The sequence below is a fragment of the Brachycentrus maculatus genome, unplaced genomic scaffold, assembly GCF_059751285.1.
Source record: "Brachycentrus maculatus isolate JH-2025_06_01 unplaced genomic scaffold, ASM5975128v1 h1tg000082l, whole genome shotgun sequence".
NCBI classification, from domain to species: Eukaryota; Metazoa; Arthropoda; class Insecta; order Trichoptera; family Brachycentridae; genus Brachycentrus; species Brachycentrus maculatus.
Genome location: NW_028280836.1, coordinates 118,040 through 244,082, shown reverse-complemented (window position 1 = coordinate 244,082; position 126,043 = coordinate 118,040). Strand labels below are relative to the sequence as shown.

At 31.5% G+C, this 126,043-nt stretch overlaps 2 protein-coding genes across 2 annotated transcripts; both read right to left on the bottom strand.

Moving 5' to 3' along the window:
• Positions 1 to 17,638: 17,638 nt before the first annotated feature.
• On the bottom strand, positions 17,639 to 116,448 carry LOC148310939 (uncharacterized). Its single transcript, XM_088257549.1, has 4 exons — positions 115,992 to 116,448; positions 67,555 to 67,593; positions 39,093 to 40,403; positions 17,639 to 19,506 (listed from the first exon to the last, which is right to left on the bottom strand). The coding sequence occupies exons 3-4, from the start codon at positions 39,742 to 39,744 to the stop codon at positions 18,704 to 18,706; spliced, it is 1,455 nt and encodes a 484-aa protein (XP_088113675.1). The 5' UTR covers positions 39,745 to 40,403; positions 67,555 to 67,593; positions 115,992 to 116,448; the 3' UTR covers positions 17,639 to 18,703.
• Positions 116,449 to 117,218: 770 nt separating this feature from the next.
• Positions 117,219 to 124,934, bottom strand: LOC148310938 (uncharacterized). Its single transcript, XM_088257559.1, has 3 exons — positions 124,785 to 124,934; positions 122,280 to 122,448; positions 117,219 to 117,381 (listed from the first exon to the last, which is right to left on the bottom strand). Exons 1-3 carry the CDS (start codon positions 124,855 to 124,857, stop codon positions 117,318 to 117,320), a joined length of 306 nt encoding a protein of 101 aa, XP_088113685.1. The 5' UTR covers positions 124,858 to 124,934; the 3' UTR covers positions 117,219 to 117,317.
• Positions 124,935 to 126,043: the final 1,109 nt, after the last annotated feature.

Sequence of the window (126,043 nt, the reverse complement as noted above, 5' to 3'; positions counted from 1 at the left end):
CACAAATCAATAAACGGTTTAATCAGTAAAAGTATGTATGGGTATGTACATATGAAAACATGCGTTAATAATTTTTGTCTATCTCGGATCAAGACTTACACCTTATATTATAAAAATACCTTAAGCGTTCACTTTTTACCTCATCGCCTCATTTAATAGCTTTGATTTAAATACGTACCATTCAAAGTTATTTACAATATGATCATAATATCATTAAACAAGTGTCGTTAATAAAGAGCAAACGATTAATTCAAAATATAAATATATAGTTTTTCTTTTTTCTTCATTGTTCTCGACTTGATGTTGAATCCTGTAATGGATTTCTGTTGGTAAAGCTGTGTTTTGTTCATTTTCCTAGCAACCTCAGCAAAATATAATTATATTATAAAGATGAATATTGTATAAACAAAACAATATGCATTCTTGAAAACTTGGCTCCATTTCAAAGGAATTATGAAATATGGTACGAAACAGGGTCAAGAAAAGTCCAGTGGGATATTTGTAACCAAAAGGCATCCGTAAGCGTGGTTATAAAAAAATGTTCCTTTGAATTTAATCGGCTTGTAATTTCGTTGTTAGTGTCATGAACAGAATAGTCAGAGTTTTCTCTTTTAACCCCTAATTTCTCATAACTTAATTCCTATTTTTAAACCCAAGTCTCTTAGGCTAAAAATATATTTTTAATCACTCAATTACAGCGTCACTTATCAGGTCCAAAATCTGCAATAACGTGTATTAATGCAGGACTTACATATTACCAAAGTATTATTTAGTCCATTGGTTTCATCTACCCATCTGGTCCGAAATTTACAGAAAACCGCATGCAGCTAGGATAAACATTTAAATGGCATTTTCAAATGAACATTCTTTCGTAAATGCCATAACCAGGCAAAACAATTTGAATGTTTTTGAAATGTCGCTCACTCCTTTCAAAAACGTCATAAATCAAAAATGGTCAATTTTCATTTGTGCGTGTTTTCGAGATGCCCAAAAAATGTACTATATCCCAGCAAAAGCGGCATATTTTTAACTTAATATTTACCCGCTTTAGGGCTGAAAGTGTTGTTCGTGAATTTTAAAGAAAAGGTATTGTTTTTATTTTTTTTTAAATACACTTATTATTATTTAAATGGAGTAAAAACATTCAGGTTTTACCTAAAAAGGTCTGTTGCACAGTAAAAAGTTCAATAAGTGGCTTGATATTTTTTTTTAAAACATTTTATTATATTTTAAAACTTTAAAACCGATCTCCTGGAAAAAAATGTATGACGTTGTTTAAGAGAGTGAGCGATGTATCTTCCCCACTATTTTTCCTTATCTTTCTGATATTTGTGGATACTTTAGTTCGTTTCTTGTTCTCTTTCAAATTTTCATTTTCTTTTGCGCCATGTCTTGGGTTTTTGGGGTTTCAAGTTTCAACATAACTACTTAGCTCTTATTCTTGGTGAAATTCATCTGAAGATGATGATTATCTAATTCGTTTCCATTTTTTTTTATATATTATTCAGATATCTTGGTCGTATATTTACAAACCACACAAAAATTAAGTCATATAAAAATATAATGATCATTTTATTATTATTATTTCAAATAAACAAAATTTGTATAATAGTTACCGGAACCACTGTCTGAAGACATAATGGTAATAAAATCAAATTCAATATTAAAATAACACACAGTAATAAATAATAATGTAACAAGACGCGCGGCCCAAATACAACTGACTTAGTGTGTTGTCAAAATGAATAAAAATGGCGTACCGCTAAAAGTGACAGCAGAACTTTATTTTTTCAACAGTTTTATAATATTTGTTTTTGTTTTTACTTCTTCTTTTTCTTCTTCTTTTTCTAGATCCTAAGGATCTGTTTGTGCCTCCACTTGTAGCTCTTGGGATGTTGACTACCAACTGTCTTTCCACCTTTTTGGAGGTCTGCATCCTTCAGGGATTCTATCTTCCGTCTTACACATGCTCCGGATGTCGGTATTTCTTACGCGGTCTCGCAATGTGTTTCCGGTTATGGATCGGAGAGACTTCACCTCGGAGGTTTGAAGCCGAGATTTTGTTCTAAAAGTATCTGCTCTTGCCTCAATCCCATGAGTGGCTATTGGTCGAACACGTGTTTTTACATAGATTATTATATTTTAATAATAATAAAAATAAAACCCTTATCCGCACCCCAATGGTGCATAGGGCACTGCTTCATATAAACGCAGTGTTATCTTGATCGTTTACACATGAAGGAAAGGTGATGAGCCCTCCGCTTCAGGTACCAGTCCAGGGTAATATTAAATAAATATTACAGTGTAAAAATCGCTTATATTTATTTGACCCCCCCTGGGAATCGAACCCGAGACCTCCAGAACGGTAGCCGAGCGTGCTGACCATTACACTACGGAGGCGGACGTATTTTACAACAATGTAAACCAAAATAAATTATTTATTTTATTTTATTTTTTTACTTACTATGTGTATAATTATGGGCACATTTAATACATAAAATAATCCAGATTCGTGAACAAGAATTAGGACATACTCAAAATGTTGTAAATATTAAGACTGTTAAATTGTCAAATTCCTTTTCCCATCCCTGATTCTTAGGAACGGGTGCTTCCTTCGCCGAAGTCCTTTATACAGAGTTGTTCGTTTATTTAGAGTCGGGTCAAATACCATCTTTAATTAAAGACTGCTCTAGCAGAAATACCGCCCGGACGAGAAACTTCGAGCTTATTATGGGAATTATGAAATAAAAAACTGTAAAAAATGTATAAAAAAGGATACGTAGAGCGCCTTCGCTCTTATAATGAAGTGACTTTAGAAGAAAGAATAAGTTTTTTTATAATTTTAATTTGTTTAACGTTTAGAAAATTCTTTTTGAAAGTTTTGCGACATTTTTAATCGGTATACGTGAGCTTAGTGTAAACTTGGCGACCCAGATAAATGACAATTAAAATAATATTTTTTCGTGCAACAAAGGTAAAAATGTAAGATTTTAAAAATTAATTGATTTTGGTAGTCACTTTGTGCCATTTTCATTTAAATTTAATTTCTTATTTTTAAAACCCTTATCCGCACTCCAATGGTGCATAAGGCACTGCATTATGTCTTAAAATCTGATATGACACTTGTTTCGCATTATCAAACACTGGTTATAACCGTATACGGTGTTATATCATTACTAACTAATTACCAATAAACTAATCATCACGCCACTTCACCGCAGGATCAGGCAGAGAGAATACATCTCCTCATACATACCTGCTGATTCCTGCCACACAGCACTGCTGACCTAACTTTGTTGAAGTATTTTAATTCATATCATTCTTCTATTTTGAACTATATTACATTCTTCTCATTTTTTTTTCTTTTTCTTTCTTCACTCATACGATTCGCTTGCTCAAACCATCTCGACACACCTTTCTTAATTTTATCGAAAATACTTATCTAAACCTGTATTATTTCACCATTCAAACGTTTATTATACATAGATGAAAAAGGCCGATTAAAATAACGAGTCATTAATTAATTCGGCAGTCACTTTGTAGTAAAACCTATCCATTTTTATTTAAAGTTTTACTTAGTAAATACCACTATTTCTTAATATACAGTATTTAAAAATGATGTGGAATGCATGGAAACACGTGTCACAGTAGATTTAAAGAAAAAGTGGTATTTACTAAGTAAAACATTAATTAAAAATGAATATAATAAGCCCTATAAATACCCAGACTATTCATATTCTTCTTCTAGTCATATTCTTCTTCATTTACGTCGAAATGTCAAAAATGTAAAAATAACACCTAAGCGGAGAAATCCAGATCTATGAACTAGTATTCAGACACACTTAAAACATTGTAAATATAATAAAATTTTATACAAATTTTTTAATAGATTTATATTATCCACTGACACTTCGTGATGGAATTGCATTTTTAATATATTATTAGATTAAAACCAATACTTTTAGCTTTTCCACTTTATTTTTATTTGACCAGTGACCGGGTTTCGTCGCTACCGACATCATCAGACTGGTGGGAGGCTATACAAATTGTTATGTTAAATATAAAACAAGGCAGTAGTTGATAATCATGATTTGATATAATTTTATTGAGAATTTAATTTGATTTGAGTGAATTAAAGTATTGTTTGATATTAAGAATATTTTTTTTAAAAGGTTTTTTTTTTGTATTGAGAGCACGATTTTATATAAAGTTTATTATTTATATTATAACTTTAAAGTTATATTTAATTTATTATAACTATAAAGTTTATTATTTATATTATAACGTTTATATTATAATTTTATTAAAAATCGTGCTCTCAATACATAAAAACCTTTTTAATTTTTTTTTAATATTATACAATACTTAAATTCACTCAAATTAAATTAATTTCTCGATAAAATTATATCAAATCATGGTTATCCACTCCTGCCTTGTTTTTTATATAACATAACAATTTGTATAGCCTCCCACCAGTCTGATGATGTCGGTAACGACGAAATCCGGTCGCTGGTCAAATAAAAATAAAGTGGAAAAGCTAAAAATATTGGTTTTAATCTAATAATATATTTAATACAAATTAAATAAGGTATGCAGTTGTGAGAAAATACAAGGCATAGAAGCAAAGCTGATGTGGCAAGGGATGCGGAGAGCAGAAAAGCGAGGAGGTAACGAGAACAATAGATCCTTCCCTCCACAAATATTAATTGTGTTGTAAAATGGTCTGCGCAGGTTGGCTGTAATTAAAATGGAACTTAGCGCTATAGAGATATTAGAATTACCTAACCCTTTAATACACGGTGTATCAAATCTGTGCATACCATCTAAACGCCATGAAAATCCATTTCTGAACATTTACTATATTACTAATGTTATTCCTCCCTGTAGAGTAGAGATAAGCGCCTTGAATTGACTACCATGCTGGAGTTTCTGGGTTCAATTTCAAGGGGGATAAATGAAAAATTAGTGATTTTCAATTTCTTCGAGGCAATCTCATACAGTAAACTCATACAATTCCACCAACAGGATACAAAAAGTGGCTTGGTGAGATTCTACAAAAAAAATGATAGTTGAGTTTATCTTTATTATTTATATATATACATATATATATATATATATATATATATATATATATATATATATATATATATATATATATATATATATATATATATATATATATATATATATATATATATATATATATATATATATATATATATATATTTACATATTATTATCATATTTTGAGAAAGAGAAAGAATGTGGATAAAAGATTTACAATGAGAATATTTTTTTAAGTGAACTTGATGCTAAATTTAATTTTTAATATAAATTTGAACTTTTTAACGATTTTTCTTATCGGAATCATAATATTTTTTAGTAACGTTATTTTCAGCAACACGATAAATAATATTACAAAGTAAGATCAGATTATTGTTTTTTTTTGTTAAAATGTTGAAATTTCTCAATATTAATATTTTTAGAACAACGTGCAAAAACTATCCCAGATTTCTTTGCAAGCCCGCGTTAAGGGTTTTACGAGCATTCTAAGGCCGAATTGCTGAAAAAACTTGTACAGGAGGCAATACATTCCGCCCACCCCCAAGTATATTTCAAATCATCATCCCTCGCAATAAAACTTAACGTAGATATACAACTTTTGTTTTATTATACCACAAAACCTTCCAGAGGCTGTACAGATCCGTGTGGGGGTGCCTAGCACTCAATTTATACCTCCCTCGTATGAAAAACAGCCTCTACGGATATATTTTATGTGTTAAATTTTTATTTACGATTCTTGTTTTGAAGGCGATAACGACCCCACCTTAATCGCAAGAAACAACAATAATAATATTTATTCCCACGATATTGTGATATACCAATTTTAAGACAATAGAACTGTGTAGTTTTATTACGAACTGAAAGTGAAAAAATATTTTTATAGGCTTATCTCTATTGAATGACAAAGAAAATCGATTTAAAATATTAATTAAACGTAAAATAAATATATCAGTAATGCAATAATAGCAGTTATGACAAGTGTGTGGCGCATCTTACATCAATGAGAAAAGTATTGAACTTTAAAAAAAATCTGATTGTTATTAATGTGCCTTATTTTTCTTCAATTCAAAACATTTTTATTAAATAAGTAATATTAGTAATATTCTCAATATTGTTAATGTTTAAAGCATTTACTTTGTGGTCAGCCATTTTTACGTTTGTATTTTTTATAAACATGTTAGTAATATTAGTATCTATATAATCACTCATATACTAATATTACTAACATTTTCGTAAAAAAATATAAAAGTAATATTTGTAATTTAACTCAAGTCTTTAATTGCCTTCTTTAAGTGACATAAATTTTAAGATAATTTTTACAGGGTATAAATTTTTAATAATAATTTTAAAAATCGTATGATTTTGACGTATCTTATATACGTATTTATTCATATTTTTTATTGATTTGGCATTTGCTTTGAGGAATAAGTTATGAATAATATTTGAGGAATAATAAAAAAAACACACGACTAGTTTCGAGAAATACGGATGTTTTTATAACAGGGGAAAAAGGAAACTGACAGTATAGTGTTTAAAGACGCAGCATTTTTATATGAGAATGAAGATTTAAATATGAATATTCCAGGGCTTATGACCTGGCATTTGGCTGGATTAAGTAAAATCACTTTATGCACTTATTTTGCCCATTATAAATACATATCTTTTTTGCACTACTGTTGGATTGTTTTGGAAAGTTAGCGCAATTCTTATGTACATACAGGTAAACATATATATGTATAAAGTATAATAACAATGTTCGTATGTGATTTTTCTGGATAAAATATCTCTACTTGAAAAAATTTAAACAGCTTTTTAGAGGTCGAAGAATTTTGTCAAGTCATTAGCAAATTCTCTCTGTAAAAGCTTCGTCCTTCCCTTTTGAAAGCAAAAGCATTCTTTTGACGCAGACACAAGCTTAAAGCATTCTCCACACCTTCCAAAGGAAGTACGGTGACCGCTAATGAATTATTTTTTCTCTGAAAAATTCCACCCTCTCGTTTACTTTCGAGGAGAAATATTAAGACCGATTTTCTAATTTTTAAAATGAAATAAAAAAGGGTAGACATAACTATATTTGAAAATACTATCATTAATATTTTCCAAATAATTGTATCGATAACACATAATTCTTAACTACTTGTTTTGTGAATTGGTGATTTGATATTTAAAACACAATGTTACTTTATTGAGCGGAAAAATCATTTGGACAGTTGAAATTTTAATATTATTTATTGATTTGACATTAACTTTGTGGAATGATGTGTTGATTTTTTTTTAATTAATCACATGTACGTACTTAACTACTTTATGGGTTTTATTTTTATTATACAAGACTAGTTTTGAAAACTTACAGATGTTTTCACCTACAGGTAAAAATAATAAAAAATATTTAGGGGTATATATAGAGGTTGATAGGGTAATAAATAAAGGGGAGGGGGGGAGGTTAAGGAACGGGATTTTTTGTAAAAGGAAACATAGATATTAATGGTGACGTATTTTAAAACAGTTTATTATTAATTAACGTTTCATCTGAATTTAAATTTTATAAAAATAAAGCTTATTAAATGGTTTATTACAAATGTTTAATTTTTTTTAAATAATGAAATTTTAATCGCCATAAGTGAGTGGTTCGACTGTATCATATATTCAACACCGCTAACGTCTAAATTTATAAACATCATAATTAATTTTCTGCTGAACTTTTTTACTACTACCATCACGCCGTTTCACTGCAGGGGTTGGCAGAGAGGATACTCTACTTTTCATACCCTATTAATCAATTCAACTTCTCTGGGCATCGAGCCTTCAGTACGGTAATCAAACGCTCTAACTATTCACAACGGAGACAGACAAGATTAACACTTTGTAATATCAAAATGTATGTAAAAAGTCCAATATCTTTACGGACATGTAGTTTCAACAGCATTCAAAATAAAACATGTTTATTTTTTATATCTACTACAGAAGAAGGTAGACAGAAAGGATGGAACGCCACACTCGTATATCCTAATATACTCTCCTAGCTAAGATGTTAGCACAGGAAGGTGTAGGAATACATTCATACATCTAGTCAAACATACCCTCGGATTACGTAGACTTTTGACATGACCAGATTTTAGGTTCACTTAACGAACGACATTTCGCATAGCGAGTTACAGAGAAAGGACAAGTCCACTTATCACAACATTAACTTGTGAGCCGGACTTCCGCTCCAGTTAAAACCAAAAAAAAATCGCATAACGAGTGTTTCGCTTAAAAAGTAAGATTCCGGAACGAATTATGCTCGTTACGAGAGGTTTCACCATATTAGATTTAGAAAATATTAAGTCTCTTTCAGTTTTTTTTTTACAAAAAACATATTTAAATAATACAAAATAGTTGTTAAATAAAAAAAACATTTGAAATATAACGTTTCTACCTCTATAATAAAGTAGATACTTGTGTTTAGAGAGGGAGTTCGTTTTAGATTTTTTTATAAACAAAATAAATTAAAATTAAAAATTAACAACGTAAATTAAAAATAAAATAAAATATTCCTTGGTATGGAGTCTAGGTAGGGGTGAGTCTTATATGTTTTTTTTTATTTGATCAGTTAATAGATCAAACGTCGTCTTGGAAGGCTTTAGTATACAAAATTCTGTTGAAATAACTAAGGGTTGGAGTCCTCGCTCCAATGCGAGATTCCACCACCACACCCCCTGCAGCCTTCAGCCTACAGGATGTAGGCGTAGTCTAGCGCCGATACAGCCTGACTCCAGACGTCGACTTTGGTGTCCTTAAATCCTACCATAATATTTGCCCTGAGAGCCTTGTTCGCTAGCTAATCCTCTGTCACAGATTATTCTCCGTAGAGTACGCTTGCAGAATGATAAGTCAGAAATATTGAAACATCAATGGTGTAAATTGGTATCGTGAGTATACTGGCAAAAAACGTTAACACAAAAATTTACAATTTTGACCTAATAATGCATATTATAAGTTTTCAACGTTCTATAAACTTACAAAAGCTCTAATTAGTTTGAAATATCATATATGTATATGTGATTTTAAAAGTAAATTTAACTTTTAGTTTTCAATAGCGGGTATTTTATTCAGGCTAAAAGCTTTAAATGACAGGGATAATTCAAATAGGGATTTAAGAGTAACGGTTTTTGCCAGTATACCCACGAAATATTAGAAAAGGGGAAATTATAGATCAAGTAGATAATTTGATGGAAAGTATTTTAAAAAGTACGTTTAAAACACAAACAATCATTTTAATGGATTAAAATAATAATAATAATAATAAGACACCTGATAATGACGTATCTACATAAAAGAGATTTTTCTGGGAAGTTTTCCCTTGCAAGGCAAAGGCGTTACCATATTGAATAAATACATTGTTTATTTTTGTATAAAATGAAATAACTTAAAATAAACGCCATTTTAATACTACTCGACTTTATGGTTCATCTGTTTTTTTTATCTGAATGCAAAGGTGCATTAGGTACTGCATCATCTCGACGTAGAGTGATCTTGATCGTTTATTGCATTAAAGCAAGAAAATCAGTATCCTGCTATGAAAATATATAAAATTTATATGCAACAGCGCACCCTACACAAAATTTTTGAATTTATTAACATCAAATTGAGATTACTTCTCGTTTACGATGTACCAATGTCCCTTTTGTTTAATTGTTGTGATATTATTAATAACATTTACGTAGAAATAAAAACATACATTTTTCAACATTTATAAAAATGGATATCTTAACAAATATGAAGAATTCTATTTAATTTGGGAATATAAAGTATTGACATTCACAAGGTTTTCTACCTGTCATTTGCTAGTATAAGTAATAACTTTATACACTGTGTAACATTCACCATTCTACTCATGATTGAAAAATACTCAAATTTTGGAAAGTACAAATTAAATTAAATGAAACATAATTATTTTGTGTAAGGTGCTATACATAAACGAAAAAAACTACTTAACTGATTGACCTTTAAATCGTCCAAAAAGCGAACTATAATATTGTATGCAAATAGTATAGAGCTTTTACCGAGATACTTTCCTGAATAACTTCCCCATTTCGCCTTTGTTTTCGTTCTTAAAACCTCATTTGTTTGAATTTCAGCGACTTAATCCTGCGTAGTAATGTCTTGGCTTGGTCGGTGGTATGCTCGCTGCAGGGTAGAGGGAGGTATACTGTATATTAAGGGTAGCTTCTCCTCCATACTTAATGGACTAGAAACTATTTCGGGTTGATTTTATGGGTGTCCCTTAATGCTGCGGTCAATTTAGATACTGTAGGTGCTATTGTTGTGGTCAAATGTAAATTAACTTAAGGGAGTACTAATCCTAAATGTTTATTAAGCATTTATTTTATGGTCTTATCTAGCCAGTTCTAATCCGATTCGGACCTATTATATCTACATTAAAAGCGACGGATTAAGACTTCACCGTCTCGAAAATGGATACCACATCTTCAGAAATAATTTGTTTTGTTTACAACTACAAGGTTACACTCTCCTTATCATTCATCGTTCACTTTGTGTAATATCACTTTAAAAAACAATACTTCGTAACTACCGGTCTCGGAATAATCATTTCATTATCAGGTCAAATATAAATTATTGCAAAAGTAAAATTGTTACGGTCTTACATTTAACAAAAATAAAAAAAATTAAAGCTTACATTAAAATTTTATTTTTGTATAAATTTCAAACCGTAACCATTTTATTATAATCTACGTTTGATCTGATGATGGAATGATTATTCCGAAATCGGTAGTCACGAAGTAGTGTTTTTTTAAAGTGGTATTACATAAAGTGAACGATGAATGATAAGAAGAGTGTTTTATTACCATACCACAAAGTAAACAATGCTTTTAATATATAAAATAAACTACGAAGTATATTATTTATTCATTTGGTATTGACTTTGTGGAATGACATGTTGGTTACAAATTAAAAATTAAACACTTGTATTAGACCACTCATTGAGCATTATTTCAGTTCACACGACTAGTGAAAACTACAAATATTTTCATCAACAGATGATCAGAAAAAAATTAATAAGCCAAAAATTATTCAAGAAGTCGTGTTATTTTTTATAAAAAACTATAAAAAAATAGTAGATGTGAATATTTTTAAAAACCAGTCTTATTCTACAGAGATGACGTGAGAAAATCACCTCATATAAACCTGTTTATTAATTCCATATAGCGAAAAAACCACTAACTTCCTCGAAATCAATAATCCCGAATTAAAAAAATATATATCTAGCCACCTCCTACAGCTTAAGCGACAATCTGTCAGAAATAAAAACCCTGGAAGCCTTTTAAATCCGTTAAATGCTGTCCGGAAGTATCAGATTTCTTGGCAGATGTGAGATTAATGCACTTCTTATGGAGGATCTATCCTCCGACGCCTCCCAAAGGAGCAATGTATCATTCCTTCATCGAATTCGATTTACTCGACCCGAGTTCATCATAACCTCAACTTACGCAGAACATCTGGGACCTCAACACAAAAATTGGCTTTTTGTGAGAAATGATACAACAATATTTTATTATGGATAAACTCAATATTTTTGCAAAAAACGGGTACAAATATTGTTATACACGTATTTCCCTTAGTGCCAATATATGTTTATTATGTAATTATTTCTTTTTTACCAACATTTAAGTATATACCAAATTTTCTTAGTGGAACTGCATTCCTTCTTGCAGGATTTTCACTTTAAATTAGACGTATTACAAATCAAAATGGACGATAAAGAAATCTAATTGGACGTTTCACATAATAAATTCGACAATATGTACTCAAATTTTTGGACAAGATTTTCAATATTACTTTGAATCATATTTTGAATATATTTTTTTAATCAGTTTTTATAAAATGCAATATAACGTTCAGTTTGTTAAGTGAAACATCCAATTTGTTTTATAAGGCGTCCATTTGTTTTGTAAAACGCCTAATTTGTTTTGTGAAACCTCCAATTTCATTTAAAAGGCGTCCAATTTTTTTTGTAAAACATCAAATTTATTTTTATACTCTAATACTCTAACTCTAACGTCCAATTTTATTTGTTAAACTTCTATTAAATTTTGATTTATAAGGCGTCCAATTTGTTTTGTAAAACACAACTTTTTTTAAATGTCCTGTTTGATTTGTAACGCGTCTTATTCGTTTTTCATTTAGAAGGCTTTTATTTGTTTTGTAAAGCGTACAAAAAATTTCGTTCATTTAAAAGACGCCCAATTTGTTTTTTAAAACAACTAATTTGATTTATAAACCCCCATTTTGATTTAAAAGCGTCCAATTCGCTAGGCAAATCGTCAAAATTTATTTATTAAACATCTAATTTGATTTAAAGGGCGTCCAATTTGATTTGTAAAATGACCAATTTGAAGTGAGAAATCTCTATAATAAAACAACAATTCTGTAGTTTTTTCCACTAATATTTTATTCGACCAATGACCAAGCTTTGTCGTTTCAGTAAATTTTCAATACTAATTCGCCGTAATTTTTTCACCTCTTTTCAAAACACATTTTGCTAATTTTTGTGAGATACTTACAACTGTGAATCCAAAATAAATTTTGAAAACTGGGTCGTCTTCTTCTTCTTAGTGTAGGTCTTGTGGTCTGTTTTTAAGAGGGATTAGCCTCCTGCGAGGTCGATTCCCAGCTGTCGATCCATAATTTTTGGTGGTCTGCCTGGGAGTCGTCTACCTTGGGTTGGCCGTACAGTGCAATTTGGGAAAGTCTGGATGGTTCCATTTTCCTGTTATGCACATACCATTGTCTCCTTTGTTGCCTTCCCCACCTAATAATAAACCAAGTATTCCGAGATTTCTTCTAATTCCACTCATCTTAATCAAATTAATTTCGCAATACAAAGTAATTAGTAAAACGAGCAAAGGTACCGAGGGATTCGCGTTGATTAATTACAACATTTTATTTTTATAATGTTTAATTCAACATTTTATAATGTTTAATTCACTTTTTTCCATTACACCAAATGATCTTAGAAGAGTATAATTAATTTTAAATCCATCTTAAAATACATTTAAGGATTACATACAAAAATGAATAATATAACCTACGTCTGTACTAATAATAATTTAATTACATCCAAATATGTTGAAGCCTTATAACAAAAAAGGATCTTGTTACATAAAGAGATGAAAACAAGTATGAGGGGTAAAAATAAAAAGATATTTTTTTATATATTTAGTAGTTTTCACACTATATTAAAAGTCGTTTTTATCAAACAACTCGTCAACTCGCATAACTTTTTTTTAAACTGGGCATTTCAAGATTCCACTGTGTAAAAAGTACATATGATTCATTTTTTAAACATACATATTGTATACATACGTACATTTGTTTTAAATGTGTTAAAATACGAAGATTTTAATACTCAAAATGTGGTTTCATATAAAAAATTCTCCCGATATTATTTTTTTCCCGCAATCATCGGCACGTTATGGTTCATAGGGCACTGCATCAAACTTATCGTTGATTATATGAAAACAAGTAGGTATTGCCCTTCCGTTTTCAGCCCAGAGTAATTTTAAAAAAATATTAGAGACAACATTTTGAGTGTGTCCAAATACTTGTTCACAAAATCTGGATTATCTCCAATTACAGGAGTTATTTTCATATTATTTTCTAATATAAGAGTTTCTGCTTAAAAAAAACCTTCTCTACATCTCAGCAATAGATGTCGCTAGTGAAGTTCTAGTGATTTAAGAACAAGGTTTCTAAATTGATTCATATATATAGAACTTCCAAGAATTTGAGTAGTGTGGTTGTCATTAATGGGTAGAATTGGTGAATGTAAGCCCCGTAAATGCCCAGACATCCATATTCTTCTTCATCTTTGATGAGATGTTAAAAAATAATATGATATATTAGAGTATAACGCACTTGTCTTTATTTTAATTGCCCCGGGAATCGAACTCGGGATATACAGTAGGGTGGCTAAACGCAGTAACCACTTTACAGATTTAAAAAATTATCAATAAAAAGATCTTTTTGTTATGAAATAAATAATTAAGTTTTAAACTTTTTTCAGTAAATCTGCTTCTTAGATCCTACATTGTATTTTCTATGAATTTAAACAATATAAAAATTAATTTAAAAAATAACAAACCTAATGCTTTGATCCTTTTTTGACGTACAGCTTCAATTTTGTTAAATCACACTACATAATCGTATATATAATTACAGCTTATAAAACTACTTTTTTTACTCAAAAATTAATAGTCGATATTTACACAATAAGATTCATTAGAAATAGAAATGAAAAACAATATTTATGTATTATTTCGTGCGTTGTTGGCACCAAAACAATGGTTCAATGACTGACGATGAATCAAAAAGTACCCATCAACTATTAAAATGAGACTTTGTAAAGTTAACATACTCACCTTCAAAAACAAAGAAAACCCAATAGATATGGAACATAATTAGGTAAATAATATTTCGGGTTTCCGTTTAATCCTCTTTCTTACTTTAGCGAAAAAATCAGTCGATAATTAATTATTTCAAGTTGAGAACTTGATGATACGCCTTTTCCAAAATAGGCATGCAAATACATAGCATGATGTAAATATTTTGCCTACAACTAGGCGCCAATGCATTATCTTCATGGTACGCCTTTTTCAAAATAGGCATGCAAATGCATAGCATGATGTAAATATTTTGCCTACAACTAGGCGCCAATGCATTATCTTCATGGTACGCCTTTTTCAAAATAGGCATGCAAATGCATAGCATGATGTAAATATTTTGCCTACAACTAGGCGCCAATGCATTATCTTCATGGTACGCCTTTTTCAAAATAGGCATGCAAATGCATAGCATGATGTAAATATTTTGCCTACAACTAGGCGCCAATGCATTATCTTCATGGTACGCCTTTTTCAAAATAGGCATGCAAATGCATAGCATGATGTAAATATTTTGCCTACAACTAGGCGCCAATGCATTATCTTCATGGTACGCCTTTTTCAAAATAGGCATGCAAATGCATAGCATGATGTAAATATTTTGCCTACAACTAGGCGCCAATGCATTATCTTCATGGTACGCCTTTTTCAAAATAGGCATGCAAATGCATAGCATGATGTAAATATTTTGCCTACAACTAGGCGCCAATGCATTATCTTCATGGTACGCCTTTTTCAAAAAAGGCATGCAAATGCATAGCATGATGTAAATATTTTGCCTACAACTAGGCGCCAATGCATTATCTTCATGGTACGCCTTTTTCAAAATAGGCATGCAAATGCATAGCATGATGTAAATATTTTGCCTACAACTAGGCGCCAATGCATTATCTTCATGGTACGCCTTTTTCAAAATAGGCATGCAAATGCATAGCATGATGTAAATATTTTGCCTACAACTAGGCGCCAATGCATTATCTTCATGGTACGCCTTTTTCAAAATAGGCATGCAAATGCATAGCATGATGTAAATATTTTGCCTACAACTAGGCGCCAATGCATTATCTTCATGGTACGCCTTTTTCAAAATAGGCATGCAAATGCATAGCATGATGTAAATATTTTGCCTACAACTAGGCACCAATACATTATTTTCCAATAATACATTTCTTATAACTTTATTTATACATTTTGCATCGGCGAGGCTCCAGTTTACAAACAAAAATATACACATGTCAATTTTACAAACTCCAGTTTACAAACAAAAAAATACACATGTCGATTAAAATCGGTTATCTGTAACCATTTGGCAGAAGATAATCGCATTTAATGTTTAATATCAATAACATACGTAAAAAATACTTTGAAATGTAATTTTCACAAGTTTGTTAACCTTTCCAGGAGTAAAATAATTGATTTTCTCTGGGGAGTGGGTGTTTTTTACATTACATATGATTTTTTTTAAATAAAATCATTGTATTATGAATATGGAAATAATGTTAAATTTAAAAATAAACCTTATCATCTCTACGTTTTATTTTATGACAAAGTTAAATATAAATATCCACAGATGTCATTACTATACAAATTACATCATACCAAGTGACAGATAGACTTCGAAGTTCTTTAACGTCGATACTCCTTTGAGGAAAATTCGCACCAATGTTCATTTACTTCCATACTCCCCGAAAAGGTTAAGTAATGAATTTAATTATTATTCTTTTTCTCCGATTCATTATACCATTGTACGCCGAAACTAGTAATTGCAAACGTTTAAGTGCCATTTAAGGGGCTATGATCACTATGATGAACTGAGAAATTATAAGTTCTACTAAAAAAATACGGAAAAAGGAGTTTTGAAAAACAACATAACGCAGAAAACCAGAAAGTCTTTATCTACATTTTTACATGAATTTAATAAAGAAAATAAGTATTATTTTTATACTTAAAATAGTAAATAAACTTTTTTTTATCTCACTTTTTTTTTCAATGTTTGATTTTGGAATCAACCCAAACAATCCTAGCTACATCCTAAAAATATAATACATGTGTTCGATTAAAATTTATATAATTACAAAATAAATAAGTTTTCTTCAAGAAATTTTAAATTTACATCAGTATACCATCCATCAGTCGTCTTTTTTTAAATAAATAAATATTGGCCATCACAAAAAAGTAAATATTTAATTTCACACGAAGACACTGAAATGTAATATTGAATGACCCAACTTCTCATTGAATTTTTCAACGTCATCAAAATATTTTTTTAGTTATCATCTCCACAACATAACGTTATAAAAAGATATCGAATTTCATAAAATAACTGAAATGGAAATAAAACATGAATAATATTTATTAATTACCATTAGCTTCAGTCATATTTTATTACTTTTGCTAGACAGTATAAAGAACTCTTATCTAAATTCATTTTCAAAACTTTCTTCCAGGGATAAAATAATAATTTCCGAATTCTGTAATTATTCAATTACTTTTACTTCGCCGAACGATTCGGCGATAATTTGGAATTTCATTTCTTGTTTATATTTTCATAATATTCATTGATTTAATAAAATATCGACCAAATTATTGGAAATACCTGCTAAGTAATTAAATTACATATTTATTACAAATCGTCCTATTTACATACTTAAATGTAAAATGAATCAATTGTTAGTATCCATTATATTTATATTTGTTTTAGAATCGATCTTAAAGTTAGGTTATATCTACGTTTTTTGTAACAGTATTATGTACGTAAGACAGAAGACTCAATTTATCGCGATGGTAGGAAAAATATCACGGTTTAACGGATCTTTAAATTCGTTCATTCAAACCCTTTTCCGCGCCCCAATGGTGCATAGGGCACTGCATTATAAACACAGTGTTATCTTGATCGTTTTCACACGAAGGAAAGGTGATCAGCCCTCCGCTTCAGGTACCAGTCCAGGGTAATATTGAATAAATATTAGAGTGAAAAAATCACTTATATTTATTTGACCCCCCCTGGGAATCGAACCCGGGACCTCCAGAACGGTAGCCGAGCGTGCTGACCATTACACTACGGAGGCAGACAAATTAAATTAGTCTTTAAATAAGTTGTTCTTATTAAATAAACAAATATTTCAATTTCATTTTTTTAGTAGTAGATTGGGCTCGAACCCAGAAACTATATATGACTCCAAAGACGAAATCTTTACTAACCCAATCGCATTTTTTATACTCATTTTTTCAATTTAAAGAAAGAATTACTGAATCATTCAAAAGGAATAATTCCTTTTTTTGGTTTTTAAAAAGTAGTCGAATCAAAGCCCGACGAAAACAAAAAATATCATTAAATCAATTTAATCATTGGCAATTTTAAAGTAAAAACTGACACTTTACTTGAAGAAGTCACAATTGAGAAAGATCTCAGATAGACAGGTAAATCCCAAGTTCTCATAATCAAATCTAAAATTTTCGATATGCACTGTTAAGTGAAACATATAAAATATTCCCTCCAACAAGTTATACGATGGGTAAAGTTGGAAGATGAAAAAGCACATAAGAAAAAAGAAAGTTTAAAACTCAGAATCATTGTGAACGATGAATCATTACATACCACAAAAATCCATTCTTTTCAAAGGTATTTTGATCAAATTTGTAGTCTTTGAGGAACAATTTCCAGAAATAATACCTGAAAAAGACAATCGTTTTCACCGGATATTCTGTCCATGATAACCTTAATCCATTTGTTGATAACATTTCAGTAGAGCCATACTGATAAATTATTAGACTGCTCTTGTACCAACAAGTAGTCACTATTTTCCCATCAAAACAAATTTTCAAGCAGTGATAATTCCACAAATCGTTAAATTCTATGTATCATTATTATAAAAGTCTTTGTTTTGGCAGAACCTCATTATTATTTTAAAATTGCTTTACATTTCTGTAACGTCTTCAACTTCCGGTTCCTCTTTGACAGTGTACACTCCTGATCGCGACATAGTTCCAGTCACGTGGTTCAGCATCTCAGGAAGCGGGGTCGCCTTTGGTTCCCTCGTTATGACTTCTTTCCCCATCATCATCGAGTCCAAGTCAGTTTCCGGGGTGTTGAAAAGAACAGAGTTAGAATTAGCCGAGCTGAGAAGGGTTTCCTCGGTCAGGTTGCGCTGGTAGAGCCTGTCGACTTTGTTCATGGAACCTTCTTCGTTGAACTGTCAGGACATGTGTCTAGCCGAATCTTGCTTCAGGGCTCGCTGGACACTAGCTCTTAATTGCCTCTCTTGGTGCTTCAAGCGGTGGACAATTTCATCGTGGAGGACGTTGAAGCACATGGCTGTCAGAGCTAACCCTGATATGATGTAAATAGAACAAAACCAGACGGTGCCATTTGATTCGCGTTTCCTGTAGTGAGGGCTCGATCCAGGTACGAGGTCGCCGAATCCGATAGTGCTAAGACTCATGAAGCAAAAGTAAATTCCATCCAAGAGCTTCCAGTTTTCTAGTTTATAAAGGACGAACCCTCCCATGACTATGTATGCTGCTATCATTATAAAACACAAAAGGACTGGCGCCAGGATAGATAAACCCCTGAAGGACGTTCTCGAGTCCGTATCGGCGCAGCTGAGAGAATCGCAGTCTTTTAAGAATCCTGAGTGCTTTTCTTTGATCGGAGAGGACATGGTGTTCCTATTTGCTTGCGAAGCTGATATAATAGTCCCAGAAGGTGATCTGACGTAGTAAGGTTCTTGCATCAGTTGGTGAGTCACGTGTTCGGCGTGCTGTCGGTGAAGTTTCTTCTTCCTTTCCTTGTCGGCCATCCTTCGCTCGTCGTAGCAGCAGTAGCCGCACTTGGTGCAGAGGCAGCAGCACAAGGCCCTGGAGAACACGCTCCTTGCGAGTCTGGAGAGCAAGGTCCCCACGACACTCAAGTAGAGCAGAGTAAGTGGGATGCCCAGAACCGCGTAACCCATGGTGACGGCTTTACCCAAAGCTGTGCGAGGAGCGATACTTCCATATCCTGTAACAATAAGAAAAGAGCTTTTGAAATAAATGAAATTTTAGGCGATTCTTAGTGATTTTGTTTCGAGTTGTGATCTATCTTTTTTTGGTACGTTTTATAATTTTTAATTTTTATCTGTATTTTAAATTTATTTTTTTATATGTGAATTTAAAAAATATATAAACAAACATTAATGTTTTTACACTTATGAATGTAATTGGCTTTGCTTTTATGTACATTTCAATTTAAATAAATAATAATAAATAAATGATAACAAATATTTTTTTAGGAAAGTGGGACAATAATAAAATAAACTCTGAATTTACATATAATATTATCAAGTATTTGAATTACATGGGCGTGGTCAGGTCAGGAGTAGGAATAATCGGCGAGTATGTATGTGGAGAAACATGAATGTGAAAGAGACGAAGAACGTTTGAACACACAGATTGGCGTGATATTCTATTATCTCTGCCTACTCCTACAGTACGCCGTGTGATGGTTAGTTAGTTAGTATGTACGTCTGAGTTAAAAATGCCCATATGTAAGAAACGCCCTTAGTATTTTTTAATTGAATCATTTGAATAATGAAATACATTTTTTTTATCTAAATATTAAATAAAATCGTTGTATTTTGTATGTTTTAGTATGTCAATTTTTGAAACACTCACTTTACGATTTTCCATTTTATAACTTTCATATTAAGTTTGAAAGTAATAAAACCACTTTATATCTTAGTTATAATAAAGCCGACAGGTTTACGAACTTCAAGAACTATTTTAACTTCAAGAACAATTAATACGGGTTTAGTCTTAACCGATATCATCATACTATCAAACCCAGTCACTGATCAAGTGAAGTCAAGTTTGTATATGCTGCCATTACTTAAGAATTCATGAAGTTTAATATTGCTTTATATTTAACGTCTGTTATAATAAATAATAATTACAGTATTATTGATTATTTTATTTTTGTTTTCTGATGGTCAAGTATTTTGTATTTTTTGTATTTTATATTAACACTTTCATTCTGGTTCTACTTCTTTCCATTGTGTTCTTGCCAGTGTCCTTTACTATGACCTAAATTATATTGTTTACCCACACACAAGCCATGCCTTTGTGGGATCATTTTTGTATATATATTTTATTCATATTTTTTTGTATTTGAATTTATGTCATGTTTGTATAATGCAAAAGAATTTAAAATAAAGAAAAGTAGTAATAATAATAATAAAATTAATAATAATTCATCGATATTCATTTGACAAATATTGAAATAAATGAGATAAAATTTTAATGTGTCATTTGTATTACCGAAACCTTTTACAATCACGAAAAACTTTTATAAACTATTAACGAAGTTGGCTTTAGTTTGATGTTTTGGTTTGATTTTCCATGTCATCCATTAGTGAATAGATACTAACGTTTTGTCAGATGGTATCTCGACAAAATATAACGCGCCTGAAAACCACTTTCATCTGTAATAACGATAAACGTCTCACTAATTAGTTTCGGTGACTCTTGTGCCTAGAGGTTGCATGCTTTACAAGCAGATTCAATCCCTACGTTTAAATTCAAGTAATTTTAACGACGTTTTTTTGTAAAAATAATTAAGTATTGAGAGTATTATGGTGCAAGTATTATTTACCGTCAATAGATGTCATAGTTGCAGCGCAATAAATAAAGGTATAATGAAGGCTAGCGAGGTCAAAATGCACCAGATAGTAGTCTCGTAGAGTTAGAAAACAATTTGGATGATTGAAAATGAGCTGTAAAAATCTTATAGACCAGTAGTAATGTTATTTAAATCAACTGTTTTTATCATTAGTTTGAAGGTCCCGGATTCGATTCCCAGGGAGGGGTCAAAGAAATACAAGTAATTTTTTCACTTTTATATTCATTCAATATTGAATATAAAAGTGAATTATTACAATATTAAAATTAATTACATCAAAATTATAAGATAAATGTAGAAAAAACTATAAAATTGTTGTTTTACAATAAAAAATGCAGTTTAATCAAAAAATCTCAGTTCAAAACTTACAAGTCTTGTTTAAAATTAATCGCTTAACTGAATACTAGAATTGGATCATAATTCAGCCAAATTCTATTTCGGTTCGGTCATTCCAGAGCGATTTTAAGTATTGTTTATGAAAAGTTTCGATTTATTTTTCAATTAGCACCGCAATTAAACGGCGGCAGCCCTTCACCTGTACTCGGCGTGTAATCAAGCATTGTCTCAGGCGAAGCGTTGTCACATTACTCGCAATTGTTGTTTTAATACATCCGCCAGACAGCTTGATTCGATCGCGAGAGGGGTGTGCGGGGTCGAGGGTTGTTCCACTTACTTTTGTTTAAATACAAAGCCTTAATTAAGTTGAATACGGGGCAACGATTATTTATGTGGCTCGGGTCTGTAGGAAATGTACCCTGCCTCGCTTGGAATGGATATCCAGGGGTGGTAAATAGCAGCCAGATGCCAGGGGTGGGAAAACTTTTTGTCCTAAGTGCTAGTTGGATCGGTTACAGTAAACGGTTTTGTTGAACTGTGTTCTGAAATGTAATCCAAAGTTGTCATTTGTTTTTTAAAAAAGATTCAAAATATATTATTTCTTATCGTTCTTTTGAATGAAGGATGTTGGATATCTCAATTAGTGCTGCAAAGGAACCATTCTGTTTAATTTTCAAGCCAACAGATGCGTCTGTTTTTTGTGTACATCGTTTTCCTTCTACTTTTCCTTGCAACATGTAATGTATTATTCCATAATTCTTCGAGAACAAAATGTATAAGAGCTCAAGTTTTCTACTTCCATAGAGTAGTAGTAATCTTGTTTAACCACCAAGCTGGAGGTCTCGGGTTTGATTCCTAAAGGAACCAAAATAAATATTAGTGTTTTTTCACTCCAATATTTATTTATATTATCCTAAACTAGTACCTGAAGGATAAGACTGATCACCTTGCCTTCATATAATTAATGATCGACTTAAAATTTCATCAATTTGAATCAGTATCTTACGCAGCAATCGGTATAGATGAGGGTAAGAAGTAGATGAAACTGGAATTTTTTTTTTTTTTTCTTTTTTCTCCCATACGTCTTAAAATATTTTCGTTCCCAATCCATGATTTTTTAAACTATTGTTTCAATCTCATTTACGGTAGCTTAGGTATTGTCGAACTTATCGTCCATGATTTATTTTATTTTTATTTTCATATATATATTTTTTTTTAACATAAAAAGTATACATTTATTTGGAGAACAATTATAAACAAATTAAATATTTTTTTGCAGAGCCCCACCTACCACGCCACCTTGTGTGTCTTGTCGGTGGAGTTCTTTTTATATACATTTTTTTACTGTTTTTATCCATTTAAACCATATACACACAAAAAAAGAGAGATTTTTTTTTAATAAAAACTATTTTACAATTTTCATAGAATCAACTCTTGATCATTTACCCATTCCCTTATTTTGCCTTTGTTTCATATTTTATTACGACCTCTTACCTCCGTCGGCAACAAATTAAAAGTGTTCGCAACGATATGTTGCAGTGTTCTACTCCCATATTTATTTTTAATTCTTGTGGCTATCAAACCTTCCTTGTGTGTAAATCGTGTATCATGGTTGTACACCGATGTATAAGTCAAAGTAAGATTGAGTCTGAAAATGGCATCACAAATCTACAACCGGAGACTTTTATTTAAATAATCTATTTATAAAATTTTAAAATTGTGTCCAAAATGGTCGGTGATATTATTTAAGAATATATGTAAATTGACAAAACTTATTTCCCAAAGTAGGTACATCATTCGTCGCGTCCATATCTCCACTGTTTCACTCAGAAACTGTTGAAGTGCTATTGACTTTGTTAAGTTCTACGTTAAGTTCTAGTAAAGCCAGCTACATCTTCCAAGTTATTCAATATCTCAGACAGACTTCATTATGCAGTCCACCAGTGGTTTTCATAGGGTTTTTAATTAGAGTAGGTAGAAAAAAAGGAACAAAAAAAAATAAAAAATTAATGTCTCCAATTTCTAATTGTGCATATTTTGTTACTGTCTTTTTTAAGTCAAGTGGGCATTTCCGTCAATTTAACTTTATTTTATTTATCCACAAAAACAGTGTAGCCACTGCTTATATATCTTTATGGAATACACGCCACTGCATACATACAATTAAACCCAAAATAAACTTTCATTCTTAAACCATCACCCATTCTCATAATCTAGCGCTTACGAGACAGTGGCGAATTTCGAATATAAGATAATTATTGAAGAACAACAATTGTAGTTACAATGCTGTAACCTAAGCACATATATATGTGTATATATATATATATATATATATATATATATATATATATATATATATATATATATATATATATATATATATGATATATATATATATATATATATATATATATATATATATATATATATATATATATATATGTATATATATATATATATATATATATATATTTATATATTTATATATTTATATATATATATATATATATATATATATATATATATATATATATATATATATATATATATATATATATATATATATATATATATATATATATATATATATATATATATATATATATATATATATATATATATATATATATATACATATATATATATATATATATATGTATATATACTTATATTTATTCACATATTCTTATAGTACTTCTGCAAAACATTAACTTTTAAATGCTCTCAGACCCTTTTTACATTCAGGCTTCTCATCATAATATGACAAATGTCTCTTTCAGATATTTTTTTTACTCTTTTACTTGAACTATTGAGATGCATAGGGTACTGCGTTAGGAGTTAAAGCAATTTAGGGTAATCGTTATCATTTGCGTATAAAAAAATAAGTTTTGTCCATTATATAGCAATAAAAATAATTATCTTTCCACATGTTGTCGACCCCACAAGTAAGACCGCTTCACACGAGACGACCCCTATTCGTCGCACCCATTACTAGCGTATAAATCTTTTAATTCCACATACTTCTCACGCGGCTCTCATATCGGCCCCTGCCTCCCGCGAAGCCTGATTCTGATTAAAACCTTTTAAGACCTGCTTACACGCTACGACGCCGACGCCGACGCTGACGCTACTGCCTCTGAAATTCAGCAACACACTCGCGCGAGAAACATTTCAGGAATTACATTCTATTCTGTAAAATGTACAAGTACATTACCTATTTTTAATAACAAATAGGTATTTAAAGTAATAATTTTATTACACGACTGGAACATTGCGAGATAAATTTAAATCAACATTTTGAGTGTGTCCAAAAACTGGATTATTTCCAATAAAAGGAGTTATTTATCATATTAATTTTTGACGTCTCAACATAGATAAAGAAAAATATGGAAGTCTGGGCATTTACGGGGCTTACGACCGTTATAAGCTGGTTTAAGTGATCACTTTACACACGTGTAATATTCGCCAATTCTACCCGTGATTGACAACCACACTATTCAAATTCTTGGAAGTTCTACATATATACATATATGCTCCAATTTTAAAACATTGTACAAGAATCACAAGATTCACTTTAACCAGCCTGTGACAGTCGTAAGCCCTGTAAATGCCTAGACTTTTTCAATATTCTTCTTCATCTTTATTGAGATGTCAAAAAATAATATGAGGAACCAAAATATCAGATAGTTTATTATATTCTTATTATTTTTAATATTTAAAGCGTTTACTTTGTGGTTAATAATTTTCCTTTCATTTATTTCTTACAAAAATTAGCTTGTAAATAACCACTCATAGAATTTTTCCATCTACCGGTTTCGAAACGTACCCGTCTCTTCGTCAGGACAATCACTTCAACCTATATAAATCCAACTTACTTTTATGTACATCCCTTGTGTCATCTACGATTGCTTGACATAATAGAAATGTAACATTTACTAAACAATATAAGTAAAATGTTCCCTCGGTAAAAAAATCACTGTGAGAACAAAATTGCAAATTTTAGTTGCTAATTAATGTAGGTAAGAAAAGACTAATTTCAATGATTTTAATAAAATCAAATAATGCGTTCATTTGTACAATTTTTTTTATACTTTATATCTGTAAAATGTATAACTTCAATATTTTCATTCAGTTAATTTACCCAATATTCGATTTGTTCCACTCTTAAAATAAAACTATAATTTATGCTTTCTATGGCAAAAACTTAGAAAAGCAAAATAAAAATCTATGAACAAAATCCAGAAAGTAAGGTGATAATGTTCAGAAAATAATAATAATAAAGCTGTTTCTGCAAGGCATTGCGAAAACAGGGTGGTGTTGAAATTTTATATACGTAGCAAATAGAATAGCTATAAATTATCGCAAACCGAACGCTGTTTTACGACTCTCTAACAATGTATTATACGGGGTAGGTGTTGAATTTACCGGAACAGCGATTCGAAAAATGTTAAAATTCTAACTTACGTTCTAACGAGAATAGTATTTTTATCTCGTAAAAATAATTTTTAATAACATTATAAATACCGCCAAAAGTAAGCACCTTTTTAGTATCATCAAACATGTATTTACTTGTTTAATATAAATGAAACTTAATACTTATGTACTAATATTTCTTAAAATCTATTGTGACACGTGTTCAGATGCATTCCGCGTCATTTTCAAACACCGGTTATTGAAAATAGTATAACAATATATTTAAAGAAACAATTATATTAACTAAGTCAAATCAAAACTATAAAAAAAATGGATGACGATAAAGTGACTGCCGAAATAATTAATGAAAAAACTTTTCATTAGTTAATCAATTTAAATTTTACAATAAAGAGTCTTCTCGTGCTGAGGGCACATGTAAAATTACTTGTCTATTAAATTATTTATTAGAAGGCAAAATGCTTCCCGTCTTGATTGTGTAGTATCCTACCGGGTTTAGCTACCATGCTGGAGGTCTTGGGTTTAATTCCTAAGGCGGTTGAAATAAATGAAAACTTGTGTTTTTTATAATAGTTTTCAATTAATACAACCCCGAACTAGTACCGGAAGCGTGCGATTGATCACCTTGCCTTCAAATTACTAACGATTAACTTAACAATGCATCGATTTGTTGCAGTGCCCTAGGCATCATTAGATGCGAAATAGGGTAAGAAGAGAAATATTGTAGAGAGTAAAGTTTTTTAATTACCTTTTCTATTTCATTTTAACCAAAAGACGATATATTTTCTTCATTCCTTGAAAAATATATAGGTTTATAATGTTTCTTCAAACCCTTATCCGCACCCCAGTGGTGCATAGGGCACTGCATATCAACGCAGTGTTATCTTGATTGTTAACACATGAAAGAAAGGTGATCAGCCCTCCGCTTCAGGTACCAGTCCAGGGTGATATTGAATAAATATAAGAGTGAAAAAAATCACTTATACTTATTTGAACCCGCCTGGGAATCGAACCCGGGACCTCCAGGATGGTAGTCTGACCATTACGCTATGGAGGCGAACAAAAGTAGTATAATGTTTACAAGAAGCAATATATCTTTTTTTATAATATCTCATCACGTAATGAAAAAAACAGACCAGTGAAGAGATCAAGTTCTGTACCTTACATATACAGCTGTTTAAAATCAGCGGACAGATAGTGCTAGCACATAAGTCAAAACGTAAAACATAAATTGTGGGCACACAGTTTGAAAACACAATCATTGCTTAAGTACGGTTAGTTGTCATTATCTAGGAATTCAACGCGAGTGTGGTAATTAAAATCCATCATAATAATAGTTTTCCCACAGTTTGAGAAGCCATTGTCCGGTTCTTACCGGGCAGTCCAATTAGGAGGTAATTTATCGGACTCGCCGCTCCAGAATTTGATTTAATGCGACCTGCACCCAGAACACCCTCCGGGAAGGGTTGGAATGCAAGGGATGGACTACCGTGATCTATCCTACTAAAATATTTGGACAATGTCCAAATTTTTGAGAAAAAAAAGAAAGAGTTATTTATATTAACATATTTTTTAATACGATAATAACTCAAGCATGGAAAGAGAAAATTATTCAGAAAAATAGTTTTATTTGGTAAATGCCACTTTTTCTTAAAACCTATTGTGTTCTCATTATTGTCTTTGTTCCCACTAATAAATAACAATAAAATAAAATAAATTACATCTCAGTAAAGATGAAGAAGAATAAAGATGTCTCGACATTTAAAGGGCTTACGATCTGTCATTAGCTGGCCTTAGTGATCACTTACATTTTGTAACATTTAACATTCCACCCATGATTGACAACAACAATACTTAAATTTCTTTAAAGTTATATTTTGCTTCAATTCCAATTATTTTTTAATGCTACTTTTGATTTTTTTCATTATTTTTAGTTTAATGAACTCAACAATGTTCGTTTATTCAGTACAAGAAGTTTTAAATATTAAAAAAATTAAATTAAAACGCCTTCAGTAAGTCTCTAATTTTTTTAAATTTTAAAATACACTACTACTCGTTTGCAGAGGCGTGCGTTCAACAACAAAAAAAGTACATTTTTCCTCCCTTACTTTAACGAAAAAAATAATAAAAGTAAAGAGCATACCATATGTGTTCGATAGCAAATTTCTTGAATGTTTTTTGCAGATACTTTGTGGCACATTTTATTTAGATCCTTAAATGATCAATAAAAGCAACATTATATGGTATACGGAGTGCGTGGAAGTTTTTGCTATCGTAAGGGAAGGGTAATTAACTATAACCTAACTATGAGTATTTCAATATCTTAGAATTAGTACATAAACCATGAGGATGCCAAGGTTCTTGTCGAAACCGGTTGGAAAAGTGTACAAAAAAAGAGGTTAAAACAAAGTTGTTATATTTTATTAAGTCGATAACAATTTTTTATTTAAATTAACTTACGTTTTTTAGTTGTCTTCCAGCGGCAGAACAAGCATTATTAGAGTTTTGATACATGTTTGATTACAGTCGTCAGTGGATATTTTTTTCAAAAATATTTCAATCAACACGCTGTTTTCCCTACTGCCCACCCTGGCGTAAAGTTCCATGCACACCCCTGCTCGTATGCATGTTGGGGTATGTACGTCATTGCATCCTCTTAACTTTGTATCCAAGTTCACGTGCAGCGCTATTAAATGTTACATCCCCTTGTATAAGCAATACCACGGCAAATATATACAGCCCTGCGATAAGAGTGCAATCTAACAGCAATATTGTAGATCAAATATTAAATTGACGTAGAAGCGTATAATATTTTCTGATATTCGGAATAACTTGTGAATGTAGACGTATTTTTCTTATCTGCTACACCTTAAAGTTTTTTTATTTTATTTCATATTAGACTCACGTAGTACAATCATTATTGATAATTTTATAAAAGGGAAGTTATTATTCTTTAGACTATTATTTTTTATTAGAAGCATAGTTTTTAAAGATCCTGAGAGGACAATATGCTCACCATTCGACTTTTCAACACAGATTTTCCGCAATTGAAAATGTCAACTTGGCTAAAACATGAGTTGTAATCACTAGCCATTCTAAACATAGGTGAACTCCGCCCATAATTAGTTCGAAGGACAGGTACTCTGAATCTGAGTTAGATTTAAAATATATCATTTATTTATTTAATTCATTAAACGACTTTCAACGATTTGAAAGATAGGATAACTTACCTTTTGTTTAAATAGTTACAAACATCTCGTATTACTGAAAAACAAAATTAATTATTGGAAAAAATATATTTTGTCAGCAAGTACGGGTACTAAATCATTATTTCTGTCTACAGCTGTTACGAAAAAAAAAATATTTGTATTTATCTAAACACGTTAATTTACGATAGTTATTTATTAATTAATTACCTCTTTTGGTAAATCTCTGAATGTTTTTTAATAGTTTTATTAAAGAAATGTGGAATGGTTTTTAATGTAATGTAATGTTTATTATTGTTAATATAACTATTGTTTATTATATCATTTTTTATATGTAAGCTGTACAATTCCCGAATAAAAAATAAAAAAATAAATAAAAATTAATGTTAACAAATTTTATGTATTTCTTGTCAAACAATGATAAACCTGACAAATTGGTAATATTTCTCAATAATTTGTGATCATATCAGCTTTCAAATAAATATCGGAAAAATGTAATTTATAACTTTTGATCGGTTTTTATACGTTAGGGGATTATCCGTATTAGGACATAAATATTTAATCAACGCGTCATACTACCTTATATGTATATCTATAGAGATGATAATAACATGTGGCTAATTTATTAGAGCCATTTTCACAAAATATTGTCTCAAAGACAATGAAATTATTTCTTACGAACACTCTCCTTACTTTTTTTCTTGATTGTTTTTCGCAGATACTTTTTTTAAGCTTAATCACATTTTATAAGCTTAATAAAGTTATTCAACTTTGTTTTAACCACTTATTTATTATTAGTACACGTTAACCAACCGGTTTTGACAAGAACCTTGTCATCATCAGGGTTTATTAAATTCTAAAACATTAAAATACTCATAGTTAATTACATTCCCTTACCAAAAACTTCCACACACTCCATACGCCATATGAAAATATGATTTTAAAAATATGAACTCCTTATATGAATTCCTTACTCTTTACCGTGGAATTGAAAACATAATGGTAAAGTGACAATGGGTGGTTGGAAGAATTGTGGATGACAGTGTCTGTTTGTGTCGGTTTTCTATAGTTTTTTTAAATGAATTTTATTATTTATACTACAAAGGATCAAATCTTAAAAAAAAATGAGGACTGAATTTATTTCTATTTCTAATGTATTTTATTAAGTTTAATAAATAACCATTAAAAATAACCAATTAAATTTAACTTTTTTTAATATACCCCATTTTGATTCATTTGTCTTCTTTCTTTCATTCAAAATTTTATTTTTGTGCAAATATCGAATCGTTTTAATTTTCATTTAATGCCCTGATAATGGAATGATTATTCCAAAACCGGCAGTCACGAATAGGTGTATATAAAAGTGGTATTACACAAGTGAACGATGAATGATAAGGAGAGTGTTATATTACCATACCAAAAAGTTAACAATGCTTTTAACATACAAAATATTATTTCTTTCGCTTTGTACTGTAAACGAATATACGCTGTACTAAAAACAAATAAATAAAAAAAATTAAATTGCTTTTTTTCATTTAAGATTTTAATATGTAATAGCCTCTAGAGTAAACATGCTTATATTTTTTTTAAACAACTTAATTCTGTTTTTCCCGGAAAAGATAATATCCTAGGGAGGATGATATGTTCGCTTATAATTTTAATTAAATTTTACTTAATTTTATTACATTCCCTTTTCACCGTTGCCAAAAGAACATGAATAGTATTATTTAATATAATAAATTCCGATTTAAAGTACTGAACTGAATAGAAAATGTATGAAAATATAGGTTTAAACGTATATATGGATGATTTTAAAAGTTAAATAGCATTTATAAGAAAATCTATATATATATATATATATATATATATATATATATATATATATATATATATATATATATATATATATATATATATATATATATATATATATATATATATATATATATATATACATATATATATATATATATACATATATATATATATATATATATATATATATATATATATATATATATATATATATATATATATATATATATATATATATATATATATAAATACATATATACACATTATTTTATTATTATTATATATATATATATATATATATATATATATATATATATATATATATATATATATATATATATATATATATATATATATATATATATATATATATATATATATATATATATTATATATTTTATATTATTAAGTTATTTAAAAAAAATATTTTTTGTAACTTAATTATTTGTGTTCCAGTCTTGTTGACCTTAATCCCATGTCCCAAAATGAGAAATAGAAATTGCTTATCGGGAATATAATATTTATGACTTATGTATGTAATATATTTTGAAAAATTAAATAAAAAAATATCCGTTACCTGCTTTCTATGTACCTTTATTAAAGAAATCATTTTTGCGACCAAAATTTAAAAATAAAATTATGAATAAAATAATTCTTATACTAACCTAACCAATAGAACAAAACATCTAAATGGGTGAATAAAAAATCCCTTTTTAAAGAACGAATTTACATTTAACAAATGTGTTATAAATTATCTTATCAAAATCATCCCCTCATTTGTAAATTCCATCTTCGGACCGGAAATACGTATTTCCAAAACGCCCCAAAAATTAACGGAATTAAATGGAAATACGGGAACGTTTTTCGTGTATTTTCAGAACCACCCATTGAGGATGTTCAGTTAGATAAAGTATAAATAGAAAAGTATACTCGTACATTGAAATTCATAATAATAGAGTATGAAGACATTTTTGTTCACAAATCTCAATCTATAATTTAATATAATATAATATATTTGCGCATGATAGAAAAATATTTAATATTTTTATAATATTTCCTACATATTTTTTGAAAAGAAATGAATCATTAAATTAGTTTCACAAGTTTCAGAAGTTTTTTGGCTTTTACGTAAATTTGATGAGAAAGAGACAATGTGGATGAAGGAGCTCATATTGAAGGGCATTACTGACACATAGAAAAGGAAAGAGACGAGGAACAGAGAGTAAAAAGGATAATAGCTGCGCTTTTTGGAGTAGCATACACGTACTCATTCTAACCTATGTTGATGACACTTTTAATGCGTCCCTTTGAGTAATATTTTTACAAAAAATAATATTTTAGGATGAAATTTCTGAAAAATACTGAACTTCCCTATTAAAAAGAGGCTTTGCACCATTTAGGGGCTGGTTTCAGGCCTCCTGATGGGGTTGGCTGAAAGGTTATGATTAATACAACAACGCCCCCAGGAAAACGCGTATGTTTTTATACGACAGTGCATTATAATAATGCATTAAAATTTAGCATTAAAATGATATGTAGGCTTTTTTATGAGGGAGCGCTTTCTTACTTTTATTTCTTTTTATTTAAACTCCTCTTCAAAGCTTTTGCACAATGGAAAGCAAAAAGAAATAAGAAGTTTTTGTAATAAGGGTCTATGCTAAAACAGCTCATTCAAATCAACCATAACTGCTGCCGATAACTCACACATGAAATGTCGCGTTAATTATGTAATGTAAAGGCTTTATATATGATAAAATACTCTAATTTATGAAGCCCTCATATCATATAATTATAATTGACACATCAATTCACATATATACAGACACAAAGTACATGAATGTAGAATTCCAAAATTTTATTATGTAGCGTGGTTATCATCATAAGTAAAGTGAAAAATGTTACAAGCGTGTAAAGCAATCACTTAAACCAGCCTATGACGGATCTTTAGCCCCGTAAAAACTTATTAAAAATATAACAAAATGTAATGTTATAAAAATTGTAAAAAAAAAACATTTTAAAACATTTTAGAAATAATATATATTTAATGTATTCATTGCTTCACAAGCATTGTGAAATTACGCTTTTTGGAAATGTGTGCTTTCTATTTGATTAATTTTTCATTTAACCAGACTGAGATACAGCAACGCTTGACCAGATTCAGCTGGTATTGTATAAATTTTCGAAATTGACTCCTACATCTATCCATCACTCAGAAAACAACTTTAAACTCAGCTTCGCTTAGAATGAGTTCAAAATCCACTTTAAAAATTCATATTTTTAAATGTATATACATGTTTTTGTTCACGTCATTTCCACACAAGAAAATACTTAAAACTCTCGAGAATTTCACTTTTAAGTTGGTAGAGCGTATACATCCTCTCGCTCATGTGGTTCGAAACGAAGCCTTCTTATGCAAAAATGTTTAGGGTGAGAAAAAATTAGGAAGGGGCTCCGCGGGGAAGAGCCTTTGAGAGAATTTACGAGCCTGAGTGTTTTATTGTACTTTCCTGCATGATAATAGCCCGTTTTATTTTTATTGTATTCCGAAATGGACTGCCATTTGTACAAAATGCGAGCGGAATATTTTCATAGCCCGAATGAAGAGAATATTAAATTAATGATACGTACGACGAATATATGCGTAATTAAATCGCGGTATTTAAAAGGAAAAATTGTATTCATACACAAATTCTTAACGTGAAAAAATTAAAGCACTTAGGGTCTGTAAGAATCGTAAGAGTTGGTTCTTTTTTAGATTGCTAATGATGTTTGTTATTTTTTTGACATTTCGGTGTACTTTTCATCATCTGAAATCTTTATTTGACGATATGTTACACTAAAATCATTATTGAATACCTGAAATCATAATGATTGATTTCAATAAAATCGTCTTTGTCTAAATGACCACGTACATATACAATTTATGTATATAATTATAAACATGATCTTTTATTGTACGATATGAATGTATATTTTGGAGGTCCCAGGTTCTATTCCCAGGCGGGTCTGATTGCCTTGCCTTCATATAATAAATGATCAAATAAACAAAGCATCAATTAAACGCATTCCCCTATCCACCAATGGGTGAAGATAATTCAGAAATACGATAATTGAATTTGTTTATTTGATGCCATTTTCGTAAACTAAACCTTAAAGGTCATTTGCTTTTCATCAAATCTTAATCATGGTTAAAAAATTTTTGGTCCTTAAGGATACTCTTTTTCTCAAAGTTTTAAAAGTAAATCATACAAATGGACACTGAAATAATCCTACTGAATATGACATTAATCAAAAGTTTTATATTTATTCCTATGTAAACACATAAAAATAAACGTATCCTATACACGTCGCTGTGTGTGTATCCGCCTCCATAGTTTTTTGTGATTTTGTGAAAGTGATTTTTTCACTCTAATATTTATTCAATATTACCCTGGACTAATAGCTTAAGTGGAGGGCTGATAACCCTTCCTTTATGTGTAAATGCTCAAGAAAATACTGTGTTTATATGATGCAGTGCCCTATGCACCATTGGGGTACGGATAAAGGTTTGAAGAATCCACGGCGCTGTAGTTAAAATATGTACCTTTAATAAAATACAATTGAAACCGAGCAAAAATACGCGTATTTATATAGAGGATATTGAATTTATTTTATTTCAAATTCATTCAATTCAATCCAGGCAATATGTCCGTCACGCTCGATCACAGCGTCACAGATTCTGGTATGCAGGGGTGGAAGTTTATTGTTTTCATGTAACCTGAAACATCCTGAAACTAACTGAAGCTGAAAAACCGATTTGTTGCCAACTCGTGATTAACAGCGGTTGTCTATAGTTTTACAGCTTTTCTGAAAATATTTCAATTTTAAGCGAGCAGTGTAAATCCATACCTCTGTCGGTTCGTTTAATATTGTAACATGAAATATGGTATAAGTTAGTTACTAAACGCGAGTACGTAATAATGTTTTCGTTGAACGATGCAAGTTTTATTTATCTTTTTATACTTCAGCTAAATTTGGATTTAAAATTTTAATACAGAAGCTTCAATTTTTTCTATTATTTTATAAAATTGTTGAAACACTGACCTAAATAAAAATGCAATTTATGAATCTACTGAATATGCTTATTTTCGTGATAGTTGTTTCGCTTTGGCCTCGTCAAACTGTGTCCAAAAATCAAGAAACATGAAATATCGTGCAATTTTTTATAAGCCAAAGAAGTTACATTTTTTATTATGTTTTTTTTATCTTAACTCCTATCCTCAACCAATGGTGCATAGGGTACTGTATCGTATCAAAGCAGTATTATAATGATAATTTTTTATGTGAAAATATGAAATACTAATAATGTGAAAATGTTTTTTTTAAAACCCTCAGAATAAAATCTGAAGCGTTTATCTATTTGTAACTAGGTTTTTGACATAGTTTGATGATAAAATACCTTTCACAAAAAATATCATTTCATAAATCGTGTTTTTTAATAAAGTTTTTAAAAAAAGGTTAAGAAAGTTGACATTAATATTTACAACCTGCTTCCACTATTCAAAGTCACTTAAAATAGAGAATGTCAGATGACAGACTTCCACGTATCGCCCTTCAAGGAATCCCTGAAAGACGCAGACCCCCAGGCAGACCTCCAAAAAGGTGGAAAGACAGCTAGGAGTAAACTTCCCAAGAGCTACAAGCGGAGGCACAAAAAGATCCTTAGGATCTAGAAAAAGAAGAAGAAGAAGAAGATTAAAAAAAGAAAGTAATTATACAAGAGCTATTCATAAACAGACAATAGAAGTGGGTAGATCTGAACTACACAGATCGCATCATTCAGTCATTTTGTTTTTGATTGCATGTCACAAACAATTTATTTTTTGTAAATAAATATAATTAAATGTGCCTTTGACACAGGAAAACTCTATGAAGGCACACTAATTTGTAATTGTCTGTACAATGAAATAAAAATCGAAAAATAAAATGGATACAAAAATAAGTAGCAGCTCATTTTTAACCTTCAGCAGAAACATCTGAGTTTGTTGTAGAAGTTATTTTTACGGTGTATAAATACTGGCTGTAAATACCACATTGACAAAAACACTTGAAGCAACACTAATTTAAGAAATGCATAATGAGTATAATATTTAAACAGTTTTTAGATATTTTCTGCATAGAATGCAATTATGAAAATTTTGTGTAATCAAATTAATGTAATCACCGATCACATGACTCATGGAAAAAAATTTGCTATATTCCAACATATTTTGTTTTTCTCATTTTTTTAAAGAATTTAATAGGTACTTCTGTAAATAAATAAATAAATAAATCACCAAACGCAATAAACCGTACCGAAATTTTCAAATGCACCTTTAAAGTAAAATTATGTCATCTTTTTCATAAAGGCTAATTTCGACTCAGCGAATTGTGAGGAAATAGAACCGTTGCTTTGCACACTTCTACGCGTGCGTCAAAACTATCGTCAGCTGCTTACTTGAATAAATCTCACAGAACCCTTATTAAAAAATGACACGCACGATGCGCGAAACTAAAAGCAATTTTCTTCATATTAATTTTTAAATATTATTTTTTGACATCTCATCAAAGATGAAGAAGAATATGGAAGTCTGGGCATTTACGGGGCTTACGACCGTCATAGGCTGGTTTAAGTGATCACTTTACACACGTGTAACATTCACCAATTCTACCCATTATTGACAACCACACTACTCAAATTCTTGGAAGTTCTATATATATATATGAACCAATCTAGAAACCTTGTTCATGAATCACTAGAACTTCACTAGAGACATCTATTGGTGAGATGTAAAGAAGCTTTTTATTAAGCAGAAACTCTTATATTAGTATGTGAGATCCGAATCCTGGATAATAATCACACACATGAGAAACTCCAGAAAATACCATTTTCATTTTTATTATTAAGCTTATAATTTGACCAGATAATTTATTTACAACATTTTGAGTGTGTCCAAATACTTGTTCACAAAATCTGGATTATCTCCAATTACAGGAGTTATTTTCATATTATTTTTTGACATCTCATCAGAGAAAAATCTGGATTATCTCTGATGAGATGTCAAAAAATAATATGAAAATAACTCCTGTAATTGGAGATAATCCAGATTTTGTGAACAAGTATTTGGACACACTCAAAATGTTGTAAATTTTTAAATATATGAAAATATTTTTATCACATGTTTTCGACCATGAATAAGAATTCTTCGTCTAAAACAATTAAAATGAATTCTGTATTAGCATGGATACCTTTTTTTGGGATAATTTTTGTTATTTATTCCAAAAGAAGTATTGACAGAAAGTATTTACATACATATCTCTATATCTGGAGACCCCGGGTTCGATTTCCGGAGTAGGTCATTATAAATATTAATGATTTTTTCCTGTTTTTTTTTTTAATATTATTCTATATACTGGTCTGGAACCTATAGAACAAAATTAATCACCTTGCTTTCATGTAAGTAACGATTATGATAACACTTGGTCTATTTTTTTACTATTTTATTTACAATTATTTTTAGTGTCCAAATATTTGGGTGAGTATATTATCATTGGGTGTGTCTAAAGCCTTGTTCACAAATCTGGGTTTCTCTACTTACGAACTATGTTTACTTTTACAATGTAAAATAATTAGTAATAACGTGGAGAAACCCAGATTTGTGAACAAGGATTTAGATACACCTAAAAATTTTGCCTTTTAAGAAGGTAATTATGGTGATTCTTTGATAAAATCTGGATTTTGCCACAAATTCACCAGATGCCGTTTAGAGAATATTCGTTGTTAATGAAGGTGGATTTTAGGTGTTTTATTATACTTTTTATATTTATTAAAAAATGATTTGAGAATAGCACCAATGACAGGTTAAACTTCTTTTCCAAAAGCTAAAATAGCCACATTAGTTATTACTCAACGACCAGTTTAAAGTAATGAAATTGGCTGTAAAGTTAAAAAGTACCTTCATATTAAAAAACCAAAGATATTCTAGCGAAATAAATTCAGATAGAATCCACTTAAAACGGGAAATCTACAGCGCCTCTGAAATGTGGGAAATCGTATATCCCGGAAATCGTAAATTGAAAGGCTGTGTTTATGAATCAAACATTTTCAAGATTCGCGATAGATTTTACTTGAGGGAAAAGTATTTCCCGATATTCCCTTCGCTTATTTCAGGACGTCTCGCATTTACCAGCTACATTGGAAATGATTTGGAAATATAAAGAAGCCGACTGTTTTGAGAACGCCCTATAAATTTTAATATTAAGCAGATTTTTCAAATATATTTACGATCAAGTTTTAGTACGAACAAATATTTGTTACTCAGTAAACGTAACCGCAAAACGTCATTGATGAAACATGGAGTATTTTGTATCATTTCATTTTTCTTTCAACGAGTATTTTTGTACTAAAAATAACAAAAGACAATCAGACTACTTTCCAAACAAAAACAAGGGTTTTACTTTTAAATGCTATAAACAACATTTCGACAGCATTTTTTTACTATATTTCCTGATTTATTTTCATTCATCTCCATAATGTAGTGGTAAGCGCGTTTATTTACCGTTCTAAAGTTCCAGGGTTCAATTTCAGGGGAAAATTTAAATATATATTAGTGATTTTTCTCTCATATTCATTTGATATCACCTTGCCATCATACAATAAACGATCAAATTAATATTGCGTCAATGTGATGCAGTGCTCTATGTACCATTGTATACGGATAAAACTCAGTAGTAGTATTAGTAATGCAAATCCTAAAAATGAGGTCAATTACTTAACCTTAGTATCGGAAATATTTAATATAATTTCAAAATATAGAGTTTCACAAGTCCTTACGTACTGTTACGTATAGTATGGAACCAATTACTGAATAATTGAGATTTATCTTTAAATTTTTAATTAAAACACTAAATTTCTTAAATACCTAATACTATGTTCATAATTGGTAAATTATATGGCTATAAAGATTTAGTTAACTGCGTTTTTGAATCTTCAATTTCATTACCTTGTAATTTTCACCAAACGACGAAAAAAACATTTTAGCTTCACTCTTGTTACAAAATTCTCAACAGATTAAAATTGGCAAAATATCAAGTAAAAAAAAAAAAGAAAAGAAAAATACTCACCAATTGTTGTGAGAACAGTAAGAGAGTAAAGGAACGCCTTTGCAAAATTCCACTCGAACTCATCCGCTGAAGAGACTCCTTGGGATCCCTCAAGTGCTTTTCCTGTTCCCTGAATTCCACCCAATTCCGCCGCAACTTTTAGCGCCAATTGCTCCTGGAACCTCCCAATCTCCTGCGCAGCCAGCCGCGTCCAGTTCTCTTTATACAGGATGTTGAGAGAGACAGTTATCTCCCAGATGTTTTCAACAGTCCTGGCTCTGAGCTCGGCGCTCGCCTGAGAGGTGCTTCCGTTGATGTTCGTCTGTTGACCAGCGACGCTGTTGACATTTTTCTCTTTCATTTGCTGTTGGAACAAAGTTGTCGCGAGGGTCTTCTGATGCATCTTGGCTGCTCCACCTTCTATGGCCAAGAAGACGAACGATCCCAGGAGCGTATAAGCCAACAAGAGAGCAAAAATACCGATATTGGTAACAAGTCCCGTAAGCAGCCCTTTACGTTTCGCTCTGTTTGTTTTGAAGCAGAAACAGCACGTTGTGGGAGCATCTGCGCTCGATTTTCTCGGCAAATTTGTTCCGTTTTCGCCTTTTTTCTCTCTGTTCTTTGTTGATTTCTTGTTCGTGCCGTATTGCATCTTCACAACTTCTTTGTCCATGATTGTTCTTCTTTTGTTATCCTTTTTATATGTGCGCTGTAAAGGAGTCGTAATGGGGGAGAACGTGTCCAGATGTTATGATATCCTCGGTTACGTAACGCTACAGATGTGGCGAACGACAATTTCGTAACGAGTATGAATGTGCTTTACGACTCTAATAAAATTTAACACACTCCGCTGCACAAACTCGCGATATTGTCAACTTTTCAAAGAAAACAAGTACTATCAAAATATTTTCTTCAAAGTCTCATATACCGTATTTTTTACTTACATAGCTTTTAAGTATCATACTGTTTTTTTTTTGCGCAATTCAAAGATTAAGTAAATCCGTTTCTGCTGTCGGTAAAGTGTTACGGTACATAAATAACCCTAAAGTTTCCATTTAATAATAGTTTCGAGCACTTGTATCGGCAGCCTGAGGAAGGGGAGTATATTATGGCGGGAGATTGTCACGTTCCACTTTCAAAGTGCATCCGGCGTGTCCTGATTGGTTGTTTGTAACTTCCGGTCGCGGGCGGGGGGAGCTCCGGATAGGAAATCCATCTTCTTTATTCCCGTTTTCCCGCAAACCGTCGGAATAATAATAATTTCTTGTGTTATTTCGGTGCTGGGGTAGTCTCGGGATGGAGACACTCTTTCTGGCAACACTCCCGCGGATTCTGGAACAAGATACCACATATTAATACAAAACTCTTCTACGTACGAGTATTTTACCATTTTGAAAACATACGCTGTATTCTGGAATGATATTTTACTGTTAGAAAGACACATCGCTTACTCCTTTCAACGTCATATATAAAAAAAAAATAATCAAAGTTCGTATTTAAAGTTTAAAAGTATAATGTAATGTATTAAAAATAAATATGAAGCCATTTATTAAACTTTTTAATGTGCAACAGATCTTTTAAGGTTAAACCTGAATTATTTTTTCCACTTGAAAAATACTTAGTATTTTTTTAAAAATTAAATAATACCTTTTCTTCATAATGCAAAAACAACACTTTTTGCCCTGAAGCGGGTAAATATTAAGTTAAAAATATGCCGCTTTTGCTGGGATATAGTACTATGTATGTTGATATGACTTGGGCGCACGAATCAAACAATTAAAGAGAAAAATTATACTATTAATTTAGTTGGACATAGGAGCAGAAGAAAACCGAGAAAAACTAGGCATGATTGATTATTTTTAAAAAAATGACGTGGCCAGGTCAAGAGTTCGAATAATGGGCGAACTAACATGAAGAGATTCATATTTTTAGCAAAGACATATTGGTGTTGCGTTCTATTCTCCCTGCCTACCCCTGCGGAAAAGCGGCGTTATATTTAATTATTTTATGTGGTTTCATTTATTGATTCGGCAGTCACTTTCTGATAATGTCTATCCATTTTCGATTTTAGTTTTACTTGGTAAATACCACTTATAATTAAAACTTATTGTGACACGTGTTTCGATGCGTTCCGCATCATTTTCAACGCGGTATGTATCGTAAAACGTGTCACAATAGATTTTAAGAAATAGTGATATTTACTTTTTTTTAAATTTAAGTAAAACTTCTATCAAAAATAGTTTATAAAGATTTATTTCTCTTCACATTGGAGAAATTGCGTGAAAAGGATATCAATATTACATAGGTATTATAAAAGGAATTTTAAAAAATCCATTATTGATCAATACTTATTTACTACAGCACTGAAAGCAGCTTTGTTTTATTATGGAATCGCAAACTTATTTCATAAGTTTCAGACCATTTTTCAATAAAACGTCCGCCGATATACAAAACATTATACATAACAAATGGTTTGCGGAGAAAATTTCAACAATAAATTTCCAATCTTGGCGGAAAACTCGTAAAAAACATCGAAATATCCTTATCTTTATTTAAAAATTTCGATATAAAGATTTTGAAAGTGGAAATAAAAGATTTAAACTTTTAAGTATGAATGATTTTACCTTCACAAAGTAATATTTTATTTTGCGATTTTCTAATGGACTTCGGTTGTAGTCATGTTAACTAATTAACTAACTAACCATCAATCCACTTCTCCGCAGGGGTAGGGACAGAGAATAGAACGCCACACCAATATCGACGGTCCCTACGGTACTCTATCTGCAAATCTGTTACTTTACGGGAGAGAGCTTAGAAGATTTTTTCAACGGATTATTTTCTATCATTTAACGGTTTTATTCTAAACTAGCATTTCACATGAAAAACACGATAAAATAATGTATTAAATCGTTTGAAAACTTTATGCTTTGTCAAAATTAAGTAGTTAGCGTTTTAGGAGTTTAGTTCATATGATGCGTCTTATACGCCTGAAAATTAGGCGTAATTTATTTTATTAATTTTTTTTTGTTTATTTATATTTTTTGATAACGGTCAGTTGATAACGTACACCAAATATCTCAAAATTGACAAAAATGTAGTTAGAGCACTTTACGTAGGGCACATCGATATGTCTTTACAAAAAATCTTCAACTCTTCCACATTAATCAATTCCTCATATATACCCTCCGTTTATACCTATTTAACCACGCTCAAGTATTTGGAATACTTGGTGATCAAGTATTTTTCGGTCTTTCTCTGCTTTTATTACCAACTATATTCGCCTCATAATTTTTTTTTACCTTTCTTCCTTCACTCATTCGTTACTCGTGCCCAAATCATCAACACACATTTCTAAATTTTATCGATTATACTTATCGCAGCCTTGCATTAATTCCTTAAACTTATCACAATTTGAACATCCATCATACATTGTTTTGCCCGCACTGAGAGATCGGATTTTGATGGCATTTAGTCTTTCATCCTTCTTTTATCAACTCTTTTTTACATTTCCAGTCATATTTTAACTTTTTCATTAAAAGTAAACTATTTTATTAAATTTAATATTTACTTGGTAAATATCGATATTTATTTAGCTGATTTTGAATGCATTTCGATACATGTCACGAAATAAATTAAACAATAGTGGTATTTACTAAGTAAAAGTAATTTTTTACAACAAATAAATTGCTGAAACAATTAATGAAAAATTTATTTTAATATTGAATACATACTTTTTCATAACTTTTTTTTTTTGTTATTAAAATTTATTGGACTATCCACTTTTTCTGAAAATTTACTATGACACGAGTTTCGATGCATCCCGTATAATTTTCAAAAACTGTTTTTGAAAACAGTGTTTGTGAATGATAGAGAATTTAAATTAATCGACGGCATTAAAAAATATATTAATTTATATTTTTAAACGTCTATTTGATGCTACGACAAAGTTTGACAATGACCTTGTTAAAAGAAACATCTGTCAACAAAGAAATAAATCAAAATTAAAACATTGTTTTGAAATCCTTTAGTACGTAATAAGGATTTTCTAAATCGCCTACATCAATTCGTGATTACAGGGCAGTGCTAGACAAACGTATTACGTATGTTCGTTGATACTGCGTAATAAAAGACTGACAGTGAAACTGAGATTGAAAACAATAGAATACCGCCAGTGGAATTCATCAGGAATTTAATGAACAGCCTAATGAAAAATGGCTTAAATACCACATAAAAAATACATACAACTGATGGCAGAAAATCCCGATTAATGAAAAAAACCGGCTGCGTAGGGGAGGAATTTTTCATTATTATTTATTAAACGTTTAGATGTTTCGGATGTGTTTTATCGAATTTTTCAACAAATGAACCAACTCTTATTTTATTTGAACCAACATTACACACAAATTTTATTAATATAAATATATATTTATATATATAACGTGGTAATATTTTTCTTTATAAATTGGGTGTAAATAATATGTAAAGTGGGTGTATAATAATAAAATAAACAATGTATTGCTTTGTAATTAAAGTTTATAATTAAAGTTTATTCTTAATTTATCTTTATAATATTTTTTCTATCTATCTATCTGATTCTGACAGTTCAGAATATATATTTTCCTATCGGAAGTCTTTTGTTTTATTCTGTGCGACGCATGCGACATCTGGTGGTAGAACTGTTTTATGTAGGTACTATTTGTAAGTACTTAATAAAATGTATAGGTAGGTACCTAGGTATTTTATTACACACATATATATATATATATATATATATATATATATATATATATATATATAAACTGTATATATTTAAAATAAAAATATATTTATATTCTTCATTATCTACCATATATTGATATATCAATTTTATTATTCTCATCCTTCCCATTCATGGTACGATTTTCTATTGAACATGGGATAAACGAAAAGTAGCAGATTTTCAAATAATTTTTTATTATATTTAAGTACTTTATATATTTTTTTGGAACTCGCACTTTTATTAGGCTTCTTGATAATTTTTATCACATATCATCCACTTCCATAGGTAGAAATGGATAAAAAGATTATTTATTTTAACATTAATAATACATTCCGCGAAAAAACTAATATTTCTTTTCGTGGAAGCAGTTTGATCTTTCAATCAGGACGAAACGTTATATTTTCTTTCAAGGAAAATAGTATTTTCTCAGTATTTCTGTCATTGATAATAAATTATTTATTATATAAGACAATGAAATACAAAATGTACAATACTGAACAGTAGGATGTCATTTGTCATACCTGATATTGAAAATAATAATCTCGTTTTATTTATTTTTTACAAGGAGCTTCGTATAAATGAATTAAATGATCGATTTTAACATTTACCATATCAATACTACCATAACGAAAAACACAAACAAAATATAAAATACTTGTTCCTTCAAACATGAGTTGTCATGTGGTAAAAAAAGTGTTTTATTTATAATTCATTCATGTCTTACCACAAATTGAATGCCAAAACAAAAAATAACATAAAAATGTTTTTAAAAAATTGTCAGTCATCTTCAATATATCATCAAAAAGTCAATTTACTCAAATTTCCAGCATTAATAGACCAATATGAGAGGTGAAAAAATATATATATATTTTTTTGTTATAAATTAATTTTTAACTAATCAACTATCACGCCGCTTCCCGCAGGGGTAGGCAGAGAGCATCGCCACACCAGTCTCTTTTTTCGAACAATCTTCGACATTTCCATTTTTATGCATCTCCTATATATCCGTTGATTATTTTGACTTATTACTCTGTTACACCCAAATATTGGATAATACCAAGTTTTCTCTCCTATACATAAAAATGATGAAATTAAGAAAAAAATGTTCAGATGGCTTGGACATGTGAATCGAATGAGTGAAGAGACAACAGAAAAACAAGTTTATTAGTCGAATGTAATTGGACATAGAAGCAGAAGAACACCAAAAAACTTGACATGATCAAGTATTTCAAATATTAAAATACTCAAGTCAGTTGGAATAATCAGCATGTATATTTGAAATTATGCACGAATGTGGAAGAGGCGAAGATTGCTTTTAAAAACAGATTGGTGTAGCGTTTTATTCTCTCTGCCTACCCCTGCGGAGAAGCAGCGTAGTGGTTTGTCAGTAATAAGAAAAATGTATGGCGCTCTTCAGACGATATTTTGTAAATTAGGCAAATATTATTGACAATCGTAAAATTACTTTCTCATGTTAAATCCGATTAATCCGGAGTGTAAAATAACTTCGGATAATCTGGATAGCTTTCACAAATCATGCTACTTACTTTTTGGACTTCTTCTGCTTCCAATTATTACGTTTTATCATAAGAATTTTGTATTTTTCATTCTCCGTTCCTCACACTTATAAAATAAATTGATAAAAAAACATATTTTTTTACGAATGACTCCTGTTGTACATAAATTGTTATTACGACTATGTGACCTTTCCAGGAGAATGTTCTAACAAAATGCGTGTGAACCATGTTTTTCACTCTACCAAAATAAATTTGTTCCACAATTTTTTCTCAAACGAAAAAGACTCTCACTTAATTTTGTTTGAGAAAGCGACCCTTTTTTACACGCGCATATCTTGTTGGGTATTGCTACCAATGTTTGAATTCTGTGTCAAATATTCATATTGACCTTTTTTTAAAAATAACTTACATTTAACAAAAATGACATCTCAACATACATGGAGAAGAGTATAGAAGTCTGGGTATTTACAGGGCCTATGACTTGTCATAGGCTGATTAATGATAATAATAATTTTGTATAATTTGTATAGTCCGCCTCCGTAGTGTAATGATCAGCACGCTCGGCTACCGTTCTGGTGGTCCCGGGTTCGATTCCCAAGGGGGGTAAAATAAATATAAGTGATTTTTTCACTGTAATATTTATTCAATATTATTACCCTGGACTGGTACCTGAATCGGAGGGCTGATCACCTTTCCTTCATGTGTAAACGATCAAGATAACACTGCGTTTATATGACGCAGTGCCCTATGCATCATTGGGGTGCGGATAATGGTTTTATTTATATAATTTGTAAAGTGTCAATTTCGCAAAATACCTCAAGGGTGCTTTAAGTGATGCTTTTATGCTTGATGGGTAAGTGATTACTTTACACACGTGCAACATTCACCGTTCTACCCATGATTGACAACCACACTACTCAATGTTTTGGAACTCCTAGATATATGATAAATCTCATAACACAGACATGAGTTCATAAGGGCAAGTTTCAAATTTGTGAATAAGTACTTAAGTTTGATTTCTTCTTACCCTTGAGGACACCCAAATGGTGCATAGAGCTCTGCATCGTAAAGATGCAATATTATCTTTTTCGTTTATTGTATAAAGACAAGGTGATCAACCTGCATTACTTGTACTAGTCCAGGACGATACTAAATAAATATGAGAATGAAAACCACTCGTATTTATCTTGATTCCCCTGGAAATCGAGCTTGAGACTTCCAGCATGGTAGGCAAACGAGTTTACCACTACACTACGGAGGCAGAATAAACATGTTTGATTAAGAATGAAATAAATTAAGCACGTGCTTAGAAGAGGAAATTATTGTCAAAATCTCAATAAATAACAACTTCTTGGTCTCTGTTAAGATATTTCTAAAAATTTAATATGTATTTATTTATGAATAAAGCAGGCATAGATGAAAAATCTCTCTTCAAAGAATTTTCATTATTGAAGATATCCGATCCGTGAAGTGGAAAAATCTCGCAAACTTTTGAAAGCTCTCACGTTCCTCAGCGTAGCTCCCGCGGATTTAAAATTCTTGCCAACATAACATCATTTGTTAGATGATGAAAACTAGGAAACTGGACTTTAAGGTATCTCTCAACTCCTAAGATATTCCCATAAGATTTATCCTACGAACGGTTCATCTGGAATAACATAAAATATAAACAAAATGCTCTAAAACGTGTTTCCAAAGCAGTGTGTAAATTATTATCTTTTTAAATAAAATACTTTATTTACAACATTTTGAGTGTACATAAATCTGGATTATCTCCAATTAGGAGTTAATTTTTTTATATCTCAACATAGATGAAGAAGAATATAGAAGTCTGGGCATTTACAGGGCTTACGACCATCAAAGGCTGTATGTAAAGTGATCACAGTGACACAGGGCTCATGACCTGTCAGATTTGTTAAAAAGTATTTGGACACACTCAAAATGTTTTGTATAAAAATAACTGGTCAAATTAAAAGTTCAAAATTAACTCATGTTTTCAGGTGTTTCCCAAAATGTAAAAAAATCTTGGATGTTGCATATAAATAAAACAAATTTTGCTTAATTAATAGCTTTCTCAATCCAACATAGATGGCTAGTGTGAACTCATTCCATATGTACTATTTCATGTCTTGATCATATCAAGGATCCTATCATATCCTTGTATATCAAGGAGTTTCAAAAATTTTAGTAGTTTGGTTGTCAATCATGGGTAGAATTGGTGAATGTTACACTTGTGTAAAGTGATCACTTAAACCAGCCTATGACAAACCTTAAGCGCTGTAAATACCCACACTTTTATATTCTTCTTATTCTATATTGAGAAGTCAAAAATGAAAAACGTTTCCTAAGTGGAAAACTCTTATTTATGAACAAGGATTTGGGCACACTCAAAAAGTTGTGAGGCTAAAATTAACTGAACGGAAAACACATATATGTATGTTCGACGATTCGCATGCATTACAATAAACATTTATGCAGTGTGTAATATGTTATATACGATTAGACTAGCAGTTCGCAGTTACTAACTACACTACGAGGTTCTACGTTTCCTTTAGTACGTGGAGTGTAACAGCCGTTACGAAACAATATCGTTACACATAATCGTCTCTCAGTTGTTATATTATACATACATGTCTGTATGTAACATACATTCGATTTTAGCGGGTATAGCAAACAGTGCAAATGGCAGACGAACAATATATCATCATATCCAATGATTATACATATAAATTCATGGATAATTTTACCTTAAGAGACTCACACATATTAGCAGTATGCAAAAATTATTAAAGAAAACACTTGTTTTTATACCATTTGAGAATATTTATAAGTACTAGTTTCATAATAATACATACAAATCACTCGTTCCACTCTCATTAACTAAAATTATTACTTTCATTAATTGATTCGGCAGTCACTTTGTGGGAAAAAAACACGTGTCACAGTAGATTTTAAGAAAAAGTGGTATTTACTAAGTAAATCATTAATTAAAATTATTACACCTGAACCGCATAAAGGACAAATTATGAATTATTTAGAAAATTAAGAAATAAAAAAAAACTAAATTCTAGTAGTAATTTCATAAAATATATAATATAATAAATAATACATTTAATTCAATATTGATTCAAAATTCTTCACCTTTGCTTTCCATTTTTCCTTTATTTTCTATCTCCGCCCCCTTGACTAACCCCCCCCCCCGCCTCCCCCTTACTTACCCCCTCCCTCTTATCATTAAACAGTTTTTATTTTAGTTATCATTAAGACCTGAAGATGGAAGCTTAGCTTCCGAAACTAGTATACAGATATATACTGAAGTGGTATAAAAACAAGTGTTTTCTTTAATAATTTTAACGTGTCTTACCATAAAGTCAATGCCGAAACAATTAATAAAATAGCAGCATGCACATTTGTTGTCTTTTTCTTAGGTTATTTGGTCTTATCGTACCTATAATTCCTCCTCTTTTTATTTCTTTTTTTTCTTTTTTTCTTCCCCATTTAACTTACTGATTTTTATATACTGATGTAGACGGATATTGTTTGACGGTACCACGCAGGCCAAAATTATATTTGATTTAACCCTCAACCGTACAACATCATTTGAAGACTATAACAAATCAAACCCAGCACCAAAGTTAGTTTTTTGCAATGCAATTTATCGGGCAACTTTGTGAGTTGAGTAAATAGATGACTGGTTTCTAGCGAGGGCCCTCGTCTTAACTGTTCAACTCTTGCAATTTTTATTATTTAACTGCATCGCAAAGTTAGCTCTTATCGCCGATTGGCATCTCTGTAATGGGGTGCATGCTCTTCTATTTACTTTCATCCAAGTGCTCGCATTGTGTAATAGTTCCTCCTTCATCCGCTCGGGCCGGCGCGGGGCGCACGTGGCTCGAGCGCGAACCGTATTGTGCAATAAACGTCAAACTTTGAACTGAAATACCTTCACCGCTTGTTCCGCAAGCGGTGGGGCGCTCTTCCGCCGAGAAAAGTTGAGCGAAACATTTATACGTTTTTCAATACAGTTGTTCGGTAAAAACAACACAGCCATCGACTGGATGCTCATTTCGTGAGAATGAGTAACCTATTTGGGTCCAATAGGGGGATCGAAATCCCCCATATATAAACTTTAATTCGCCAACTTTAGTATTATAAGAGCTCATTACTCCATATGTTTGTAATCTTATAAGTATTATTTAGGAAAAAATTCCCTGTTTGTTTTATAACTTGAAATACTTAAATGTTTTAAAGTATTGTTTTGATAAAGTCGTTGCTGAGAGATCTACGTACTTACATACTTGTATATGTCTATACATATATATATATATATATATATATATATATATATATATATATATATATATATATATATATATATATATATATATATATATATATATATATATATATATATATATATATATATATATATATATATATATATATATATATATATATATATATATATATATATATATATATATATATATATATATATATATATATATATATATATATATATATATATATATATATATATATATATATATATATATATATATATATGTAGACCTGGCCATATGTATTAGGCACCCCTTACAGAATTGGTATATGTCATCATTAAATACTACAATTCTTGGGATTCTTGCAATCTTTTCGGATTGTATCTTGTTTTGATGGATTTTACCTACTACTTAATACCTGCTATCCCGACCTATGATGTTGAGATGTTAAAAAATAATGTAATATTATAATAAAACACTCTGCTTAGACAATCACAATAGTGATTTATTTCTCTTCTTTGTCTCTTTAAAAAAAATTGTTCTTATACTTATGTCAAATCGTAATAATTATAAGGTAATTCATTTTATTTTAATGACCTGTTGATGGAGTGATTTTCAAGTCAAGTGCAAGTCACGAATAAGTGTTTATAAAAGTTGTATTGTAGAAGTAGTTGTACACTAAGTGAATAATAGATTATAAGGAGAGTGTTTTATTACCATACCACAAAGTTATCAATGCTTTTAATATACAAAATATATTTAAAAAATTCATACATATTACAAACATAAGTCATATACATAATATTCCCGATGATTAAAGTCTATTTCTCATTTTAAGACATGGGATTAAGGTTAACAAGACTGAAACACAAATAATAAAGTTACAAAGCAGATTTTTTTTAAATAACCAAAACTAATACATGGCAAAATATAAAAACAATAAACAGGTATAACAAATAGGCATAAGAAGCATATTTTAAATAAATAAATGAGATAAACATAAGGTAAGAAGCATATTTAAAATAAACGAATGAACAAATATAAAAAATAAGGAAATATAACAAATGAGAAAATATGAAATATATAAGGTAAAAACAAAATAAGAATATATGACTAAACACTAGATATATATAGATTTATATTATCCACTGACACTTCGTGATGGAATTGCATTTTTAATTTATTATTAGATTAAAACCAATATTTTTAGCTTTTCCACTTTTTTATTTGACCAGCGACCGGGTTTCGTCGTTACCGACACCAGTCTGATGATGTCGGTAACGACGAAACCCGGTCGCTGGTCAAATAAAAAAGTGGAAAAGCTAAAAATATTGGTTTTAATCTAATAATAAATTACTAGATATATATCTTTCCATAAAAAATTTCAGATCATTTATTTTGGATCCCCAAATGGGTTCTTTTATACAATATATATATGTCAGGCAGCTGGTTAATTTGGGTATAGGCAATATATTTTAAGGAGCTTACTCCAAATTTCTTCTAACTCTTATCCACACCCAATGGTGCATAGGGCTCTGCATCATATAGAAGCAGTGTTATATTGATCGTTAAATACACGAAGGAAAGGTGATCAGCCTTCCGCTTCAGGTACCAGTCCAGGGTCATATTAAATAAATATTAGACTGAAAAATCACTAACATTTATTTTGACCCTCTTGGGAATCGAACCCGGGACCTCCAGCATGGTAGCCTAGCTTGCTGACCATTACACTACGGAGGCGGATAATTTTAAACAAAACGTTTATTGGCTCCACATGTATTTTGTTATGTCCTCGTATATTATGATTATGATTTTTTTTTGTTAAAAATCGGTATGGTATTGCTGCGAGCCTATAAGCTGTATTATTATAATTCATACTAATAAGAAATAAAAGAATAATATTTCTCATTTAATGATATTACCAGTGGATCACATGTTTATTGGCATTGTTCCCCCGAGGCGGCCGTCCGGACCACCCCAGGTGAGTTAGAATAAGGTTTTTCTTCCCCAGCCAATTATTTCTAGTCCTATTATTTTTTATCGCGTGCAAGAGATCCACCCGTCACCTAATTCTGGAGTTGTAACATATTTGGGGTCTGGGAATACCCCGAGGTATTATAGAATGAGGGAGACCACGTGTGGCTCGGGGGGGGGGGGGGATAAAAAGGAGAACCTTCGACTAAATTGGATTCCTCTAGGAAGATAATCATATTATTCTTGTGATTATTAATGTGCGCTAAATTTAATTGTTTCATTCATCGATTCGGCAGTCACTTTGTGGTAATATCTATTCATTTGTAATTTAAGTTTTACTTGGTTAATTCAACATTTTTTTTTAAATCTAGCATTCCGCATTATTTTCCGTGAATGTTCCGCATCACATACGGTGTTTGAAAATGATGCGGCATGCATTAAAATACGTGTCATAATAGATTTTCAGGAATAGTGGCGTTTACCAAGTAAAACTTAAATTTAAATAAAATTTATGTATTGATATTTCAACATCCGAGTAGATGAAGATCACTTCTGGGGACTTCTACAGGGACCAGTTTATGGTAAATTTAAATTAAATATTAGAGTGTAAAATCAGTAATATTTATTTAAACCCCCCTGGGAATCGAAACAGAACCTCCAGCATGGTAGCTAAATACGCTGACCATAATACTTCGGAGGCACACAAAAAGGTAGTCAGGATAGGGAAGGTAAATGTGAAAAATACATCATAACCATCCAGACCAATTGAAAATAAAAATTTATTTTGAACTCGGCGGGAATCGAACCCGCGACGCCAGTTACGCAGTCGAGCGTCTCCCTTACGACGCCACGGCGCCTATCAAATTGTTGAGCCTGTCAGGCTTACGCCAAGTATTGCTCAATGTATGCGTGTACTTTACGGGCTTGTCTCAAGTTAGCCGTTACACCAGGCTTACCCCGGTATTGTGTACGAAGAGCTAACTGTACATCACCTCTAGGGATTCGGTAAGTGGAGTACTCTGTACCTATTCCCCGCAGAGTTACGTGTTCCGCTACCCGAGAAAGTTATGCTGCCCTGATGGCATCTTTGAGTTACATTTCTTAAACTCTGTAACATCGTTATGATCTCTTGCTCATTATCCTCGTTTCATATAGCGAAACTAGCAGACAAACAGAAAAATTAATATGGATAACAATGCACAACAATATCACCGTTTGAAAAAAGGGGTTATACGAGTATTTTAAAAATGAAATCTTAATCAAGAAGAGAAGAAAAACCAATCTAATTTAGTTATATTAATTGATTTGGCAGTCACTTGTGTTTTACCACTTGGTCTTTACTTAAGTGGTAAAAAACAAGAATTTTTCATTTAAAATTTCATCACGTCTTTCCACAAAGTAAATGCCGAAACAATAAATAAAAATTTACTCAGTAAATACCACTATTTCTTAAAATCTATTGTGACACGTGTTTCGATTCCGCATTCCTCATACTGTGTTGTAAATGAAAATGATACGGAATGTATCAAAACACGTGTCACAATAGATTTTAAGAAAAATATCAATAATAAAAACTTAGTAGTCCTCACAGTCCTTTTTAAAACATATATAGTTGATTATGTAAAAAAAAAATAACTTATTTACTAACTAACCATCACGCCGCTTCCCTCCACAAGGGTAGGCAGAGAGATCTTCACCTGTTCCACATTCATGCATCTCTTTATACATACCCTCCGATTATTCAAACTCCTGACCTGAGCACTTTCAAGTGTTTGAAATACTAGATTATGCCAAGTTTTCCTCGGTCTTCTTCTGCTTCATACAAGTAAATAAAGTTTTCAGAAATCGCTCACTCCTTTCAACAACGTCATATATCAAAAAAACTTGATTTTTCAAGAGACCGTTATTAAAGTTTAAAAATATAATAAAATGGATTAAAAATTAATATTAGTTTACTTATTGAACTTTTTTCAGTACTACAGATCTTTTTAGGTAAAACCTGAATGATTTTTCTCCATTTGAAAAATATTCAGTTCATTTAAAAAAATAATTAAACAATATATTTTCCTCAAAATACAGAAACAACGCTTTCTGCCCTGTAGCGGGTAAATATTAAGTTAAAAATATGCCGCGTTTGCTGGGATATAGTACATTTTCTAGGCATTCCGAAAATATGCACAACTGAAAAATAACGATTTTTGATATATGACGTTGTTGAAAGGAGTGAGCGAAATGTCCATTAGTGATTTTGTTTCAATTTAATTTTTTATAACCCTTGATTTCTAACCTTTAATTCATTTTGTCGCAGAATTTTCTACACAAAGACGCCATTTTTAGTCACATCTTCGTTCTGAATTCTTTCCCGCACTGTGCGCAAACTCTCCAGTCTATTTTTATACAAAGCGATAACATTTTCAAAGCCTGAATCGCTCAACTAAGTGCTAAAGCGGTTATATTTAGTTTGTAAAAATAAAATGGATGAAAAGTTGGGATTTTCTTAAGAACGTTTTATTATAAAATCATGGTAAATAAATTATAATACATTTAAATATCTCAACAAAAATAAGGAAGAATATGGAAGTCACAGTTTTTACAGGGCTCACGACCCGTCGAAGCCGCACTTTATACACGCGTAGCATTCATCATTCTACTCATGGTTGACACCCACACTATTAAATTTTTTGAAACTGAAAGTGGACTGAGAAATGCGATCTTTTATATAAATGTGTGGCAAACCGACGTATTGTAGATATTCAAATTATTTTATAAGAAAATAATGCAAGTCTGAAATAAGCATTATCGATAAAATTAAGAAAGGTGTGTTGAGATGGTTTGGGTATGTGAATCGAATGAGTGAAGAAAAAATGTTATGAAAAAAATATTAGGTGAACGGGGTTGGTAATAGAAGCAGAGGAAGAAAAACTTTGCAAAAAGTATTTCAAAGCGCAGATTATTGACCACTGTTTTATCTAACGCCCTTATCGCCTGTTTTCTTTTGTCCAGACTAACAACGCATATGATTCGTATTTTATGTAAGTTTTAGTGTGTTAATAGTCCTTTCCTTGTGTGATAGTATAGTTTACATGTTGGTGTCATGATTGTCCTGACGAATACTAATTAATAAGAGCATCATCTTCTTTTCTTTAAATCTTTAATGATTTAAAATATTGAAATTAGTATAAAGATTTCTTTTCCTTAAGAAGTAAAAATAATATGGGCGAGGAAGTGTATTTTTATTTAGTATAAAATAAGGACTAAAATTAATCATAAATTTGGTTTTAAAATCTACTATTTTCTGTCTGAGAGCATTATTTTCTTGAATTTCTCTTTCGCGGGATATTTCAAGAGCTGTGTAAATTATTTTTTATATTCCGGAAGAGTGTTGATAATTCCCGTTTCCGCTGAAATTCAGCATTTTCAGGCGGTTTCGGGCAATTTTCCTGTGAATTTAAGAGCGATTTTTCACTCGGTGAAATATGAAGGCGGTGTACATCGTTGGCTGAAATTATAAGAAAAAAAGCTCCTTTATCTTGCGTCATTCAGGAGTGTCGAGATAAGAAGGAACATGCGTCGGGGTTTATCATTAATTTCCTTCCAAGCAGCGCCGTCTGCGACTTTGGATTATCATACGAGAAGACATTTTGCTGCTTTTATTAAAAACGTTTTCGGTATCAGATATTTAATTTTTCGAAACGAACATACAGCTTTTGTTATGTAAAAAATAAGGGAGATTGACGTTGTTTTAATTTACATACGCCGTGGTATTTTATATGTATTGCTAACCTGAATGAAATGAAAATCGGTAGATGGGAACAAATATTTCGATATATTTAAATTACATTTTAATTTAAGTTTCACTTAGTAAATACCACTATTTATTTATGAGTATGTATGAGGAGATGCATGAACGTGGAAGAGGCGAGGAATGTTTGCAAGGACAGAGTGGTGTGGCGTTCTTTTCTCTCTTCCTACCCCTATTGGGAAGCGGCGTGATAGTTAGTTAGTTGATCAGTTAGTTTACTATTATTATTTATTATTTAGAACACCTGATACAGTTCGATCTTTACCAATGTATAAATTGTATAAAAAATAACATTTTTACTATTTTTCATGATATATTTATTCTAAATTTATAGTATTATTCTTGAACCTTTTAATATGTGATATTTTAAATGAAATTTGAAATTTTGTATGTGCCTCACGTAGCAGCGTTCGATTATATTATAATATTTTTATATCATTATGCTAATCTGTATGGAGTTCAGAACTTTGGAATCATTGATATGAAATGAATATAAATTTATGAAATCATACAGAATTGATCCCATGAGCTAGTTCAACCATACACACATATTTTGATATTCATAATACGCTTCGCGATAATTTGAATTCACAGATCCGGATTAGATCAAATTATTTCCAATTTTTAAATAAACATGATTATAAGATAAGTCTTGTTTGATAAATATTTTTAATTGCGTGCAGCATCGTACACGTGATAAAAATCTCAATACAGATGAAGAAGAATTTGGAATTCTGGGCATTTGCAAGGCTTACGACCGTCAAAGGCTCGTTTAAATGACCACTTTACACACGTGTAACATTCACCAATTCTACCCATGATTGACAACAACACTATTCAAATTCACGTAACTTCTAGACATATTGATCATACTTGATACACAGTTCTTGAGTTATCTCGATATATAGTTCTTGAACTCGATAGACTTCACGAGAGACATCTATGGTGGGACGAGGCAAGCTAAGCAGAAACTATTTCATTTGTATGTGAGATCTGATCACTTAAACTAATCTATGATGGTCGTAAGCCCTGTTTCCATATTCTTCTTCAATTATGCTGAGATGTCAAAAAAATAACGTTAGAAAAAACTCCTAATTGGAGATAATCCACATTTGTAAACAAGTATTTGGATAGATTCAAAGTGTTTATAAATAATTTTCATTTTATTTAATTTTTAGTGGCAAAATTTTCTGATCCGTACACGTTATTTTTCCCGAAGCTCTCGTTCAATTACTCCCTCCATATAATATCCTGCGAAGCGTTTGAGCGAAAAGAAACATACACCTTTGTTATGCAAAGTGGTAAGAAATGTATGCAACTCGATATACTGCATACTGCACACTCGTGTGTGCTGCACTTCTCACTCGCCTGTGTCGACGAGAGCATACGAGTAGATAAACTGCATTAGCGTACTATTCACTCGACTAATATGGGAATTTATTTTAAAGAAAAAGTTTCCAAGACATGCAACAGGAATTTATAGGAGTTGTTTATATATAAATAAATGTCTCAATATAAGAAATATTGTAAAAAAATATTAAACAAAAAACTTTATAAAATAAAACAAATTTGTTTTAACCACTTTTTATTGGTGCACTTTATCCAAACGGTTTCGACAAGAAACTTCTCATCATCGGGGTTTATGTACCAAATTCTAAAACATTAAAATACTTGTAGTTAATTACCCTTCCCTTGCCAAAAACTTCCACGCACTCCGTACACCATATGAAAATATGATTTAAAAATTCCTAAATGATGTTTTTATTAATTAACTTTGAGTATTTCAATGTTTTAGAATTTAGTACAAAAACCCTGATGATGACAAGGTTCTTGTCGAAACCGGTTGGATAAAATGTACCAATAAAAAGTGGTTAAAACAAAGTTGTTTTATTTTATAAAGTTTATAAAATGTGCCACAAAGTATCTGCGAAAATATTTAAGAAATTAAACAATGAATTTTGGCAATTAAGAAGTTCTCTCAAAAGCAAATAGTGTTGCGATTATTACCCAGATTATTTTATTTTAAACATAAAAAAAAATACAGAATCCCGTTACAAACTTTATGTTTGCGACGCCATAGAATATGTTTGTAGTATTACTACTTGCTAAGAGAAAAATTGTCAAGTTGCATTGTAAAAAATAAAGTTTTCAGCACTTTGTGAGTTGGCGTGTTTTTGCATTAACGATACGTGGAGAGAAAAATGCGGCTAAAACTGCAAATATATGCAAAGAATGTCTTTATCTCGGGATTTGAAGAAAACTTTGTTTTACAGAATTATTGTTGCTTATTATTTTTCAACGTGGAAAGTTTCAGTTTGTATTATAATTTTAAGCTGTTTCGGTCATTATATCTTTGTGTTTGTGGGGGCAAAGAAACATTGTACTTTTGGTTCCATGAAGACAGTTAATTTCAAATTTGAAATCGCAGAGTCTACACTATTTGAGTACACAAAAAGTATACAGGAAGGGAAAGGGTTAAATTACAGCCGATTTAAGGATAATATATTAAACATTTTATCAGCATTTAACTCAATTGAAATACGTAAAACGGCAGCAAACATTTTATTGGAATCTGAATTCGAAAAAGGAGTTTCTCGACTAGTGACTTACGTTCATTGTGACCAAACTTTCCGCTGAATTCGTGCGCGATATACTTTCGCCTTGTTTTATCTTTATTCTTTATTTCGAACGTCCGAATGCCACTTGTGCGCTCTTTTGAGCGTGTTCTCCGTGAAATATGTCTGCGAAATGTGCGCTGTACTGCGTCGCGGATATGTCTCATTTACATTCTCGAATAGCATCGGTACACACGAGAAACGCCGGACGGAAATATGGCTGCTTTGGTCGTGTCAGAAATATTTAAAATTATGTTCGCTAGAAGAAAATACATTCTTAGAGCTTTTAACGCGCTTTTCGTGTTTGCTTTTGGCGTTGCAAAGTCTTCATGTACGAGTAACAATAAATATCAAAATGAATGATTTATACAGTTCCATTTTTAAAGCACATAAACTAACATCGCTTTATGCAGTCTTTATGTAGATTTACATAAATATTTAGTAAGATAATTTTCAACATTCTCTAAATAATACAAAAAAATATTGTAAATAAAAATGCAGACGTTCGTTTGTTCAAGTCGTAAATCTACTGATTGCTATGAAATTTTAATACAACATTGCATTCAAACACTTCTTCGACCGCAATTTCTCTTTGACCGTATTTCCTCAGCATTTTATCTTTTTCCTCTGCGAACCTTTGATTTTGAGCCTTTTCTTCCTTGCTCCATCCCAACTTATCGTCTTTGTAGACTGTTAGAGTCATTTCTCTACATCATCAGGTCCTTCTATCATATACAACGTTACCTAGGTCATGCCTTCGAAACATGTTATCTTTCTACAGCATCCATGATTTTTTCTTCCTCTAGACGTCTTTTGAGGAAGATTCTGAAGTTCACCTCACTTGCGTATTCACGTCTGCATATATATCCTGAATAGCAAGGACATATTTTTCTGGTACATTTTGAAGTACTGCCTTTATCAGACTTCTAGGAACCATGTCGAATGCCTTTTCTTGATCAATGAATACCATATGAAGGTATTTTTTGGCATCGCAGTATTTTTCGGCATGACAACAGTTTGGATAGCGATTATCTGATTTTGAAATCATATAATCTCAAATCACGTATGAATACTTTTATGCTCACTTCCGTTTGTGCATTATTTTCTTTTGAGCTTTAAAAAAATTTGTGAACACCATTCTGTTTTTGAATTCGTTATTCCCTCAGCATTTTCTATTCATTTTCTTCCCTGCAAACTTCTGATTTTGAGCGAATTCTGCTAAAAATTTGCGCCCCCAAATCAAGTAAGTACACTCTTAAAATTTTAAAATACGAGTATCAGGAATAATCAGTTCTACTTTTATGCGTTTTCATTTAATTTTCATTTGAACTTTAAAAAACACTTAATAATATTTTTTTTCGGTATTTCCTCAGCGTTTTCTCCTTTCTTTCTTTATCCTTTGATTTTGAGCGAAATCCATAAGAATTTGGCACCCTCAAGAACACTCATAAAATTTTAAAATACGAAAATCGATAATGCTCACTTCTTGTCTAATACGTTTGCGTATTAAATTTCTTTAGAACTTTGAAAAAGTCGTGAATATTTTTCTGTTTTTGGATTCAGAATTTCCTCGGTGCTTTTCTTCTCTTTTTCCGCATTCACAGTTGCTGCTGCGACATGTTTTCTAATTTGACGTGTGACGAGTCCCCCGCCTTGACGCCTCATTCCGCTGCGCATCTCGCTGTGTTAACCAGCCGGGACTATTAACCCCATCCGAATGTCCTAAATATTACTCAAATATTAAAGCAAACACCGAGAGTCTGTCAGACCCCGCCTCGTCCTATTATTTTTTAACCGATCGTAATGGAATAAGAGACAAACACATTTGCAATGATAAATTATTTCTACCACTTAAGTAGGCGCTTTTATTTACCGAAGCATTAGACCCAAACAGCCCCAATTTTATAAACCGAATAAGGGATGTTTATATAAAAAGGAAACGATTATGTTAATTCCGTATTTATTTAAATATATATACATGCTGCGGATCAACTGTTTACCTAGCATTTTGATAGAAAAATTTACCTAAACAAAATACCGGATTAATAAGTACATGGATTAATATTTTAATGTACTGAAGTGGCGAACATGCGCACGTGTTTAATCCTGTAACTTTTTTGTCGTAAATGGGATTGATTTCAAACTTTCAACATTTTGATGCAAAATTAAACAATATTTTTTTTTAAATAATAAAATAATTATTATTAGATATTTCAACTTTAAGTTCAAAATGTAAGAAAAAAAATTTTTTTTTCAACTTTGAAGCTAAATAACTTCAGTTTAGTATGGCGTTGATCAACAAATGATATACCAAAATTAAGGTACCTCTAATAATTACCCATCGAATTCAGTTTAATTTAAGTTTTTAAAAAGAACAGTTTTTCAGATAAAATTACATTTCTAATAGTGTTAAAAAAAAATAATAAAACTCAAACACCCTGTAACTCTTTAACGGTGCATTTTAGATCCCCCCTGTTGAACGATTTTTTGCGTTTCTCGGCATCCCTAACCACCCCCTTGAAGCTTTGCTCATTAATTAATAATTAATAATAATAAATAATATTATTCGCCTCTCCCACATTCTTGCATCTCTTCATATATGTATATACCCGCCGATAGTTCCGACGGACCTGACCACCTTCAAGTATTTAAAGTATTTCATCATGCTTTCTTTCTGGGTCTTCCTTTGCTCCTGTTTCATTCGCCTTATTAATTTGTTAAACTGGTCTTTTTTCACTCATTCATTCCACGTTTCCAAAGTTGTGGTCCCGTGGTTAGTGTCGCGGACTCTTAAGTCAGAGCTACTCTGTTTGAACCCACTCTACCACAATTTGATTGCAATTTCTAATAATGAGCCACTTAGACTCACCGAAATAATATGAAGTTCAAATATTTATAGAAATAATAAAAACACAAATATTACGCTTTTAAAAAATTAAATAAAAAAACCATCTCAACACACTTTTATTAATGTTATCAACAATGCTTATTTCAGCCTTGCAGTCTTTCCTTATTTAACCATTCCAACATCTATCACACATCGTTTTACCACAGATTTGTCTGAGAGATCGCATTCAGTCTACTTTCCTTCTTCTTTACCGAGTGGTGTGGTGCTCTTCTCTCTTTGTCTACTGCCTATCTGGAACTGTGATGTACCCATCACTTAGTTAGTCATCTTATTTCCACTAGATTTTCCCTCCTGTTCCCAACACAGGTTCAAATTAAAACATATTCAATTAGCTAGAAGAAACAAAAATCCACTAAATGATCTATAAACCTTGTACATAATAAGCGAGGTAAATAATTAATAAATTCCTATCTTAAAAAAGTTATCTTATTTCACAATTCGTACATCTATCAAATATCGTTTTACGACTAATTCGTCCAAGAGATCGCATTCAGTCGACTCTCCTTCTTCTTTTGGCGAATGGTGTGGCGTTCTATTTTTTATGATACGCATCTTAGCTATTTTAAAAAGTAAATCCACTAGACTCACATGACCCTCATAGACTCTCGCGATCCCACATAGGGCTAGAACGATATACTAGTATTATCTTAACAATCACAAGTTTAAGATTTAGCATACGAGGAGATACATGACGTGGTATAATGATATTCCCGTTATTATGTTACCCCATGGGTCGGCAACTTTTTCTTGTAAAAGGGCCGAATAAATTTTACTTGGGGATTTTTGCGGACCGCACTTAGACCGCATGTTATTACAGGATACCTTCAGTATTTGTGTACAATATTTTAGTTTAAAAAAATGTTTATTGTAATTTTTTTACGACATTTATTGTAATGTATGGAATCAATGAGATTTTCGCAGTTGCATTTGACTCGCAAGTATTTTTCTGTGCCTCTCCGAAAAAGAGACTGAGCTCTTGTGCTTGGAGAGAGACTTACACTCAAGGATTATTATTAATGTACTAATTAATATAATTCAAATATAAATTTGTTTAAAATAACTTTCTAAATTTTATTATCATAAATTATAATGTCTACCGGTTAGCTTCGAAACCGGTAGACATTATAATTACGTAATAATAACATATTTATAGTGATTTAAAACAAAGTTACACTTTAATTATAAAATTGAGAATCACAAAATTAGTGTTTCAAATATAAATGATGTACTAATTAATATTAAATTAATACTAACCTTACATAGTTATTAATTTTTATTAAATGATTCGGCAGTCACTTTGTCTATCCATTTTTAATTAAAGTTTTACTTGGTAAATACCACTATTTCTTAAAATCTACTGTGACACGTGTTTCGATGCATTTGTTTAACTTATGACTTTCTAATCAAACTTTTTTAACTCCTTATAGTTTTGAGAAGGCAATATCCCATAGAAATCCACCAAAATAGTTTTTTCTTGCGGCCCGTGGACCACTGGTTGCCGGTCCATGTGTTACGCGGTAAGAGTATATTGTGATACGTTGGAACAGACATTTCCTGCAGCTATTGTTGAAGACACAAGATAAAACACGTAAATCAAATTAAATTACGTATCAACGGAAATCCTTTCATATGATATTTCTCTCGCATGAGCCTGTCTTTAACCTCAATAATTCCGCTCCGTCTCAAAGGAATACTTCAAACGGGATTACGAGTTCTGAGAAAGGATTCAAGCATTACATTTAACAAAACGCTTCGGTTTAAAAAGACTTTCTGGAATGAATAATACGATTAGATGATCTGTCAAACGTAAAAACAAAGTCAGGTGTATCCTTTTATAAAAAAAACTCCTTTGTTATCCTGCAAACATATACATACTTCATAAAAGCTAATCTGTTTAAATAAAGCCGCTTTAAAACTTGCGTAATCTCTTTTTTTATAAAAATGTTTAAGATATGGCAATGAAGGAATTTAATTCAATTCAGTTTTTTTGTATCTCAACAAAGATATGAATATGGAAATCTGGCTATTTACAGAGCTTTTGAACTGTCACAGGCTGGCTAAGTGATCACTTCACCCATGATTATCAACCACACTGTTTGAATTTTTGGAACATATATGATCAATCTTATAACAAAGTGCATATGCGTTCACAACAGCCATCAATTTTGTATTAAGAAAGCTTTAATTTAGCTGAGACCTTTATGTTTTTAGCAGAGCTTAACCAGCCTATAACAGGTCATAAGCACTTTAAACATGCATACTTCATATTATTGTTTATCTTTGTTTAAACGTCAAAAAATATAAAAATAACTCTGAGAAAACACAGATTTGTGAATAGTATTTGAACACACTCAAAATGTTGTGAAATTAGGCTTTTTAAAAATTAAAACATTAAAACACTTATAAACACCACTTTTCTGAGTTTACTGATGTAAACACCACTTATTTTGAGAACTACAGATGTTCTCATTAACATGTGAACATAAAAATTCGGTTTGGGTTTTCAAGTGGTTTTATACAATTTTATTTTTATATTTAAATCATACAAACTAAATTCTAAACCAACGATTTTGAACCATTAAAAAATGTTAAAAAAATAAACTTATAATTTTAAATTTATAAAATAATAAACTCACAACACCGCATGAATTTTCTTGCGGCGTTGAAATATGGAACGTGTAAAATAGATTTTAAGAAATAGTGGTATTTACTAAATGATACTTGAAAAAAAAAAAATCCTTGACAAAAATCAGGTCATATTTTATTCATAAATATGTTTTTACTTGTTAATTAGTTTGTAATATTTGGTTTCAATTAGTATCATTGCTCATTTACGATTCTCGGTAGCAATTTGTGAAAAGAAAGGTTTCGTTCTCCACTTGCGTCCCTAATAAGATTACAACACACCCCTTGATCTGTACACACCCTTAGTCTGTACTGGCGAGTGATGGGTCCTCATTATCCGAGACAGTAAGTTAGACGTAAATAGATCCTTATTTTATTTTTTATACATTCGCGTATCCCGAAAACGTAGAAACAGCAAAGAGAGTGCTTGATATTTATTTTGATTAAAAAGCGAAAAAATCCGGTCGATAATAAAGTGACACAGGCTTGGAATATTTATATATCTTCTTCTTAGTATGATTTATACATATATATATATATATATATATATATATATATATATATATATATATATATATATATATATATATAAATATATACATATATATAATTATATATATATATATATATAAACATATTATATATATATATATATATATATATATATATATATATATATATATATATATATATATATATATATATATATATATATATATATATATATATATATACATATATATATATATATATATATATATATATATATATATATATATATATATATATATATATATATATATATATATATATATATATATATATTTATATTTATATATATATATATATATATATATATATATATATATATATATATATATATATATATATATATATATATATATATATGTGTATATATAGATATTGATTTATTCAAATTAAGGTATTGAGTACAAAATGTAACGTCTGATTAAAATATTAACTGTTTTTTTCATTTGTACCTTTTTTTTAACATTTAATAATAAATCAATCGCATTTACCTCCAAAACTAAAAGCCGCCAGACCGCACGCCGATTTCATGAATATCACTCAATCACTGCATTCGTTTAGTATTAATTTCTATTTGGAATATTAATTGTATATTAATGAGTTCTGCATTTCCCGCGGTTTACGGCTTCCCTCAGTTTGCGTGCTTTTGGCACGACTCACGGCAATTTGGTTTCGCTGCAGGAATGGGATATTGTGGCTGGTTCACCCTCCCCCCCCCCTTCCCCCCGCCCATCAACCTACCACTCCGCGCCATCCCTTGCGGTTCCCGGTGCATATTTCCCAAAATTAAAATGGAAAGTTGCAAGCGTCCCTGTTCAATTAACTATAATGTATAATGATATCCTGTAAGTGCGAGGATCCGCCTCCGTGGTGTAATGGTAAGCGTGTTTGGCTACTGTGCAGGAGGTCCCGAGTTAAATTCCCAGGGGGGGTGAAAATAAATATTAGTGTTTTTACACTCTAAACTAACTAACTAACTAACTATTACGCCACTTCCCCGCAGGGGTAGGCAGAGAGAATAGAACGCCACACCACTCTGTCCTTGAAAACATTCTTCGCCTCTTCCACGTTCATGCATCTCCTCACACATACCCTCCGATTGTTTCGACTCCTAACCTGACCGCATTCAAGTATTTGGCATACCTGATCGTGCCAAGTTTTCTCGGTCTTCTTCTGCTCCCTTTCCCAATTACATTCGCCTCACAAATTTGTTTTACCGTTCTTTCCTAACTCATTCGTTCTACATGTCCAAACCATCTCAACACATCTTTCTTAATACTTATTAAATATTACCCGGTCTCTGAAGCGCAGGAGTGATTACCTTGCCTTTGTGTAAGCAACAATTAAGATAACACTACGTCAATGCGATGAGTGCCATGTGCACCATTGGGTAAGAATAACGGTTAGAAGAAGTGTGAGAAAGTCCTAAAAGCATTGAACGAAAAACGTATCATCGATGTTGAGATGTCAAAATGTAAAAATAACTCCTAATTGGAGAAACCTAGATTTGTGACCAAAGATTTGTACACACCCAAAATGCTGTGAACAACGAACCTTATTTGAATTAATATGTGAATGTAAAAAAAATGAACTTACCTGTAGCACAATACAAAAAACCCTTTCATATTATTTTTGATGAAAGTAGACTGAATGCAGTCGAAATTCGATCTCTCAGAAGAATGTGCGAAAAAAGGATGTATTATAGATGTTCGAATATTGAAATAAGGAAGGAATGCAAAGCTGAGATAAGCATTATCGATAATATTAAGAAATGTGTGTCGAGATGGTTTGGACATGTGGAACGAATGAGTGAGGAAAGAACGGTAAAACGGATTTATAGGGCGAATGTTAGTGGGAAAAGAAGCAGAGGAAGACCGAGAAAAACATGGCACGATCAGGTATGCCAAGTACTTGAAAGTGGTCAGGTTAGGAGTCGTAACAATCGGCGGGTATGTATGAGGAGATGCATGAACGTGGAAGAGGCGAAAAATGTTTGCAAGGACAGAGTGGTGTGGCGCTCTATTCTCTCTGCCTACCCCTGCGGGGAAGCGGCGTGATGGTTAGTTAGTTAGTTAGTTAATATTATTTTTTGACATCTCATCAAAGATGAAGAAGAATATGGGATTCTTCTTCATCTCTTATGAGATGTCAAAAAATAAAATGAAAAATACTCCTGTAACTGGAGATAATCCAGATTTGTGAACAAGTATTTGAACACACTCAAAATGTTGTAAAAAAACCCTTTAAATGTTATTTTAACCTTTATCGCACCCATTGGTGCATACGGCACTGTATCGTATTGTAAGGGTGTTACCTTAATTGTTAAATCTGTGTAAAATTATGAAAAAATTCTATTTTACCGTGATTTCTTTTACTCCATAATTAAACCGGATTTCAATTCTAGTTACAGAAGTTTTATAATTTAGAACTGTTGTTATGATTCACGTGCAAGTTTTTAAGTTATAACAATTAAAGAAATAAATCAAATTTTATGTTTTTGACACAAATAATCGTATTTAGAAATGAGTTTTATAACGGCTATTAATTATGTATCACTGTTATAATTGACAAATGGCACAAGTATTTATATTTGTAATTATGTCATAAGTTCCCGTCAAAGTTTCAATTAGTTGAATACCTATTTAACAAATAAATAGCTACCGTAGACGTTCCGCTACTTGTAAACTACAATACTAAACTCGATAACGTCTGACGTTATCAATTTGTATTCCGGTTATGTACGATTCAATAAATTTACCAAACAATCACTTCCGCTTACCAAACTGGTACTACTGTTTTGATTCAAGACAAATCTCATCTCACCTGATGAAGAACTTAATACTAGCCATTGTTCAAATTTGTCTTGTGACTACCCTAGAGCTGTGACTAATGAATAACTGTTACTGTCTCGGCTACCCGATTGGGATAATATTCTTTATTTTTCTCGGTTAATATTTCTAATTAGCTTATTAGCTTACTAGTCCGGTCTGATGATGTCGGTTATGATGAAATCCGGTCGCTGGTAAAATAGAATCTACTTTGTCCAAAAATGCAAAAAAAAACGTACTTCAAAAAAATGTCCCTTACTGTGTTTTAAGTTTAGACAGCCGATATGTATATGAACATTTGAAAAACGTTTAATTATATTGATATGCTGAGGACGCAATTTTATTTTTCTTGGAAAAAGGTTCGAAAAGTTATATTCGTTAAAAAAATAACCGTAAATCGAACATTCGTAAATCGAACATTCGTAAATCGAAAACTGCGTTATTTCCTCTTTATTACAGCTACGCTGCTTCATATTGACAAAAACAAAGTCCTGGAATAACTTGAGTTCATTGCATAAAGTGCATTCGCGTGGTTATGGCGCTCGCCTGAAAACAACAGGAAGGGTTCATATTATTGTAAATTTATGCTAAAGTGTAAGTATTACAAAGAAGAAAATTCATACCTGCTTCTCCTGCGGGAGACTTTGGAAGGCTTCCAGTTTCTGAAAAGAACAAAAAAGCTTATGAAAATTCCTGAAAACTCTTGAAAGCTTTAGTACAGAGACAACAACAGTCCTTTCAGTAAAATGTAAACAAGGCATTTCAGATTAAACTTTTTAGATTTTCATGGCCGTTCAGAAGTTAAGCATATTGTTGGCTTTTTATTTAAAATTTACTTGGTAAATGCAAATGTATTTTAAAATCTTTTGTGACACGTGTTTCGATGTATTCTTCATCATTATCAATCACTGTTTAATAATATTTGATAAATCGAAATAATATTTAATAAATAGCGGTTTTTACAAAGTTTTTTTTAATGAATAGAGATTACAATAAAGTGACTACCGAATTATTTAATAAAAATATTTTTAGTCATGATTAACAATCATGCATGTTTAACCTCGGCTCGTAACGCATGTTTGTGCATATAACGCACCTTTAGTGCATGTTAGTCTTCGGGTCGGCCAAAAATCGCATGTGTTAAACATTTTGTGTAGTTTTAAGTGAGTAAATGGTGCCATGGTGGTGAAGGGTGGTATTATTTGCATGCTGTGGTAGTGATTGTCCTGACGAAGAGATGGGTACGTCTCGAAACCGGTAGACTTAAACAATCTCGGTTAGTGGTTATATACTAATATTATTTACATATTTGTAAAAATAAAAATAAAAATATTTACAAACTATGTTTATGTAACCACAGTTTTGTCATTTTCAATTGAGTTATTCTTTCTCTTAAGTATGAATAAACATTTTCATGCACTTATAAATTTTATTTGAAAGTACAGTATAACGAAAATCCCATGTTTTATCATTTCACAGGCTTATCTTATTGAATAAGCATCTTCGTACGCAATAACTTTTCACCTACATATCTCTTATAGTAAACGTGGCCATATGTTTTAATAATTTCTGAATAGTTAAGATAACAATCGAATATTTCGGGAATAGTACTCTGCCCTCTCAGGCATCGATACATCTGAACATCTGAGGAGCAGAAATATATTGCCATAATTTATTAACTAAACATTTTGCACTCATTTTGCCGCAATGCGTTTCGCACTTTTTCTCGAACCACGTGCTCGAGGCGATCGCATTTGAATACGGAAGAGGAGGGTGACTTTCGTATTTGTAAATAATATATTACGTTTTTTCTCGCGAAATTCTTCCGGACGCCGAACTCGCTTCGATCCCAATTTGGACCGAAATTACTGCCGCCTCGCGTGACCTGGTACCCTATGCTCGAAAAAATTAAAACTATGCCGCATTCGTCTCATCTCGAATAAATAACTTGAACGAAATATTAAACTATGTACGAACTCCGATTTTTTTAAAGTGTATTTTTCACTCTTATATTTATTCAATATTACATTGGACTGGTAGTACCCGAAGCGGGGGTATTTGGTCTCTGATCATCTTTACTTCATATGTTGATGATTGATTTTAAACAGCGTTTATATGATGCAGTGACGTAGGGACCACCGGGTGTGGATAATGGTTTGAAAAAGAATAATTTTGAAGCATTCGCCGAAAATGTTAAATCGTTGATATTTTACAAGCCTGAGTAACTTAATAGCCTACACAGAATGAGCAGATAATAAAAAATGTTAAAAATAATTATTATTATGTTAGTAGAAAAAAGCAGAGAAAGATCGAGGAAAATTTGGCGTGTTTAAGTGTTGAAAGTGGTCAGGCCAAGAGTTGAAATAATCGACACGTTTGTACGAAGAGATTCATGAATGTGGAAGAGGCAAAGATTGTATAGACAAATTGGTGTGGGGTTTTATTGTATCTGCCTACATGATGGGAAAGCGGCGTAATGGTTAGATTGTTAGTTTGTTGCTATAATATTATCATGTAGTTTTAGAAATACCAAATATTCAATCAATTTCCTTCGAAAACTGAGATAAAACGGCTCCCAATATAAAAATATTTTTGAAAAATATAAAATTTTGTACAAAACATGAATGCATGGTATTATTTTTATTTTCTCAATTCATTTGAAATATTTAATGAAATAAAGGTAATTTATTATATTTTAAGAATGAAAATTTCTTAGGGTGTCAAGCATCTAAATGTTTTAAATAAAGCGGTGAGTGATTCTATAATTTTGATTTTGTTGATCTACTTTTTAGTGAGGCACGACATTTTTGAAATACAAACACAAAACTAATCTCAACTCAAGAATACCACCTTTTCACGTCATTTGAGATGAAAATTTAAAAAACATTGAAAAAAGACGAATGTGACGACATTTTGCATGATCGGGACACCTGACTCGCGTATTCCGTACATTTGTATGTTTGCGCGTGAATGAAAAATTAATATATTTCATTTCCGGGGAGTTTTTCACCTCGACACACTCTTTGACAAATATACAAAATATCGAATTTATGCTAGGAAGGATATTGAAAGTACGCCGAAGAAATTTCACGAATCCGTCAAAGAAACATCAGCGAATCTCAAATACATAAGACGGAGTATTCAAATGAATAATATTTTATGGAAAGTAAAGAATTTCTTTTACGAATAATTCGGATTATCCATTTTTTAATATATTACATCCGCGCGTATACAAACTATATCTTTTTATAGGCCATCTTTTAAAGGGTGGTATTATCATATATCATGATTTCCTGGTTTATTTATTTACACACCCTACACGAGTCAATTTTTAATCAATATTTATATTTAAAAAAAATAAAGAATTTTAGAAGAGAATTTAACTTTTTTCCTGTTCATAATGGTTTTTAACCTTAAGATAACTTTATAAAAATAAACAAATTTTAGATGAGGCCTTATACAACAAACCCCTTCTATTAATTAAAAGAGGAGGATTGCTGTGTTTGTTTATATATTTTTTTATATGGTACAATTTCAATACCTAGCGACTTATAAGTTCTTATTTCTTGAATGTTTTTCTCAAATACTGTGTGGCACATTTTATGAACTATATAAAATAAAATAACTTTGTTTTAACCACTTTTTATTGGTACACTTTATTCAACCGGTTTCGACAAGAACCTTGTCATCATCAGGGTTTATGTGCTAAATTCTAAAAAATTGAAACACTCATAGTATTCGCTACGCAATGCACAATAAAAACAACATTTAGGAGTTTTTTAATCATATTTTCATATGGTGTAAGGAATGCGTGGTAGTTCTTGGTAAGGAAACGGTAATTAACTATGAGTATTTCAATGTTTAAGAATTAAGTACATAAACCCTGATGATGACAAGGTTCTTGTCGAAACCGGTTGGATAAAGTGTACCAATAAAAAGTGGTTAAAACAAAGTTGTTTCATTTTATAAAGTTTATTAGTTCTTAAGCTAAAAATTAAATAAAATGTAAAAAATAGATATGACATAAATACTTGAAACTATATCCAGATGCCAAAGGAAGCAAAGTAATAAAACTTGATGTTATTATATATATGATTTTAAAATTTCTGCACCGAATTGGGCACATATTTGAACATTTTCGTATCCAATAATAAAGGCAAACATCTCTAGTCTGATTCATTAGTCAATTCCGGAGATATTGGATTTGAATACAATAGCAGTGAGAGATATTGTCAAACTAATTCTAGGTCACGTCTTGTTTCGCTCGCTCGCATACGGAGCGAGGGGGGAGGAAAAGGGATAGACGTACCTATCGGGGATGCTATGAGCGGTGTAACGTTACAGGACTACGTATGTGGGTATGTACAGGAGGTGTGTTAATCCAAATAACAAACAAACCGCACGGAATCAGGATGTATAATATGATATAGTAAGACATCCTGTGGCTTTCTATTATAGTTTGCGGCCAAAACCTATTTTGGCGGCATCAAATGGATTCGTCTTAAAATTGGAGATTTCAGGAATATTCCCTCGTTGTTTCACGCATTCACAAAACGTGTTAAATTTTGACAGTCTAAAACTTCCCAGTCCAAATCAAATGAGATCTATTAGTTCCTCACCTTCCCGCGTCACTACCCTTATCCATTTACAACATTTTGAGTGTGTCCAAATACTTGTTCACAAATCTGGATTATCTCTACTTCTAACTGGAGCTATTTTTTTCAATTTGACGTCTCAACACAACGATGAAGAAGAACATAACTAACCCGCTTCCCCGCAGGGGTAGGCAGAGAAAATAGAACGCCACATCACTCTGTCTTTGCAAACATTCTTCGCCTCTTCCACGTTCATGCATCTCCTCATACACACCCGCCGATTGTTACGACTCCTAACCTGACCACTTTCAAGTATTTGGCATACCTGATCGTGCCATGTTTTTCTCGGTCTTCCTCTGCTCCTTTTCCCACTTACATTCGCCTCATAAATTTGTTTTACCGTTCTTTCTTCACACATTCGTTCTACATGTCCAAACCATCTCAAAACACCTTTCTTAATTTTATCGATAATGCGTATCTCAGCTTTGCATTCCTTCCTTATTTCACTATTCGCACATCTATCATACGAAGAAGAACATAAGTATTGGTATTTGCAGGGCTTTTGACCTGTCATTGGCTGATTTATTTCCAAAACGTAAATATATATTTACCAATATACGCTTAAATCCAACAGTCAAACTTACATCGTAAATGCGAACTCGTATGAGTTTATAAATGCTTATACTTGCTTATAAACACAAATTTGTAAAGCGGATTGATAAATGTTATTTTAAAACTAAAAATAAACATTTCTTTTCTCTGCCTACCCCTGTGGTAAAGCGCCGTGCTTGTGGTTTGTTCAGCACAGTCTTACGCACTGATGTCTAAAGTACTAACCACAATTTAAAACGTCTCTTTAAATTTCAGCTAGTAATATTTTCAATTTTTATTTTCAATTTGAAGTTATTAAACGTCAAATCCACGGCATTACTAAACCACGAGCCTTGTAAAATGTCAGCTTTGAATGACTTCCACTTTCCACTTTCTAATATTTATTTAATGTTACTCTGGACTGGCCCCTGAAGCGCAGAAGTGATGCCTTATATAATTAACGATCAAGATAACATTGCGTCAATACAATGCAGTGCCCTATGCACCATTGGGTGCAGATAAGGGTTAGAGAGAGAGAGAGAGAAATTACTTCCAGTCTTGACCTCATTTCAGGACTTCTTCGGCACCCAAGTCCGGGCGCACTCTCTTAACGCATTACTTACCATACATTGACTTCTATCCGCACTAGATGGTGTATAGGGCACTTCACCAACTCGATCGACAATCACACGAAGGTAAGGTGGTCAGTCCCGTCGAATTCATGGATATGAGAGTAGAACGAGCCTGTTGGGATACAGATGAACTGAGTGAAGGAGCTCAGCATGAAGGTCATAACTTCTATACGGGATTTGAAAAATATACGGTAGAATATGCAATAGCTTAATGGTATACTTAATTGAATTAAATTTTTTTTTTATATATTTTTCTCGTAGGTGTTTCAGCTTGCGATAAACTATCTATTGTTTATATACGAAAGAAGATGGAAGTCTGAGCATCCCAGGGCTGACGATCTGACATTTGATTATCTTAAATATATTTTTTTTAATGATTACGGAAACTTTTGTTTTTATACCACTATTATTAATGTCTTCTAGTTTCGGAAGCTAAACTTCTATAGTCAGGTCTGAATAATAACTAAAATATATATAATAAAAAAACTGTTCAGTCAAGGGGGCGGAGTTAGAAAATAAAGGAAAAATGGAGAGCAAAGGTGAAGAATTTCGAAACAATATATTATTTAATAAATTAATATTAGAAAGCAGGTTTTTGGATTTCTACATTTTCTAAATAATTCATAATTAGGCCTTTATGTGGTACAAGGTGTAATAATTTAAATATTTTTTTATACTCGTACTTGTGTATAATTAATCATTCTGACCGTTATTAAACTTCCATTTTGATTTACAACATTATGAGTATGTCCAAATGCTTATTAACAAATCCGGATTATCTCCAATTATGGGAGTTATTTTTCATATTATTTTCCGATATCTCAACACATTCTTCTTCATCTTTGTTGAGATGTCCATATTGATTCATTTTAGAAAGATGTATGTATATATGCACTGTTGATAGATTCTATTTTTACGTTTCAGTTGTGTGTATGTGTGTGTGTGTGTGTGTGTGTGTGTGTGTGTGTGTGTTTGTGTGTGTGTGTGTGTGTGTGTGTGTGTGTGTGTGTGTGTGTGTGTGTGTGTGTGTGTGTGTGTGTGTGTGTGTGTATGTAAATATGTAATGACCTTGGAATATTTTCACATTTATTGAAAGGAATAAATTTTAGTGAATAATTATTTTTTTTAAATGTCGTCAATAATATTTTTAAAAGCGCAGAATTTTTCATTTACGAGTACACTTGTATGAGCTCAATATTAGTGGTAACACACGCAAGTCGTGTTTATATAAAATAATCCAAAAAATTACACTCATACAAGAAAAAAATGGATATTTTGTTTGTATGTATGTATTAGTCTAGATTTATAAATGCTTTGTGCTTGGTGTAATATACGTATAAATCAAACAAAATGTTCAACAAACAGGCATAAACTTAAATTTGATACTGATGGCGTAAATGCGTATTGTACTCGGATTTTGTAATGGGTCGACTTTGTCGGGATCAACTTTTCAGGGGAAAGTCTGACCAGCATTTTGAGCAACCGAGAAAACTTTTCCGCCCAACAAAAGTCAAGTAAATATTAGTCTCAAAAGGTATTAAGAATATACAATAATAGGTTTACTTTCAGACATTCACGTTGTTTATATTTGTACCGTTTTAACGTTTATTACTTCGGCTTTTGGTATTTAAAGCCGGCTGAAATTCCTTCAGCGGCGCTGCGGGCCAAATTATTATTATTTCTAGAAAATTATTTTCACAAAACACAAGAATTTCTTCAGGACGGGTCGTAATTATTAATTCTTATTCCGGACTTACAATTTCGCTTATCATCTAGGATTCCTGAAATTTGTGTAAAAATCTAAATTCCCTGAAAATTATTTTTCGCAAGTGTCTTTGACATTTAAATATCAGAGTTACATTAAAATACTAATTTGGATTTTCTGCTAAAGGTCGTAACGCTAATTTGTTTTTGGAAACAAATTACTCTTGTTTCGTGTTTTTTTTTTCTTTTTAAATCGTTTATGAAAACGATTTGATCCAAAAAAACCTGAATTCTAATAATAATTTATTAAATAATATATTGTTTCAAAATTCTTCACCATTGCTTTCCATTTTTCCTTTGTTTTCAAACTCCGTCCCTTGACTAACCCCTTCCCCTTACTTTCCTCTCTCATTATTTATAGAACAATTTTATATTTTATATTTTAGTTATTATACAGACCTGAATGATGGAAGTTTAACTTCTGAAACATGTAGTCTATAATAAAACTCAAGTGGTAAAAAACTAAGTGTTTTCTTTAATCATTTTAAACAAGATTAGTTTAAAGAACTACAGTTGTTCTCATTAACAGAAGAAAATAAAAATTAGATCTCCAAACTAGTATTTTTTTACATCAATTTCTGAAATGTTTTATTGCACAAGTGTCTTCTATTTATTTACAACATTTTGAGTGTCCAAATACTTATTCACAAAATCTGGATTATTACCAATTACAAGAGTAATTTTCATTTTATTTTTTGACATCTCATCAAAGATGAAGAAGAATATGGAAGTCTTGGCATTTACGGGGCTAACGACCGTCATAAGCTGGTTTAAGTGACCACTTTACACACGTATAACATTCACCAATTCTACCCATTATTGACAACCACACTACTTAAATTCTTGAATCACTAAAATTTCAATAGAGACATCTATTGGCGAGATGAAAAGAAGCTTTTTATTGAGCAGAAACTCTTTTATTAGTATGTGAGGTCCGAATCCTGGATTATAATCACACACATGAGAAACGCTTATAATTTTCGTTTATATTATTTAAGCTTATAATTTGACTAGACAATTTATTTACAACATTTTGAGTATGTCCAAATACTTGTTCACAAAATCTTGCTTCCGAAACTAGTCGCCATAATAAAATAAACTCAAGTGGTAAAAAACAAGTATTTTCCTTTTACAATTTCATCATGTCTTACCGTAAAGTGAATGCCGAAACAATGAATAAAGTAAATGATGAGTTGTAGACTTGGAAAATCAGCGACTATAACTTAAGTTTAAATTTTAAGAAAAGACTTAAGTCATTTTCCGTAACAAAGTACACCTTTACTACACAGAAAGTTCCCCGGAGGCAGCATCCACGGTTGCCGTATAAGCATAAATAATTCTGAGTAATTTACGTGTGCATAGCATTATAATGCAGTTGCGCACATAAAGTAGACATGTTTATGAATAATTGCACTCTTGTGCAGAGTAGGGGGGACACAACCACCCGTTTTACACGACATTTTAATATCAATTTCACGGCCACTGGAGACTTATGTTCCGCCCGTTTCAGAGCCATTGTGCCGCGTCATGTCGGCTCTAACATTTAACTGACGTTTCAGACATGTTAAGGGTGTACTCGCAAATACACGATTCAGTACGCGAACGGCTACGCTAGGAGCCAAAGGTGTATTTTTTGTTGATTTCGCATTAATTTTGTGGAAATTCTATGATTATTTAAAAAATTTAACACTTGTATAATACCACTTATTCAGTTTTTGTACTCACCTGTTGATGATAATAACTTCAGTTTTCGAAACTAGTCGTGCGTAATAAAATAAATCTCTATAAGTGGTAATAAACAAGTGATTAATTTTTAAATTAATGAGCCACACGTGTGTCCGCGCACAATTTTTAAAATTATATATTAGAATTATTTTTTTTAGAATACACACATATTTAACAACCATTATTGCCATTTTTTTAGCTTCTTACCTTTCAATAACTCTTTTTTTTTCAAAACCATATATTTATTTCTTTGAAAAATGTAATTTTTCAATTCAAAAAGATCAATTATGTTAAATGTTACCTAGGTTTAAAGAAAATTAAGTTGCGGGCTATCGATTATCTCGCCTTGAACAATTTACTTATTTATTGTTTCAGCATTATCTTTGTGGTAGAACTTGACTGCAAATAAAACACTTGTTTTTAACCACTGAAGTATTATATTTTGTTACGACTTGCTCTGCTTCTATTACCAACCACATTCGCCCTACTAAATTTATTTTTTCATTCTCTCTTTACTCGTTCTATCCACATGTCCAAACCATCTCAACACACCTTTCTTCATTTTGTCGATAATGCTTACCTTAACCTTGCATTTTTTGCTTATTTCACCATTCGAACATCCGTCATATTGATGTTTTACTGCACATTTATTTGAGAGATCACATTCTTACTGCATTAAGTATACTTTCATCCTTCTTTTGCTAACTCCGTTTTTCACTTTTATACATATGATTCACTTTAGCTTTTGGTGTTTTGATTTTATTCAGGTGGTATCATTTGATTATATTTGCTTTAACTGATTCTAATGCACCATTCACTCTGTTTCCAGCATATTCCCGGCACTTTCTTTAACAATCTTTCCACCCCTAGAAATCACAATCTGAATTTGATAATATACATTCATAGAATATTCAACAAATACGTCTCATTTTGGAAGAACATTTCCCTTCTCGAATGTACTCGTAAGTAAGTTTACTTTTGTTGAATGGAGCTCTCCAATATTGTTTCAATGCTGTAGCGTATTTTTCCTTGAGCTAAAAGCTTTTCCTAATATCGCCATTTGCAATAAAATTGCATCTCCATTGCATCGGAAGACATTTCCTGTTAAAGTTTTAACGTCTTCCAATTCCCAAATATTGAGGAAATCATTTCATTTTATAAGCTGACGAGGAGTCTTTTTACCGTTCGACAGCAAAAGTCCCGCTGAAGAAAAATAAACCACATGAAGAGATATTTTTAAATCATTATTTTATTGAAACATTTTGTTTTCTATTATATTAAATTACTAACTGTAACCCAACCATGGGTTTGCGAGACTCAGGCTGGTCAAATAGAAAAGAAAAAAATATAAATTAAAAAAAAACACGCTCATATTCAAATACAACGTCGTGTAATGTTTCAAAGCAATCAGCGAATAACTTTTATCAGAAAGATTAAAGATTTTGAACCACCCCCTATCAAGGGCTTTTCAGCTGGTCGTATCGAATAACGAAACGTCTACAAAAATCATAGCATCCGTTTCATTATCAATTTTTTTTATTTATTTGAATATGTTTCATCTACTAGCAAGGAACTAAAATGGCTTCACTTCAACCAGCGCATAAATCTTCAATCTCTCACGCTACTTTATAATATTCTTCACTACCCCAATGCGCCTTAATATCTTGGTGAAAACTTTATATACCTCTCAGATCATGGTTTATCTCTTCGTTCTTTCCTAAGAAAGGACACTTTCCATTCCTCGCCATAACACATCATTCTTCAGTGAATCTTTCACTGTTTCACTGGCCAGACTATGGAATGAATTACCTCTCATTTTAAAAAATGCACCCTCCCTTATTACCTTTAAAAAACGTCTGAGACATTACTATCCTATCATTAGAATCCTAACTGTCCGTCAAACCTCCTCCCTTTGTTTTTCCCTCTATCTTCATCTCTAAACTCCCTTTTTTCTTTGCCTTCCTTATTATCATCAATTTTTAATTAACATTTTTATAAATTTTCTAGTACTATCTGCCCTCTGATTGCCAACAGCTATAAACGGTTTCCATCGTTTTGACCAATATCACTAGTCTGTTTTTGGTTAGTTGTAAGATATTGCGTTTTAGCAATAAGCCCGCCAATGTGCATCTTTCTGTACATGATGTTTGAATAAATAAACAAAATAATGAACCATTATTTTGCAATTTCCCACCTAAGAGTATAATAACGTTTGGATATTGTATGAAAGAGAGGGGGTGCTCCGTGCACCTTGTTGTACATTGCACATACTGCAAATTTTCTTATCAAAGTTTCCAGATAGCTTACTGCAGTGTGCTAAGTAATACATTATAATATTGCACTGATGCAGCCTTGCACACAACTCGGAGCAACGAGATTCCTTAATTAATTAAAATCTTACAGGTTTATATACATACTCCTACGTACATGTGTAGACAAAATTTGATCAAAATAATACTAAATAACTATCACGCTGCTTCGCCGCAGGGGTAGGCAGAGAGAATAGAAAGCCATACCAATCTGTTTTTGCAAATAATCTTCGGTTCTTTCATATGCATAGGTGTGAAGAAGACTTTTCTTATGCATAGGTGTGAAGAACTGTAATTGGTACTCATGATTTTTCACTCACTCAAAACAAAATACCCCCCAACTAATTCGACTCCTTATTTGATCATTTTAGGTATTCAAAACGCTTGATGATGGGCAAGTTTTCTTCAGTCTTCCTCTGCTTTATTTTCATTTGAATTCGCCTCATACATTTGTTTCGTCCTTTCTTCATTCATTCGATTCGCATGCACAAATCATTTCAACACACATTTCTTAAATTTAACGCCATTTTTATATCAGCCTTGCATTCTTTCCTTATATTGCCATTAGAACATTCATTCTACATCGTTTTGCCGCTCATTCATCTGAAAAATCACATTTCGACTACATTCAGTCTACTTTTATCCTTCTTTGTCCACTCAATTCGATATTTAGATACATAAGAGTTAAAACCGTGACATCGTTGTGTACTGACAGTTTAGCTTTCGCTGATAGCATAGCTTTTGCATAAATATAGTGTAGTACATTTGATGGTACTTACTGATTTTACAAAGGTATCTTTATTTAGAAGTAAGAATTTAAGATTTTTAATGACATTTCTCGGTAGAACTGCATTTCATAGAATAAAATAACAACTATGTAATTTTTTCCACATTTATTTTATTTGACCAGCAACTGGGTTTTGTCGTAACCGATCAGTCTAATGATGTCGGTTACGACGAAACCCGGTTGCTGGTCAAATAATATTCATGCGGAAAAAATTACATAGTTGTTATTTTATTCTAACAGTTAGAACAATATGTCTGAACATGTTAAAACAAGTCAGTCCTGAAGACTTGACGTTTTGAGCTTATGATCGTTTACCAATCAAAATTATTGTTTATTCAATTACCCAAAGGAATTGAATTAAAATAAAATTATTTTTTTCATTAAAGTGCCTTTAGAGGTTTAACTCTGAATTCTGTAACTTAACCTGAAGTTAAAAATAAGTTTTGAGTGAGTGGAAGTTTTTGGTAAGGGAATGTAATTAATTATGAGTATTTTAATGGTTTTTAATGTTTTAGAATTTAATAAACCCTGATGATGACAAGGTTCTTGTCGAAACCGGTAGGTTAAAGTGTACTAATAATAAAAAAGCGGTTAAAACAAAGTTGTTTAATTTTATAAAGTAAACTAAAATCGTTAAACTTTGCAAATGGTTAAAAGTAAACCGAAAATGAATTCTTTTAAATGGAAAATCCTCTGATGGAAGCTTCGAGCTCTTAGAATATTATGAAAATTAGCTGCTCAGGTCGTCAAAGTAAGCCGAATGCTCCTATTTACTATTTGATGAATGTCGCAACGGTCTAATTGGGAAATTCTGCGGGTGTTGGTCTACGGAAGGGGTCCTCAACCAAAGGTCATAGAAAGAATTTCAACAAAAATACAAATTCTTTTCACTAGCCTAACAAGTAAAACTCAAATTATACATTAATAGATATTACCACAAAATGACTTCCGAATCAATAAAAGGAAAGATACGGATGTCTGGAAATGAAGCTTACTCAAATCAACTATAGATTTCATATGTACAAAAAGTGTCATGAGATTAATGATATATGTAGAAGTTCCAAAAATTTGTCGATCAAGGGTAGAGTGGTAAATGTTACACTTGTGCAGGTGATCACCTAACCAGCACATGAAAAGTCATAAGTTCTAAAAATACCCAGACTTCCATATTCTTCTTCAGCTATGTTTAGATGACATAAATGTAAAAAAGTGGAAAAACCCACATTTCTTAACAAGTATTTAGACACATTCAAAAAGTTGTGTATATCATTTATATTCAAACGAATCCTGGTTCAAAATTTGAGTAGTGTGGTTGTCAATCATGGGTAGAATGATGAATGTTACGCATGTATTAATTAAGTGATCACTTAAGACAGCCTTTGAAAGGTCACTGTACCCCTGTAAATACACAGACTCCGATATTCTTCTTCGCCTTTATTAAGATGTCAAAATGTATTTACGGTATTAAATATGTAAATTGAATATATCGCTCACTCCTTTCAATAACGTCATATATCAAAAATTGACAATTTTGTTTTCGGAATGCCCAGAAAATGTACTATTTCCCAGCAAAAGCGGCATATTTTTAACTTAATATTAACCCGCCACAGGGCATAAAAAGGATTTTTTTTTGCATTATGAAGAAAGGGTTTGTTTTTTTTTAATTTGCTAAATATTTTTGAAATGGAGAAAAATCTTCATAATAAAAAGTTCAATAAGTGGCTTGATATTTATTTTAAATATATTTCATTATATTCTTTAACGCGTCCGCCTCCGTAGTGTAATGGTCAGCATGCTCGTCTACCGTTCTAGAGGTCCCGGGTTCGATTCCCAGGGGGGTTTAATAAATATAAGTGATTTTTTCACTGTAATATTTATTCAATATTATACTGGACTGGTACCTGAAGTGGAGGGCTGATCACCTTTCCTTCATGTGTAATCGATCGACATAACACTGCGTTTATATGAAGCAGTGCCCTATGCACCATTGGGGTGCGGTAAGGGATTTTTATTTTATTATTATATTCTTTAACTTTAAAAACGATCTCCTGAAAAATCAAGTTTTTTGATATATGACGTTGTTGAAAGGAGTGAGCGATATGTCAAATTGGAGTTCTGAAGAACAAGCAATAAACTAAAAATATTTTTTTTGTCCAAAAGTGCTTTTAAAATGGTTGGTGACCCCCAGTCCTCGTACAGCGCGCTGTCGACAAATATTTCCGAACTGGGCGAATCCTTCTGTACGGAATATTAGCGGACTTGCTAATGGGTATTGGTGCCGAAAGCTGCCGGAACGGTGCTCCCATTCACGGGGATATTTTAATTGAGACCAAATCCTACACATGGAACTTGCACAGGAGAAAATCTGCTCTTTGGTGAATGCACATGCGAAACCACTAACTCTTACCATCCCCACAAATTGATGCAAATTTTGATATTAGTATTTTATTTAATATAGAATAAAAATATGCGCTTTCTTTTTCATTTACCCAGATTGAAAGACTAGGAACAGATTTTTTTAATAAAATTTACTCCAGATATAATAGCCTTTTAATTTATTATTCAACTTGAAACCCTTATCCGCATCCAATGGTGCATAGGGTACTGCATTATAAAACGCAGTGTTATCATGAACGTTAACACATGAAGGAAAGGTAATCAGCCCTCCGCTTTAATAGTATTAATCAGTCTTGATAAATAAGCGGTAAGTATATAAAATATTCCTAGTATTTAAAATAATTCGAAAAGAAAATAATAAACAGTTTATGAAGGTCTCTGAGAAATAAAAAGCTTACTCGACTCAACCATAGATGATGCCGAAAACTCACGTGTGTAACGATGTGTAGAACGATGAATGATAAGGAGAGTGATACCTATGGTAGTCTATATCGCTCACTCCTTTCAAGAACGTCATAAACCAAAAATCGTCAATTTTCAGTTGTGCATGTTTTCGGAATGCCCAGAAAATGTACTATATCCCAGCAAAAGAAGCATATTTTAAACTTAATGTTTACCCGCTACAGGGCAGAAAGTGTTGTTATTGCATTTTGAAGAAAATGTATGTTTTAATTATTTTTTTAAATATACTAAATATTTTTCGAATGGAGAAAAAACCTTCAGGTTTTACCTTAAAAGATCTGTTGCACAGTAAAAAGTTCGATGAGTGGCTTGATGTTTTTTTTAATACATTGTATTATATTTTTAAACTTTAAAAACATTCTCCTGAAAAATCAAGTTTTTTTATTTATGACTTTCTTGAAAGGAGTGAGCAATATGCTCTCTTAATACCCAGATTTTTACAATCTTCTTCATGTATGTTGAGATGTCAAGATAATTTATACATTTTCCTTAAATATATTAACAGAATGTAATCCAAACTCCGCCGCAAATTTGGATAATCCTCATTTGTTCGCATATGCTTAAGTGGGTAGTTATAGGTACGTAAGTATGTGTCGGGTGGGTCATCGCTTCCAGTAATCCTCGGCTGTTTGATTTAATACGCCAGGGGGTCGGCGGGGCAGTATTTCAGGCTGTATCTGCACACCCCCACCCGGGCCGGACTGCTTCTTACCACCCCAACACATTTACATAATCCTCTATTGAAGACGGTTGCTTTTTGTTGCTGATCAGAAGTTATGGGGGCGATAAAATTAATGGCTGAAGGATTTTCTTTCAGCTGAAAACGGATGTGCGGTCGCCTAGAAAATATGTTGAATGGCCGTAACGATAATATGACGTAAAGTGACCTTAACGCCTGGCCTTTTTCTTTATATGTTTTTCTATTTTAAGTGTATTATTTTTACGGTGATCCTTTTTCTTGGGAAATTCCAATTAAATCGTAAATGTTTAAAAAATTGTCTGAAAAATGTGTACACCATAAAAACATGTGTAATTTTTTCTAGAACTAAACATTCGACAATTGGGACAGATGTAATAGAAAATATATTGGGTAATCCCATAAGAATTAGCGTAAGAAATGTTCCTAGTTCGATTCCCAGGGGGAGAAGTCAAATAAATATAACTGATTTTTTCACTCTACATAATATTTATTCAATATAACCCTCAACTCGTACCTGAAGCGGAGGGCTGATCACCTTTCCTTCATGTGTTAACGATCAAGATTGCACTGCGTTTATATGATGCAGTACCTTATAAAGTAAAAATATCTTATTTAAAATTTATAAACAAACAATGATATTTTTAATTTTTTTTAAATAACAAAAAACCAAAAGTGCGATACATCAATTAATGTTTATTATTGAGAATATTTTTTAAATTGCTGGAGAGTGAAAATGGAAATATTAAGAATTTATCTGCTAAAATTAATCGTCAATTTATGTGCGTTTAATTATTTTTATTCAGATATAAGGCCACAAATCTCTAATCAACCCCTTCTGATGGATGGTTTAAGACAACACTGCATTTATATGATGCCGTGCCTTATGCACCCTCGGGTGTGGATGAGAGTTTGAAGAAGAGGATTATAAACACCTTATTTATATTATCACCTTTTAGTTTTAGGTGTGTAGGTTAGCATTATATTATATACGATAAAATTTCCTTAACACTCATCCCAAATACCATTAGCTCGTTCCATCCCCTTCCGGAGTGTTATCGGCCCTCCGTATCGCGACCCTCCTTATCCTTCAGCCTTCCGGATTCCAGGATATATCAGGATAAGTATCAGAAGCATTCAAATGTCCTGACAGGTCCAAGAAACCTGATTAAGGTATGTTATTTACAATATCCTAAAAGGACTTTTCGAAATCGACCTAGAGCTACTGATATCAAATACATAATTTATTAAACATATTCATCCATTTTGTAATTATTTTATAATTAAATAGTATTTTTGTTTTACTTTTAATATTTTATTACAACTAAATTATAATGTCCAGGGTAGTATTGAATAAATATAATAATAATAATAATAATAATAAAACCCTTATCCGCACCCCAATGGTGCATAGGGCACTGCGTCATATAAACGCCGTGTTATCTTGATCGTTTACACATGAAGGAAAGGTGATCAGCCCTCCGCTTCAGGTACCAGTCCAGGGTTATATTGAATAAATATGACAGTGAAAAATCATTTATATTTAATTTACCCCTCTTGAGTGATAAAATCACTCACAATTATTTGAACCCCCCCCCTGGGAATCGAATCCGGGACCTCCAGTACGGTAGCCGAGCGTGCTGACCATTACACTACGAAGGCGGACAAAATTCAGTATTTAATACTTAGATTAAAATATTTTTACGTAAGGCAAATAAATGTATGGAAGCAAAGAAAGGTGTTGGAAAAAGAAGGATGAGAAATGACCGAATGCACTCGAAATGTGATTTCTCAGACAAGTGTGCGACGAAATGGTGTATCATAGATGTTCGAGTGGAAATATAAGGAAAAAATTCAAGGCTTTTTTTTTTAAATGGGGATTGCATTTATTATTTACCTTATTATGTACAAGGTTTATAGATAAATTAGTGGATTTCTGTTTCTTTTAGCTAAAAACGTGTTTTATTTGAATCTGTGTTGGGAACAGGAGGGATAATCTAGTGTGGGCCAATCAGGAACTTGTCAGCATTTGCTCATTGCTGGGAAAAAACCACGTTGCACTCCTCAGGAGAAGGCGGACTGTTGACTGTCATCAGCAGACCTTCCGATCCACTAGAAGAGGGTTCGGCAAAAATGCAAGGCTGAGATGAGATTTTATCGATTAAATTAAGAAACGTGTGTTGAAATGGTTTGCGCATGTGGATAGAATGAGTGAAAAAAGGATACTAAAACAAATTTCTGAGGTAAATGCGCAGAGGAAGATCGAAGACGAACGCTACCTCAATCTGTCTTTGCACACAATCATCGCCTCTTCCACGTTCATGCTTCTCGTCATACATACATTCATGCCGGTTATTCCGACCTGACCATTGTCAAGTAGGTATTCAAAATACTTGGTCAAACAAAGATTTCCTCGGTCTTAAATATAACTAACTAAACTAACTAACCATCACGCCGCTTCCCCGCAGGGGTTAGCAGTTAGAATATAACGCCACACCACTCAGTCCTTGCAAACATTCTTCCCGTCTTCCACGTTTATGCATCTCCTCATACATACATACCCGCCGATTGTTTCGACTCCTAACCTGACCACTTTCAAGTATTTGGCATACTTGATCGTGCCAAGTTTTTCTCGGTCTTCCTCTGCTCCTTTTTTCAATTACATTCGCCTCATAAATTTGTTTTACCGTTGTTTCCTCACTCATTCGTTCTACATGTCAAAACCATCTCAAACACCTTTCTTAATTTTATCGATAATGCTTGTCTCAGCTTTGCATTTCTTCCTTATTTCACTATTCGAACATCTATCACACATCGTTTTGTCATCATATTGTTCTGAGAGATCGCATTTCGACTGCATTCAGTCTACTTTCATCTTTCTTTTGCCAACTCCATTTTTCACTTCCATACATTACGGTCGGAACCAGGACTCCATTGTGTACTGCCAGCTTTCGCTGATAGGTTTTTGTTTGCTATAACTGATTGCAGTGCACCATTCACTTTGCTCGCAGCATTCACTCTCCTTTCTATGTCTTTACTATTTACATTATTCCAATTATCAATATTCAAATTAATACAAGACTTTAAAATTACAAATAATATTAAACAAATTTGTTTTTATCTCATCACAGTTTAAATAGTGGTTTTAATATCTCGTTTATTAAATAAAATACGTTCTGAAACTTACTTATGAAAATGGAGTTTGGCTTCGGAATGTAATATATTGGCCTTAACTTTTTGTCCGAAATTGTTCCATCATTCCAGAGTGCTATAAATTTAAATAAATAAGTCGTGAAAATAAATCACGGGATTATAAATTCATTATAAAATTCGGTCTTTTGTGTCCCTGATATATAACTTGCACTTCAGTAGGTGAGTGCCAAAACATATCTAACCACCATTTTATGACTCCCAGGGTGCATTTCCACGAAAAAATATTAAGAATAAAAAATTTTTGGTATTTTCATATTTTATCGTAATAATATCAGCTTCAGTGTGAAATTTGTAGTTAAATCCATCGAGAAATAACAGCCATAGAAAAGCAGCCATATTACTTTTTTCAACAAAAAAAATGTAGCAGTAATTAACATTTTAATATGAGAAATATTAAAATGTCAATTATAGGAACAAGTGCTAAATTACCCCACAATCAAACGTCACTCTCGCAACAAATGCACTGTTTTTTCAATTATTTGTTGAAATCTCATCACAGAAGAAGAAGAATGCGGAAGTCTGGGTATTTACGGTGCTTATGACCTGTTATAGGCTGGTTAAGTGATCACTTTACACACTTGCATCATCCATCAATTCTACTCATGATTGACAACGTGTTCTAGTGAACAACACTTTTACAATTTTTGAAACTTCTACGACGATGTACGTGTGAGGTCGCTAAACCCATAAATGGTTAGATTGGGTATTGTTGCGGTCCAAAAATCGGAGTAGTGTGGTTTTCAAACATGGGTAGAGTAAGTGAATATTACACGCCTGTAAAGTGATCACTAAACCAGCCTATAAGAAGTCATAAACCCTGTAAATGCCCACAAATCCATATTCTCAAAACACTCACCTTATCATTCATTGTTCACTTTGTGTAATGCCACATTCAAAACTACTACTTTGTGACTACTATTTACTTCTAAATTCCTTTTCATCTGTGTTGAGATGATAAAAGTGTATAAAATAAATCCTAATTGGAGATAGTCCAGATTTGAACACAAATTTTAAACACACTGAAATGTTGTAAAATTAGTTTCAGTATAAACTTTGTGCCTAAATTCATCCAAAGAGCAGCTATCTTTCTTTTCTTAAATGAATTAATAACTATTGTTTTTTTAAGTTATTAGGAGAGTGTAAACTAATAAATATAATTTTTTTATAATGATTTTTACCAAGTAAAAATTAAATTAAAAATTAATCAATTTCACCAAAAAGTAACTCCTGAATCAATTAATGAAATTAAAAATAAAAACATAATAATTGTGTTCAATTTTTAAAACATTTTTCCCACGTTATAAAAATGGTTTCATAAACTTAGATACGTTTTGATGTTCAAGAACTCATTTGTGAATGAAATTTAGATTCCGTAATTTATTAATGTACAAGACCAGGAGAATATAAACACTCTCGGGAGTCCCATTATGCCAAAGTTTTTTCATTCCCGCATTTTTTTATTTCAACTCATTAAAAGTTGAGTCAGTCTGGCCTTTGTGCAAAATTCAGGGATGTTTTTTTTACACTTGCGAAATACAAAATAGACACTTTTGGCCTCTTGGAATAGGGTGTTTTTGATATTTCACATACTAAATTTAATTTATGTAAACTTTTCTGGTCGTAACAAATAAATTATTCTTATTTTTGGCAGATGTCAGCTAAATGATATTCTACCTTTGCTTCCTAACATCCATTCCTTATGATTTTAAACATAACGAAATTAATTCAAACGTTTTTACGACTTTTATTAATATTTAAAGAATAAAAGTATGTGGTCAGTAATTTTTAATAAAATGTTAGAAATGTTAATCAATGATCCTACCACATTCTATTAGGTTCGAGACTTACCCGTCTCTTTGTTATAATTTTCCTTTCAAATGGATTTATTTGTTAAATATATACGTACATATACATTAAATGAAATATAAATATAAATTTATAAATCCGTTTTTTTTTAAATGCAGAGGCCCCACCAAGCCACTTTTTGTGAATTTTAATAAAATAAAAACATCCAAAAAATTGTCCCAAAAATAAAGTTTTCAAATTATGTATAATTTGGAATTGGATTATTTCCGAAGTTGATAGATAATATAAATAAATATGTGTTAGGTACTTAATTTTTCTTTCAACTTACAATTTCCGTTATTTTAGATCCTAGTTTTGACTTAAAGAGAAAACCTTCTACTTAAAACGAAAACAGGTCAAAAAATTTAAATTTCTCGAAAATATATAGTAAAAACAAACAAATACCTTTGGCAATATATAAAACAGTTGGAACAAAATAATACCTAGTCTCAATATTATTAATATTTAAAGCATTTACTTTGTGGTTAGTCAATTTTACTTGTTTTTTTTTTACAAAATTGTAAATAAAATTAGTATATAACCACTCACCGAGATATTTATGTCAACCGGTTTCGAGACGTACCCATTTCTTCGTCAGGACAATCACTAACACAGCATCCAAACAATACTTTGCATGCTGCTTGCTTTTGCACGTTTAACCTCGGCTCGTAACGCATGTCTGTATTGAAAACTATAGTGAATGTTGGCCTTTGGGTCGTCCAAAAATCGCATATGTTAGACATTTTGTGTAGTTTTGAGTGTGTAAATGGTGCTATGGTGGTGAAGGGTAGTTCTGTTGGCATGCTGTGTTAGTGATTGTCCTGACGAAGAGTCGGGTACGTCTCGAAACCGGTAGACATAAAAATCTCGGTGAGTGGTTAGATACTAATTTTATTAACATTTTTATAAAAAAAAAAAGTAAAAATACCTATTCACCCAGTTTGGGGAAGAGTGCGCAGGTATCGATCAACCAAGACCGAATGTCCTTCGACCTCTTTACCTTAGAGTGTGTAAGAAAAAGCATCCATCTACGTCTTTTGAAATTATTTTATTATTTCCGTATAAGATTCAGTTGGGCAAAAAGATATTACCGCGTCATCCAGAATTATGCCTATGACAACCGCATCCGTCAGGCCGATTTGACGCACCCTGTATTAAGAAGATTACCAAAAAAACTGAATAGGTACTCGTCTACCTACTTCATCCTGCGGGTTGCCAGTCGGCGAAATGCGAAACACCTGGGATTAACAACAGCCAAAGCCTGATAGACAGGGAGTGCCATGTCCCAAAAGTCGAAAATGACTATAAAAAATCATGAAACGTACAAAAATATTTTTTTTCAGGGAACTAGATGATGGAAAAGGGGTGCGACGTGCAGTATTCATTAGTTTTAATGGATTATATATTTCACAATATTTTTGAGTGCAAATCTTGATTTACAGATGATATCACTCGAATTTAAACAAAACAAAAAATATCGGTATCTAAACATATGTAAAAAAAAAGAAGTGTATTTATATGGGAATATGCACGAAGTATGGATATTAATAGAATTAAGACCAGTTTTCGGCTTATTTTACCCACGATTAACAACACATATACAGTAGAACGGGGCTACTTGAAATTTGATGTGTTACTGGAGCCCAGTACAAAAAAGATATTTAAATCTGTATTTGGTCTACAATAATGAACGTATCGTGACAATAAGTGTCAGAATCATGTCGATACGTTCATTATTGTAGACCAAATACAGATATTAATATTTTTGTACTGGCCTCAAGTAACACATTAAAGTTCAAGTAGCACCGTTCTACGGTACATAAAAACATCATAGGCGACACACAAAAAATTAAACTCATAACATAAATTTTTAGATTTTGAACTTAAAAAAACATTAACACAAAATTTCAATTTCTTTCTACATTTAATTAATAGAGATATTTCCCCTATTCTCTAAAATAATAAAATCTCCACGCCTCCGTCCCATTTCTTATCCTGCCTACTCAGTAACTATAAATACTTCTCAGTTTTATTTAACTTACATATTTTAATATTTTTTTTATAAAACCCTTACCGCACCCCAATGGTGCATAGGGCACTGCTTCATATAAACGCAGTGTTATCTCGATCGTTTACACATGAAGGAAAGGTGATCAGTCCTCCACTTCAGCTACCAGTCCAGTGTAATATTGAATAAATATTAGAGTGAAAAAATCACTTATATTAAGTTTCAATCACCCCCTGGGAATCGAACCCAGGACCTCCAGAACGGTAGCCGAGCATGCTGACCATTACACTACGGAGGTGGACAAAATATTACAAATACATCCCTGAAGGTGACAAGGTGCGTGTTGAAATCAATTGGGAAAAAATGTACCAAAAATAAAAGTAATAAAAAACAACGTTAGTGTTTAATTTTTTACATTTTCATTTATATAGTTTTATAAATAAATTTTGCAAAATGTGCCCTCGTCACAAGAAAACTCAGTCAGGGCACATTATTGTAATTTGTTATTTGTTTATATCATATACATAATAATAAATCATGATGAAATAATTGATAAATTAAATATATATATATATATATATATATATATATATATATATATATATATATATATATATATATATATATATATATATATATATAAATATATATGTATATATATATATATTATATATATATATATATATATATATATATATATATATATAAATATATATAAATATATATATATATATATATATATATATATATATATATATATATATATATATATATATATATATATATATATATATATATATATATATATTCTAAACAAACGTTATAAATAACTAAAAGATTACATGTGCACGACACATTAACTCCGCTAATTCTCGGCGACTAATCCTTGCATCGCAAGTCCTCCTAGTGTTGGAACCAAAACTCCGTAATGAGTCGCTGTTAATATGTGTTAGGGCTTAGGCAAGCACATGTCGGGATTCCAAGATGGCGCCTGGGGTGAGTGTACCAGGGAAGCAGAATTCACTAAGAAGCTGAGAGCATTTTAGTGTAATGCTTGCGACTTATCTCTGATTAGGGGAGGTTGCCAAGTTATTCTAGAGTCACCATTGAAAACACTTTAATTTGTAGATAATATTGTTTAAACAGATTTATTCTCGTATTTTTATTCATCTAAAATCTCCACATCCTACTTACATTATATTATATACATGGGGATCTGTAGAAATAAAAATAATCTCATAAATAGATTCGGCAGTCACTTTGTGGTAAAACCTATCCATTTTTTATTAAAAAAAATTACTTGGTAAATACCACTATTTCTTCAAATCTACTGTGATACGTGTTTCGATGCAGTGTTTGAATATGATGCGGAATGCAACGAAACACGTGTTACAGTAGATTTTAAGAAATAGTGGTATTTACTAAGTAATTTTGGAAATCGAACTCGGGATCTCCAGCACGGTAGCTAAATGCGCTAACCATAACACCACGGAAGCGGACGTGTAAATAAACATATATTTATAAATTGATAAATTTAATTTGTTTTTTCGCGAAAAACCGCCATCTCATTAAAATATCAACGATAACCAACTATGTAATTTTAATCATAGAATCTAATTTTAATTTTAATATGACAATTGTGCTGTAAAATTCGAGAATAATGAATACACCGAATGCGTGCCCAAAGTATTTAATTTGGGACAGTTGCAGCGTCACAAAAAGCGGTAAATACGAGCGAATGTAGGTACTAGTAACATTTAGCGACAAAGAATCGGATTGCAGTGTTTTCAAACGGAAAACATTTCATCAGCGTTAATTAAACGGAAATTAATTTAGTTAATTACCTCCGCTTTATTTACACGTGACGCCATGCCCCCTCAATCGACGTAATCGCCAAAAATCCGCTTTTTAAATATTCCTCATATTTTCTACATGACAAAAACAAGCGGCCCGCAAATTGCCAATACAGAAAGTACACGTGACTTAGTAAAAAAACATATTTTTACTTCATTCAAATCTTAAAACAAGGATTTTGACTAAACGTCTTTAGCCAGTAAAAAAATGTAAATAAAGGCTTTTTATATACTTTCATTAAAAAAGTATAATGTTTTTGACATCTCATCAAAGATGAAGAAGAATGTGGAAGTCTGGGCATTTACGGGGCTGACGACCGTCATAAGCTGTTTTAAGTAATCACTTGTAGCATTACCAATTCTACCCATTATTGACAACCACACTACTCAAATTCTTGGAAGTTCGTCAACCCCGTAAATGTTTAGACATCCATATTCTTCTTCATCTGTGATGAAATGTCAAAAAATAATATGAAAAATAGCTCCTATAATTGAAGATAATTCCGATTTGTGAACAAGTATTTGGATACACTCTAAGTGTTGTGAAAAAAGTATATATGGTTAGCATATAGAATAAAAATAAAAATAAGGTGTACCATTACACCTATGACTCTCAATATATAAGCGTGAATCAAAATTAAGTATGATACACAAAGAACGAAAAAAAGGCAACAATTTATGCATATTTATACACCCTTGCCGTTGTTTTATTTGAAGGTGACATTATATGGAGAGGCAAGTCTTGGCAATAATTTCTAGAAATGTTTTTTTTTTATTCAGGATGTTTTTTGTTTTTCTTTTTTATACCCCGCCTCCTTTCTTGTCTTTTTGCCTTTCCGTTATGCTTCGTCAATTCTCTTTTAAACACACAGGCGCTTGCTTAATATAAATAATATATACTAAAAAAATATGTGAGAAATATAAGAAAAGGATATACAATATTACGATGTGTAAATTTTCACTTAACTAACTATCGCTTTGAGACTGTCGTTCTTAAAAAATAGTTTGACAACGCCCATTTCTACCAAGTGATGGTTGAAAAAACGCCCCCTGAGAATTATTTGGTAATAACGTAGACAAAGAATCTATCTTGGATTTTAAACCTCAATTTTTTTTATATTTAATTAATATATATAATTGTTACATTGAAGTTTTCAATTATTAACCTCAATGATGATATTAAGATCCGAGTACATTTCGTGGGCATAAAATTGTTTTTACATGCAACAATTTGAGTGTGTCCAGATACTTGTTCACAAATCTGGATCATCTCCGAAGAGTTATTTTTTACATTTTTGACATCTCAAAATGGATAAAGAAGAACAAGAACAACATAATAAGGAAAGAATGTAAAAATAAGGAAAGAATGTAAGGCTGAGATAAACATTATCAATAAAATTAAGAAAGGTGTGTTGAGATGGTTTGGACATGTGGAACGTATGAGTGAAGAAAGAACGGTTAAACAAATTTATTAGGCGAATGTAGTTGGAAAAACAAGCAGAGGAAGACCGAGGAAAACTTGGCACAATCAGGTTTGTCAAATATTTGAAAGCGGCCGGGTCAGGAGTCGTAATAATCGTCGGGTATGTATGAGGAGATGCATGAATGTAGAAGAGGCGAAGAATGTTTGCAGAAGTTCGAAGAAGCGGCGTGATGGTTAGTTAGTTTTTTTTTTAGCTGAAGAAGAATATGGAAGTCTTCACAGGGCTTACGACCGCCATAGGCTTGTTTGATGATAAATGATTCTTCATCTACATATATTGAATATCAAAAATGTAAAAATAAAATCCTTAGCCGAGATAATCCAGATTTGTAAATAAGCATAGACGCTCTCAAAAGTTGTTAATAAAATAACTGGTCAAATTATAAGCTACATAAAAAAAAAAATATTTTTAGGCGGATCTCAAGTATGCAAATTTAATCGAGGATTCGGATCTTGCATACAAATAAAAAAAAGTCTTAATAAAAGCTTTCCTTATTCCAACATAGATGGCTTTTGTGGACTCATATGTTCTGTGTCATGAGATTGATCAATATATTTAAGAGTTCTGAAAATTTGAGTAGTGTGGTTGTCAACCATAGGTAGAATTGGTTAATATTGCACGTGTATAAAGTAATCACTTAACCATGCCTAAGAAGGTCTCAAGTCTATTGACTTCTTATTTTTCTCCATCTATGTTAAGACGTGAAATTTGTGATAAATATACATTTAAATAATAATTTTCTCGCTTCAGATTTGAAAGGGTTAAGCGACCTTAACTCAATAAACAAATGTTCCCACACGGCTTTGAAAATATTGAAAAAAAATAATCCCTTGATTCGGCGCTAACCCATTTGCATCGAGTGAAAATCCGATAAGGCGAGTCGACCACATCCGGAACTATTGAATAAAGAAAGGAGCTTCTTTCTGATTCCTTTTGTGATTGGTCACGTAGAAAATGACGTCATCGTTACTCTGAGTAGATAGTCAATAAGTTAATATTGTTTTTAACCCTTGTTCGGATGGATGAAATAATGTGTAGCTGATGGAAAGAATTGTTTGAAGGGCTATTGAGGGTTGTTCGACATCCAATACATTTGTATGTAGTTGTAAAAATGTATTTGAATAATAAAAATACAAAAATTCATTGATTTGGCATTAATTTCGTGGAATATCCTGATGTTTTAAATGTAAAATTAAAAGACTTTTAAAATACCACTTTTTTTATGAATTTGAACACGACTAGTTTCGTATATTAACGTTTTCTCATCAATAGGCGAAAATACGAAAAGTTTGCTATTTTTGCAAAGGAAATATATCGAATTTTATTTAACGTGGTATTTTAAAAGCTATTGATGATTGAAAATACCTTCAGAAAATAATACAATTACAAAAGATCTGTTGCACAGTAAAAAGTTCAATAAGTGGCTTGATATTTATTTTTAATACATTTTATTATATTTTTAAACTTTAAAAACGATCTCCTGAAAAATCAAGTTTTTTTATGTGAAGTTCTAGTGATTCATGAACAAGGTTTCTAAATTGGTTCATATATATAGAACTTCCAAGAATTTGAGTAGTGTGGTTGTCAATAATGGGTAGAATTGGTGAATGTTACACGTGTGTAAAGTGATCACTTAAACCAGCCTATGACGGTCGTAAGCCCCGTAAATGCCCAGACTTCCATATTCTTCTTCATCTTTGATGAGATGTCAAAAAATAATATGAAAATAACTCCTGTAATTGGAGATAATCCAGATTTTGTGAACAAGTATTTGGACACACTCAAAATGTTGTATGTTGTTTTATGTATGTTCAACGTTGTTGAAAGGAGTGAGCGATATACCTTCAGAAAAGTTTCTAAAAGTAGAGGATTTGCGAGTTATATATACTGGTGAAAAAATATACCATATATTCAGGTATTTTTGAAAAAATGTTTATTCGATATTTCTTGACCCCTTGAGATGATTTTTAACGAAAATTTCTGTGTATAAATGGTCCAATGTTATTATTTTCGTTATTTTATCTTTTCTAAATAAAATAAGCGATCGGCGTTAGGTAAAAAGCAATGATTAAAGATCTAAGCAGTATTTAGTTTAACGTAGACCGCAAAGAATGTTCGTTCGCCATTTGTAACAATCGAATAGAGATGATAATAATACAGTGTTTGAATGAATTTACAAATTATTAGAGCCATTATGTTGATACGGAATACCCGATTAACCCTCGATTCCAAGTTGGGTAAAAACATCCCCAAACCGCCCACCGCCCGGGACAAAACATATATCCAAATTCCCAACTTTACATAGCGTAATTAATGCGCGGGGGTACTTTTTGTCGAGTCCCGTCTCGACCCAGCGTCCCATCTCAGCGCCGCCGCCGGTGGCTCGGTATTAATCTTCCCATTCGAATAAGGGTCCAGGGAGGGTCTAGTTGGCAGGGGAGGTGGCTTGTCCTAAGTTTAAACGTTAGTGTTCGCGTATGGATGGAGGCAAAACGTGCCTCGATAGTTCCAGGTAACAACTGCAATATGTTAGGATCATTCCATTGTTCTAGCACTTAGCGCCTACTCTATACACACATACATATATATATATATATATATATATATATATATATATATATATATATATGTATATATATATTTATATATATATATTTATATTTTAAATATATATATATATATATAATATATATATATATATATATATATATATATATATATATATATATATATATATATATATATATATATATATATATATATATATATATTATTTATATTTTAAATATATATATATATATACATAAATATATATATATATATATATATATATATATATATATATATATATATATATATATATATATATATATATATATATATATATATATATATATATATATATACTCATATATATGGCAAAGAACCCACTATTAAATGATACACATACAACAAACAACTGTTTATTTATATTACGATGTAAATTAATACTTTTTAATGACCCCTAATACTCGAATATTTCTAATATATAATATGTTTTCAAGTACTTTATTGTTGCGTTTTTGATCTTTGGAGAATTTAGCGATAGGAGGTGCTTTGGAGAATTTAGCGATAGGGTATTTGGAGGGAACGACAAAACCTCCAAGCGACTGTTCTGAAAGAAATCAAGGTAAGATACATTTAAAAAGTATGTAATCGGCAGTGTATTCATCTTATATATTGTAGAATGCACGTCTCTGGATACAGTGATGGATGTTTAATTTGTAACAGGAGCAAATTCGTTAGATGAAACGTGTTTCTTGTCTTTTTTTATGTTCTCATTTTTCTATTACATTTTATTTTCCTCTTCTCAGCCCGACTGCAGGATAATTGGCAATATATATAGTTGGCATATTTTTTTTTTTAATTTAAACTATGGCATCTCTCCTACACTCTTCCCACCCGTTAGATAAAAAGGTGTTAAAATAAACATAAGATAATGAGAAAAATCTTAGCCTTATTTACAAAGAAGAGGAAAAAAATACTTTGAAATATCTTTTCCCAGCTTTATATTAGTATCTTCAAGAATATTCTACATTTCTAAGAAATTGTAATCCTCTCTCTTTACAAACTGACAAGATGTTTAATGCTACTTGATTTTATCACATATTTATACTATAAATATTTCAGTTGTATCATTTAGAAGACGAATTCTTGTTAATGAGTGTATTTTATTGTCCGTAAATTAATTTTAAAATTTGATAACGAGACACGCAAAAAAAAAATAATTATGCCTCTTATATCACCCGTTTTTTATCTCTCAAAGTACCATTAATATTTTCGATATTTATTGTAGGTGTCATGTCGCTCACTCCTTTAAACAACGTCATATATCAAAAATCGTAAATTGTCAGTTGTGCATGTTTTTGGAATGCCTAGAAAATGTACTATATCCAAGCAAAAGCGGCATATTTTTAACTTAATATTTACACGCTATAGGGCAGAAAGTGTTGTTTTTACATTATGGAGAAAAGGTATTGTTTCATTATTTTTTTGGATATACTAAATACTTTTCAAATGTAGAAAAAAAAATCAGATTTTACCTAAAAAGATCTGTTGTACAGTAAAAAGTTCAGTAAGTGGCCTAATATTTATTTTTAATATTAATTAATTTTAAATGTTGATATATGACGTTGTTGAAAGGAGTGAACGATGTGTGTTTGACATTATAGAATAATAAACGTTCTGTTTCCATTTTTAATTTCAGTTTTACTTATAAAATTTCTATTCCAATAAAACATTAAAAATACATCAGCATTATCGTCTATTTTACCATTAAATTAAGTCCCGCCCCTTAATCCCCCCCTCCTTTCTATTTATTCAGCCACCCACCCCTACATATACCTGAATAAACTTTTGCTCGTTAGTTTTTGTGATCACCTTTCCATAAAAACATCTTTAGTTTTCGAAACTAGTCGTGTGTAGTGAAATAAAACTCAAAGTGGTATAATATAGTATTTAACTTTTAAAATAATCAACATGTCATTCCACAAAGTTAATGACAAATCAATAGAAATTTGACCAGTGATTGAGTTTCAACAAAATCAATACCAAATCTTTTATTCATTTATTTAATTATTTTATTTTCAAAACATATTACATACATAAATCATAATATATACATATAATATTTCCGATGAGTAATTTCTTTTTCTCATTTTGGGATATGGGATTAAGGTTAAGGAGACTGGAACACAAATAATAAAGTAACAAAAAAGATTTTTTTTTAAATTACCAAAACTAATACTAATATATAGTCCGCCTCCGTAGTGTAATGGTCAGCATGCTCGGCTACCGTTCTGGAGGTCCCGGGTTCGATTCCCAAGAGGGGTTTTATAAATATAAGTGATTTTTTCACTCTAATATTACACTGGACTGGTACCTGAAGTGGAGGGCTGATCACCTTTCCTTCATGTGTAATCGATCGAGGTAACACTGCGTTTATATGAAGCCGTGCCCTATGCACCATTGGGGTGCGGTAAGGGATTTATTATTATTATATTAATACTAATATTTGACAAAATATAAAAAACAGTAAACAGCTTTAATAAATAGGCACAAGAAGCATATTTAAAAGAAATCAATGAGAAAAACATAAGGTAAGAAGCATTTTGAAAATAAACAAATGAGGAAATATAAAAAACATAAGGTAAAAACAAAATAAGAAAATATGACGAATCACAACATATATATCTTTCCATAAAGTACCTTCTCAGATCATTTATTTTGGATCCCCGAATGGGATTTATCTTATACATGTCAGGCAGCTGGATAATTTGGATATTGTCAATATAATTTATCTTTAGGGCTTGCAATTTCTATAATAAACATGTGTGCAGCCATGCTGATATCTTCAATACTACTATTATTTAAAATTAAAAAAAACTTTTCTAATTATCTAATCTCTACTTATTATTCTACTTATTCTAATCTATTTTTACTAATTATAAATTTCTATTCTTTTTTTCTGATTATTATAATTCTTTTTGCGCTTTTAGTGGAAAATTGTTTCTGAATCATTTAGTATCATTGTTCATTTTTTTTCTCTCTAACTTGTACTTTCTACTTTTTGTCCGCCTCCGTAGTGTAATGGTCAGCATGCTCGCCTACCGTTCTGGAGGTCCCGGGTTCGATTCCCATGGGGGTTTAATAAATAAAAGTGATTTTTTCACTCTTATATTCATTCAATATTACACTGGACTGGTACCTGAAGTGGAGGGCTGATCACCTTTCCTTCATGTGTAATCGATCGAGATAACACTGCGTTTATATGAAGCAGTGCCCTATGCACCATTGGGGTGCGGTAAGGGATTTATTATTATATGTACTTTCTATATGTCTAAATGTATTTGTTCTTTTCCCTTCAAAATAAAAAATTAAAATTAAAAAATTAAAAAACCTTACTCCAAATTTAGTAGTGTTTATCGGCTCCACAAGTATTTTGTTATGTCCTCGTGTATTATGATTATGAATTTCTTTGTTAAAAATCAATAAATAATGATTGGTGTAATCCATTTAAGCAATGTAAATATGACCAATACATTAAAACCATTTCAAATAACTCATCTCGGTAGTTGGAATAACACAGCCGGACTAAAATTTGTTTAATTTTACTTTCAATTTCCACCCAGCATTGTTCTCAATCCAGAATAGCCAATTACATTTTCAGCGTTCCAGCATTCAAGTAATTCACCCGCTTTCCAATATGTTCCAGGCTTTCAATTTACATATAGAGTTTTGCAATACGTGCGATCAAACATCGTCAAATCGTCGCTTTTTTAACAAAAATTGTAACAAAAGTCTCGCTTCGTGCTGTCACTGTAAACAGCTTTTGAATGCAACTAACTAACTACCTAACCATTACACCACTTTTCCGTAGAGGTAAGCAGAGAAAATAGAAAGCCAATCTGTTTTTTTTAAATAAAAAGATAAATATTTATGTTCTTATTATTTACAAAAATACTTAAATTTCATACTATTTCTGTGAGCTTAAGTGACTCATTATTAGAAATAGGTTTTGAATTATGATAGAGTGGGTTCGAACTGATAAACTCTGACTCGAGAGACCACGACACGACACTAATCACGGGACCACAATCCAACACAATCTTCACCTCTTCCACATTCATGCATAATGCACGCCGATTATTCAGACTCCTGACCTGACCACATTCAAGTGTTAGAAATACTTGATCATATCAAGTGTTTTCTTGGTCTTCCTCTGCTTCTATTACCAAGCGCAATCGCCTCAGAAAACTATTTTACTACATATCCTATCTTTTATCACTCGATTCACATGCCCAAACCATCTTAACATTTGAAAATGATATTGTATATGTCGAAACACGCGTCAAATATAATTTAAAAAAATCATTTTATAACGTTTTGACTCTGACATCCTATCCACATAAAAACCAATTTACGTTTCTTGGTTTTCTGATAATAAAATCGTCTTAAGTACAAATATACATTGATACTACTTAAATTGAATTCCTGAAATTTTTGGGACAACCTTCAGCATGATTTTTTTACCAAAAATGTGAAACGCGTGTTATTTTTCAATTATAATAATATTAATATAAAAAACTTTAAATCAAACAATTTTTTTTTTAAAAATAACACGATTCGTTAAGAAATTTATAAATATTGTATAAGATGTTCCTCTACTTTGTAGGAACTCTTTTGTCGTCTTATTTTTTTGGATTTATTAGTACAACAGCCTTCGAGTATAATGATGCTATAATAACAAAGGTTCTTTGTTTATAAAATTATTTTCTTTGTGATGATTTTCCACGACGCGATCTCTGAATTCAGAAATATAATATCCAATCAAGAGAAAATATTATCCCAACAATTCTTTGATAAAAAATATTTTTATTGCGTATTGTTTTTGAAATATGAGAGCAACAAATATTTTAATAATTTCAGTATTTTTCGAGATTTTCGGTTAAAACATAATACATCAACGGAACACCATCATTAACAATATTTATATTTATATATATATATATATATATATATATATATATATATATATATATATATATATATATATATATATATATATATATATATATATATATATATATATATATATATTTATATATATATATATATATATATATATATATATATATATATATATATATATATATATATATATATATATATATATATATATATATATATATATGTATATATATATATATATATATATATTTAATATATATATATATATATATATATATATATATATATATATATATATATATATATATATATATATATATATATATATATATATTTATATATATATATTTTTATATATATATATATATATATATATATATATATATATATATATATATATATATATATATATATAAATATATATATAAATTTCTCCTTTCAAGAACGTCATAAATCCAAAATCGTCAATTTTCAGTTGTACATGTTTTTAAAATGCCTACAAAATGTACTTTATCTCAGCAAAAGAGGCATATTTTTAACTTTAATATTTACCCGCTACAAGGCAGAAAAAGTTGTTTTTGCATTTTGAAGAAAAGGTATTGTTTAATAATTTTTTTAAATAATGCTAAATATTTTTCAAATGGAGAAAAAACCTTCAGGTTTTACCTAAAAAGATCTGTTGCACAGTAAAAAGTTCAATAAGTGACTTGATATTTATTTTTAATATTTTGTGTTATATTTTTAAACTTTAAAAACGTTCTCCTGAAAAATCAAGTTTTTTGATTTATGACGTTCTTGAAAGGAGTGAGAGATATGTGTGTCTCATTTTCCTAGTATGTATTTCTCCCCCTATTCGTTTCTAAAGTTCTAACTTAGTTCCTTGTTTGTGGTGACCACCCTTATTGTCTGCGAACAACGGCGATAGTTGTAATAATACATATTATGTCAATACTGAAAGTAAATTACTTCCGAGATTATATTCCCAAAAAAAATATTGTACGAAAAGTTCATATTTCAAAAAAAATATATAGTTTATGTAACTAGAGATGTGCCAGAACAGTTTGGATAGGCTCGTGGACACTTTGGTTAAAATTAAGTGTGATTTGGGAGTTCCTAAATTGAGAAAAAGAGAAAAATCTAATGAAAATATTAAGCAAAATGATATATTGAGTTATTCATTTTACAAATTTCATTTCGTACGCTAAATTTTACACCCTCGTGTACCTTTGCTTTCACCGCATAATATCCCCTTTATCTTTTTTGATGATTTTTTTATAAATTCAATTTTCTAAATTGAAAATAATTTTGTCAAAAAAATTATGAAAAATCACGTTGTAACCCCTGTCTTGTTTTATAAATTTATTACATTCATTTTTATCTACCCAACCTCCCAGCAGTCTTACAATATCGGTAATTGTTTATTTTCTATTAAATAATAAAATAAATATTACAAATAAAAACTTAATAAATAAACGCAAACATTTTAATATCGTTTTTAAAAAATCAGGCTGTGCCAAAGTGAGGGTTGAACCTAGAACCTGTGACTCACAGTTAGCTACTATATTTAACCTGTATGTCTACTACATTTTAGATTATAACGTGGTTCTGCATCACCATTAACTACATAGTAGATTTCCGTGTGGATGCTATTTTGAACGTAGACCTAATACAGACGACGCATCTGAAACATCAGAAGATGCACAAATACTAACATTTGAATTGTGTCGCCTACTTTCAAAATCCGCCAGATCCGTGTAAGTCAATTTTACAAAAAAATGAAAAATTCTCCGGGTAACATTTATGTTTAAAAGATTTGTCAATCTTTAGATAAAATATTATGAAATAGAGTATTTTCCCATTTTTTTAGAAAAAAAAATACGAGACACAAACAGATAATGACGTCATCTCAATTTTCGACCTATCGCCGCTCTTTGATTGGCCAATATGAGTCAGAAGGCAAGTTCCATGAATATAGCGGAATTTGAAATACAACTCTGTTTTTAAGTATTTTTAGCAGGGTTTTCAAATACATAAATATTTTAAACAATAAAACCCACAATTGGCATTCAGATAGAGCATTTATTTTAAAATATTACAAAATTGGATCTGGCGGATTTCGAAAGTAGGTGACACAATTCGCCCATTAAAATAACCGAATCATCCGATTATGACATCCGGTTATCTTCATCCCAACCCTAAGCCGCAAACGGCTTTGGGGCACAGTGCGATGGTGTGAATGAAATCAAAGTTCTAATCACACGGTGTTACGGAGCATTCAAGTGCTTAAAACTTGGTGAATCCAAACAACGGCGTTTTGTGTTGACGGCCTTCCCCGCCCCTCTCTGGCGAACGTCTCAATCCTCCTAGCCTCCTCGTGCCTCCTGCCCGCCCTCCCGAGAGGCGAGTCCGGAGCTAACTTTGCTTTTAATTGATTAACACATTTAGGGGCTCTACGCTCTGCGGTACCCGTGTACCATGATATTTCTACCCGCTACTATACAATCCGATTCCCACATCGGCCGAATGGCTCTCAAACTATCGTGTTTTTATAGAAAGCTGACAATAAACATCTAAAAGGTTACAACATTGCGAGTGTGTCCAAATACTTGTTCACATATCTGGATTATCTCCAATTATAAGAGTTATTATTCATATTATTTTTTTATTTCACCAATAGATTTCTCTAGTGATTCAAGCACATTCTTTCGAAATCGGATCATATATATATAGATGTTCTTAGAATTTGAGTAATCTGGTTGTCAATCATGGTTAGATTTGGTGAATGTTACACGCGTGTAAAGTGATCACTTAAACCAATCTATGACGGTCGTAAGCCTCGTAAATGCCCAGACTTCCATATTTTTCTTCATCTTTGTTAATATGTAAAAAATAATATTTAAAAGGTTATTTTGATGAATTGAGGATACTGCTTATAGGCTGATATAAACGTGAAAACCCGGCTTTTTGTACTCACCAGAAGATTTATTAGCAATGAAAGTTATACTAACTCAGTTAAATAACACTGAAACGGTGTGATTTTTTCTCTATTTTTAATCCCGGGGATTATTTGGAAGCAAAGCCCTGCATCTCTTCCTCCATAAGCCAGCCAAATACCAGGTCGTAAGCCCTGGGATGTTAAAACTTCCATCTTCTTTTATAAATAAAAAAGACGAACGTTTCAATTCAAGTTGAGAAACCTTTAATAAATCTTCATTATCAAGTTATTACGCACTAGAATACATCTCTTGAAAGCTCACGTATTTGAGAAGATTGCTCGCTAACGACTTTTTGGGAATCGGTGGCAGAGAACTAATTCTGAGTCCTTTGCAGACAAAATCATCAGTTAGAAAGGGGCGGCGGGACAATGTTGACAAACAATGTTTCATTACCTACACACTACAGCCTACATTACAGACTTCACGCTACCCCCCCCCGCGTTCAGCTCCCAAAGTTGATCAACTACCCGGAGCGGAGCCTACACACCCTCGAACAAAAGGTCAAAGGATCCTCGCCTCGCTATCAAAATCAATGCCTTTTTTATAGAAATCCGAGAGAAAGATGGTCTCTCCTGACTCTGCTCGTTAACACGTATAACCTTCATTCGTAATATTTCATCTTTGCCGGATAAAATACGCAATATTCTTCACGTAACGCGATAAATTAATATTAGCACATTTTTTATTTAGCACGAAAACAATCATATGTATTGCGTAACTCCAAATATCAATGACCCCTAAAAAAACATATTGCTCAAAAACTAGAATTGGTATGGAATAAAATCTCATCATGGTAAATTATTGTTATTTAAGCAAATTTAGTATGACCGATCAGTGATCGTCCTAGAATGCCATCAATAGAATGCCATTGCAGTGAAAAACTTTTTTTTTTTATAAAACATGTTTATACCTGCCACAGGTGTTTTTAAAAAAACACATATTCGAACGCAACATTGTGAAAAATGTTGTGTTTAGCGAGATAACGTGTGTTTTGCCTAGAATTTTTACTTATGAATTACACGAAATTATAGTATCTTTAAACATAAAGAGTAAGTCCACTCACAAGTTGGTTTAGTAGAGTTAAGTAGAGCCATGAGAAGCAGTGTTGCATAAGCCGTAGCTAGATTTCAGTGTCACTCAGAAGACAGACATTTTTTTAAACATAACATTGTGTTAAAATTTCAGCCCAAACGATGAATTACCTTAGGAGATTTAAGATTTTGAAAATACAAACACAAGATTTCATCTCCTAGTTATTATCATGATTTATTATTAGAAATATCATTTTCAACTCATTCCTCCCTGCATAACGCCTGCTCCCGTCACTTTAGAGAAACATCATATTTCTGACGGTGGTTTATCTCTTAAGTTAGAAATATCCCTGTGTAATGACCATTAGAAAAAACATTTTCTTAAATAAAATAACGAAGTCAGCTGAGAATTATTTTTATATTTGGATTAGTAAATGAAGCTTAAAGTTTCAACCATTTAGCACGTGAGGGCGGTTCAAAGTATCACGTTCTAAGGAAGATCCTTTCTGCAAACGTATCAGAAAAAAATAATGGGGTCCTCACACTGACGGCTGTAAAACACGCCAGGGTTAACGTGCTTCACGTATTTTATCCAGTGTGGGTTTAACCGTAAACCTCCACGATTTACAAGAACTCTCCCCCGCCGTAATCTCGCGGTAATGGTTATCGCGTTACCCAACAACTGGGCCTCGTAAAATACTGTATGTTTTTATGTGTCAGTTTGATCGCTAACCGGCCGAATGCCCGGGGTAATCCGGAGATTCTGACTGTAGGTTAGAATTAACGAGATGTTAGATGGTTCAATCGTTTGGTTTTAAAAGACGACTTGTCAATTTTTGTAAGATTGATATTTTAATGAAATTATGTTATTTAAATGGGAAATTAAAAATCGAAACGTATCTAACCAAGTAACCTACCATCACACCGCTCCCCGCCGGGGTATTAGAGAAATTAGAACGCCACACCAATCTATCTTTTGCAAACAATCTTCGCCTCTTCTACATTCACTCTTGCACCTTCTCATACATCTTCTTTTTATTTTTCACGAGTCCTCTGCCCTCCACTGCTGGCTATAGGCCTATTCCCCTTTTTTCCATTTCCTCAGGTCGGTTGTTGCTTGCAGCCAGTTTCTAATTCCCACAGCGACTATGTCGTCGGACCATCTCTTTTGGGGTCTTCAGACGCCACTTTTGTTCTCTCAAACTTATATTTATTATACAGAACTTCCAGTATTGTAGCCGGACGCGCTGACTATAACACTACGGAACCGACAGTTCATTTTCACTGAATTTTAATTCATTGTTATGGAATGACTCGATATTTAATATCAAAAAGGAAATAAAAAATCACGCTTAATTTTCATGGTGGAATTTTTTTTTATTTTTTTATAAATTCAGATACTTGGATAAGTCTCCTTTTAAAAACAAGCGATCCAATTAAGGTTTTAGTACTTTGGGTACTTGGGGAGGGCTTGAAGATATTCCCACGATGGGTTTGGAAATAATTTCGGATCAAAGTGATCCCAGATGAGGTAATATTCGTATCGACTGAATTTCACGCGGTAAGGGTTAATAGAAATTAACGAAAATGTTGATGTTTTTGACGATTTTAGTAGTATGTGTATTGTATTAAAAGGATTCACTTAGTTTTTAACGGATAAAATCAAATATATTTTGATGATTTAATTGTGGAAAAGAAAATTATCACATATTAAAAATATATAAATTATTTTACATCACAATCTTTAAAACAATTTCAACATAACATTACACTATGGTTATTTTACCCAACTTGGAAAACACTTGTTTTTTTTAATCTATTGTGAAAATGATGCGGAATGCATCAAAACACTTATCAAAATAGATTTAAAAATTAGTGGTATTTAAAAGGTAAAATTTGAATTAAAAATGGATAGATATTACCACAAAGTGACTGGTGAATCAATTAATAAAATTGGTAAACTTTATAAAATTAAACAACTTTGTTTTAACCGCTTTTTTATTATTAGTACACTTTGACCTACCGGTTTCGACAAGAACTTTGTCATCATCAAGGTTTATCAAATTCTACAACATTAAAAACATCAAAATACTCATAATTAATTACATTTCCTTCCAATCAGATTCCTTTCCTACCAAAAACTTCCACACATTCAAGAAATGAAATCAGTAAATTTTATCAATCGAATCAATGTGTCTAAATTGATTGTTTAGGTTGAATTGGCCAATTCACTCAATTTGGGAAATTTCGATCAATTTTCAACAAGAAAAATGATTAATTTATCAAGTTAAAATACTCGTATTAAAACGGTGTGATACACAAAATAAAGTCGATTTAATTATAATATTTCAATTCATTCAATATCGTTAACAGAATATATGGTAACAAATGCCCATTTAAGGATTTAATCTCTAATTGGAATGAATTTAGCATTTCGATCTCATATCAAAATAATTTCACCACCGAGCGAATTTTAAGCTTGACGATCGCTCCAATGATAGTATTGACAGCTTTATAAATTCCACATAATTAGCATATATTCATTAGGATTATTTCAATTCAACAACTAATAATTGAAAATCAAAAATGGACCCACTGAGGGTGGGTGCCTTGTTTGATGGGCATTCTAATACCGACATATTGGGGACACTAAATTATGTTTCGATTTCATTAAATTTTGATCTGCTTTAAAACGTATCTGATATAAATCTGCATTTATAGCGCCAACCTGACCAAATAATATTGTTTACTCTGACTTGTCAAATAAATTTGTAATTTGAATATTGCTTATCAATATAAAATATAAGAATATTTAAATTACCTTAAAGAGTAAATGGTGCACTGAAATCAGTTATATCCAATAAAAACCTATCATCGAAAGCTAAACAAGCAGTAAACAACAGGGCTCTCTTCCAATCCTAATTCATGGAAACGAAGCATGGAGTTGGAAAAAAAAGATGAAGCTGACTGAATGCAGTCGAAATGCGATCCCTCGAATGTGCGACAAAACGATGTACCATACATCTTCGAATGGTGAAATAAAGAAATAATGCGAGGCAATAAGCACTATCGATAAAATTAAGAAAGGTGCGTTGATATGGTTTGGGCATGTGTAACGAATGAGTGAGGTAAGAACGGTAAAACAAATTTATGAGGCGAATATCGTCGGAAAAAGGAGCAGAGTATGACCGAGAAAAACTTGGCATGATCAGGTATGTCAAATACTTGAAAACAGTCAGGTCAGAAGTCGGAATAATCGTCGGGAATGTACGAGGAGATGCGTGAATGTGGGCGAATAATGTTTGCAAAGACAAAGTGGTGTGGCGTTCTATTCACCTTTGCCTACCCCTGCGGAGAAGCCACGTAATGGTTAGTTAGTTAATTTTTTTATAATATAATATTTAATACGAGGGAATTTCATAATGAATCAATGTGACAAGGCAAAATATATAATACAACATTACAGGTATACATTTATATACCCGCTCAAATTCTTATAAGACCGTGTTTATATAAGTTTAAGCGAATTCTCCCGAGCGCTACAGAAATGAGATTTTTGCCTCGAATGAGCTTTTTATACAAAACGTAGTCAGATACGTTATTAAGCCTGTATGTAAATGGCTAGCTAATCGTACTAGAACCGTTGTAGCTTTGGACCCAAATGATTCGCCGTTCGACTGCCTAATTTAATCACATAATCAGGGTCTTCGGGGATGAAAAAGGGTCCAAGGAATGATTGAATTCCGTTATATCAAATTCAGCGGTATTTTCTATATATTAATAAAACCAAGTTTCTTTTCTACAGTATGTACTACACAGTGTAACAGAGTCTTTTTTTCGAGGTCAAGGGATCTTGCATCCCTTATGTCACTGCGACCATATTAGGTCTATTGTGAGCTCCCTCTGTATTACAGCTCACTGCCAAGACCTACGTGAGTCATGTAACTTACGACCTGTCTTGGTGGTAGGAGCTTCGCATTCTCAGAGTCCATTGACTTCGTTTGCGAGCGAGTGCGTCACAATCGTATAGAAATTGGATTGGCGTAACAGAGTCCTGGTTCCAACCCTAATGCATGGAAGTGAAGCATGGATTTAACAAAAGCAGGATGAAACTAACTAACTAACCACTACCGCTTATTCGCAGGGGTAGGCAGAGAGAATAGAATGCCACACCACTCTGTCTTTGTAATCATTCTACGCCTCTTCCACATTCATGCATCTCCTTTTTACATACCCGATAATTATTTAAGAAGGATGCAAGTTGACTGGGTGCAGTTAAAATGCGATAAATTAGGCGAATGTGCGGCAAAACGATGTTTGTATCGAATAGTGATATAAGAAAAGAACGTTAGGAATAGATAAGCATTATCGGCAAAATTAAGAAAGGTGTGTTGAGATGTCAATCGAATGAGTGAAGAAAGAACAGTGAAACAAATATATGTTGCAAATGAAGTTGAAAATAGAAGCAGAGGAAGATCGAAGAAAACTTGGCGTGATCAAGTATTTCAAATGCTTGAAAGTGATTGGGAGTCGAAATCATCTGCGGGTCAGGATTCGAAAAATTCCAAATAATGTAGAGAAAGCATGAATGTGGAAAAGACGAATATTGTTGTAGACAGATTGGTGTGGCGTTCTATTCTCTCTGTCTACCCTTGCGGAGAAGTAGCATGATGGTTATTTAGTTAGTTCTACTATAATGAAAAGGTACTTTTTGGCATATTTATCCTTCTCTATGTCTTTTCACCCTAGCTAGTACAAAGAAATAGCTAGTAATGTGGTTGTCAATAATGGGTAGGATTGGTGAATATTACACGTGTGTAAAGTGAATACTTAAACCAGCCTATGACGGTCGTCAGCCCCGTAAATGCAGACCTCCATATTCTTCTTCATCTTTGATGGGATGTCAAAAAATGCTAAGAAGATCAAAATATTATAGATCTCAATCCAGTAAATTGATTGATGCCTGATTCTCAAATTTGTAAGATAAATCATATTAAGGAACCTTCAAATCACAATTCTGCTATGTAATTCTCTAGCTGCCAGTTCTAATATTTAAAACAAATAGTTTCGACGTAATACAATTGACATAACGCTTCGTATCAAACGAAATTAAATCTAATGAAGCCTGAAGCCTGGAGAAATAATTTCACGACGCAGCATACCGTATAAATTACCATACATCATGAACGTAGATCGTAATACTTACTACACAGTCGGTACATACGCACAACTTTAAAACTCATATATAAATATCAAATACAGTATATACTGGTATAGCTTACGCACAGTACAGAAAAACAGGGTGTTAACTATGTTTTTTTCTTTTTTATATTTTTTATTTTATCTTCATATACAGAAAAATATGTGCATTGGCGGCCGTATTGCTGAGAAGCAATATCTTCTGACCAACCAAAAACAGACAAATGATATTGGTCAAAGCTTTTGATACCATATATGGCTGTTTGCAATCAGAGGGTAGATAGTGCTTGACCAAAAAGTATAAATGAGAAGAAAAAAAATCGTTAATTACAATTTACTTCTGTATTAATGTCCACCTCCGTAGTGTTATGGTCAGCACGCTCGGATACCATTCTGGAGGTCCCGGGTTCGATTCCTGGGGGAGTCAAATAAATTTAAGTGATTTTTTCACTCTAATATTTATTCAATATTACCCTGGACTGGTACCTGAAGCGGAGGGCTGATCGCCTTTCCTCATGTGTTTACGATCATGGTAAAACTGCGTTTAAATGATGCAGTGCCCTATGCACCATTGGGGTGCGGATAAGGGTTTGAAAATTAATGGAGTGATTACTTTATTTAAAATATTTATAAAAATTACGAATTTACGAAAATAAGAAAGGCGAAGGAATAAGGGAGTTTCGGGAAGGAGGTAGAGGAAAAACTAAGGAATGAGATTTGATGGAAAGTTAGGATATTAATGATAGATAGGAATGTCTCAGATGTTTCTTTAAAGTTATCAGAAAAGGTGCATTTTTCACAAAGTCATTTTTTTTTATTTTACGTGGACTATCGGGTAGGCAGAACAGGGTCGTCTGGAGGTGTTTGAGATGTGGTGCTACAGGCGCATATTGGGGATTCATCAGTTAGAACATGTAGGGAACAACGTAGTTTTAAGCAGAGAAGTATAGATGCTTACGAAATAAAGTAGCAAAACAAATCCAAATGGATAAGCCATGGTAAGACACCAGGCCTGCTTTATACGCAGATGATATTTTTTTATACGTAAAATATATATATTTTTAAGTGCCTTTATAGTCACCCTATACAGCACGTGGCGTGTACACGGTACACGTGTGAATATGCTACCTTCGTTTGTACAGCTCGTAAATTACATCCCTTAAACAGAGCTACGTTTTTGACAAAAGGGCTATTATTTAATTTGTAAGGGAATGAACATTTCGAGGCAGAGTTTATTGTTTTGTGAATGATGTCCTTTATTGTGTTCTTTATAAAGTTTCATTTCAATGTGGAATGATATATCTACACAATTTCTTTGAAGTTTGCACAAGTTTTATTACTCAAAATCCGTAAAACGACTGACGCGAGTTGTAGTAACATTATGTTTATTATTTAAGCGCTATAACCTTCTTATTTTTAAAGGATAAGACCGGTTTTACTAAGGTCTTGCGATTATGGTGCCCAGTTATTCTTTCTTCTTGTTGCGCCGTCTAGGAAGCATGCAGAAAGTTTGAGAGATTTATTACGAATTTTCGATATTTCCATCACCCATTCTTGCCGCATATGTTAGGCTGTTTCTTTTACTTTTTCCCTCATATGACTACGTTTTGTCCCCTTAGATTTTCATCTCCAAGACTCTACGTATATTTCTATCCTCCATATTTTTTGGTTAGTCGCACTGAATACGTGTTCAATGAAAGACGAGTTTTCCTGATAAGGTGAGAATACGCACATATGAAATTCACCATAGTTAACTAACTAACCATCACGCTACTTTCCCGCATGGGTAGGATGAGAGAATATATCTTCACTCTTTCTTTATATTGTTTTTTGACATCTCAACATAGATGAAGAAAAATATTTAATAAGTCTGGGCATTTACGGGGCTTACGACCATCATAGGCTGTTTTAAGTGATAAAATAAAAAGATTTTTCTAGCGTTTCTCATGTGTGTGATTTTAATCCAGTATTTGGACCTGACATTCAAATAAAAGATTTTCTGTACAATAAAAAACTTCTTTCAACTCACCGTAGATGTCCTAGTGAAATTCTATTGAATTCAAGCACTTTGCTTCAAATTTGTAAAATATGTATAGAAGTTTCAAGAATTTGAGTAGTAGGTTGTCAATCATGGGTAGGATTGGTGAATATTACACGTGTGTAAAGTGATCACTTACACCAGCCTATGATGGTCGTAAGCCCCGTAAATGTCCAGATTTCCATATTCTTCTTCATCCATGTTGAGATGTCAAAAAATCAAAAATTATATTTAATCGTACGAATGTACATATAATTGTGTTTAGATTATATTCTCAATAGAGTGAGGAGATGAATAAAAGAAGTTAGTAACCTTCCGCATTCTCGCCCCCGCGCCCGCGTATCGAATAGCAGCCCTTAACCCGACCAACCCCTGGAGATCCCAACCCTCGACAAATCGCATTTCGCAACCTAGGAAATAACTTGATAGAGCGGACGACTTCTACGAGTAGGTTGTCGCGCAATACGTGATATTTAGAAATTGTTTTAATATTTCCTATATCGTTTCACAGTTATCATGATATTTTGCTCAGTCATATAAGCCATGTGTTTGAAATACTAAGAAAAAAAACTTTTATATTCTATAACTATGCGTACAGTAAATTATTCCCGTTTTCATTTTTATTCTTTGTCCATTAATAACTTCATTTTTGTATTATTATGTATATATTTATATAAAAATAATAAATATATATATATATATATATATATATATATATATATATATATATATATATATATATATATATATATATATATATATATATATATATATATATATATATATATATATATATATATATATATATATATATATATATATATATATATATATATATATATATATATATATATATATATATATATATATATATATATATATATATATATATATATATATATATATATATATATATATATATATATATATATACATATATATATATATATATATATATATATATATATATATATTTATATATATATATATATATATATATATATATATATATATATATATATATATATTTATATATATATATATATATGTATATATATACATTTATATATATATATATATATATATATATATATTATATATATATATATATATATGTATATATATACATTTATATATATATAAGAATGAAAGATAAGCATTATCGATAAAATTAAGAAAGGTGTGTTGAGATGGTTTGGACATGTGGAGCGTATGAGCGAAGAAAGAACGGTTAAACAAATTTATGGAGCGAATGTAGTAGGAAAAAGAAGCAGAAGGACGACCGAGGAAAACTTGGCACAATCAGGTATGTCAAATACTTGAAAGCGGCCGGGTCAGGAGTCGTAATAATCGTCGGGTATGTATGAGGAGATGCATGAATGTAGAAGAGGCAAAGAATGTTTGCAAAGACAGAGTGATGTGGCGTTCGATTCTCTCTGCCTACCCCTGCGGGGAAGCGGCGTGATGGTTAGTTAGTTTTTTTTTTTTATATATATATATATATATATATATATATATATATATATATATATATAAATATAATGATTAATGAAAACACTTGTTTTTTACCACTTGAGTTTTATTATAGACTACATGTTTCAGAAGTTAAACTTCCATCATTCAGGTCTGTATAGTAACTAAAATATAAAATATAAAATTGTTTTATAAATAAGGAGAAGGAGAGGGGAAAGTAAGGGGAAGGGGTTAGTCAAGGGGCGGAGTTTGAAAACAAAGGAAAAATGGAAAGCAAAGGTGAAGAATTTTGAAACATGAATTTTTTATCACGATCTCCACACGAAATTTCATAAACACCACTTTTTTGTAATAAATCTTATAATATTTTTTTTATTGGGACTGATAGACAATTAGATTCATTCCTTACCCACATCAACACATTATATAATAATATTAAATTTACTATGGAAATTTAAAAAAAAATAATATTATATATTGTTTCAAAATTCTTCACCTTTGCTTTCCATTTTTCCTTTGTTTTCAAACTCCGCCCCTTGACTAACCCCTCCCCCTTACTTTTCCCCTCTCCTTATTTATAGAACAATTTTATATTTTATATTTTAGTTTTTATACAGACCTGAATGATGGAAGTTTAACTTCTGAAACATGTAGTCTATAATAAAACTCAAGTGGTAAAAAACAAGTGTTTTCTTTAATCATTGTAACATGTCTTAACATGTTTTTGTTATAATTCACAAAATTAAAACAACAAAATGGTCCAATTGTTCAAGTTCACTAATCGGGTGTTTTATTTTATTTATTTTGTTTTTAATGCGATATGTAATCGTTTAAATTGAGGCGTTTAAAAGTATCACAATTTGAAGGGGAAATCGCGAATATGGAAACCGCGTAAAACAGGGTATCTTTGCAATATTGTTACTAATATTTTCTTTTACGTCAATTTTTACGACTTCATTATTTGCCTGCTATTTTGACTATTACGCTGTATTGTAGATAAGGCTTTATGGATTTAATAAAAGGAATATGTTTCTTTATGACTTTTCGTGATGGCTTCATATTTCACTCCAATTCCAAGGAAAACGAAAACAAGATTATATGAAAAATTGTGATACAAAATCCTTACTCTACCATTTTTGCTTTATTTGTCAAATAATATGCTCCTTCACTAACGTCGTCTGCATCACATCTATTCCACTACTATATCCAGGAATAATCACTCTACAATTATACAATCCTGATTGAATGAACACCAGATCAATCCAATACGGTAATGCACCATTTGGGCTCGGATAAGGCCGAGTAGAATAATGAAATCGTGGTTCAATTTTTTTTAAATTTAAAAGCATGATTAAATACATTTAAAATTAATTCAATTTAAATACATTTTTGCCACACAAACGACCCGAAAAGCGGAACTGTGTTATGAATAAAATATTCAAATAGAAAAAACAATGCAATGCAAAAATCATATGATTATTGGTCTGTTACAAAAAAATGAAAATTTCTATTCTCTTATGCAGAGAAACCTAGATTTGTGAACCCAAAACGTTGTGAATAAAATAACTGGTTTAAATAAAAAGTTGCATAAAAATTGAAAAATCGTGTTTTTTGGCTTCTCGCTGTATATAAAATGATTCGGTAAGGATATTGCATACATTTAAATATCAGGGTCTCTGCTTAATAAAAGTGTACTCAAATCAACCATAGATACTACCGTGAACTCAAACGTGAAATTTTATTATTATATTTGTATGAGTTCCAAAATTTCGAATAGTGTGGTTGTCAATCATGTTTCGAATGGAGAATGTTACACTATATAAAGTGATCACTTAAATCAGCAATGATAGGTCATAAGCCCTATAAATATCCAGATTTTCAATATCTTCTTCATCTTCGTTGAATGGTCAAAATATTTAAAAAAAAATAAAATAAATAAAATATATATATATATATATATATATATATATATATATATATATATATATATATATATATATATATATATATATATATATATATATATATATATATATATATATATATATATATATATCCTTATACCGTGAACTATCAAGAAATGCCTGAAACAATATTCTATCCTTGGAACAATGACATTCCATAGTATAATTATTTCTTGGTTTTTCTCTATCTCTCCCGTTCAACTCCTTATCTGATTCTTATTTCTTTGTCGACCTTGTTATCACCTTTTTTTTCAGTAATACTGTGATTCATTTGTTTTCAAGTTTTTTTTTTATTATTTATACTTACGTACAAGCACTATGTGCTCTCTAGTCTCAAATGCCTTTAAAAGCTTCATACACCAGTATCACCTCTCGGTATTTGGTTAGTTGGAAGATATTGCTTCTTAAAAAAGATCTCACCAATGTATATTTTGTACAAGAAATTTGATATATAAATTTCAATTTTAAAAAATGATAAAGTATCTTACCTTAATGCTTGACTCACACCTGAACACCACAAAAAATAGTTTTATGTCTTATTGTAGTTTGAAGCCAATAACTTATATTATATTCATTTCATTTTAGCAATTTATAATTTAATCAACTTTCACACAAAACTTAAAAATGTATTAATAATGTTAATATTTATTAATTTTTTTAATTAAACTGTTGTTGTTTTGATATGTTCTGTCTAATTTGATTATTTATCAAACGGAAAAATACTTGGACATCATTGAAAACTGGTAAACAATCCCACCGGTCGAACAACACACCCTTTACAACTCAAAAAAATAGTCTCAAATCGTTTAAACATGACTCCACTTGACGTTTCAATGTCGGTTAATTTAATGTCTTCATATTTGACGACCCGTTTCACTATATCGGCGCTTTCTTGTGGATTTTACTGGTTAGTTATGTACAAAAGCAGCTTCTGTTCGAGTAAGCTTCTCGCCGATGGACGCCATATTGTAAAACTGGGTTGGCGCATGCGCGTTGCGCAAACGACTTTTCACGATATTTCAGGCGAATAAATACTGCCGTTATTGGAAAGGCAGTAGAATGCGCGTTTGTATAATTTTCAACTATTCTAATTTGTGTAACAAAACTTTTCATTATATTTATTTAAAATATACTAGGATTAAGTATCTAAAATGTTTTTATCTAATAATATAATATTTTCAATATTTTTAAATATTTAAAGGATTTACTTTGCAGCTAGTCATTTTGATTGTTATATTTTTTACAAAAAAATGTAATATTAGTATATATATACTGTAGTGACCTGTAGTATTGTTTGAATGCTGTTGTAGTGATTCTCCTGACGAAGAGACGGTTACGTCTCGAAACCAGTAGATATTAAAATCTCGATAAGTGGTTATATACTAATATTACCAACATTTTTCTAATACAATCAGTTTTAAAATAAGAAAAACCTTAATTACAATTCTTGGAACGCCTAAAAACATGAATTTCAATTTTATGCAGATTATAATTTGACCAGTTATTTTTATTCACAACATTTTGAGTGTGTCCAAATACTTGTTCAGAAATCTGGGTTTTCTCGACTTGGGAGCTGTTTTCATCTTCATATATCAAATTTGATAAGGATTTGTATGTGAAAAAGAATGAAAAGTGGACGATGAGTGATTAAAAGAATGTTAAAAATAATTATTTACAAAATTAAACAAAAATGTAGATAAATAAAACCCTGGAAGTGATTACGGTAATAATTTATTAAGCTTAAATTATAATAAAACCTACGTGTAATTGTTTATCTATAAAACGTATAACTTTAATATTAATTTCTATAGCACTCAATATGGCCGACAGGTATCTCTGCACAATACTCCAGGAACGCGAACTCCTATCTGTAGGTACCTGTAAAAATAATAAACACAATATTATTACGAAAGAATATAAATTTCCTCGAACATGTTACATCATGTCATGAACATTTCATAATACATTTCTTATAAATCATAGTGTAAAGCTTACAAATTTCCTTAAACCCATATATGTAACAGTACACAAGAAAGACAAAGATATATTTTTTCAAATATTATAATATTTATGAATAGCACACATTCTGTAGCCCAAACAAATTTCATTATTATAGGATCAACTTGAGATGAAACATCTATTTTTTTTAAATGATAGATGATTCTCATTGTGGTGATATCTTTTGATTTTAATCAAATTTTACTAAATGAATATTTACCACTTTTTCTCAAAATATATTATGATATTTTTTCGATCGATTCGACATCATTTTGACACGGTATTTAATCATAATGCGGAATGCATCGAAACACGTGTCGCAATAGATTTGAAAAAATAATAGTATTTGCCAAGTAAAACTTAAATTAAAAATGGATATGTATTACTACAATATGACTGCAGAATCAATTAATAATTAATGCCAAAGGATATTATTTTTCCTCGTAAAATTTCTTTTGGACTCATAATTTCCTGTAAAAATGTATTTATTTAATAAATTAAGTGTCAAATGCACACATGCGTATTTTGTCTAGGGTCTTTATAAAAATATTATCCCATACCATCATAAATTTATCTTAAATTCTCATTTATTTTTCAATATCGTATTCATTAGAATTCAATTTAAATTTTCAGCCAACAACGCTTTCACAACCTTTCAGATTTAGTTTTCAATACTTCAAAAAGTTTACTAATTTTCAGTAAACAACGGTGTTGAATATTTACATAAAAATACATTTAATAAAATTGTGTGAACTTCAACCTTTACAGGGGCCAAACTTGAATGTTCAGGTGGGTCATTAATAATAAACAAACAGACTAAACATCACGCAACTTCCCCGCAGGGTAGGTTAAAAGAATAAAACGCCACATGTTTTTTGCAAACAATCTTAACTTCTTTCACATTTATGCATCTCCTCATACATACCCGCCGATTATTCCGACTTCTGACTTGACCACTTCAAGTATTTGAAATACTTTCCAAGTTTTCCTCGGTCCTTCTCTGCTTCAATTTTTAACTATATTTGCCTTATAAATTATAGTATACTACAAGTATTTTTTCGTCACTCATTCGATTCACATGCCCAAACCATCTTAACGCACCTAATTAATTTTGTTGATAACGCTTATCTCAGCCTTGCATTATTTAGTTAAATCACCATTCGAACATCTGTTATACAACGTTTTGCCATACATTCATCCGATATAACGTATTTCGACTGCATTCAGTCTATTTTCATCCTTCTTTAAAAAAAAATTGATTAATTTTTGCCTGAAAATGGCTGAAAACATAATTTTAGATTTTTCAAGCAACTTTTAATCAGCTATATTTATTCATTTTATGTATTAATTTTAAATCAAACACAGATTTTTTTGAGTCTACTAAGCTGTATTTTATTAACAAAAACACATAAAAAATTATACTGTGACTATTGTTTCGCCTTGTTAGGGCATTATCAAACGAATGTGAAGATCAAATGGACTACGGTCCTTATGTAGCTATACAATTCTAAGTGACAGTTTTATGGGAGACAACAGTAGCTAATGGGGGGTGTAGGTATGTACCCTTATATTTATTTTCTGGGAAAGGAAGAATTTATTGACATGGCCATATTAATGAGAATTAATATTTTTAAGCTTAATAGAATTGTTGGTAATATTATTTTTAAGAATTTATATATGTAGATGTAATTATTAGTTTATCAATAACGCATCACGCAAGCGTTTACAATTATTAGTTTATTTTATTATTTTGTTATCTTATTGCGTTTGTAATTATTAGTTTATCATAATATTTTGTTATCTTATTACGTTTGTAATTATTAGTTTATCATAATATTTTGTGTGTGTCTAAATACTTGTTTACAAATCTTTATTTTAAAACTATATATATACTATGAAGAGGAATTTGTTGACTTTTATATTCTTCTTCATTTATGTTGAGATGTCAAATAAAATGTAAAAATAACTTCTAAGTGGAGAAAACTCAGATTTGTGAACTAGTATTTGGACACATGTTCACGTCATCGACCATGTCATAACGACTTGCAAATAATTTATCCAACAAGTATTGTTAAATGTGCCCTCGGTGCGGAATGCACCAGTAAGGATCATTATTAATTAAAAATTGTTTTTATGGAAATGTTAGTAATAATAGTGTAAAACCACTAACCGAGATTTTTATGTCTAGTAGTATTATTTGCATGGTGTGGAAATGATGGTCCTGACGAAGAGATGGGTACGTCTCGAAACCGGTAGATATAAAAATCTCGGTTATGTACTAATATTACTAACATTTTTGTAAAAAATATAAAAGTAAAAATGACTAACCGCAAAGTAAATGCTTTAAATATTAATAATATTGAGAATATGTTTTAATGGTATATGTACGATGAAAGAAATATATGTACGTGTGTCTTTGATCATGTTAGAAAGTTAAGAAAAACCAATCACTTACGAGCTGTTTTTTTTACGACTGCCGATGAATAACCTCTGTCTAATACATTTATCTTGTTATCGAGCTTTAAGCTGCCGTAAATTCTAAATCTAACTGCCAAGATTTGAATCAACCCTTAAACTACCGCAAGTTTAGAATACTGCGACACATTGTCCCGCGTCAGTTTATCGCTCGCCTAACAGCAATACCTCGTACATCACCAAATCACCATTGTCGACTTCTCCATATTACACACTGAATAATAAGATGGATATTTACAAATAAAAAATTCAATGAAAAACAGTATATATTGAGTGTAAGTCCCTCTCCAAGCACAAGAGCCTAGTCTCTTGCTGGAGAGGCTCAGCGCAACTAGTATAAAAAATGTCTTGTAAATGAATTAAAGAATAGTATTTTATATAACTATATTAATTAAATTAAATATGAAACAAAAAATTGGTGTTTCCAAAACAAATCTGGATTTTTCCACATGGGATATATTTTTTCATTTTGACATCTCAACAAAGATGAAGAAGAACATAAAACATCTCAGAATTTAGAGGGCTTACGGTATTTAGTGGAACATTTACCATTCCACCCTTGATTGAAAACTACACTAAAAATTGACGCATACGTAAATACATCATATAACTCTCAGGTCGCTACATGTGTGATTTTGTAGCAGTATGTATGGTTGATTTGTGCTAACTTTTATCTGGCAGGGGCCTTTTTATTTGTAATGTTTGTTATATCCTTACCCCAAATATTGTAAAAAAAAATGACTCGTCAATTTATAAGCTTCGTAAAAATTTAACGTTATGTTTTCAGTAAAAAAATCAATTAGAATAATGTTTTTTTGTCCTATTTTTTGAATCGTGCTAATTAGTAGACTCTAAGTTATACAAGGTAGTTCAAGTATAGGTATGCATCATCTAGTGACCTAGTTCTCATACTTTACATACGTGGTATCGTTTCACCACGAGCGTTATACTTCACATCGCCCGACAAATTCATTTCCCTCGCTTTCACAACTTTCCCCGTATTTTAACGTTTATTCCCCTTTAATAAAAGCAAAAAGTCTTTAGTCATTTAAGTAATGTGTCCCTGCTGTGGACGGGGAACACTCTTTTATTACATTTCAATGGACTCGACTCGGAGACTAAAATTTCACTCCAGAAATTAATTTTAATGGCTACTACCAAAAAGATTTATAAAACATTTCAAATATTATTTTTACAGTCCATATAAACGAGCAAACTTTCAATTTGTATACGAAAATTAAATATTGAAGATAATAATTGTGTTAATAATAATTTTGGAGAATTTGCATTGCGCCATTTTCTTAAAATACTACCTCAATAGCTTGTGCTGCATTTTATATTTTTGGAAAAAATAATAATAAAAATTATGTTGAAGGTTGACTTTCCTTTGGGTACAGGGTCAGCTTGTCTAGTCAAATTTGTCGCATCGTCTAGTCAAATTTGGGTCCGTTAAGGAAGCATAGCCATCGAACGTACTTTTGACATATTCAAATAATAAAGTTACGAAAATAGTTTATATTTTTAATTATTTAGTAAAGTATTAACAAAATAAAATTCTCGTCAAAACAGACTAAAGTTATTTTTAAAAAAAATAATAATAATTTGGTGTGTTACTTTTTTTTAGCTGGTGGCTTTTAAGTAGCTTAAAGCATGACTGGCAGCTAGAACAAGGCAACTATTTGTAGACATACACAAGTTCATCATAAGTTATTTAGAAATGAAAGGAAAAATATAAGTGTATTTGTTATCCGAGGAATGGACTTGTATACTCATTTTACTAATGTGTCGCTTTTAAGAGGACATCATACTATTACAGCATTAAAAAACTTATTTTAAATGTCGAAACTTAGTCAAATCGCTTCATGGCACCCACAATCTTACACTTTACCCTTTTACCAGATTAGTGAAATCAATTTAAAATTGATTTTACCAATCTGATGGAGTCTTGAATTTTGTACCTTATGTACCATAGTTTAATTTAAACTTTTATTTTTATTTCATTACTTTTAATTGTTATTATACTTTTTACAACTAAATTTCTACTATTTAGATATGTTTATATCCTGCACCTTTATTGTTTCTGTAAGCTTGTTGTGTTCTCACCTAATTGATGAAAAACATTCAAACAATTTGTATTGCACTGGATTTCATTTATTGTAATATGTTTTTCATTGTTGGTGAACTATAAATAAATAAAAAAATCATCAAATTCTATTACATTTCATGATGAAGCTTGGGTTTTTTTCTAAACCCACCATCCACCCACAGCGGTAATTGAGTCCTATAAGGTTTCGGTTACTTACGTTCCATTAGCTATCATGCGGAATCCTGGCAAACATAAGCAAGTCCTGGCGCACTGGAACCCGCACGGAGCTCCGGGCGCCATCACACTCCGGCACGTCATGGGACACGGGGAGTTGCACATCTTGTACACCTGGATCTCCTGGCACGGAGGGGGAGTCACCACATAACCTGTAATGGACCATATTCTACTATCATGATGTCATGCTTCATGGTACGCAGGAACTCGCATGGAGTACCGGGTGCTATCACACTCCGGCACGTCATGGGACACGGGGAATTGCACATCTTGTACACCTGGATCTCCTGGCACGGAGCGGGAGTCACCACATAACCTGTAAATAACCACACTCGTGTCTGATATAAAAGTAACCAGGAATAACCTACTCAGCTGAAATAGGTTGACTCTCTAACATATAACAAGTGTTTAAGATAGTATTCTTCAGGACAGAAGTTGATGAAGTAACCCAGAATTTGAACAAAGAGAGTGACTGAAGTCATTGACTTCCATATTCTTCTTCATCTATGATGAGATGTCAAAAAATAATATGAAAAAAACGCCTTTAATTGGAGATAATCCAGATTTATGAACAAATATTAGGACACACTCAAAATATTGTAAGCTCAGTGTGGTTGACACTATTCAAATTATAGGTAGAATGGTGAATATTGCACATGTATAGAGTGCACATAATTTAGACCAGCCTATCATAATATTAAATAACAGTGTTTTTAAAACGACATCTTGGCGGCTTCCACTGACCTCGTCATTATGCTGAGACAGTCAAATTTTGGCATTTCTGTCAAGTTTTTCATCATATCTGTATTTTTGTCGGCAATAGCAGCACAAATATCATCCATTAACTGAGCAAGTGTTTTCAGACGTTTTGTGTAAACCAATGTTTTAAGGTAACCCCACAGGAAATATTCAGAGAGGGCTAAATCTGGCGATCGCGCTGGCCAGTGAAGATCGCCTCTAAGATAGATGAGAGGTTCGGAATAGTGCTTCCGCAAGAAAATAATAGAAGTTCGTGCCGTGTGAGCCGTGGTGCCATCCTGTGGAACCACATATCCTCCACATTCATTTCACCCAGTTTGGGTAAAAAAATCGAAAAAATGTATATGGGGACGACGTTTTAGACGTTTTAAGGCGTCCTGGTTGTTCTGGAAGGTCCATTATGTTTCTCCTTCACACTACCAGTGTCTCTGAATATGTCCCACAAACTAATCGATTTAGGATCAGGCACATGACCTGCAGACGCGATATTGAATTGTTTTTCGAATCCACGCAGGATTGCGATGACGGAACGGTCCAAGGAAAAGCAGGCCTCTACGACAAATGCACGCTCCTCGTTTGTCCATGGCATGATTGGCACTAAACTAATCTAAAAAAAAACTTTTGATCCCGTGCTTTCAAACGCTCTATCGAAACGCTTTCTCGGAGTAACTGTCATTTTGTAGCGAGAGTTTCAAATAAAGAAGTGACCGCGCCCCACCTTGTACCAACAGATCTATATATAATGGAATTTAGACAATTAAATCTGGATAAAAATAGTCTGGCACTCCAACCAAATTTCATGTAGGTAATCAAAACCAATATTTTTAAAATCATATCAGGGTGGAGCTTTTGAACCGTTATATGCTGGTTAAGTGATCACTTTACCCACAGTGATCTTTTTCTTCTTCTAACCCCTATCCACACCCAGTGGTTCATAGGGCACTGCATCGTATTGACGCAGTGTTATCTTCATCGTTACTTACATAAAGTCAAGGTAACTCCTAAGCTTCAGGGACCAGTCCAGGCAGAGGCGTGCATTCTATATAGGCAGAAAAGCAGTGCCTTTATTAATGGATTACTCGCGTTTCATGTTGGAAACATGACCAGTATCCCTCTATGGCCTTATCCTTACCCAACTCTACTGCCTACTCTGATTAAATATTGGAGTGTAAAATCACTAATATTTATTCCCCCCCCCCCTTTCCTGGAAATCGAACCCGGGACCTCCAGCACGGTAGCTTAACACGCTAACCATTAAACCACGGAGGCAGACTCAGATTATAATAATACACACAGTGATCAATTAACATTAAATACTTAAACATTCGTATTCTTCTTTTTATCAAAATATGACATTTTTATTCTTCTTTTTATTTTATTTTATTTAATTTTTAATTTATTCTTCTTTTTACTTAATTATATCTTATTTTTTATTTTATTTTCTTTTTATCAAAATGTGAAAATTTTTCATCAATTCGAGTTTAAGGGCGCTTGTCCCGGAATTTTACCGTCCGGCAGTCCGGTTTTGAAAAATTAAAGCGACTACGACAGTTAAGCGTAAACAAATTTACGCGAAAAATGTTCCCGCACCGATCAAGAGCTCCGATCCGAAGAAAGAAGGAAAAAACACAAGCTAACCAAGCCAATCATCGTTTTAAAACGCTAACTGACGTGCCGGACGGTAAAATTCGGTGTAGTGGACAAAGTCCCTAAGATTTTCATCACTTACCGAGTGTTTGGCACGCGACAGCAAGCAGCAGGGCGACCGTACACCACTTGACGCACAACACTTGTCCATTCATTGCTCCTATTGGCTACTAGTAAATGCGTTAAGTGTGGCGGCGCGCGGAGATTGGTGACAACTAAATCCCAATCTCGCGGAAGACATCATAAATATAATGTGATGTCTCACTAATCGTTGGCGACAGGGCCACCACTTCAGCAAAAAATATGAAAATATTAATAAAAACAATGTTGATCAAGTTTTCAGTCGTCTCCCAGTATGTAAAATAATCCGGTTATGAGGTCAACGCGCTCGGCTACTATTCTGGAGGTCCCGGGTTCGATTCCCAGGGGGGTTCAAATAAATATAAGTGATTTTTTCACTCTAATATTTATTCAATATTACCCTGGACTGGTACTGAAGTGGAGGGCTGATCACCTTTCCTTCGTGTGTTAACGATCAAGATAACACCGTGTTTGTGTAATGCAGTGCCCTATGCACCATTGGGGTGCGGATAAGGGTTCGAATTGAAATTGAAAATATATCTAAATAAAAGGGTCTTTGCCAAATGAAAGTTAAGATGGCTCCGGTGAACTGACACATGAAGCGTCATGAGATTTATGATGTGTGTAGCAGTCCCAAAAATTTGAGTAGTGTGGTTGTCAATCATGGGTAGAATGTTATCATTTACACAAAATAGAAAACTAATCAAGATAACTACCTCGTATCTCATAAATATATATGTATGTTCCTCTATAACATACTTACTAAATATATAACATGATACTATAAACAAAAAAGTTCATCTTCAAGCACAACAGCTCAGTCTCTTTTTTGGAGAGACTCAGCGCAACTTAAGCTTTAAGATTATATCAAGTAGAAATGTATAGAAACTGTACTTAATTATATAAAAAAATTACTTTATTGAATAATAAAAAAGAATAGTAATAAATATATAAAACATGAGACCTATTTAGATGGTCCATATGATTTTCTTTTCCTTCTGACACGTTTCATTTTCCCCTCTTTTACCCTAATGATAGGTCGTCCTTTCATTATATATCTATCATCTTTCTTCTTATCCCTTCTTTTGTTTTCTATTCCAATAAGAATTTTTTTCTTTCACTCATCAAAGAATCCTTATTTCTTTTTTCTTTTTTTTATTGTTTCTTAACTAAAAACTGTTTTCATAGTACTTATTAATGAGAAGAAAAAACAAATCATATAAAAGTAGTGGCAGATAATGCTCCCATATTTCGAATTTA

Bases quoted from the DNA above. Each gene is read 5' to 3' on its own strand.
- LOC148310938 (XM_088257559.1), bottom strand. From the start codon at position 124,857: ATGAATGGACAAGTGTTGTGCGTCAAGTGGTGTACGGTCGCCCTGCTG. The intron at 122,449-124,784 runs GTAAGTGATGAA...GGTCCATTACAG, and splicing joins TGTCGCGTGCCAAACACTCG to GTTATGTGGTGACTCCCCCT. The intron at 117,382-122,279 runs GTAAGTAACCGA...TTATTTTTACAG, and splicing joins CGCATGATAGCTAATGGAAC to GTACCTACAGATAGGAGTTC.
- LOC148310939 (XM_088257549.1), bottom strand. From the start codon at position 39,744: ATGGACAAAGAAGTTGTGAAGATGCAATACGGCACGAACAAGAAATCA. The intron at 19,507-39,092 runs GTGAGTATTTTT...TTATTGTTACAG, and splicing joins TACTGTTCTCACAACAATTG to GATATGGAAGTATCGCTCCT.